We start from the raw sequence: 144,179 nt of genomic DNA, 5'->3' as shown, positions 1-144,179 counted from the left end.
TAGAAAGGGGCCTATAATGCTAACTTTATGATTCCTTAGTTTATACATCAGGGATATATATTAATCGGATCCGACAGGTAGTAGGATGTGTGCTTTCCGCTTCATTTCCTGTTCCTTGTTTGGTTGTGGGCTTAGAGCAGATGCACCTAGTCTACTATCTATTCGACCTTAGCTATATATATATATATATATATATATATATATATATATATATATATATATATATTCGTATACACCAAGTAATCATAAGGAGTACCAAGTATAGGTCAGGTTATAGTATACAAATTCAATACACCGTTTTCTAGTACAAAACATACTTTTCAAATAGAACATTTTGTAGACAAAACTAGAAACTTACCAGTAAAAGGGTTTAATCCATTTTATTAAACTAGTATAACTTAAAGGACCTTAGGTGGTTAACTCTATAATACCTTAGTTTATACATCAGGGTTATATATAATTAATACTCGTTAGGTAGTTGGATGTGTGCTTTCCGCCTTACTTCCTGTTCCTTGTTTGGTTGTGGGCTTAGGGCAGATTCACACAATTAACTATCTGTTCGATATTAGATTATATATAGCTAGTATAAACTAAGTGATTATAGAAGGAACTATTGTGGTTACCATTCTTACTAAAATAAATAAGGGTTTTATTAAAGAATGTTTTCATCAATTATAAAGGAACTATTACAGTTAACTCCGTGAGTACCAAGTGAATACGTCAGGGTTATATACAACGATGATCTAACAACCAATGGGTTGTGTGCCTTCCGCCTCATTCCCTGTTCCTTGTTTGGTTGTGGGCTTAGGGCAGATTCACACAATCGATTTAGCACTCATAGAAAGGATTGTAGAGTCATTTTTACTTATCTTTCATCAAAGCAGGAAATATAGGATTTTCTGGAGGAATAGGCAAACGTTTCTAAAAGAACTTACAACTTACTTACAACTTTCTTACAACTTCATACATCACTAAAATCTTATGAACTCACCAGCTTAAATGCTGATCTATGCTTTCAAAATAACTTGTATTCTCAGGAGACCAGTAGTCAGGTACGCGCACTGGGATTCAGAAGATGGAGCATAATAGCTTTATGTCTTGTTTTGTTATTTACTTTTGTAGTTTGTGTTATGTGAACCACATACTTTGTAAACACTTTCTTTCTAATGAAATGGTTGTTTATTACTTTGATTACTATGATGCATGTCTTGTGATACTAAACATGACGTCCTTCGCCCCCGAACGTTTCCGCCGTTCCGGTTTTGGGGGTGACATTAGTTGTCGGAATTTAATTGTTACACATTAGTGGTGATTTATTGATTACAATATATGTGATTATATAATCATATTATTTTAGTTGTTATTCACTAAGTCACAAGGCTTAAGTTATTATAATGATTTATTTTACAAGTTTATATTTGTGACGCCCAGCTCGATCCTGTACTTGAGGCCAGTACGATCCTTGTGATCACTACTTGAATTCAATACCGATAATGTACACCAATTTGTTGTAAATTTTTAAATGAGAATTGAAATTTTTGGGGTGCACTTTGTAACACCGATTTTCAGGGATGTGTTAATTATTAATTTTGAATCTTTATTTTTGGGTGGCCACGACGTGGGAGAGCCTTTTTTATCGCGGGGCTTTAATGACTGCCACAAAGTGGCAACTATTTTTGGAGAAAACCCTAATTCTTGGGCTTTGGGCCCTATTTAAAGGAAATGATGGCTAGGGTTTCATGATCATTCAGCCTCCAACACTCCCTTTTTGCAAACCGTAAACAGTTCTACCCTCCTTGATCCCCTTTTGAAGAATCTTGTGGTGTTTTTGGCCTTTTTAAAGAGAAGGAAGCCTTTTTGTGTGGTGGTTAACCTTAAAAACATCAACTTCATCTTCTAGCAGATCTTCTGGACCTTGGTGAGTGTTCAAGACTCAATCTTTATATTGTTAAGTTGCTGTATCTCTAGATTTGTCTCTTATTCTTCATGTCTTGGTGGGTTGGGATGGTGAGATCTCATAAAGTTTGCAACTTTATGAATCTCTGAAAACATTTGGGGTGTTTGATGCCTTGGAACTGAAGTAAGAATGGGTTGTGGTGTCATGCATGAAGTCTTGGTCATAAAACCCTTCAACACATGATTTGGGCATGCATGTCTGAAAAACAGGAATTTATATTTTAGTGTTGGTGCTAAAAACTCTTCTGGAACCAATGGTTATGGAACATTCAAGATTTAGTGCTTAATGATTAAGTCCATGCTATGCTTTGCCTTTATTAGACCTAGGGTTTGAGATCTTGATCTTTGGGAGGGTCTTAAGGGATAAAGTTGGAAACTTTGTCCATCTAGACCATAGAAAGGACCGGATATGAGCTTGGGAGCTCTTAGAATCGAAGAAAATGGCTTAACCCATTAAGCTGTTAAGAACCCAGTGCCCACGGTATGGCCTTAGGTCACCACGACGTGGCATTTGGGAAATCCCCTTTTGTGTTGTCGTCTATGGGCCACGACGTGGCAGTCGACTGGAGTCAACTTTTACCATTAACTTTTGACTTGAGTTAACTTTTGGTCAAACTCCTAGTTTTGGAAGAAAGGTTAAGGGTTTACCTTGTGTGACTATATAGGTGGAGTATAGCATCTGTATTTTCGGCAGTGAGAGCAGTAGCAATTGATTATCGTCTGAGAGGTGAGTCTCTTTAATGTACCCGTGAGTCGAAGGCACCAATGCTAGCCTACTGGATTATGTTTGTATGATGCTAGCTGTCTTTGTGACTCTCGCAAGTGTATGTATGTTTTATATGGACTGGGCCTGACCGTGTATGTTTTATATGGGCTGGGACTGAATGATATGGGTTGGGCCCGAATGTGTGGGCTGGGCCGAAGCATGTATGTTGGGATGGGACCATTCTTATCTGATATATGGTATTTTGGGGGAACTCACTAAGCTTTGTGCTTATGGTTTCATGTTTATATTTTCAGGTACTTTTAGTTGCAAGGGGAAGAGCTCGACGTTATTGCATCCCATCCACCAGTGTTCCGCATCTCATGATTTGTTTTGTACTCTGAAACTATTGATACATTTTTACTTGATTGGGTTTGGAATGAATGAATGGTTTTTTTTGGGTTAACTTAAAGAAAAAAAATTTACTTAATAGTTTTGGTGCATCACAAGTTGGTTTCAAAGCCTTCGTTTGAGGGATTCGGACACACTCTCGAGTGTGTTTGAGCTCAAACTAAGGAGTTGGTAAAAAATGTTTTATAGAATGACAATTTTCTAAAGGTTTTATAAAAGCAAAGGGTGCGATGAAAACAATCAGCCGAGCTCAAGTAAGTTTAATTTCCCAAAATACCATACGTGTTGTTATGTTTAGTATGATTATATGTGAAATGGATGCTAGATTAGAGCTAAGGATTTGCTTGGTAGTTCATAATAGAATGCTTGGTTAGGAGATATGCCTTTATACCTATTATGTGATCTGCTAGTGAAGCATGCTAGTGATTAGAGATCTTCAGGAGTATCTGAGATAGGACTGACTGATTATGTGGTGTCCGACTATTGTTGTCAATGCTCGAATGTTGCTTGCTTCGTGCTTTGGGAGACCTCAACCGATATCTATTAGCTATTAGGCGTATATGATAAGTTGCATATCATAGGTATTAAACAATTCTAGGGTGTCAGGTTAAGCTCTATGGCACAACTATTATTTGAGTCCAACCGTTGTAGTGTGAGACCTGTCACACCCCCAAACCGGAACGGCGGAAACGTTCGGGGGCGGAGGACATCATGTACAGTATCACAACAATTGTAAAATAGTAATAAAAGCAACACAACCATTACATTAATAAAATATAGTATTTACATATGTTCATAACATAGTTTGTATGACATCAAAAAGTATATCAAAAGTATAAAAGACGTGACTCTAGAATGCTTCGTCTTCTCAAAATCCAGCGGGTGTACCTGTCTAATCGGTTCTCTGAGAATACAAGTGATTTTGAAAGTGTATCAACATTTAAGTTGGTGAGTTCATAAGTATTTTTTAGTGCTGGAAAACTTGTCTTTGAACATTGAAAAAATGCTAGAGTGTTTCTCAAGAATATACAGTATTTTCTATAGTAAATGTAATGTAGTCATGTAAGTTTCTTGTCTTTGTATACGTGTATTAGTGTATTCTATGTTAGAAAACAGCGTATTGTGTCTGTATTTGTATGAAAACCTTTGTATGTATATCTGAATACCACCAGTTGTAATGAAAGTAGTGTACTGTATTAGCGTTTGAATAAAACCTTAGTATTAATGTCTGAAATCACCCATTGTAGAGTAAAATAGTGTACCATAGTAGTGTTTGCATGAAAACCATGTATGAATGCCTGGTTATTACCAGCTGTAGTGTAAAGTAGTGTACCACAGGTATACTGTTGTGAGTTTCATATAACCATGCTAATATGACCTAGTGGCCTGTACGACATTCTTCAGGCGTCGGTAATATCACATTTGTCACCCCCAGACATACTTGCCTAATTGTAGCTAGCAGTTTGGGTGTGGGATTGTCAATTCTGTATAGATCTATACACAAACCTCATGCTCTCCATCCGGGAGACTCTGGTTATAATTTATAGGACTTGAACCTGTACCCTGGTGGGTACCCGAAGTAGTGCCTCACAACCCTGTATTAACTAGTTTACGTGTAGTGTTATAGTGTTCTCTTGTAATTGAAAATGTATGTATTACCTTGTAGTGTAAAATAATTATACTTATATGATTATTTTTAGTAGTGTATCATTGTAGTAGTGAAATAGAGCAGTGTTTCCCAAACTATACCTATTATAGTTTGAATAAATGTTTTGTTTCTGTGTATTATTCTTAGCAAAGTAACGTAGCGAATCCCAAACTATACCAATTATAGTTTATTCGTAATGTTCTGTAGTGTACTGAAAACATTTTCAATTTATTTGTATGAAAGTAAATTACCCTTATGCTCAACATATTACAAAAGGGTTAAAATATATAAAATATTTTTAGAAGTGTAGCGAATACTCGTTATGAAACAATTGCAAAGGTTTTTAAAATATTTAAAAATATTTGTATAAATACAATAGTCCTTGTGTTTTACTTGTATTCCCCCTAAAAATATTAAAAACGTTAAAAATGTAGGGGTATGAATTCACCTCATATGTGCATTAACCGGAATTAGCGAGTTGTAGAGACAACCCCCCACGTAAGCATACGTGCTAAAAATTTACCATAAAATAATTATATTCGACGTCATATTTAAATTAATAAGAATGTTAATTTAAATAATGTGTTAGATAATAATTTAATTATAAGGAAGACTTACAATTAAATTGGAAATTAATTGGAAATGTTTGGAAATGTGGAAATGGAGTTTTCGGCTGGGAAAATAGGGTTTACGGTTGAAGGAATTGTGTTCACGGTTGGATCTTGAATGTTGCTTGAAGATTTGAATGTGAGTATGAATGTTCTTGGTAGGAAATATGAAGATTTGAAGATTCTGGGTGAAATCCTTTAAAGATTTGAAGGTTCACGGATGAATATTGAGAGGATTTTGAGAGAGTTCACGGATGCAAATGAGATAAATGAAAGTGTTTACGCCTAGAACACTTATATATAGGGGGTGTTTACAGATTGTAGTTGGGCCATGGCTTGGGTTTTCGGATCCTAATGGGCTCCTTATTGAGTTTTCGCCCCAAAAGTCAACCAAGGAGAAGTGTTCACGGTTTTTGGTCAATGTGTAAAGGGTTTTCAGATTTGGTGTTTCTAGAAGGGTGTTTTCAGATTTGGTTTACACCCTTAAGGGTATTCACGGTTTGGGTGTCCCTTATAAACATGTGTTTACGGTTTGGACAACTCCAAATCCGTAAACACATTTCACCCTTTTTACACTTTTAATTAAGTTGTGTTTAGCCCCTTAACTTGCACTAGTGTACATTTGATTTGTTTTAGTATAAGTCTATGTTATGTATGAAGTTTATACTACCCTATTACAACATGGTTTCTCCATAATCTTGCATATATGTTAAATAATCACAGTTGTACTTTACAGTTTTATTAAAAAGAAATAACGGGTTATCACATCATCCCCCCGTTAGAGGGAAATTTGTCCCGAAATTCTTTCTATAGAGTACAATCATGGAGTAGTAAAAAGATGTGGGTACTTTTGTTGCATCTGGTCTTCTCACTCCCAAGTGAATTCAGGTCCCCGCTTAGCATTCCAGCGAACCTTCACTATCGGTATGCGACTTTGTTTCGTTCGTTTTACATCCCTATCCATGATCTTTATTGGTTCTTCCACGAAGTTAAGACTCTCGTTTATCTCGATTTCATGAAGTGGAATCACAAGAGTCTCGTCAGATAGACATTTATTTAAATTTGACACGTGGAAGACATGGTGTATGTAGCTAAGTTCTTACGGTAGACGAAGTTTGTAAGCTACATGGCAGATCCTAGTGAGGATCTCGAATGGACCGATGTACCTTGGATTTAGCTTTCCACGCTTTCCGAAGTGTAACAACCCGATATTTCAGGTCAATGTAATGACTAAAAGTCAAATATGGTAATCCCTTTTTGAATTAATTGAAATAACATCAAAAATGAAATGTTCAAAAGTCTCACTTTGAGTGTGCTAAGTGGTAGATATCGTAATAAGGTTTCCAAAAATATAAAGAACGCTAAAATCTGACTTCATATGAGGAAGTTATGATTTTTCGAAGTTTCGGACATAGCAGTAGACAGCTAAAAACTCGAATTAGAGATCGAGCGACTTTTTGCCAACATGACCTAAACAAGAATCGAAGATCTCATCAATGGTATTGCAACGGTAAAAAGTCTGACGAAAACGGACATCGGATGAAGAAGTTATGGATTTTTAACCGACTTTTCCTGTCCCAGCCTGTTAAAAATGTAATATTAAAAATAAATTCAAAATTAGCCAACGAAGTCCAAATGAGAGTTGTATATCATAATCTCACCTACGCGTGCATATAAGGAACATCGAAAACGGAGATCGTATGCAAGAGTTATGATTTTCTGAAGTTTTAAATAATTAAAATATATAAAATTAATTATTTATTCGGATAATATCCGAAGTGCTGACGAGTCCGATCTGATCCGAAGGGTACGCCCAGCGTACCGAGGAGTGCGCCCCACGTACATGTCGACACCGAGGTACGCCCTGCGTACGAGATAGCTACGCGCAGCGTACAGCTGCTTTCCTCGGCCCAGAAGCGACCACGTTGCACCATCCGGAGCTCGACACCTGGAGGTCCGATCCGAGCTACGCCCCACGTAGAGCTTCGTATGCCCAACGTACGTGCGAGGTTCAGCCCCTATAAAAGGGCATGCGAGGCTGCCGAGTTCTTTTGCTCAATTCTTCTCATTCCCGTGCTTTTTCTCTGCGTTTAACCCCTCGAAACCATCCCGCAGCCTCGGTTTTTATATCCAAGTTCCGAAGGAAGTTTTACGTTCCCGAGATTCCCGAGAATCCCGAGAAATCAGCTTTCTCCAGTCGAAGTTCTGATCGATTTTTGTCTCACCTTCTTCAAGCTACCAAGTGAGTTCATATCCCCATTTCTATGCTTTTTAAATGCTTTTGAACACATTACGGGGGAGAATACAAGTAAACACCCGGTTATTCCCGAGTGAAAATATGGAATATTTTTGCTATACTTTGCATGCAGTTATTTTAACTATCAAATGGAAGTGTTTAACATACAAAACATCTTACTCTACTTTACCCTCACGGGATGAAACATGAGTATAAATATCATAAGCTCTATTTATACGTTTGCATCATATCAAGGGTAACCACTTTCGTTATGACATCTTTATGCATACAAGAAAATACAAATCATTTTTATGCCTTTATTATCATTGTGAAAAAGGATAATCATTTCAGAAACAAACATATTCATTTTAATATGGGACTTAATTGAGAATTCGTGAGGCATTCATCTTCAATATACCTTTTAAGGTACCACTAGAAGTCCTGTTTATAACCAGAATCTCCCGTCCGGAGAACGTGACAAGTGTGTATAGATCTATACGGGACTAATGATCCCGCGCCCTGACTGTTAGCTACAGTCCCCGGGGTGACAAGTGTCATCTCATTTCGATGCCTGAAGAATGTCGCTACAGGCAAAGTATGATAGTACGGTTATAAAAACTCACTGGATAGACAATTATTATGGTATTACGTTTTCACAGGAAAAGTAACAAATACTGTTCTTTTCACATTCAAATACAAACCTTCTTATAGTTTTGTTTTATAATAAGACTATACACCATTCTTTTGAGCATGTCATTGTTGCTTACAGGTTACAGTCTTGGACATTTGAGACTGCAATTCACTTTTAGGAAAATATAGGATTTTCCTGGTTCAAATACATACAATTCATACAACAATCATTCATACTCATTTCATACACTCATAAGAAAATATCGGATTTTCTGGAAAATGAACGTGAACTTTCGAATGGCATACATTTTCTCAAAACACTACTTATGAACTCGCCAAATTTATTGTTGACACTTTTTCTTTGAAATAACTTGTATTCTCAGGAAAACGCTAAACCAGGTAGCAACTACTTTTGAAGACTAACGCACTGGCGTTAGTAACATATTTTTGGATCACCATATTGTATTTGATATTCAAACATGTAACACTTACAATCATGTAAACTTTTCAAATATATATGTTATGGTGGTGTGTACTTTCTTTACTATTCAATTGTTATGATACTGAATATGACGTCCTCCGCCCCCGAACGTTTCCGCCGTTCCGGTTTGGGGGTGTGACAGATTGGTATCAGAGCTTTGTTTATAGTGAACTAAATATACCAAAACCGTTTATTTTTGATATCCAACTATAAACAAAACTGGGCAAAAACACTCTGACTGAGAGTTACACTTTTAAAAATGAAATTTTTATAAAGTATACATGCATACATCATATATCAGGGCCAGTATCATATGAAAAACAATATAGAAGTATTACAGATGAGTTGTGCAATACAGGTATGCCTTGGAATATGTAATCGGAACTGGGATGAATATAGCCTGATCAGCTATATTTGTCCGAGAGCCGACTAAGGTATGCCAGGGAGTAGCTGCAGTGGACAACAAGTCTAAAAACTTACCAAAAGCATAACCTTTTTGAATCAAACATAACATTTAGAATACTATAGGAGTATTTGGTAAATGCAATAAGTTTAAACTTTGATACTTCAGTATGTGCTTTAGTTAATAGTCAATTCTTAACCCTATTCTCGTATAGACACAATGGCTGGATTCCACCTACCAGGAGACCCCTACTACCCGACCCAAGACAGTGGAGAAGGGATAGAGAATGATCCAGAAGAAGAAATGCAAGAAGACTCAGACCCAGATCCCGAGGACAATAACCTACCCTTAGCAGCTCAAATTCAAAATCCTAATCCTCGACCGGAATTTCATGGCTCGACACCTCTATGGGCAACCAACCTGAATAGGTGGAGTTCTCGAACAGGGTCAACCCCTTCCATACAATGGAGACCGAAGCTTCTACAATCTGAGCGAGGGAGGCTCAGCAGACAGAGCCCTTCCTATATTGGTTCGCCAAATTGCTCGCATTGATGAACGAGGAAGGACAACCATCCATCGAACTGAGGAGAATGATGCGAACACTGGAGTCAATACCGTTCGCATCCGACAGTTAGGATTAGCTCATGGTAGAATCGTAAATCAAAATGAAGCTTGGCAGAGAGAGCTAACTGAAACTCAAACTGAAGTCAGGGAACTTAGAGCACGCTAGGCAAGGTATGAAATGCGTTCGCTCGAGATGGAACGTCAGTTGGCAGGTCAAAAGGCTCAGCAGAACAGTTCCCGCCGCCAGGAGAGGATACTCTACTCGCTCTTTCTGTTGGTTTGTGGAATAACCTTAGTATGTACTCCAGGTAGTACTTGCCCAACTCCCAAAATTTTGTTATAAAATAGGATCTCGACTAAAAGTCTTACTTTTCTCTAACTTTTGTAATCGGAGACCTTTAGAAAGGTCAAAAATTTTCCTGACTCCAAAATGTAACCCAATATATGTTTAATATATAAGGAAGTACTTTTTTTGTGTGTTAATTCTTTGCCTACCACTCAAATTCATAAGTTTATCTGTTAAGCTCTGCTTATGAATCAAACTCAAAAACCTTGTTTAAGTCAAATCTAATTCAGGATATATTGAAAATAACTGACTCATTATCACACGACTATCAATCATCAAAGACTTATTGTCTTCATTGTTATTTCTTCGGCAGCTAGATGCCTCCTCGTAGGTCAGCATGCCGAAATGCGACACCAACACCGCCACCACCACCTCCAACTTACGATCCCGCTATGGTACAGGCTGCCATCACCGCAGCAGTAGCAGCTGCGCTATCCCAAATAAACTCTAATGGAGCCGGAGGGAGCGGGAGTAGTACCAACCATCAGAATCATGGCACTGGTCATGGTCATGTTAGGGAATGCACCTACAAATAATTCTCAAACGCCAAGCCGAAAATGTTCAACGACACTGGAGGAGTCATTGCTCTTATGCAATGGTTTGAAAAGACCGAGATGGTCTTTGAAATCTGTTCATGCCAAGAAACAAGCAAGGTCAAATTTGCTGCTTGTACCTTCACAGACCGAGCCCTCACGTGGTGGAAGGGCCATGTGAAATCTATGTCTCTTCCAGTCGCCAACGCCATGAGCTGGGAGGACTTGAAGGTCCTACTGTTGGAAGAATACTGCCCGAGGGGTGAAATTCAAAAACTGGAGCACGAGCTATGGAACCTGAAAATGGTTGGTTCTGACCTAGCCGCCTACACGGCCAGGCTCAGTGATTTGGCAGCCCTTTGCCCGGGAATGGTCAACCCGGAGCCAAAGAAAGTGGAAAGATACATCTGGGGGTTGTCACCCCAGATTCAAGGACATGTCTTGGCCTCCAAGCCAATAACATTCAACAGGGCAAAGCGCCTGGCACAACGTTTGATTGATCACGGGATCAAAAAGGATACTACCGCAGTTACTGCCGACCCACCAAAGGAAATACAGGGCCAAAGGAAACCGTGGAACAAGAGAAAGGAACAAGCCCTGTAAGAGAACCCCAACAAACAACAGATAGTGACGGGTCATGCTGTTACTGTCCCGACCGCCCCAGCACCAACAAAGCCATACATCGGCAACCTACCGAAGTGCAGTAAATGCAACTTCCATCACCATGGACCCTGCCGTGAAATGCATTGCACTAGGTGCAACAGGAATGGACACACCGTCCGCTTCTACAAAGAACCAACCCAACCAGCCGCTCCAGCTGCAAATGTCGGAGTAGGCCGTACCTGCTACGAGTGCGGAGCAACCGGGCACTTCCGAAGGGACTGCCCGAAGGCAAACAACAGGAATGCTGTGGAAAGTGGCCGAGTATTCGCAATGGGCCAGGAGGAAGCCGTTGCAGACCCCACTGTTGTTATAGGTACGTTTCTCCTCGATAACTCATATGCATGCATGTTATTTGATAGTGGAGCGGAGAGGAGTTTCGTGAGCCATAGTTTTAAAAATCTACTCAAACAAATCCCTCAATCATTAAGTGAAACTTTTATAGTAGAAATGGCTAATGGGAAAACAGAAGGTGCTAAGGAAATATACCTAAATTGTACCCTCTCGCTAAACAATAAATCCTTTCCAATCGACCTCATGCCAGTCTCGATAAAAAGTTTCGACGTTATCATAGGCATGGATTGGCTAAGTTCTCATCGTGCAGACATTTTATGTTACGATAAGGCTGTTCGCCTTAATCTGCCAAATGGCGAAGCCCTCGTTATTTATGGCGACAAACCTAGCACCCCTCTTCGTAACATCTCTTGCATCAAGGCTCAAAAATATCTACGCAAGGAATGCCACGCGTTCTTGGCACATGTTGTGGATGTGAATCGAGGAGTAGAAGAGATCAAGGGCGTGCCTGACGTTTGTGACTTTCCTGATGTCTTTCCTGAGGATCTTCCAGGAGTACCGCCTGCAAGACAAGTCGAATTCAGAATCGACTTAATTCCTGGAGCCACACCTGTGGCCAAATCGCCGTATCGCTTATCCCCTGCAGAGATGCAAGAACTATCCAGTCAACTGAATGAACTACTCAGCAAAGGATTCATCCGACCAAGCTTCTCACCTTGGGGAGCACCAGTGCTTTTCGTGAAAAAGAAAGACGGATCGTTCAGAATGTACATCGACTACCGAGAGCTCAACAAACTTACCATTAAGAACCGGTACCCCCTACCACGAATAGACGATTTGTTCGATCAACTCCAAGGAGCAAACTACTTTTCCAAGATCGATCTGAGATCGGGATATCACCAGCTGAGAGTCCTAGAGAGCGATATTCCTAAGACGGCCTTCCGAACTAGATACGGTCACTACGAATTCGTAGTGATGCCGTTCGGACTAACCAATGCACCCGCCGTGTTCATGGACTTAATGAATCGGGTATGTCGTTCGTTCCTGGACAAATTTGTGATAGTATTCATAGATGACATACTCATCTATTCAAAAAGTAAAGAGGAACATGGTCAGCACCTGAGACAAGTCTTAGAGACACTAGGAACTGAGAAGCTTTACGCGAAATTCTCAAAATGCGAGTTTTGGATTAGGAAGGTGGACTTCCTAGGTCACGTGGTCAGCGAAGAGGGAATCCACGTGGACCCTTCCAAGATCAAGGCTATCCAGAATTGGTCTGCGCCAACAACGCCAACCGAAATTCGCCAATTTCTAGGCCTTGCTGGCTATTATCGCAGGTTCATACAGAACTTCTCCAGCATTGCAAAACCTCTTACCTCCCTGACTCAGAAGGGTGTAACCTACAACTGGTGGGAAAAGCAAGATACTGCATTCCAAACCTTGAAGCAAGCCCTGTGCAGTGCACCCATTTTGTCTCTTCCAGAGGGGACAGAAGACTTTGTAGTATACTGCGATGCATCCAATCAAGGGCTGGGTTGTGTACTAATGCAGCGAGGAAAGGTTATTGCGTATGCCTCACGACAACTAAAAACGCACGAGGTCAACTACACCACTCACGACTTAGAACTTGGAGCAGTGGTGTTCGCCCTAAAAATCTGGAGGCACTACCTATACGGTACGAAGTGCACCATCTTCACAGACCACAAAAGCCTTCAACACATATTCGATCAAAAGGAACTCAACATGAGGCAAAGACGTTAGATTGAGCTACTCAACGACTACGAATGCGAGATTCGTTATCATCCGGGAAAAGCCAATGTGGTGGCAGATGCCCTTAGTCGTAAGGAGTACTCTGGTCGAAGAGTGAAGTCATTAACCATGACGATCCATTCACACATGTCAACACAAATCAAGGAAGCTCAGTTGGAAGCCTTGAAACCCGAAAACCTGACAGGTGAAGCACTTAGAGGGATGGACAAGAATTTTGAGATCAAGAGTGACGGAGTTCGTTACCTCATGAACCGAATCTGGACACCGGAGTTCGGTGGATTCAGAGAAATAGTTATGAACGAAGCACACAAGACCCGATACTCCGTGCACCCAGGTTCAGATAAGATGTATCTGGATCTCAAACAACTCTACTGGTGGCCAAACATGAAAGCAGAAATTGCTACCTATGTGGGCAAGTGCTTGACTTGTGCCAAAGTCAAGGTAGAACATCAGAAGCCCTCAGGTCTACTCCATCAGCCCGAAATACCTGAGTGGAAGTGGGAGCAGATCTCCATGGATTTCATAACCAAACTACCCAAGACGCAGGGTGGTCACGATACCATTTGGGTGATCGTCGACAGGTTAACCAAATCTTCCCACTTCTTGCCAATCAAAGAGACCGATAAGATGGAGAAACTAACAAGAACCTACATCCGAGAGATCGTGCGACTTCATGGTGTACCGATATCTATCATCTCGAATAGAGACAGTAGATTCACTTCAAGGTTTTGGCAAACACTACAGAAGGCCTTAGGTACTAAGCTAGATATGAGTACAACCTATCACCCACAAACTGACGGGTAGAGTAAGAGAACGATCCAAACCCTAGAAGACATGTTGCGAGCCTGTGTAATCGACTTCGGTAAAGCATGGGACAGCCACTTGCCATTGGTTGAGTTCTCTTATAACAACAGTTATCACACTAGCATCAAGACTGCTCCATTCGAAGCCCTTTACGGCCGCAAGTGCAGATCACCTCTGTGCTGGGCGGAAGTTGGCGACACGCAGTTGGCGAAAGGTCTAGTCCCTGATAGCACTCTCACTGGTCCGAAAATCATAAGGGAAACGACTGATAAGATCGTTCAAATTCGAGAGCGACTGAAAGCCTCAAGAGATAGACAAAAGAGCTATGCCGACAAAAGACGAAAACCCTTGGAATTTCAGGTTGGTGACCGCGTCCTACTGAAGGTCTCACCCTGGAAGGGCATGATACGCTTTGGGAAGTGTGGAAAACTAAACCCAAGGTACATTGGACCCTTCGAAATTACTGCAAGGATTGGTCCAGTAGCTTATAAACTTCAGCTTCCAATCGAACTTAGCAAAGTACATCCGGTGTTTCATGTATCTAACCTGAAGAAGTGTCTGTCCGACGAAACTCTCGTGATTCCATTCGAGGAAATCGAACTGAATGAAAATCTTAACTTTGTGGAAGAACCCGTCGAGATCATGGATAGGGAAATCAAACGAACTAAGCAGAGTCGCATATCAATAGTGAAGGTTCGCTGGAATGCTAAGCGGGGACCCGAATTCACTTGGGAGTGAGAAGATCAGATGCAACAAAAGTACCCACATCTCTTCCCTAGTCCATAGACACTTACCTTGTAAATAATTTCGGGACGAAATTCCCTCTAACGGGGGGATGATGTAACAACCCGATATTTCAGGTCAATGTAATGACTAAAAGTCAAATATGGTAATCCCTTTTTAAATTAATTGAAATAACATCAAAAATGAAATGTTCAAAAGTCTCACTTTGAGTGTGCTAAGTGGTAGATATCGTAATAAGGTTTCCAAAAATATAAAGAACGCTAAAATCTGACTTCATATGAGGAAGTTATGATTTTTCGAAGTTTCGGACATAGCAGTAGACAGCTAAAAACTCGAATTAGAGATCGAGTGACTTTTTGACAACATGACCTAAACGAGAATCGAAGATCTCATCAATGGTATTTCAACGGTAAAAATTCTGACGAAAACGGACATCGGTTGAAGAAGTTATGGATTTTTAACCGACTTTTCCTGTCCCAGCCTGTTAAAAATGTAATATTAAAAATAAATTCAAAATTAGCCAACGAAGTCCAAACGAGAGTTGTAGAGCATAATCTCACCTACGCGTGCATATAAGGAACGTCGAAAACGAAGAACGTATGCAAGAGTTATGATTTTCTGAAGTTTTAAATAATTAAAATATATAAAATTAATTATTTATTCGGATAATATCCGAAGTGCTGACGAGTCTGATCTGATCCGAAGGGTACGCCCAGCGTACCGAGGAGTACGCCCCGCGTACATGTCGACACCGAGGTACACCCTGCGTACGAGATAGCTATGCGCAACGTACAACTGCTTTCCTCGGCCCAGAAGCGACCACGTTCCACCATCCGGAGCTTGACACCTGGAGGTCCGATCCGAACTACGCCCCGCGTAGAGCTTCGTACGCCCAACGTACGTGCGAGGTTCAACCCCTATAAAAGGGCATGCGAGGTTGCCGAGTTCTTTTGCTCAATTCTTCTCATTCCCGTGCTTTTGCTCTGCGTTTAACCCCTCGAAAGCATCCCGAAGCCTCGGTTTTTATATCCAAGTTCCGAAGGAAGTTTTACGTTCCCGAGATTCCCGAGAATCCCGAGAAATCAGCTTTCTCTAGTCGAAGTTCTGATCAAATTTTGTCTCACCTTCTTCAAGCTACCAAGTGAGTTCATACCCCCATTTCTATGCTTTTTAAATGCTTTTGAACACATTACGAGGGAGAATACAAGTAAACACCCGGTTATTCCCGAGTGAAAATATGGAATATTTTTGCTATAATTTGCATGCAGTTATTTTAACTATCAAATGGAAGTGTTTAACATACAAAACATCTTACTCTACTTTACCCTCACGGGATGAAACATGAGTATAAATATCATAAGCTCTATTTATACGTTTGCATCATATCAAGGGTAACCACTTTCGTTATGACATCTTTATGCATACAAGAACATACAAATCATTTTTATGCCTTTATTATCATTGTGAAAAAGGATAATCATTTCAGAAACAAACATATTCATTTTAATACGGGACTTAATTGAGAATTAGTGAGGCATTCATCTTCAATATACCTTTTAAGGTACCACTAGAAGTCCTGTTTATAACCAGAATCTCCCGTCCGGAGAACGTGACAAGTGTGTATAGATCTATACGAGACTAATGATCCCGCGCCCTGACTGTTAGCTACAGTCCCCGGGGTGACAAGTGTCATCTCATTTCGATGCCTGAAGAATGTCGCTACAGGCAAAGTATGATAGTACGGTTATAAAAACTCACTGGATAGACAATTATTATGGTATTACGTTTTCACAGGAAAAGTAACAAATACTGTTCTTTTCACATTCAAATACAAACCTTCTTATAGTTTTGTTTTATAATAAGACTATACACCATTCTTTTGAGCATGTCATTGTTGCTTACAGGTTACGGTCTTGGACATTTGAGACTGCAATTCACTTTTAGGAAAATATAGGATTTTCCTGGTTCAAATACATACAATTCATACAACAATCATTCATACTCATTTCATACACTCATAAGAAAATATCGGATTTTCTGGAAAATGAACGTGAACTTTCGAATGGCATACATTTTCTCAAAACACTACTTATGAACTCGCCAAATTTATTGTTGACACTTTTTCTTTGAAATAACTTGTATTCTCAGGAAAACGCTAAACCAGGTAGCAACTACTTTTGAAGACTAACGCGCTGGCGTTAGTAACATATTTTTGGATCACCATATTGTATTTGATATTCAAACATGTAACACTTACAATCATGTAAACTTTTCAAATATATATGTTATGGTGGTGTGTACTTTCTTTACTATTCAATTGTTATGATACTGAATATGACGTCCTCCGCCGCTGAACGTTTCCGCCGTTCCGTTTTGGGGGTGTGACACGAAGCGTATCATGCCCTTCCAGGGTGATACCTTCAACAGAACGCGGTCACCAACCTGGAATTCCAAAGATTTTCGTCTTCTGTCTGCGTAGCTCTTTTGCCTATCTCGTGAAGTTTTCAACCGTTCTTGGATTTGTACTATCTTTTCCGTGGTTTCTCAAATGATTTCGGGGCCAGTGAGAGTGCTATCAGGGACTTGCCCTCTAGCTAATTGTGTATCACCCACCTCAGCCCAACACAGAGGGGATCTGCACTTTGGGCATAGAGGGCTTCGAATGGAGCAGCGTTGATGCTAGTGTGATAGGTGTTGTTATATGAAAATTCGACTAGTGGCAAATGGGTGTCCCATGTCTTACCAAAGTCGACCACACAAGCTCTTAGCATGCCTTCTAGCATTTGAATGGTTCTCTCACTCTGCCCGTCAGTTTGAGGATGATAGGCTGTGCTCATGTCTAGCTTAGTTCCAAGAGCCTTCTGTAGGGACTACCAAAATAGTGAGGTGAATCTACTATCTCTGTCCGAGATAATAGATATAGGCACACCGTGCAGTCGTACTACCTCTCGGATGTAGGTTCTAGTTAGCTTCTCCATTTTGTCGGTCTCTTTGATTGGCAGGAAGTGGGCGGACTTGGTCGGTCTGTCAACGATTACCCAAATAGTGTCGTGACCACTCGGCGTCTTGGGCAACTTGGTAATGAAATCCATTGTGATCCGCTCCCACTTCCACTCAGGTATCTCTGGCTGCTAGAGTAAACATGAGGGCTTTTGGTATTCTACCTTGACTTTGGCACAAGTTAGGCACTTGCCCACGTAGGTGGCAATCTCTGCTTTCATGTTTGGCCACCAACATAGTTTCTTTAGATCCAGATACATCTTATCTGAACCTGGGTGTACGGAGTATCGATTTTTGTGGGCTTCATCCATGACAACCTCCCTGTAACCACCGAACTTTGGGGTCCAGATCCGGTTCATGAAATAACGAACTCCGTATCCCTTGATCTCAAAGTTATTCTCCATTCCCCGTAAGGCTTCACCTGCCACATTTTTTGGTTTAAAGGCTTCCTGTTGAGCCTCTTTGATTTGGGTGGACAGGTGGGAATGGATTGTCATGGTTAGTGCCTTCACTTTATGACCTGAGTATTCCTTCCGGCTAAGGGCATCCGCTACTAGATTGGCTTTACCCGGATGATAGCGAATTTTGCACTCGTAATCATTGAGTAGCTCTACCCATCGTCGTTGTCTCATGTTGAGCTCCTTCTGATCAAAAATGTGTTGAAGGCTTTTATGGTCGGTGAAGATAGTGCACTTGGTACCATAAAGGTAATGTCTCCAGATTTTTAGGGCAACGACCACTGCTCCCAGTTCAAGATTGTGAGTAGTGTAGTTGACCTCGTGTGCCTTAAGTTGTCTCGAGGCATAAGCGATAACTTTTCCTCGCTGCATAAGTACACAACCTAGTCCCTGGTTGGATGCATGTCAGTATATAACGAAGTCCTCTGTCCCTTATGGAAGAGACAGTATGGGCGCACTGCACAGAGCCTGTTTTAGTTTCTGGAACGTAGTGTCTTTCTTCTCTCCCCAACTAAAAGTTACACCCTTCTGAGTCAGGGCAGTAAGAGGCTTAGCAATTTTGGAGAAATTTTGTATAAACCTGCGATAGTAGCCAGCAAGACCCAAGAATTGACGGATTTCTGTGGGCGTTCTCAGTGCTGACCAATTCTCAATTGCCTTTATTTTGGAAGGGTCCACATGTATGCCTTCTTCGCTAACCACGTGACCCAAGAAGGTTACCTTCCTAATCCAAAACTTGCACTTAGAGAATTTCGCGTAAAGCTTTTTTGCCCTCAGTGTTTCTAGAACTTGTCTTAAGTGCTGGCGGCGTTCTTCCTTGCTTTGTGAATAGATAAGTATGTCATCTATGAATACTATCACAAACTTGTCTAGGAAGGGACGGCACACCCGATTCATTAAGTCCATGAATACGGCAGGTGCGTTGGTTAGACCAAAGGGCATCACTACAAACTCGTAGTGACCATACCGAGTTCGGAAAGCTGTCTTAGGAACATCACTCTCCTGGACTCGTAATTGATGGTACCCTGATCTCAGGTCTATTTTTGAAAAGTAGCTCGCTCCTTGTAGTTGATCGAAGAGGTCGTCTATTCTAGGTAGTGGGTAGCGATTCTTGATAGTGAGTTTGTTGAGCTCGCAGTAGTCTATGCACATCTGGAAAGATCCATCCTTCTTCTTCACGAACAAGACCGGTGCTCCCGAGGGTGAGAAGCTTGGTCTAATGAATCCCTTGCTGAGCAGTTCATTCAGCTGGCTGGATAATTCCTGCATTTCTTCCAGTGCCAGACGATAGGGGGATTTGGCTACAGGGGTAGCTCCAGGTATCAAGTCGATTTGGAACTCGACTTGGCATTCGGGAGGAACTCCTGGAAGATCCTCGGGGAAAATATCAGGGAAGTTACAGACTTCCGGGATGCTCTCGATGTCTTTAACTTCTTGTTTTTCGTTAACTACATGGGCTAGTAATGCGTGACACTCCTTTCGCAGGTATTTTTGGGCTTAAATACAAGAAATGACGCGAAGGTTCGTGCTGAGTTTTTCGCCGTAGATAACGAGGGCTTCGCCATTTGGTAGGTTGAGATGAATGGCTTTTTCGAAACAAAGGATATCAGCACGATTGGGACTCAACCAATCCATGCCGATCATGACATCGAAACTTTTTATGGACACCAGCATAAGGTCAATAGGAAAGGAATGGTCGTTTAGAGTAAGGGTACATCCTATGAATATGTCGTTAGTGCTCTCTTTCTTTACGTTAGCCATTTCGACAGTGAATGTTTCGGTTAGAGGTTGTGATTTGTGTTTGAGCAAGTGTTTGAATTTATGACTAACAAAACTCCTCTCCGCACCACTATCAAAGAGAATGCATGCATAAGAGTTGTCGAGGAGGAACGTACCCGTGACAACGGTGGGGTCTACAACTGCCTCCTCCTGACCCATGGCTAGCACTTTCCCTGTGTTGCTAGCATCTTTTGCCTTAGGGCATTTCCTTTTGTAGTGCCCGGTTTCGCCGCATCCATAACAGGCTTGGCCTATTCCAGCTCCCGGGTTCTGGGCATTTGGTTGTGCAGGTGTCTTGCAAAAGCGCACTTAGGGAGGGTTGCATTTATCGCAATTAGGGAGGATTGGCCTATGCCCCTTCTTGTTACAGCTAGTGCACTGCAACTCTCGACAAGGCCTATGATGATGAAAGTTGCATTTATCGCACTTAGGGAGGGTTCCAGCGTATCTGCTGGGAGGTGCTTGAGTAGCGGGAGCAGCATTAGGAATGGTAGCAGCATGAACTGCCACTGTTTGCTATTTCTTAGAGGGCTCCTGCGAAGATTGACCCTTGCGTTTGTTCCAGAACTTTTTCTTCCCATTGCCTTCTTTTTGTGGTTCGGGAGCGGCTGCTACGGGGTTGTGGCTATCCCCGTGATCCACTAAGGCCTGTGCCAGGCGCATGGCACTGTCAAATGTGAGGGGTTTAGCAGCTAAGACATTCCCTTGAGTTGGGGGTGTCAATCCCCATATGCATCTTTCAACCTTCTTGCTTTCCGGGGTGACCAACCCGGGACATAGAAGAGCCAGGTCACTGAACCTAGCGGTATAAGCAGCAACATCAGAACCCTTCATCTTCAGATTACAGAGCTCTTGCTCCAGTTTTTGCATCTCACCACGCGGGCAGTATTCAGCCAGCATCAGCTCCTTCAAATCGTCCCAACTCATGACATTGGCTACCGAAAGAGTTAGGGATTTGACTTGGTTGTTCCACCAAGTTAGTGCTCTATCAGTGAAGGTGCATGCTGCAAATTTTACTTTGCTCGTCTCGGGGCACGCACAAATTTCAAAGATTGACTCGGTTTTCTCGAACCATCGAGTTAGGGCAATGACACCTCCAGTGCCATCGAAAGACCGAGTCTTAGCGTTAGTGAAGTCCTTATAGGAACACTCCCTCGGGTGTCCTTGACTATCTCCCTAGTTGGAGGGTTGGCACCAATGCCCGCCCCGCTTGTGCCACTTGCGTTAATTTGTGATATTGCGACAGGCACGGCGGCTGTAACTGCTGCTTGAAACACAGTAGGATCGTACTGAGGAGGTGGCGGCGGTGGTGGATTGTTGTTCTTACTGTTGGATTTCTTTGGAGGCATCTTTCTCTAACATAATTTAATAGAAAATGATTATAAGTCTTGTATAGTGGTCAGGATTCAGGTGATATTGAATAATGTATATCTTATCCTGACAATTATAGTGTTCTATCAAGCGATTTACAGTGGAAGTCTACTTAATACAAGTAAACAATCGCAAGGAAATTAATAGCAACACTTGGAATGAAATCTGTACAATGTGTTTGGATCTAGTATCGTAGTACTACAAAATACTCCTATAATATTTTAGTTTGTATGTTTTGTTCTATTGTTCCCTTTTTTATGGAGTTTGGTAAGTTTTAGACTTGCTGCGACACCACTATCACTCCCAAACACATGTTGGTCGTATCTCAAATAAATATAGTTGATCAGGCTATATTTATCCCATATATGATTACATAACTGTCCAGGTTTAACCGTAGTGCTCAACATCTAAATACTTTTGTTTTGTTCTTCTTGTGATACAGCTTCTGGTATGTATGTAGTGTTAGTATACTTCTTATAAAATACTTAGATTTTAAAAGTATACTTTTAGTTCAGAGCGCTTTGGCCCCTTAGTGTTTATAGTTGTATACCATGTAAGGTTTGATATACTTAGTTCACTATAAACAATGCTCTGATACCAATCTGTCACACCCCCAAACCGGAACAACGGAAACGTTCGGGGGCGGAGGACATCATGTACAGTATCACAACAATTGTAAAATAGTATTCAAAACAACACAGCCATTACATTGATAAAATATAGTATTTACATATGTTTATAACATAGTTTGTATGACATCAAAAAGTATATCAAAAGTATAAAAGACGTGACTCTAAAATGCTTCGTCTTCTCAAAATCCAGCGGGTGTACCTGTCTTATCGGTTCCCTGAGAATACAAGTGATTTTGAAAGTGTATCAAAATTTAAGTTGGTGAGTTCATAAGTATGTTTTAGTGCTGGAAAACTTGTCTTTGAACTTTGAAAATGCTAGAGTGTTTCTCAAGAAAATCCAATATTTTCTATAGTAAATGTAATGTAGTCATGTAAGTTTCTTGTCTTTGTATACATGTATTAGTGTATTCTATGTTAGAAAATAGCGTATTGTGTTGTATTTGTATGAAAACCTTTGTATGTATATCTGAATACCACAAGTTGTAATGAAAATAGTGTACTGTATTAGCGTTTAAATAAAACCTTAGTATTAATGCCTGAAATCACCCGTTGTAGAGTAAAATAGTGTACCATAGTAGTGTTTGTATGAAAACCATGCATGAATGCCTGGTTATTACCAGTTGTAGTGTAAAGTAGTGTACCATAGTTTTATTAATGAAAACAAAACCATTGAAGTAGTGTTAATCCCGTAAACAAATGTTTTAGTTATACTGTTGTGAGTTTCATATAACCATGCTAATATGACCTAGTGGCCTCTACGACGTAATTCAGGCGTAGGTAATATGACATTTGTCACCCCCAGGCATGCCTGCCTAACTGTAGCTAGCAGTTTGGGTGTGGGATTGTCAATCCTGTATAGATCTATACACAAACCTCACGCTCTCCATCCGGGAGACTCTGGTTATAATTTATAGGACTTAAACCTGTACCCTGGTGGGTACCCGAAGTAGTGCCTCACAACCCTGTATTAACTAGTTTACGTGTAGTGTTATAGTGTTCTCTTGTAATTAAAACTGTATGTATTACCTTGTAGTGTAAAATAATTATACTTATATGATTATTTTTAGTAGTGTATCCTTTTAGTAGTGAAATAGAGTAGTGATTCCCAAACTATACCTATTATAGTTTGAATAAATGTTTTGTTTCTATGTATTATTCTTAGCAAAGTAATGTAGTGAATCCCAAACTATACCAATTATAGTTTATTCGTAATGTTTTGTAATGTACTGAAAACGTTTGCAATTTATTTGTATGAAAGTAAAATACCCTTATGCTCAACATATTACAAAAGGGTTAAAATATATAAAATATTTTTAGAAGTGTAGCGAATACTCGCTATGAAACAATTACAAAGGTTTTTAAAATATTTAAAAATATTTGTATAAATACAATAGTCCTTGTGTTTTACTTGTATTCCCCCTAAAAATATTAAAAACGTTAAAAATGTAGGGGTATGAACTCACCTCATATGTGCGTTAACCGGAATTAGCGAGTTGTAGAGGTGATCCCCCAGGTAATTGTACGTGCTAAAAACGTTACCCTAAAATAATTATATTCGACGTCGTATTTAAATTAATAAGAATGTTAATTTAAATAATGTGTTAGATAATAATTTAATTATAAGGAAGACTTACAATTAAATTGGAAATTAATTGGAAATGTTTGGAAATGTGGAAATGGGGTTTTCGGCTGGGAAAATGGGGTTTACGGTTGAAGGAATTGTGTTCACGGTTGGATCTTGAATGTTGCTTGAAGATTTGAATGTGAGTATGAATGTTCTTGGTAGGAAATATGAAGATTTGAAGATTCTGGGTGAAATCCTTTAAATATTTGAAGGTTCACGGATGAATATTGAGAGGATTTTGAGAGAGTTCACGGATGCAAATGAGATAAATGAAAGTGTTTACGCCTAGAACACTTATATATAAGGGGTGTTTACGGATTGTAGTTGGGCCATGGCTTAGGTTTTCGGATCCTAATGGGCTCCTTATTGAGTTTTCGCCCCAAAAGTCAACCAAGGAGAAGTGTTCACGGTTTTTGGTTAATGTGTAAAGGGTTTTCAGATTTGGTTTACACCCTTAAGGGTGTTCATGGTTTGGATGTACCCCATAAACATGTGTTTACGGTTTGGACAACTCCAAATACGTAAACACATTTCACCCTTTTTAAACTTTTAATCAAGTTATGTTTAGCCCCTTCACTTGCACTAGTGTACATTTGATTTGTTTTAGTATAAGTCTATGTTATTTATGAAGTTTATACTACCCTATTACAACATGGTTTCTCCATAATCTTGCATATATGTTAAATAATCACACTTGTAGTTTAGAGTTTTATTAAAAAGAAATAACGGGTTGTCACAAGACCTCACATTCAAAGAATTTTTTAATAGTTGTAGTATGTGATTGTATTTGTGAGGTAGCTAGGGGGCGTCGATGATACTTTCTTTCGCAGCTAATAGCAGAGATAGGAGGGGGAAAGGAATACTAGGGAGCCTAGGAAAATATAGTAGCTTTTTGTGTGTGTTGTTTAGTATTGTTTCAGGGGGTTGTTGAGGAAGTGACTTAGAGGATTTGGGATAATTCTTGAGGAAGGTACAAATAGGTGTGGAAGGTACTATTGAGCCGGTACTATTAAAAATACAAGATATGTACCCGAGTCAAGGAAAGTATTAAGGATTATGAGAAACTTCAAGAGTGTGAGCTTCTTCGTATGTATTCTGATTGTTTGTGTTGTATTTTAGAATGGTGATGACACGTGGTGGAGCGGGAGGTTCAAGATCTGAATCTGGTTCGGACTCTGGTGCCGAACCGATTGATGAGGGATTACGCGAGTTCATCGCTTCTGAGATTACGCGGGGTATCCTTGATGCGACCCCTGTGATGTTTGGGACGATCAATGAATGGATCGTTGAGATGATGGAGGAGCGTTTCCGGATCTTTCGAGTTGATTTGTGTGCCGGACAGTACGGAGCCCGTACCCTCACGTTCAAGGACTTCCGAGGATGTAGGGAACTAGAGTTCTTCAGGGTGAAAGACTCCATTATCGATCGACGATGGATAGCTGACATGGAGAGTGCCCCGAGGGTTCGAAGGTGAGATTCGTTGTAGGGTGTTTGAGGGAGTGAGCTCATGATTGGTGGGAAGAGGTTGGTTATGCTCTAGGAGCACCGACTATTGAGACTATAACCTGGTCTGATTTTGTGACCAGATTTAGAGTAGAGTTTGCTCCGGCTGTTGAGGTGCAACAACTGGCGAGAGAGTTCCAGGACCTACACCATACGACTGAGACTGTGGCAGAGATTACTGCCAAGTTTAGGGAGAGAGCTTTATGTTGGATTAATGTCTAAGTCCATAACTATAATTGGTAAGACTTGACCCGACCCGGCATGGTCCATTTGGGTTGCATGGCATCATGCATTTGGATAGACTATAATGAGAGAAATAACACTTAAGGTTGGTTAATATATTATAAGTTCTAATATATTAATAAGGTTATTTAATTAGTATTGATCAAGAATTAATTTGGAATTAATTAAGTGATCAAAAGGAGACTAATTAAATATATGGGTTGATTGTGTAAATCATTCATTCTTATATATGTGGGCTTGTGATCCAAGATTCCTTATGTTGGACTAAGTCCATGGGGTGACCCATGGATACTCCATGGAGGTTAAAATCCATGGAGCATAAGGAATGGGTAAAGTTATGAGTTACATGGTGTAACCCTAATAGCCACCATATAAAAGAATCCCATGGCTCAAGAAATCATGCACTAATGTGTGAGTGTGAGGGCTAGACGATTTCAAGGAGTGTTCAAGTTTCTCTCAAGTTATTCCAAGTGTATTTGGTGTTGTGTGAACCATTTGAGGTGTCACACTTGGGGCACTAGGCACTCAAGCTTCATGAAGACATTCTACATCAAAGAGGTATGTATTCTATCTTGTTATATTTATTATTTTGTATGCTAGATTAGGATAATACCTTGGATGTTCATAATTGTATGTATAATAGAGAAAACATAGATCCAAGGTATTTAGGGTTGCATGTACACTTAGGAGTGTTAGAATGCTCATAACCCAACACTTTACTGGTTCCATAGTATACTACATACGAGGAGATGAAGAAGACTCAGTACCATGACATGCTAAGAGTGGATATCAGGGACTTATTATCTTTTCAGCTTGTCGAACATTGGAGGATATGATAACAAGAGCCCTGGAGCAGGAGATTGACTTGGAGCACCTCGAGAAGAGGAAGGAAGAGCAGGTGCAGATAGTTGGGTGTCCTACAAAGAGACCCAAGACTTCTGATCAGATATATGGAGGCCATTCGGTCCGGGGCCGATGTGGTAGATGTGGGAGAATGCATGAGGGAACTTGCCGAGAAAAGGGTGATAGCTGATTCAAGTGCCGCAAAATTGGTCATTTTATCAGGGATTGTCCCTAGGGATCGAGTCTGATTTGCTTCCATTGCAATTAGATAGACCATAAAAATGCCGATTGCCCGAGGTTGAAGAGAGGGGTGGTGGCAGCACCCGCTCCAGCTACATTGAGGATCACATATTGCCCTGAGGAAAAGCGACGACCCTTGTGGTGAAGAGCAGGGCTTTTCAGCTGATGGCTGATGAGGCGCGTGCCACTCATGATATGGTTACGATTATGTTCTCTATTTTTTTCACCTTCATTATTGTTTATGCTTATGTTTCATGTTGTGATGTTTAGGGATGTTCTTAGTGAACAGATTGATGTTCTGTTTCTTTTTTTTTATTTAGGTGCTACCCAATCTTTTGTGTCTCTTGCACTCAGCAAGAAGTTTGACGACGCTGCTGGTGAGCTAGATTGCCCTATGGAGGTTGAGATTGTTGATGATTGTTAAACCGCTTTTGCACACGATTTAAGCAAATAATATTTTCACTGCTTGGTGGCACTAAGGGATTGCACAGGGAAGCAGGGTCGAATCCTCAGGGACACAACGTCATGGTCAATGCCTCATTGCATAAGGTACATTCTACTCAAATACAGAAAATAATAAAAGGGGGAATTTTAATTAATAAATAAACCTAAAAAAGTAGTGAAAAATAATTAAATAAAAATTCAGTAATAAAAACGAATTCAACTCTATTGCGACTTTTTTAATCATGCAATCAACTCATACTGGTTATTCAAAATGCGTTCTATCAAATCTTGTACTGAGAAAAACTAACAAACTCTAGTATAATCTCTTTTACCTAGTTAAATTAACCAAAACAAGTTCTTCAGTTAACCCTAACTTAATTGTAACACTTGAATTCCTAGTATGTTATTTATGGTCCTTGTGTATTTATTAATTTTCAATTTGGTCCTTATGTTGTACGCGGGCGTACCACAAGGTACGCTTAGCGTACAAGCTGTAAAGCGAGTACGCAGGGCGTACCAAGTGGTACGCTTAGCGTACTCATGTAAAGGCTTGGTCGGGGTTCCGGATGTGTACGCGGGGCGTACGCAAGGTTTATTGAAAACCCTAATTTTCAAGTGTGGACACTATATAAGCATCCTTATGGCTTTTGAAACCCTCATTTCTTAGCCTCCTCAGACCCTTAAGCATCATATTCGAAACCCTAAGCCTCTCTCTTGCATTTTGAGCTTATAGTGTCCATTTTGGTGTGTTTTGTCCCATTTTCAAGAAGGAGAAGGTTGGAGAAAGGTGGTGGTTCTAGGAGGAGCTTGTAGATCCGGGTTATCTGCTCCATTTCTAGCTTGTTTGAGGTATAAAGTCTTAATCTTGCTCTTTAGAAGCTTAGATCTCCTTTGTTTGAGTTTTGGACCCTTTTTGGTCCCATAGATGAGATCTTATGGTTTAATATCACTCCTGAAGCTTAGAGTTGCCACTCTTGATGTTCTTTTGGTCTTAGATTCATAAAGTTGTCACTTTGAAGCTTAGATCCATCCACACATGATTTATGGCCATTTTTATGAAAGTAGAATGATATAAATCGAAGTTGGGATCTTTTGAGGCATGCAAAGTCACCAAGTTAATGACTTTATGGTTCTAGATACTCTTTGGGACTCAGATCTGTGTTTTAGACTGTTGGACTTAAGCATTAAGAGCTTAATGGAAAAGTTGGCTTAATGGAGGAGTACGTTGGGCGTACAAGTCAGTACACGCAGCGTACAAGCCATACAGCCAGTACGCTTAGCGTACAGGCGTCTGATTGGGCTTTGGATCTTTTGGGCCTCGGTTGGGCCACTTCTTTAGACCTTGTTGCTTTGGGCCCTTTGGGCCATCTGAAATCAAGCTTTTGCACTAAGTAAAATTATTGGGCTTTAGGGTAAGGCCCATATGGGGGGATTTGGGCCCAATTTGGAAAATTAGGCCATAAGTGGGCCTTGGAGGAACAACTGGTTTTGGGCCTTTTTGGTTTGTGGATTTGGGCCTTAGTTGTGGTTCAAACTAGGTCAGGGGTAACATGGTCATTTTACCCCAAGTATGGATTATTGGTTATAGCTGGAACCCAAGTGTTAATTGGGTGTTGTTTGGATTGTTTAGCTCGGGGAGTCGTCAAGGCAGCAACTAGGGATTTCTTTCAGTGAGATTCAGCATTCGAGGTGAGTTTCGTCACTGGTTTTAGCGGGTCTAAGGCACCAATGTCGGCCCTTATTGATTATGATAGGATGCTAAGAGTCTACGTGACCATTGCATGTGTTATGTGTTGCTATGTATACCAGGCGGGACTCGATGCCGAGCGAGGCCTGAGGACTGGAACATATGCTAGTGTTTATGATCATTATATGTGTTAGCATGATTATGTGATATAGATTGTATGTGTATAGTGGGCGAGGCCCAGTGACAGGCGAGGCCTGAGAATAACGGATCTGTAAACCGAGCGGGGGTGGATGTCGGGCGAGGCCCAATGTAGGGCAGGGGCCGAGTATGTGATTTATTATGTATGGTATGAGGTAGTTTGGGGAACTTACTAAGCTTTGTGCTTACAATTTTCAGTTTATGTTTCAGGTACTTCCGGTTCCAAGGGGAAGAGCTCGAGATGACTGCATCGCACACACCACATGGATTCCACTTTTGAGAAATCACTCTGATTATTATGTAATTGAGATACTATTTTCATTTGAGATGTATGGATAATGTTTTTGGAATACTGTTTTATTTAAATTAAAAACGAAATTTTTGGATCATATTTTTGGGACTTTATAAGTTGGTATCAGAGCCTTGGTTTGAGGGATTTGGGCACACTCTCGGGTGTGTCTGAACTCAAACTGAGGATTTGGTAAAGTTTTTCAAAAGAAAAATATTTTAAGAAAAGGGTTTTTCTAAAATAAGAAAGGGTGTGGTGCGTGCAATCAGCCGAGCTTAAGTAAGTTTTTCCAAATTACCCATACATGTTATTAGATATGCTTTGATCTGTGAATCTGTGAACCGCATGCTAGTTAGGGCTAAGGATCTGCTCAGTTTTTGCATGATAGAATGCTAGGAGAGATGCCTTTGTATGCCTGTTGTATGAGCTTGTAGACTTGCATGCTAGTACTGATCAGTCAGTGATAAGATGACATGTTTAGGTTATGCTTGGTTCTGAATTCTTGATGCTCGAATGCTGCTTGCTTTGTGCTTTTAGGAGTTATAACTAGCTTCAGCTAACTAGTAAACGAATATGCTAAGTTTCATATTATGGGAACTAAATAATTTTAGAGGGTTAGGTTTTAACTCTATTACTCAGCTCTTGTTTGAGTCCAACCGTTGTAGTGTGAGACCTCTCATTCATAGAATTATCTAGTTTTAGTGATATGTAATTGTATTCGTGAGATAGTTAGAGGAAGTTAATGGGAGTTCCTTCTGAGCTGATGGCAGATAGTGGTATGGAGTTTGCCCTAGGAAAACCTAGGATGAGATCTAGTGCTGGGAGCCTTATCTGTGAGGGAAGGTTGTATGGGTATAGAGTAACTTGGTTGAGTCAAATCAATTTTTGAGGAAAGTACGGATAGATGTGGAAGATAGTATGGGCCCGTACTACTGGAAGCAGAGGATCTGTACTCGATTCAAGGAGAGTTGTGATAAAATCAGGGAACTTGTGGAGTTGTGATTACCTGATATATATATTTCGATGTATGTGTTCTGATGGTTTATATGGTCTATTTTCAGTATGGTGGTATTGCAGGGCAGACCTATTGGCGGTTCTGGTGCCGGTGAGGGTTCAGGCTCAGGATCTGGAGCTGGGCAGCTCGATGAGCAGACTATGAAGTTTCTCTCGTCAGAGATTACTCATTGCATTCTCGATCAGACTCTTGTGATCTTCGGCTTGGTCAAGGAGGGTATCCTGGAGGTTTTGGATGAGCGATTGAGCTCGTTTTCATTATGAGATGATGACACTAGAAGGAGCACGATCTTTGACTTTCAGGGAGTTTCGGGCATGTGGAGCTCCATATTATCATGAGGTGAAGGACCCCATTGCGAGCAGGCGGTGGTTAGAAGATGTTGCTAACGCTTTCCGCACCAGTCGTTGTCCTGAGGGGGACAAGGTTAGATTAGCTTCCTGTCTTTTGAAGGACAGAGCGCAAGACTGGTGGGAGGAGGTAGGTCGTGCACTGGGTGATGATGCGGTTGATGTGATGTCATGGGATGATTTCTCGACACAGTTCCGAGCTGTGTTCGCACCTGTGATTGAGGTGCAGCAGCTGACACGAGAGTTCCAGGATCTCTGGCAGACTACGGAGACGGTGGATGAGATCACCGCGATGTTCAGGGAGAGGGCACTTATGGTTCCGCAGTATGTGGAAGACGAGGAGATGAAGAAGGCTCGATATCATGAGATGTTGAGGAGAGACATTCGACAATTTGTGATCCGATCCAGCTGCAAGACGCTGGAGGATATGATAGCTCGAGCCAGGGAGAGGGAGATTGACCTGGAGATGGAGAGGAAGATGAAGCCATATGAGGTTCAGACATCAGGGGGTTCGGGCAAGAGGCCCAAGGTATCAGATTCCAGATCGAGGGGCCATCAGGGTCGTAGTCGTTGTGGCAAGTGCGGCAGGACGCACGAGGGACTGTGCATGAGTGGTGGTGGTTCTGGTTGCTTCAAGTGTGGCAAGACGGGTCATTCTAGCAGGGATTGTACTGTCACCACCACCCAGGGATCAGACCTGATTTGCTTTCATTGCAATCAAAGGGGCCACAAGAAGGCCCATTGTGTGGATTTGTTATGTACATAATTCATAAGATAATAAAAACTATGATACATGTCTCATGAGCTCTTAGAATGATTAACTCCTAGCATAGTTAAGTCCACACAAGAAAAAATTTAACCTGAAATTATGTTGGTGAAAGAATAACTTCATGCTACTGATGTCAAAATAGATGACACAATATTACCACTGGAATCCAGAAGCTCAACATTTACATTTGATGGACCACCATCGGTAGACGAACAACTCTCACCGCCAACTGCTCCCACAAATTAAAGTATAAAGAGGCGTTAGTTCACAATCTTACCTATTCGTCTAAATTATCCATATAACCTACTGTTTTTCAAAGCTTAAACAACTAAGTTTATTAATTAGATACAAAAATATGTAGAGCATAAAAATGAATCCAACTAGAAAATTGAACAAATTAAAATCTTCGTAAATCAAATTATAGAAAATATTTTTAGAATTGAAGAAAAAAATTTAGTAAATAACCTACCTGAGCAGCTTTGTAAGAGTTTATAGTAGCATCTTCTGATTCGTTCACTTTGATGTTTCTTCAGTTAACTTTTTCTCCAAACCTTATTAGCTGTTGGTACTGATTTTAGGGTTTCACATAGAACAAGAAAGGGTGGTGATGGAGGAGATGGTAGGGCGGCGATGAATGGTAGCAATGGTGGTGACGGTCGATTGTGTTGAGGTTGCAGGTGGTGATATTATAGGTGCGATGACCATGGTGGTGAGTCTGATCGAGGTGGAGTAAGGTCGAGGGGAATTGGAATCGCCGATGAGGTGAGGTGAGTGAGAGGTGGGCGTTCGTGTGGAATGAGATTTTATGAAAAAGCCCTAAACTTGGACGCCATTTTGTAATTGAGGATAATGGACGTGCGTTTGGTAAAATAATTATAAAACGACGCCTCTACAAGACACACATATTTGATAGGTAACCTCTGTGTTTTTAATTTTTTTATTATGACGTTATTTTTAGGACACACAAAAATGCGTGTCCTAAATCCTTCAAAATTTAGGAGATATGACATTATTTTTAGGATACACACTTTTGCGTATCATAGATTACTGCGTGTCGTGTTTTGCGCGTCATTAAAGGCCTATATTCTAGTAGTGGCAGTGCCTTTTTAATTACGTGACTTTAATGACCGCCACGACGTGGCAGCTGTTTTTGGAGAAAACCCTAATTCTTGGGCTTTAGGCCATGTTTAATGGACATGATGGATAGGGTTTCATGATTATTCACCCTCCAACACTCCCTTTTTGCAAACCATAAACAGTTCTAGCCTCGTTGATCCCTTTTTGAAGAATCTTGTGGTATTTTTGGACTTTTGAATGAGAAGGAAGCCTTTTGGTGTGGTGGTTCACCTTGCAAGCATCAACTTCATCTTCTAACAGATCTTTTGGACACTGGTGAGTGTTCAAGACTCAATCTTTATATTGTTAAGTTGCTAGATCTCTGTATTTTTCCCTTATTCTTCATATCTTGGTGGGTTGGGATGGTGAGATCTCATAAAGTTTGCAACTTTATGAATCTCTATAACATTTGGGGTGTTTGATGCCTTGAATCTAAAGTAAGATTGGGTTTTGGTGTCATGAATGAAGTCTTGGTCATAAAACCCTTATTTTGACCTAATATGTGTTCAAGACATGCTTTGGGCATGTATGTATGAAAAGCACAAAATTTTATGTTAGTGTTGGTGCTAGAAACTCTTCTGAAACCAATGGTCAAGAAACTTTCAGGATTTAGTGCTTAATGATTAAGTTTATGTTATGTTTTGCCTTTATTTGACCTAGGGTTTGAGATCTTGATCTCTTGGAGGGTCTTAGGTGATAAATTTGGAAACTTTATCCATCTAGACCATAAAAGGACAAAATCTGAGCTTTGGAGCTCTTACAATCGTAGAAAACGTCTTAACCCATTAACGTGGCGTTCGACTGAAGTCAACTTTAACCGTTAGCTTTTGACATGACTTGACTTTTGTTCAAACTCCTAGTTTTGGAAGAAGGGCTAAGGGTTTACCTTGTGTGACTATATAGGTGGAGTATAGCATCTGTATTTCCATCAATGAGAGCAGTAACAATTGATTATCGACTGAGAGGTAAGTCTCTTCACTGTACTCGTGGGTCGAAGGCACCAATGTCGGTCCATTGGATTATGTTTGTAGGATGCTAGCCGTCTTTGTGACTCTTGCATGTGTATGTATGTTTTATATGGGTAGGGCCCGATTATATATGTTTTATATGGGATGGGTCCGAATGATATGGGCTAGGCCTGAATGATATGGGTTGGGCCCAAATGCGTGGGCTGGGCCCGAAGCATGTATGTTGGACTGAGCCCATTCTTATCAGATATATGGCATTTTAGGGGAAATTACTAAGATTTATGTTTACGGTTCATGTTTATGTTTTCAGTACTTTTGGTTCCAAGGGGAAGAGTTCGACGTGATTGCATCGCATCCACCAGTGTTCCGCATCTCATGATTTGTTTTGTACTCTGAAACTACTGATACATTTTTACTTGATTGGGTTTGGAATGAATGAATGGTTGTTTTGGGGTTAACTTAAAGAAAAAATTTTACTTTGTAATTTTGGGGCGTTACATGCTTGGTATGAAAACCTAGGCGTTACATTTTTAAAAAACGACTTAAACTAGCTTTTTTTTAGAGCTTTTTAAATTTTTTCCAAATGCACCCCTTAATTATATATACTCTCAATTCCTAAAACCTTAGATACAGTAAACTTCTTTCTCTTTCTTATTTGCACACGGAATTCTTCTCCTCTCTTATTTTGCCGCGCACTGAAGTCTTCTTCTTTCTTATTTTGCCCCTGTAACTTGTGCTTTGGCTGATGTTTATCTTCTTTTCCTCAAATTCGGTTGTCGCCATTCTCCTCCTATACGATTCGTTTCTCTTTCTTTATTTCTTTCCCGTTTCTTCTTTACTCTTCCTTCTTCTTTGCTTTTCTATTTTGCTTCCTGAGATGCTATGTTCACCTGCCTGTAACCACTCTTTGATTTTGCGTTCTCCTTCTTCGCACCAATTGTCCGTCTCCTTCCAGCTTTCTCCCTCTAATCCCTATTCGTCTTCTTCTCCCAAAATTCTATTTGTGTCTTAGAGAAGGCGGAGTGAGATCGGAGAGAGAGAGCGAGCGAGAGAGAGAATCAACACCTCTCGAGCTATTTCTTTTCCCACCATATACGATAAATTGTTGAGGTAAATCAAGGTCGGCGGAGGGGCCATAAAGTTTTACTTATCCCAGCCACCTGACCACATCGAAGAACAAGGAAGCAACAACTTTTCCAATTGATCTGCAACCTTTGCTAGGTGAAAGGTACGAATCGGTTCAAACATCACATAAAACCTTAGGTTTTTTTTTTTTTTTTTTTTTTGCCAAATTTCCGATACTATCACAAGAAATGGAACAATCAGCTCAAATATTTGAGAATTCATCATGCCCGCCAAGTGTTTGATGCAAGTCCTGAACCAACAATACCACTTCTGTAATCAATTTCTTAAAACTAACTTGATTGTTTCTCACCGGCAATTCAATGATTTCGTTGTTTTAAATCCAGGATATGAGTGTAGAGGTAAAGTTCTAATTGGTGAATAAAGACATTACATTAATATGAACATATTTGTTAAAGTAAATAGTTGATGGTTAATAATCTTTGCTCAACAAAATCAACTGGAAGGTTCCCAAGAACTACACAAGGTTAGTAATTCTAGACATTCATTTTTGTTTATTGATGTGTGTGGATTTGCCAACAGATAGTTGATGGAGAACAAGATGGAATAGTTGAAAGTCAAATTCCTGGGAATTGTAGGACAATTTATCCCGTTTAAGGGATACTTTACAACAAATGAAGATAAGGAGGAATTACCAACTCCGAGGCTTTCGCTTATTACTCCTGGAATGAAGAATCCTTGAGGGGCGATGGTTTTTTTTAACAAAAACTAATGCTATTCAATTTACTTTGATTAACTTTCAACTTGAGTATTTTAGGTGCTTATATCTGTTAATAATCTTTACTGGTCAGTAAAGGCAACAACGTCATAGGTTCGTGATACAGACCCATTGATATGGACCCATCCCATACTAGGCCCGTATCATGCCATAAGCCCAAGTGTAGAACTCACTCCTAAAAGCCAGCTTGTAGGAGGAGGGGACACCTAGACTTATAAGCCACCAACTTATAGTACTTTCGACCGATGTGGGATCATAACAATACCCCACGCTTTGAAGAGCCAACGTCCTCGTTGGTCACGGTTGGCACCCCCTTTTGGTCCAAGCCACCACTCCGAGTCATTGTTGGTCACGGCTACGTTGGTCACGGTTGACACCCCTCTTTTCGGGTCCAAGCCACCACTCCGTAGGCCACCACTCCAAGTGTTGGCACTTCGAAAGATGGGGACAGCTCTGATACCAATTGATACGGACCCATCCATAAGCCCGTATCATGCCATAAGCCCAAGTGTAGAACTCACTCCTAAAAGCCAGCTTGTAGGAGGAGGGGACACCTAGACTTATAAGCCACCAACTTATAGGTCCTTCGGCCGATGTGGGATCATAACAGTTTAGTGGCAAAAATATAAAGAAGTAAAAAATAAAGTGCCAAAATTATAAAGAGGAAAAGTTTGTTGAAACTTTAGTGGCAAAATTATAAAAAAGTAAAAAGAAAGTGGTAAAATTATAAAAGAATAAAGAAAAAAGGTTTTAAAGAAGTAAAAGTGAATGTTTAGTGGCAAAAATATGAAGAAGTAAAAATAAAGGGGTAAATTTATAAAAATGAAAAGTTTGTTGAAACTTTAATGACAAAATTAAGAAAAAATAAAAGTATAGTGTTAAAATTAGAAACATAGAAAGTTTACTGTTGAAACTTCCCATGTGCTTTAATATATATATATATATATATATATATATATATATATATATATATATATATATATATATATATATATAATAAATGAATATTATGTTAATTTTATATATTTTAGAAATAAGATTTAATCAATTATTTTTCATAGGCCATAGTTAATTGATAACTTAGGCTAATTAAATATTAAAGAAAACACTTGCACAATAAAAGAAAGTAAGTTCTCATATTCATCCTAAATCCGGTCGATAGTATGATAAATCGTTTGAAAGGCTCAAAGCACGTTAAGAGAGGAAAAATTCTACACGATGACTTTATTTATTTTGGTTGTTGTTATTTTAGACTATATTTAGCGTACTCACTGAAAAGCCAGTTGTTAAATAACAAAGTTAGCTGATAGCTGAACAACTAGCTGATAAAAAATATCGTTAGATAAAACTAGCTGAAAAATATAAAATGACTTTAAAAGACATTTAAAAGAATGTGTTTTTATAAATAACTAGAGGGGAATCATGCGCGCCGTTGGCGCTGTGTTTGTTTTTTTTCCTTATTTCAAGTTGTACCAAATGGTAAAACATAATATAATATTAATAAAAACATATTATATATACAGAAGGGGTCTTCATATGACAAACAAATCATTGAAAGTATGTTGTTATTTGGTGTATTTTACCCTAGAAAAGAACCGAAAAAGTAAAAAATGTTTTGAGATGATTTACCTATTATATTTAATTGCTTGCAGATATGGTGAAACCAATGACTAAAGATGGAGATCGGAGAAAAAATCCAATAATAAACGGACTTCAAAATTTGGCCATGAACTTCTCCATACAGCCACTTTCTGCCATCGGGGGATTGCACCAACTTCATGTTCTGTTGAACAACCTGGTTAGGGATCAAATACATCCACTGAAATAATCAAAATCTCGGAAATTTATTTCTTAAAAAATTAGAGAAAATATTACAAACAATAGACAATTAATAAGAAAACTACCTGAATGAGCCCCTGGTCCAGATAACTTCAATGGTCATTTTTTCAGTCCTGGCAGTATATGAAAACATTTGTTGATTTTTTTTCTAAATGAGTATGCATGTTAGATAACTCATTGGTTTTTTTTATAAATAAGATGATAAATGCTAAATGCAAGAAACAACAATGGACTTTTATTTATTTATCAATCATAAAAACGAAAGAAATCATGAATGCTGCTATAATACTGAAAGATATGAAAGTATATTGCTATTTGGTGGATGTTGTCCTACTATCCAAATCTAATTGACCAAGATACAGTGCATACATGGGCTCTAAAACTCTCGCCAGATTCCCTGACCCAGAAAGATGCCCAAGGGGCATCCATTTTAATAGTTTTATGATGAGCATAAATCATGACAGATGCACGAAAAAAAAAACGGGGCTTAAGAATCTTTTTACCAAATTTGGATAATCAATTGTTACATTAATCAGTAGTTTTTTTTTAACATTTAAAACTAAAAAAAATCGCTAGACATAAATAAACTGTTGAGCTGGCACATGCATAATGGCCTTGCGGTATACTCTTCATTAATCAGGTATTTTAACCTAATGTTATGTCTGTATGTTGATTAATTTATTGATTGTTTCCTATTGCTCGCTAAAGGAGAAAAGAAAAGCTTGAATTCGGACCTATGACATGCTTGTGCAGGCCCTCTTGTTTCCCTACCGATAGTAAGAAGTCCTTGTCTTGATGTTTGCCTTTCCTGAATCAGAAGACAAAAAGGTCTCTTTAACGCTTTATCTAATTCAATTCTATCTCCATCTGCAAAAAGATTCAAGATTATAAAATTATGTTATACCTAATAAGCAACCATGGTAATCTAATGTCAATACCTGTTGGATTTATTATAAACTAATTATGCATTTATTTGCTAACATGATGTCATATTATAGTTTTGTAAAGATCTTTTAAATAATTACCTGGATAATTATTCTGTGACGATGGCAAGTTTATCTTGTGGACATATAGATCCCATAAAAAGTAACACATTTGGATGACGTAGTCTCTTCATTATATCAATATGAAGTTAAAAGCTCAATTCATTATAGTTCATATCCAAATGATATATTTTATTGTTTGATTGAAAAAAAAAAGTAAATGTGGTTATACCTCTATATTGTAGTCCTGCAAAGCGTTCTCACTATATTGATTACCAAAATAAACTTTAACCGCAACATCCTGATTGAAGGAGTAACAAAAAGTTTTAAAAAATTAGTAAAAGAATATATTTTTCAATATATCGAAACTTGTGGTCTTGATAAGCAGGTTGCAATAAGTCCGCAACCATAGCAATAGTTTAGTGTTTTACATCCCGTTAATATATTAAAAACAGAAGACAGTAAGCTTAGTTATAAGAAATAATCAAAAAATTATTTATTCAATTCTGAAACATAGCAACAATGGTAATTTTCTAGCTTTAAAATGAACAGTATATTTGTATGATTACACCAAACCCAAACTGAAATTCAGCAAAACCTTAAAACTGAGAGTAATAACAACAAAATTCAACCTAATACGAAAAGGGAAAGACTCTATTTGCAGGGTGAATAATAAAGAACAATGGCAAACAAAGCCGACTTCGTGTAGAATTTTTGAAAGTTGAATCGGAATTTAGGGAATACTTACTGCAATCTGCATATGTTTTGAGTTACTCAAGAGCCAGAGATACCCGAAGCATTTCCAGAGAAAATCCCAACTACAACATCTGGGGTTTCATATGCTTTTTGGTTCCGTTTGCCATCGGTTCTTCATTTATCATTTTAACAGGTGGAGGCGTTGTTGATGAGAAAGGATTCACTGAAAAAAAGAAGAAAAAAGAAAGGACAGTAGAGTAGGGCTTCGATTTATGAGGAAAGGAAAACCAGGTTGATTTACCTCTGATGAAACTGCAGATCGGAAAAACTCTTGCTGGGATTCTCTACCGGCTCCATAGGCCGTTGCTCCCTCCTCGCAACCAAATCGAACTGTTATGATCCCACATCGGCCGAAAGTACTATAAGTTGGTGGCTTATAAGTCTAGGTGTCCCCTCCTCCTACAAGCTGGCTTTTGGGAGTGAGTTCTACACTTGGGCTTATGGCATGATGCGGGCCTAGTATTGGATGGGTCCATATCAATTGGTATCAGAGTCGTCCCCATCTTTCGAAGTGCCAACACTTGGAGTGGTGGCCTACGGAGTGGTGGCTTGGACCCGAAAAGAGGGGTGTCAACCGTGACCAACGTAGCCGTGACCAACAATGACTTGGAGTGGTGGCTTGGACCAAAAGGGGGTGCCAACCGTGACCAACGAGGACGTTGGCTCTTCAAAGCGTAGGGTATTGTTATGATCCCACATCGGCTGAAAGTACTATAAGTTGGTGGCTTATAAGCCCAGGTGTCCCCTCCTCCTACAAGCTGGCTTTTGGGAGTGAGTTCTACACTTGGGCTTATGGCATGATACGGGCCTAGTATGGGATGGGTCCGTATCATAAACTTTCACCCGTGCAACGCACGGGCCTTTTCCTAGTTTAGATTAAAGCATATTGAATTGAAGATGTAGATTATATTAGTCTGTTATGTATTCACCTCAAATGTTAATGAATATGACAATTGTTAAGTGAAATTGATAATTCCTAATAATAAATCTAATATTAACTTGAAACTTCAAACCTAAATATAATCTTAAAATATAAATAATACGAGAATAGTTAAATGAAAGTGATAATTCCAAATAATAATTATAATTTTAACTTAGAAATTTAAAACCTAAATATAATCTTAAAATATAAAAATAAAATATGGTTTTTCGGTAAACCGTCCGTACCAAAAAAACATGAACCGTAACCGAACCGAAAAACTGAAAAATTTACCAGTTTGGTTAACAAAAAAGAAGTCGAAATAACATGTTTGGTTAACTTGAAAATCATACTATTCATAGTTTTTAGGTTTTAGATATTTCGAACACCTCTACATGACATGAGAATTGAGATAAATATAAAGTAACTAGTTTATAACCCGTGAAAACCACGGTTACAAATTAATTAAACATTTATATTAAAAAATCAAAGTTATTAATCAATTATTTTAAACAAATTATTAATTAAGAGATTCTTTTAGTTATATAAAATTATAATCATTGATTTAAATAAATTTGTGAAATTATATCACTTTATAATTTGTATTAATTTTATTTTAATGTTATTAATTTAATATAGATAGAGTGGAAAATTTAAAATTTGAAATTTGAAATGAAGAATAAATAGGTTGACAAGTGGCAAGTATTAATTAGTTTACATAATAGGGTGACAAATGGCAAAAGAACAATAAAATATGCATTAATTAGAATGTCTAGTAAGATGACACATGTCAAAAGGAGAATAAAACTATTCTTTTATTAGAATAGGGAAGTGCCAAATATTTTATTAAAGTAAATTGAGATTCCTCCTAAAATTAGTATTACCGAACATTACCAAATCAAAGATAACATATAGATTATATTTTGTTAACTATTAAAGTAAATGGTAAATTGCATTAAAGATACATAAAATTTTGATTTTGACACCGTGTTTTATATTTTTGCAATTAAGTCACTAAGTTTACATTTTTGTTGCAAATTTAACCAATCAATTGGTTTTCTTCAAGTGTTTCATCTTTCTCATTTGCTGACTTAGCAGAAAGTTGATGTGGTTTTCACATATGATTATAGTTAAATTAAACTCTTAAATAGATATATACTCACTTTCCTTAATTTCTTCTTCTTTTCTTCTCTCATAAAATAACAATTTTGGGTAATGACTTTCTAAGATCATTGAAATGGTTCACTGGTCTAACCAAGGCAAGAAAGGTTGTCCATAATAACATCTCAAAAAAAAGAAACCTACCTTCCTTGCCTTGCTTACACCACTTTGGGATGACGAATCATTTGAGCGATCTTGCTAAGCCATTTCATAAAAATTGTGATGTTCTATGAGAAGAAAAGAAGAAGAAATAAAGGAAAGTAAATACATATCTATGTAAGGGTTCAATTTAATGCAAATGTTTGTTAACTCATATCATATGTGGAAGCCACATTAACTATTTTCCTATCATAAAGTGAGAAACATAAAACACCTAAAACAAATCGGTCGATTGGTTAAATTTAAAACAAAAGTTTAAGCTTAGTGATTTAATTGAGAAAAAATAAAATACAATTTCAAAATCGAAATTTTGTGTAAACTTATTGTCTTTTATGTAACTTTCCCTCAAGTATATTATTGTTCCTGAAATAAGAATATGTTTTTTTGGACTATTTGACTTAACTTTCTAACGAAAAATATATATAAAAATTTGTTAATTCTTGTGTTATCTGCATTTATATGTTTTTTTAACGAATACAAACGTAATCTAAAAAATCGATTTCAACTAGAATCTAAAATAAGTATCGAAGATCAAGTTAATATCTAATGGGATGTTGTTGGTATAAATATGCTTTCATGAAATAAAAGAGTGATTGTTTATATTACGGTTAAAGATTTAGATAAAAAATACAATATTTTACAAATGGTCCTTATAGTTTTGATTTTGTCCCCAAACAGTCAATATGAAACCTTTTCTGCATGAATACTCCATTTGGACAAAACCTTCTTCTCTAGTGGTCTTTATTGTGGATGCCAATTTTATGGAGCCGTTAAGTTGAGAAAATTTTGGATAACGGTCATTTCAGATATTTTCTGAAACTTCACCTAAGGACCATTTAATCATTTATGAAACTTTGTATGAGGACCATTTATAAAACTTTACCTAAGGATTATTTGTGAAACATTGTCTAAGGACCATTTTTTACATTTAGTTATATAAATATATATATTTTATATATTCTAGTTTTTTACCCTTTATATTTGATTTATTAAATATATTTGATTTAATATATAAATAATTTTTGTTGTCTAAACTTTATCTAAGATAGTTAAATTGCAATACATCATTAAATATTTTTGTTTTCTATTTTTTTTATCTAAACATATTTAAAGTATAAGAGCATCATTTTATCTACTTTTAATTTTTAGGTGATATTATTTTTGAGATTTTTTTTCTTATGTAAATATATTTATTTTTATAAAAAAAATATGATACGTTATTATTTATGAAACACAAACCTTTTAAACATATAAAAGTTTTTTTTTATTTTCTTTTAAATAAAATGATTTCAATGAAATTATTATCATATTATTAATATGGTTAATTATTTTAGAATGTGTAGCAGTTTGTGAAAAAAAACTAAAGTCATTATATAGATTTAATTATTTTATTATTAGCTAACATACAAGTTTTTATTTTACTTTGAAAAGTTTATGTATTTATTAAAGAATATATTCTAAATTTGATAAAATTAAATACTTTAAATTAAATATCAAAAGTTTATGTCAAACCAATATAAAATTTACCATATGTTATTTGGATTTAACTACCATCCAAACCAATTAAACCAATTATATTGAATTTTATTTTGTTTTATTTCAGTTAATATTTTTTAAGTCAATACATTTCATTAATTGTCAGCTTTTATTTTTAGTTGGAGACAACAATGTATTTAAATTATGAAACTAAAATAGAAACATATTTTTACCTTTAAGTCAAAACCACATAATTATATACTTAAAAAAAATAGCAGCCTACTATTATTTTTCTAATAACATGTTATTTTTATAATAACACATCATATATTTCATTAAAACAAATTGTATAAGAAAAATAAAGATAAATCTTGAAATTTCATTACATAAAAACTAAAAGGTAATAAAATGATGTTTTTATACTTCAAATATTTTAAGATGAAAAAATAGAAAAAAATATATTTAATGATGTATTGTAGTTTAAATGATTAGACAAAGTTTAGATAACAAAAAGTATGTATATAAAAAATTAAATATATTTACATGCTAATTAAAATTAGTAAGTTTTAGTTTTTAGTTGTGTAAATATTAGATTTTCTATATTTTAGTTTTTTGCATTTTTATTTGATTCATGACAATTAATACAAAATTTTAATAGACATCTTTTAAATTTCATAAATCAAATAGAAAAGGTAAAAAAACATAAAATATAGAAAATGTAATATTTATATAACTAAATGTCAGAAATGATCCTTAAATGAAGTTTCACAAATGGTCCTTATGAAGTTTCATAAATGGTCCTTAGGCGAAGTTTCAAAAATGGTCCTTAGATAAAGTTTCATAAAAAGCTATGAATGACCCTTATCCAAAACTCTCTATAGCTCTATCAAAGGAACATCCATAATCAGGACCACTGGAGTGTAATGTTTTGTCCAAATGGAGCATTCATGCAAAAAAAGTTTCATAATGACTGTTTTGGGAACAAAATCAAAACCATAAGGAACATTTATGAAATTTTGTCTAAAACAATCATCAGATACACACGCTAGATACATTTTATTCATGTTTTATCACGTTTATTTAGATTCATTGTATTGCATTTAGATCTTATATTTCAAAGTTTTTCTTTTTTCAAGATATTTTATGCAAAATGGTAGACCAGGTTATTTGTAAGTCTTTTAGATGTTTTCTAGGGACCTTGAATGACTGGGAGCTTGCAAGGAATGCCCCGATTGATTTTCAAGATGATCAAGAAAAGAACAAAAAACTTGGAAAATTCGAGTTCGAGTTGTTTTGACAGAAGACTACATGGGACATGGGAATTTACATTGGGATTTCCCCTATGTCGTGTGTTTCAAAGTTTTACAAGAAATGGAATATAATTTTCAGGAAAACACAAGCCATGAATATTCATTTATATTTTACACGGGTCGTTCAAATAGCTCATGCAACATAAATAACAACATACTTTGTGAATAAAACAATAAAGGGTAGTTACAAGAAGTTTTATAATTTCGACAAAAATAGTAGGAATGCTGATTTTTCTCTTGTGGATTATGATGTTGGTTTTTCATTTAATAATTATGTTGGTGATAGATGCAACCGATGTTGAAACGTTGTTTTGGGGCTAGTAGTCATGTGTATGGTTTGGTAGATCATGGTTGGTGTTGTTTATATGTCTATAAATGTAGGTTAATAAGGTTATGAGAGTCAATCTTGGGAGGTTGGTTGTTTGTGTAGCCTCGAATGTCCCCATTATATGGATGAGACTTGGATTGTTATCGCCCTTCTATTTATCACCCATTTTTTTTTGTAATTGTATTGGTTATCATAATGGATGGTGCCAATGATGCAATCAAGTCCTATAGGGAGAAAATTAAGGATGAGAGGATGGTGAGCTTGGAGCTTCCTTGAGAGGAGATGTTAGATCCAAGACTTCTTAATCAGAAAATAGACACTACAATCATATGTAATTCGGGGGTGTCCTAGATTACACTCCAACATTTAAGTTGACGACGTATATAAAAGAGTATTACAGAGTGATTAGGAGAATGTGGAAGTTAATTGTTATTTGCTCCCAAACTTTATAATATCAAACATTACCAAATCAAAAGAAACATATACCCCATAGATGTTAATTTTGTTAAATATTAAAGTAAATTATTGTTACTAATTTTTTTTATTACATTAATAGTTTCTAAAATAAGGATTTTATACTTTTTCATTTTTGAACTATTTGACTTAATTCTTTAACATAAAAAATATAAAATAGAAATGTAATTCAACTGTGATTTTCTTTATGTGCTTTTTTAACAAAGACTAAAAACATAATCTCAAAATTGATTTCATCTGGAATCATAAAATGAGTATCGTTAATCAAATTAATTTCTAATGTAACATTGTTAGAGTAAATATACTTTCACAAAACATAGTTCTACATATTTGATTGCGATTGTTTTCATTACACTTAACGTTTTAGATAACAAATTATATGAGGCATGCACGTAAGATGAATTTTTGCATCATTTAGCGCGTTTACTTAGATTCATTGTATTGCATCTAGACTTTAATCTTATAATATTTTTTTCTATTTTCAAGACATTTTGTGCAAAATGGTATGATGGTGTTATTTGTGTGTCCTTTAGGGTTTAATTTATAGAAAACTTGGATGATTGAGAGCTTGCAAAGAAGTTTCATGTTGAATTTTGGGATGATAAAAACAAAAAAGTTCAAAAACTTGAATTCAGTTTGTTTTAATAGAAGACTATACGAGTCTTGAGAATTTACAATGGATTTCTCACAGGTTGTGTGTTTCAAACTTTTACAGAATTCATTTTTGAGGAAAACACGGGCCATAAATTTTCCCTTTTACTTTACATTGGCCATGTAAATGTCTCGTGTAACATAAATAACAACCTATCTTGATAAGAAAACAAGCAATGGTGGTTATAAACGATTTTCAAATTTCGAAAAAAAAATTTAGGTAGACTTATTTTTTCCATATGTTCGACCAGATACTCTGACAAATTAAGTCTAATGCAACCTTTTAAAAACATTTTTTATATTATCAAAAACATTTGATTTTAACACATCTTAATGTAAATAAAGGTTGCATTAAATAATCTCATGCAACTTTTTTTTTAAAAAAGTTGTAAATTTTGTTGAAAATGACAAACATTTTTTAAAATGTTATAATTTTATGGAAAACGACAACCTTTTGCTTACTTAAAAGTTAAAAGCAATATTTACTTTAAAAAGTTGCATAATCAAATATTTGAATGAAAACTTTATTATACTGTAGACAAAGATGCAAGAATGGTCCCTGTGGTATGTCCAAAATTGCTACTTTGGGCCAAACATGTTTGGACTAGCACTAATAGTCCAAAAGTTTTTATTTTGTTGCGGTTTTGGTCCAAATCAGTTTAAAAAATCTAAAAATGACGGATTTGCCCTTTTCCATTTGTTTTTTGCTTTTTCTTTTTGTTATTTAATTATTTTCTAACTAAAAAAACAAAAAAAATAAAATAAAATAAAATCTCTCTCTCTCTCTCTCTCTCTCTCTCTCTCTCTCCACTTCTACAACCTCTTCCCCTTCTACCACCTCCATCATATGAGTTCAAAGAACAGGGGATTTTCCGGCAACCACCAACACCAGTCGGATTTTTCGGTAACCACCAACACCAGCCAGATTTTCCGACAACCACCACCACAGCCTGCCACCACCACCGTTCGCCACCACCCAAAGATGAACAAACTGATGGGTTTTGAGCATTCTAACACTTCCTAAGTGTACATGCAACCCTAATAACCTTGGATCTATGTTTGTCTAATAATCATGCAAAGTTGAATTCCAATGTTATATTCCTATCTAGCATACATGGGGAACATTTTTAACTTGAATGAAAGATAGAATAACTTACCTTGTTGTTGATTATGATCCTTGAAACCTTATGAGCCTAGCACCCCAAGTGTGATGCCTCAAATGCTTCACACAACACCAAATGCAATTGGAATGACTTTAGAGAGAATACACACTTCTAAAATCGGCCTAGCCCTCTTGTTTCTTATTGTTGCCGATTTTGGTGGAGAACATGTTGCTTATATAGTGTGTCACATCTAGGGTTACACCATGTAAACCCTAATGTGGCATGACTCTTCATTTCCATGACCCATGGGTTTGTAACTCCCATGGAGCCTCCATGGAGCATTCAATGGGTTTAACCCAACTTGATTATCCATGGAGCCTTTTAGCCCACTATACAAGTTATGGATGATTTACATGATCAACCCATATATTTAATTAGTCATCTTTTGATCACTTAATTAATCCTAGATTAATTCTTGATCAATACTAATTAAATAATACTATTAATATATTAGAACTTATAATATATTAATAAACCACAAGTGTTATTTCTCTCATTTAGTCTATCCAAATGCATGATGCCATGCAACCCAAATGGACCATGCCGGGTCGGGTCAAGTACATACCAGAAATAGTTATGGACTTAGACACCTTATCCAACAGTCTCCCACTTGGATAAGTCTAATAACTATAACTGCAAGTATGACTTCAGGAACCGATCAGCAATCGTAGCTCTTTTCAAGGTTTCTCGGAACTGAGAAGATGATGATACGCCATTTCAGATAAGTGATCATATAATCCTCTGTTCTAGATATCAGCCGGACAAATACATGGAACAATGTCTTACTTATTGTCCAGCAGTTTGTTTCCCGATTTCCGATTTGTTTGACAAAGAACTTAATTAAACACATCAACTTAGTTCTGACCGGGCCCGGTACATAGGTCAAAACAAAATCATCGAGGGGCCCAGATATCAGCTTCTAATCCAAGAAGGAACAGATAAACTTCGACTCATATGTTTGTTCTACTACTCATTGAATTATACACAAGAGCACGTTTTATAACATCGAGTTACCAATACGTTTTCGTACAATCAATGCATAACCAACTCATAAGTAACAAATCATATATCTAGGTTTGAAGACTTATATGATATTACCGTCTCACGATCACTCGAGATAAATTCCATGAAGTGATTCCAGTGAGCGTGGGTTGAGTCCAATGCTCAGAACTTATGAGCACTCATGAGTGTTGTAGCCATGTCCAACAACTTAGACCTCTGCAACAAATCATGACAGTCTTGATTCATACCTACTTCCGACATATGACCGACTGTGGAGGTTCGAATAATATGATATACCAAACATAATTATTCTGGAAGTCAAAACATGCAAAAGAAATATAGTAAACGTTCGACAAGAGATAGCAACACTTTACTCATAAATAAAACACATTTTATTCATCATCTAATGTCAATTACACTTTACAAATTTCAAGGTTATCTAACTACTAAATCTAATATCATCCTTCAGCCCTATGCTCCGAGCATGCTGGAGATGCTTAACCCGAGTCAGTCCCTTCGTCAGGGGATCTGCTGGATTCTCATCCGATGATACCCTCTTTGCCACGAGGAGTCCTTCTTCTATTCGATGTCTGATGAAATGGTATTTTCTGTCGATGTGTCTGGATCTCCCGTGATCCCTTGGTTCCTTGGCTAAGGCAACTGCACTTTCACTATCACAGAAAATTTCCATTGGCTCTTTAATAGCTGGTACAACTCCAAGGTCTCCAATGAAGTTCTTCAGCCATATCGCCTCCTTTGCTGCCTCGCTAGCTGCTATATACTCTGATTCGCAAGTTGAATCAGCCACTGTCTCTTGCTTGGAACTCTTCCAAGAAATTGCTCCTCCATTTAAGGTAAAGACCCAGCCTGACTGAGAGCGAAAATTATCCCTATCAGTCTGAAAGCTAGCATCACTATACCCTACAACTCTCAAGTCTTCACTCCCACCGAGGGTAAGGACCCAGTCCTTAGTCCTCCGTAGGTACTTGAGGACATTCTTTACCGCAGTCCAGTGTGCCTTGCCAGGGTTCCCCTGATACCTGCTAACCATGCTCAAAGCAAAGGCTACATCAGGTCGAGTACACGTCATAGCATACATGATCAATCCTACAGCCGAAGCATAAGGTATTCGACTCATTTCTGCTATCTCAGCCTCAGTACTAGGGCTTTGTGTTTTACTCAATCTGGCATTACTCTGGATGGGTAACTCTCCTTTCTTGGAGTCCTGCATGCCGAATCTCTTCAACACCTTATCCAAGTAAGTACTCTGACTAAGTCCAATTAGTCTTTTACTCCGGTCTCTCAAGATCCTTATCCCTAGAATATAGGCAGCTTCTCCTAGGTCCTTCATAGAGAAACACTTCCCAAGCCAGGACTTAATTTCCTGCAGAGTTGGGATGTCATTTCCTATGAGTAGTATGTCATCCACATACAATACCAAAAAGCTAACTATACTCCCACTAGCCTTGACATATACACAAGATTCATCTTCACTCCTAGAAAAGCTAAATTCCTTGACTTTCTCATCAAAGCAAAGATTCCATCTGCGAGGTGCTTGCTTTAACCCATAAATGGATTTCTCAAGCTTACACACTCTATTAGGGTACTCTGTGTTGACAAAACCCTCTGGCTGACTCATGTAAACATCCTCAGCCAACTTTCCATTAAGGAAAGCGGTTTTGACATCCATTTGCCATATTTCATAGTCATGAAATGCGGCTATGGCTAACAGAACCCTAATAGACTTAATCTTGGCCACTAGAGAAAAGGTCTCATCATAGTCAACTCCCGGAGTTTGTGAGAAACCCTTTGCAACCAGTCGTGCCTTATAAGTGTGTACATTACCATCCATGTCGGTCTTCTTCTTGAAGATCCATTTGCACCCTACAGTCTTACGACCTGGTACATTCTCAACCAAGTTCCAAACTTGATTGTCATACATGGACTGTATCTCGCTGTCCATTGCCTCTTTCCACTTGGCTGACTCAGGGCCTGCCATGGCTTCCGCGTAACTGTTAGGTTCATCCAGACCTATCAGTGTCACATCACTGATAAGTGTATCACCTTCCGCAGTAATATGGAATCCATAGTAATGCTCAGGTGCATTCCTAACCCTTGTGGAACGCCTCAGAGGTACAGACTTGTCAATTGGCTCAACAGAAGTTTCCTCCCACGTTGAGTGCTAGGGTTTGAAGTTCCTTCACCACTTGACTCTTGAATTTCTTCAAGGTTAACTTGCCTCCCACTGTCTCCTTGGCTTATGAACTCTCTCTCTCTCGAAAGAAAGTCCTCCTAGCTACAAAGACCACATTCTCACTAGGTCTGTAGAAGAGGTAACCAAAGGATTTCTGTGGGTAGCCGATGAAAATACACCTCTCACTTCGAGGTTCAAGCTTATCATGAGTCTCGCGTCTCACGAAAGCCTCGCAACCCCAAATCTTAATGTGGTCTAGTTTGGGTACTTTGCCAGTCCACATCTCATGAGGAGTTTTGGCAACTTTTTTTGTGGGAACTAGATTAAGGATATGGGCGGCAGTCTCTAAGGCATACCCCCAAAATGAGATTGGTAGCGAAGCTCGACTCATCATGGAACGAACCATATCCAACAAGGTTCGATTACGCCTCTCAGCTACACCATTCAACTGCGGTGTCTTGGGAGGTGTCAATTGTGAGACAATCCCACATTCCCTAAGATAGTCGAGGAACTCTGAACTAAGATACTCACCACCTCGATCAGATCGAAGCATCTTAATGTTCCTGCCCAATTGATTCTCGACTTCCTGTTTAAACTCTTTAAACCTCTCAAAAGTCTCTGACTTATGCTTGATTAAGTAGACATATCCATATCTACTGTAATCATCAGTAAAAGTTAAATAATAACGATTAGCATCCCTTGTGGCATGTTTAAAGGGCCCACACACATCCGTGTGTATAAGATCCAACAAACCTTCACCCCTCTCACAAGAACCTGTGAAGGGTGACTTTGTCATTTTTCCAAGTAAGCATGATTCGCAACTATCATCTGACTTTAGGTCAAATGACTCCAATACACCATCCTTTTGGAGTTGGCCTATGCGTTTCTTGCTTATATGTCCAAGACGACAATGCCATAATGATGCTTTATCCAAGTTATTATCATTAACAGAATCAATACACAATACATTATTTCCTAAGTTATCAACCACAGATACAGTTTCATACACACCATCACAAGGTAATGCTTTAAAATAAAGAACATTATTAAAGAAAGCATTAATCGAACCAACTTCATTATCAAATGAAAAGGTGAAACCTTGTTTATACAATGCATGAAAGGAAATAATATTTCTTGCCATTTCTGGCGAATAACAACATTTATTCAAATCTAAACTAAACCCACTACTTAGCGATAAAGTATAAACTCCAATCTTGGTGACAGGTAAAGCTTTCCTATTCCCCATGATTAAGTTTATTCTTCCATGCTCCACATTCTCACTTCTTCTTAGTCCCTGCAAATCAGAACATATATGAATACCACAACCGGTATCAAGGACCCAAGAGTTAGAATGGGGTGAGTTATTAGATAAGATAATGTAAATACCTGCATGGTTGGGTTTAACTTTCCCATCCTTCACATCTTGCTGGTACTTTGGGCAGTTCCGCTTCCAATGTGACTTTTCATGGCAATAGAAGCATTCAGCCTCTTTAGGGTCAGAAGAAGGAGTGACAAAACCTTTCTTGGTTCCACTTGAAGAAGAGCCATCAAGGGTCCTAGTCTTGGTACCCTTCGAAGAGCTCTTCCTCTTCTTCCCTCTACCTTTCCCGATTGCCAAAACCGGGGCGGAGTTTGGAGTAGGAGTGTTAACAACCGACTTACCCTTAAGACCTGTTTCTGCGGTCTTGAGGAGTCCCTGAAGTTTGCTGAGTGTGACCTCTTCCTTATTCATGTGATATGTCATGCGGAATTGATCATAGCACGATGGTAAGGAGTGCAAAATGATATCTATTGCAAGCTCCTCAGGGAAGTTCACATTAAGCTTCAGCAACCGATCCACATACCTTTGCATTTTCTACATGTGGCTCGTGATGGATTCCCCGTCCTTCATCATGGTTGTTATGATAGAGCATATGATTTCATACCTCTCTTGTCGTGCACTTTGATGGTATCTTTCCATCAGATCTTGGTGCATTTCAAAAGGGTAGAAGTCCTCATAGGACTTTTGGAGTTCCGCTGTCATGGTGGCCAACATGATGCATGCCACTTTTGTAGCATCCCTTTCATGTGCCCGGAAGTCAGCGATCTCCTGGGGAGTTGCAGTGGTCTCATCAATCTCCTTAAGCTCCTTGTCAAGGACATATTCTTTGTCCTCGTAGCGGGTAATCATCCTGATGTTTCTGATCCATTCATTGAAGTTGGATCCATCAAAAGTGACTTTCCCACACAAGTTCATAAGGGTAAAGGAGCCATGAGCAGCAATGTTTGAAGACATCTGAAAGAAGAGAACAAGATTAGTTTAGATATTAAGAGAGTCCTTAATAAAACACCCAAATGTAATATTAAGGCTAGGATCTAATCACAATATATTATAACTTAGAAGAGGTATGCCGTAATCCAAGCTATAACATATTTGAAAGGTAGGTGAATGACGATTCACCAATTTCCACCATGAAAAACGAAATATAAATATTAGGTTTTTAATTGGTTCTTAGAAATTCCTAGATTCTTTTGAGATTCAATGAACTTTTCAAAGGCATGTTTCAATCTCGAGTGTGCCCTCCAAGTTTTGTGACTGGGATACCGAGGATCACAAAACGAGGTGTGAAGTAACCATGCAAATCACTTGGTACCCTCAAGGTTTATCACTCAATCGATGTGCCGGTAAACCACACACGCTCCACCGATGCTATGGTAAACCTTAAGTAACCCTTTACCTACCTTGTTAAGTCCAAGTTAGTGTGCCGGTTAACCACACACGCTCCACCAACGACTTAAACAAAGTGTAAAGTGTAATTTCATGGATTAGCACCTTATTCACATTTTCCTAAAGTAACTAAGATTGAGAATTTAATAAAAGCATTTAGTTACTTTATAATATTCATCATACTTTTAATGAGAATTTATAAGTCCTTGTCTTACCCGTTCGGCTAACGACCCTCCACCGATCAAGGAAGCGGTGGGTGAGAGTGGACACCCATTAAGTTGCCATTTTATAGGCAACAACCTTATACCCCCCTTATAGACCGGCTTCGTGAATGAGGCGTACTAGCGGTAAGACGACTTGTTGTTATACATATATATATTAGTAACTTATAATATTATAAAGTATAAGGGTTGAATTTTAACTTTTAAAATTCTAAGGGTTGGAACTAAAGTTTTAATCAAGACTTTACATGTTCCAAAACTTGAGGGCAAGTTTTGTAAACTTCCAAAACTTTTCATTTCTTATAACTTATGAATTAATTGAGTAATAAAAATGAAGACTCTTCATTTTTATAACTCTTGTGTTCTTTTAATGACTTTAATAAAAGTGAGACTTTTGGTTTCCCATAACTTGAGGACAAGTTATGGACTCCATTAAAACACATTATGATCATGAACTAAACTACCATGAATGTTACAAACAATTCCTATGATCATCTAATCTTCATAAGTTCAAGAACATGAATATGAACACTTTCAAGAATCAAAAATTACACTTAAAAAAAACATGTAATTTTAATAATTGCCATTGTAAATGGATTAGCATAAACATTACACCATCTAAAACAAGCTTTAAAACATCAAAACAGTTTAGGGTAATGTTTCTAGTCCATTTCCAGCAACAAATGTGCAAACTTTCATACAAGCAGAAAACAGAAAAAACGATTTTTTTTCAAGCTGTTTGCACAAAAAAAAAACAACAAACAAACCTATGCTTTGATACCACTGAGGTGTTTTGAGCATTCTAACACTTCCTAAGTGTACATGCAACCCTAATAACCTTGGATCTATGTTTGTCTAATAATCATGCAAAGTTGAATTCCAAGGTTATATTCCTATCTAGCATATATGGGGAACATTTTTAACTTGAATGAAAGATAGAATAACTTACCTTGTTGTTGATTATGATCCTTGAAACCTTGTGAGCCTAGCACCCCAAGTGTGATGCCTCAAATGCTTCACACAACACCAAATGCAATTGGAATGACTTTAGAGAGAATACACACTTCTAAAATCGGCCTAGCCATCTTGTTTCTTATTGTCGCCGATTTTGGTGGAGAACATGTTGCTTATATAGTGTGTCACATCTAGGGTTACACCATGTAAACCCTAATGTGGCATGACTCTTCATTTCCATGACCCATGGGTTTGTAACTCCCATGGAGCCTCCATGGAGCATTCAATGGGTTTAACCCAACTTGATTATCCATGGAGCCTTTTAGCCCACTATACAAGTTATGGATGATTTACATGATCAACCCATATATTTAATTAGTCATCTTTTGATCACTTAATTAATCCTAGATTAATTCTTGATCAATACTAATTAAATAATACTATTAATATATTAGAACTTATAATATATTAATAAACCACAAGTGTTATTTCTCTCATTTAGTCTATCCAAATGCATGATGCCATGCAACCCAAATGGACTATGCCGGGTCGGGTCAAGTACATACCAGAAATAGTTATGGACTTAGACACCTTATCCAACACAAACATACACGAAATCAGATGAACACACAAACACATGAAATCTGAAGAAAACATAAACAAATCAGCACATCGATTATTCAACAGATTCAACACAGACACACAAAACCCAAAAATTGATTCTCTCGCTCTCTCTCTCTCTCTCTCTCTCTCTCTCGCACGGATCTGAAACGCCATTTTTCTTCTTCTTATTCTTCTCTCTCATAGAACAGAATCGCCGCCTCTTGAGAATCGACAAGATGAACAGAACACAAGCCCTAGCACCGCCGGAGTTCGTGGGTAACGAGGGTTTGCAAACGATGGTTTCAAATCTGCCACTTCCTGAGAATCGACAAGCTTCATCTTTACAAAACTAAAGCCTTACCACTGTTTCAAACTGTCCCCACTGTTTATCGACCCTCCTGGCTCCATCAAACGACCTTCAGATGAGCTTCAATCGAGTTTGAAGAAGGAAAGAATGAGACCCTGAGATTTTCAGAGGCTGCCACCATTCTCGTTTTTTGAAACCCTAGGGTTTTCAGAGGTTGTCGCCGTTACAATCCATAGCTTCGATCTGTGTGTCGCAGCCTGGAACTTTTAGGGTTAGGGTTTCACTACCAGAGCTTTAATCTCGTGATGTTCATCTCTTCTGCCGGTGTTGTTCAATCTTTCCAGTGAGAGTGAAGCTTGGGGGAAAAAGTGAGGGTGGTGACGTTCTCTTAGCTGGAGAGAGAGAGAGAGAGAGAGAGAGAGAGAGAGAGAGAGAGAGAGAGAGAGAGCGTGAGAGAGAGATTCTCTTCTTTTATTTTATTTTTATTTTTTAGTTAGGAAAACAATTAAATAAAAAAAAGAAAAGCAAAAAACAAATAGAAATGGGTAAAATCGTCATTTTATAAAAAATCAAACCAAAATGGACCAAACTCGCAACAAAATGAAACGTTCTGGATCATTAGTGCTAGTCTAAACCTGTTTGGCCCAAAGTGGCAATTTTCGATATAACACAGGGACCATTCTTGCAATTTTGTCTATACTGTATTATGTTTTATAGAAATGATGATTATGTGGCTATTTTATATTATTAGATTTTTCAATAATTAATTTCAATTAGTTGTATTCCATTTATATACATAATTAACTTTATACACATATAGTTTGTATATAATTGTAAGCTATATAAAAAATAAACTCTTCATTTTTTTTTATTAATTTATATATTAACAAAATATTAAATATTTTGATTGAAATATAATATCAATATAAATTTTAATTTTAAGTTCTTTATATATAATTTATTTCCGTCTAAATTGGTCCCCTCTAATAAAATTAAAAAAAAAAAAGAAATTCCTTTTTTTCCCCCTCCTAATTAAATTACCTTTGTGTTTTACTCTATATGTTTACATTCCAACTAAAGTTTTGTTTAACCTAAGGTAGACAACAATATTTGCGCTTGGCAGTGATCCTTTTTACCCGTAAATTGATCTTTTGATTTCATGACAATGCAATCTTCACTCACCGTCTCATGGGTGTATATCGTTTTAGAGTTTATTCTATCTCTTCTGATTTTTATTACATCAATAGTTTGTAAAATAAGATTTTTTTTTTAATTGCTGGACTATTAGACTTAATTGTCTCACATAATAATATATAATCTTTTTGTTGATATTAGTGTTATATGCATTCATTTGCTTATTTAACAAAGGAATAAAAACATAACCTAAAAACTGATTTCAATTGGAATCCCAAATGAGTATCGAAGATTCGATTGATATATAACGAGATGTTGGAGTAAATATACTTTCACGAAACACAGTCCTTCGTACTCGATTGAGATAGTTTCCATTACACTTGTAGATTTAAATAAAAAAAAAACCATCAAATGCACACACACTAGATACATTTTATGCATGTTTTATCACGTTTATTTAGATTTGTTGAAATGCATTTAGACCTTAAATTTCAAAGATTTTTCTTTTTCAAAATGTCTTGTGCAAAATGGTAGGATCAGATTATTTATGCGTCTTTTAGGGTTTTGTAGGGACCTTTCTTGGGGAGTTGATTGCGAGCTTGCAAAGAAGTTCCAAGTTGAATTTTGGGACGATTAAGCACATAACAAAAAAAAAAATTCAAAAATTCAAATTCAAAGTTGTTTAAATAGAAGACTACACGCACGGTGAGAATTTACATTGGGATTTCCCACATACCATGTGTTTCAAACTTTTGCACTAAAGTGAAAATGTACTCTCAGGACAACACCGACGATGGATATTCCTTTGTATTTTACACGGCTATGTAAATGGCTCGTGCAACCCACTTTGGTAAGAAAACAAGAAAGGGCGGTTACAAGCTATTTTCTAACTTTGACACAAAGAGGATGAATACTTATTTTTTCATTTGTTCGACAAGAGACACGCAAGAAGACGTTTTTATCATTAATCCGAGTTTAACATGTATAATTGATGGAAAGAACATGAAACCATACAGCCTTATTATTGATTGTTTAATCCTTACTTTCATTTCATATTTTAATAAATTCCAATTCTTTAACACAACCCTCTTGGTTAGTTTTGTCCCACTTTAAGTCTCAAGTTGCCATAGATAAGGCATAGACTATTAATATGTATCCACGTGGACTCGAACCATGCTTTCAAAATATGGTTCTTTTGGTGTACATAGCAAATTTTACGCTACATTACATCATATGCTCTTTTTATTTGTTGGTATGACAACCCAAAAAATTGGCATTGTTGGCGGGGATACAGAAAATTTAATCATTTTATGCCAAGTTGTTGTTATTAACATTATGGGGAAATATAGTTTATGAAATAGATAAGTTGCATAAACTAAAGTATGATAGCGTATTGACCTAAATGAATCGGAAGCTAGATATAATCTAAGATTTTAATAAAAAGGACAACATTATGGCCATGGATTGGAAATGAACATATGTGTAATGCTTGGATTGGGTATGTGTCATATTTAGCCCTTCTTAGCTAAAACTTTGCATTTATGGTCCTTGTGGCCGGTACGCGGGGAGTACCATAGTGTACGCTTGGCGTACTAGCAGAGTCTTGATCGTGGGTTCGAACCACGTATGTTGGGCGTACGTGGGTTACGTTGGCGTACGCTAGCCAGGGGAAAACCCAAACTTTAAGAGTTCGTGCCCTATTTAAGCCTCATTAACTCACCTCCTGGACATTTTAGACCAGCCTCCACCCTTTGAAAACCCTAGTTCGTCCCTTGCCTTTATGTGGTTCTTTTGAGCTATTGATTTGATCATTTGAGGGTTTTGTGCATCTTGAAGTGGTAGAAGAAGAAGCTTGAAGACTCATTCTTTGGAGGGGAGCTTAGAGATACAACTTTAACACCTTCATTTCGTGGTTTTTGAGGTATAAAGTTCAAAGATTGTCATCTCATTTCATATATTTATGCCTTGGCTTTCTTTTGGCTATTTTAGTCCCTTTTTGGTTGGTTTTGTGAGCTAAGGACGTTTATGGAGCTTATCCTTGTAGATCTGGACATATTAAGGGTTTCTTAAGCATAAAGGTGCAAACTTTATGGTGGTTTTGGTCTCATGCATGTGTTAAGTCATTTATTAAGCTCTTTTGAGCTCTAGAGCCTCATTAAGCCATGCATGCACGTAAAGTTGGCAATTTTACGTGATAAACCACCTTAAGGAAGTCAGATCTAAGTGTTGGAGTGAAGTCTTGACCGTTTAAGAGCTGAATGAGAAAGTTGGCTAAGAGGGTGGAGAACGCTGGACGTACAAGCAGGTACGCTGCGCGTACAAGCCCTTAAGTGAGCACGCTTAGCGCACGAGCTGAGTACGCCCCACGTACTCAACAGATGGGCTTCGAAATGTTTGGGCTCACGATGTTGGGCCATGTTTGGACTCTAGATGATTAGGGCCATGTTGGTCCATCATAATATTATTTTGGGCTAAGGATATTTTATTGGACCTTTGGTTGAAGGCCCATGAAGGGGCTTGGACCCAATTTGGAAAATTGGGCCATATTTGGGCCTCAGATGATTGTTTTGGAATTTGGGCTTTCTAGACATTAGGATTGGGCTTTGGCATTGGGCCAAGTTAGGGAAAGGGTAAAAAGGTCTTTTACCCTAGGTTGAACTCTTAGTGTGAGTCGGGATCTAATTATTAATTGGATGTTATTTTATGATAGCGCCGAGATTTTCGCGGGCCTGCAACCAGAGATTTTTCTGTGAGATTCAGCAGTGCGAGGTGAGTTTCCTCACCATGTTTGGCGGGTCTAAGGCACCAATGTCGGTCCATGATCAGTTATGCTAGGATACTAGATGTCTGTGTGACTCTTGTATGTGTGTATGCTTATATGACTTGTATGTTAGGCAGGGCCCGTTATGCGAGTTTGGGCGGGGCCCGTTATACTCAGTGGGCGGGGCCCGTTATGCGAGTGTGGGCGGGGCCCGTTACACTCATTGGTCGGGGCCCATTATGTGTTTATTTATGTATGGTATGTGGTATTTTGGGGAACTCACTAAGCTTTGTGCTTACGGTTTTTAGTTTATGTTTCAGGTACTTCAGGATCGAAAGGGAAGAGCCCTGGATGATTGCAGAGCACACACCAATTTTTTCCGCATTTTGAGATTTACTCTTATATGTTTTGATGTAGTGACACACTTTGATCTTTTTGGGGTGTATGACAATGTTTGGATCAATGTTTTTATTAAATCAAAAATAAATTTTTTGGGTCTTATTTTTGGGACGTTACAAGTTAGTATCAGAGCCTTGGTTTGAGAGATTCGGACATACTCTCGGGTGTGTCTGAACTTAAACTGAGGATTTGGTAAAGTTTTTTTCAAAAAGAAATATATTTTTAAGAAAAGAGTTTTCTAAGACAAGAAAGGGTGTGGTGCATGCAATTTACCGAGCTCAAGTAAGTTTTCCCAAAATACCCATACATGTTATCTGATATGATTTGATCTATGAATCTATGAATCGCATGCTAGTTAGGGCTAAGGATCTGCTCAATATTTGCATGATAGAATGCTAGGATAGATGACTTTGTATGCCTATTGTATGAGCTTGTAGACTTGCATGATAGTACTGATCAATAAGTGATAGGATGGCCTGATTAGGTGATGATTGGTTCTGATTACTTGATGCTCGAATGCTGCTTGCTTTGTGCGTTTTAGGAGTTCTCACTAGCTTCAACTAACTAGTAAGCGAATATGCTAAGTTACATATTATGGGAACTAAATAATTTTAGAAGGTTAGGTTTTAACTCTATTGCGTAGCTCTTGTATGAGTCCAACCGTTGTAGTGTGAGACCTCTCATTCGAAGAATTATCTGGTTTTGGTGATATGTAATTATATTCGTGAGCTAGTTAGAGGAAGTTAGCGGAATTTCCTTCTGCAACTGATGGGGGAGAGTGGTGTGGAGGTTGCCCTAGGAAAACCTAGGATGAGATCTAGTGCTGAAACCTCGTCTTGATGAGGGTTAATTGTATGGAGATAGGGTGACGTGGCGGATTCAAGGCAATCCTTGAGGAAAGTACGGATAGATGTGGAAGGTAGTATGGGTCCGTACTACTAGAAATAGAGGATCCGTACTCGAGTCAAGGAGAGCTGCGATGAAACCAGGAAGCTTGTAGATTTTGTGATCCCTCGATATATTCTGATGGTTTATATGGTATATTTTCAGTATGGTGACTCTGCGGGGCAGACCTGTTAGCAGTTTTAGTGCTGGAGAGGGATCGACTCAGGTTCTGGAGTCGGGTAGTTGGATGATCAGATGAGGGAGTTCATTTCGTCTGAGATTATGCGTTGCATTCTCAACATGTTGAGGGGCGATATTAGGTAGTTTGTGAGCCGATATAGTTGCAAGACACTAGAGGATATGATAGCGAGGGCTAGGGAGAGGGAGATTGTAACAATTGAATTGCGTATGTTTCCTTTTAGCCCTTCGTATTTAAAATATTGCATTTTTGGTCCTTGAGGCTAGTACGCGTTGCGTATCATAGTGTATGCTTGGCGTATTAGCGAGGGGGTGATTGCGGGTTCGAGCCTCGTACGTTGGGCATACGAGGGTTACGCTGGGCGTAATCTGGCTAGATTGAAACCCTAATTTTTAGGATTTAACCCTTATATATACTCATTTAGTCCTATGATCTTGGCCTCTTACCAGCCTCCATATGCCCTACACCCTAAATATCGAACCTTAGCCATCATTTTGGTGTCTTTGAGCTCTTGAGAAGAAAAGTTGATGTTTTATTACTCATTTTGAAGGGATAGAAGAAGATTGAAGGTTCATTTCTTGGTGGGAAGCTTAGAGATCCATAATCATCCTTCCTTTTGCAAGTTATTTGAGGTATAAAGATCTTATCTTGACAACTTCTTGTAGGGATAGAAGAAGATTGAAGGTTCATTTCTTAGTCCCTTTTGGTTGGTTCTTGTGAGCTAGGGTCGTTTGAGAAGCTTAACCTTGTAGATCTGGGAATTTTGGGGTCCCCTTGTCCATAAAAATGCAATCTTGGAGGTGTTTATGGACTCATGCATGTATTAGGACCCTTGTTAAGTTATTTTAAGCACTAAAGCCCCATTAAGCCATGCATGCACATAAATTTGGCAAATTTATGTGATAAAACACCTTAGAGAAGCCAGATCTAGGTTTTGGGTTGAAGTCTTAACCAATTAAGTGCTAAATAAGGAAGGTTGGAAAAGCTGAGGAGTACGTTGGGTGTACAAGCTGGTACGCCGCGCGTACAAGCCTCCATGCGAGTACGCTTAGTGTACGAGCTGAGTATGCCCCGCGTACTCAACAGTGGGCTTCGGAAGTTGGGATTTTCGGTATTGGGCCTATTTTTGGACCTTAGGAGTCTAGGGCTTTATTTTTGGTCATCAGAATATTGTATTGGGCTAAGTATATTTTTGGAACTTGGTTTAAGGCCCATGAAGGGGTTTGGGCCCAATTTAGAAAATTGGGCCATAGTGGGCCTTGGGTAATTATTTTAGAATTTGGGGCTTTAGACAGTTTGGATTGGGCTTGGGCCTTGGGCCAGGTTTAGGGAAGGGTGAAAAGGTCTTTTACCCTAGTTTGTACTCTTAGGTGAGTCAGGATCCAATTATTAATTGGATGATGATTTATGATTATAGCGCGAAGATTTTTAGCGGGCCAGCAACCAAAGATTTATCCGTGAGATTCAATAGTGCGAGGTGAGTTTCCTCACCATGTTTAGCGGGTCTAAGGCTCCAATGCCGGCCCAAGATCAGTTATGTTAGGATACTAGAAGTCTGTGTGACTCTTGGATGTGTATATGCTTATGTGATTTATCTGTTGGGCGGGGCCCGTTATGCGAGTTTGGGCGGGGCCCGTTATACTCAGTGGGCGGGGACTGATATGCGAGTTTGGGCGGCGCCCGTTATACTCATTAGGTGGGGCCCGTTTTGCGAGTGTGAGCGGGGCCCGTTACACTCATTGGGCGGGGCCCATTATACGTTTGTTTATGTATGGTATGTGGTATGTTTGGGGAACTCACTAAGCTTTCTGCTTATGATTTTCAGTTTATGTTTCAGGTACTTCTGGTTCCAAAGGGAAGAGCTTGGGATGATTTTGCAGAGCACACACCAGTCGATTTTGCATTTTGTGATTTACTCTGATGATTGATGATGTATTGATACAATTTGTTTACGTTGGTTTTATGGAAATGATATAGTTTAATATTTTATTAATTTAAAAATGGAAATTTTTTGGGTCTTATTTTTGGGACGTTACAAGTTGGTATCAGAGCCTTGGTTTGAGGGATTTCGACATACTCTCGGGTGTGTCTGAACTCAAACCGAGTATTTGGTTAAGTTTTTCAAAAAGAAATGTTTTAATGTAAAAAACAAAACAAGTTTTCTAATACAATAAAGGGTGTAGAGCATGCAATTGACCGAGCTCAAGTAAGTTTTTCCAAAATACCCGTACATGTTATTTGATATCATTTGATCTGTGAATCGCATGCTAGTTAGGGCTAAGGATCTGCTCAATATTTGCTAAGAGAGATGCCTTTTTATGCCTATTGTATGAGCTTGTAGACTTGCATGCTAGTATTGATTAGGCAGTGATGATGAAGTGTGGAATCAAATATGAATCAAATCAGAGTAAAATGAATGTAGATTGAACACGCGATGTAAATATAATATGGTTTCAGCTCTATTATGCTTTCAACATTTACAGAGAAAAATAGACAGGTTCTGTAAAGGACTCTTATCTAACTCTAGTAAAGTTCCATATTTATAGGAACAGTGAAAGCATACAAAAAATACTAAGGCTTAGACAATTAATCTTCGTACGAAAATACACCTTAGTAAATATATTACAAAACATTCGAAGGGTACAAAATACTTCGAAATATTACAACTAAATTCGACCCTTACATTCTCCCCCTTTGTAATAATGTCGATCTGCTTCAGTTCAAGAGAATCTGTATAGCATACAGCATTACCTTTCGGATTTCAGAGTACCATGAAATAATCTTCTTCAGCTCCTTCTTGTCACCAACATTATTCTTCGAACAATTATTCATACGAACAATAAAGTTCGTATATTGTGACGTTGTATATCTTTCGATTTCGTTGGTCTGGAACAAGAATCTTTTTGCCTTCCCATTCCTGTCCTTTCCTGCGAAGACCATTCCAAATGGCTTTAAGCAGATCTCCCCATCTGCAAACTTCTTTAACTCAGCCTGAGTCTTCGGAATTTCCATTTTAACTTTCACTTCCATTCCCTTCGCAGTAGCTAACTCCACATCAGTAAGAGCTAGACACTCATAATAGTTATCTATGAATATCTTGATGTGAGTAAGCCCAAGACCAAACACTTCAGGATCAGTTTCTCTAAGATATGAAGCATCTTTATCCTTTAACAACAGTGCAAATTGTATAAGATCATACAAGTTCATTAACGTAAAATCAGCTACTGAGAAATCACATACTTGACCATTTTCCCTTGAAACAAAAAATCAAAGATTCTGCATCATAGTTTCAAACAAAACATCCCTCTTTATACTAATGACCTTCTTTATCTTTACAAGTGACCATACTTCCTCTGGAAGTTTCCCAAGTACAACATGAAACCTGATTTTCATGTATGTGTACTCATCATCATTGTCAAACTTCTCAATAATTTTGTACTGAGCCATGATGAACATCATCTCGTTGATAGGAAAATCCAGTTGATTCATATCTGAGTTGGCAACTGCATAGCTCTGCTTCGGCTTCTTCTCAAAAGCATACATATGATTATATGCAACTTTCGATTCTATCGTTTCATAGTTATAATGCTTCGCAGGATCACCCTTGTTCATTCCAGGTGGATCTTTTGCACGAAGTCGCATTATGCTCTGCACTATTCGTAACTTTTCAATCTCAGCCTCTGCTTCAGCTTTCTTTTCTTCTTTTGACTTTTCGACCAAAATTGTTTTCCCTTTGTCTTTGATTGAAGAATCATCAACAAATTCTTTAGGCTTCGAACTACTGCCACTTCCACCAGATGAACCAATAACAATCCCTTTCAAAATTGGCCTTGTAATTGGTATTGCAGTAACCACTGTTGAAGTAACTGGCCCAATAGTCGAAATTATTGGGTTTGTTGTTGGAACCTTCGAAGAAAACACCTTTCCAACAACCTTTGCATCTTCATGCAAAGCTTCACCACCAGCCTTCACATCACCAATTTTCTTCTCTCCCCCTTGCACCCCTGTGAAAATAGGCGGGGCATCTGTTGGTAGAAGGCTTGAAATTCGGGAAAGAGGGGCCAACTGTTTGTGTAAAACAGCTTCGAACTGTGTAAACTTCTAAGACAGAAATTCAGGAGTTATGATCAAAGATGGAACAGGCTGAACTGACAAGTCTTTCAGTTCTTTCAGTAAAGATATAACCTCCACGAAACTTTGATTCTCCGTTGTATAAAGTTGAGTAATTTGAGGACTCAAACTTTCGTACAACTTGACATATTTGGTTACAGCATCACAAATAATGTCAACTTTTTGATTGAGAGATGCATAATCTTGTTGAACAACTGCAATCTCTTTGATCATGTCATCACGAAGTTCTTGAATTAGCGAATTGACATCCTCCCTGACCTTCTTAACATCTTGAACAAATAAAACATGCCTTTCCTTCACCAAATGCTTAAATTCTTCCACCTCCCCCATAAACTTCGAAGATTGAGAATTCACTCTTAACTCATTATTTTGATCATTGTGATCAACCTTCTCCAAAATTCTAGACTCAGAGTCTCTTACTATCTCAGAAACTTTACACACCATCTTTGCTTCGAACGATTTCAACATACTGTCAACTTCCAAACTTGAAATAGACGTACTTCCCCTCATATATGCTTGAGATTGAATAATAGTATTCAATTTCTTGTTCAGAATCTTGAATTGCTTCATTGTCATCAACATATGATCAGGAAAGTTTTCTTCTTCCTCATCAAACTCCAATTCATCAAACATTCCTCCAAAACCCTCATTTTGATTATCAGTTTCAACAATAGGTGAACCTTTAACAGGTGAATCAATTTTGGGTGGATCAGTGGATTGAGATAAGAACAAAGTGGTGATTGGTTGAGTAAGAATGGTTTCAAAAGTAGGTGAATGGGTAGTGGTCGAAATAGGAACAATGACCGGTGGTAAAGAAACGAAAGTATTAGTAGATGTAGGAATACCTTGAGTAGAAATAACAATTTCTTTATCCATATTTCCTTCACCCATATTGACATTTACATCCGTATCAGATACGTGTGTGGGGATGTCTGAAGTTCGAACCTCCTCAAGAATTGACTCAGTTAACGAAACTTCGGGTGGTATGGCCACAGTCTTCTCAGGAATTGATTTTGGAAAAATAGTTTCAGGTGTCTCAGGAACTATCTCCTCTTCGGACGACGCCTCTTGTATGACTAATTTTCGGTGCTTTCTCTTCTTCTTTGAGATATGTTTAGCCACGTCCTCAGCTCTTTGTTTCTTTAATGAAGGCGAAACAGGAGCTGGAACTTCTCGAATGATTACCCCTTGATGAGTAACATGTGGTTTTCGAATATTTGAAGGACCATGAGCTTTCTTCTTTAATCTTCGAAAAACACCAGACATAGATATAATCGTTTCCTTGTCATGAACATCAGTAACAGGTTCCACCGGCACTATCACAACATTCGAAACATTTTCTTCTTGTTTTTCAGGCTTTTGTGGTGACTTCGTAGATTCGTGCAGAGGCTTCTCAGGTGTAGCTTTTGTATTCTTCTTAGAACGTTTGGATTTCTTCGAAGGACCATCATCTTCCTTAGACAATAACTTTCTAGTTTCCACAGCAGGATTGATTGTTTTCAAATACTCAATCAACACCGAATTTGTTGGCTCAGCCCTTCTCAACATTGCATCAGGAATTCTGGCAACGTGTGTGAACACCTTGGCATCATCAGAAACCTCCTTTGGAAATTGATACATTATAAACTCAGCTTTCTCTTCATTAGCAGGCACTATAATTCCTTCTTTGTCATAAAAATAACCAAGGATTAAACTCCAGTACCTTGCACACGAAATGCCTTGAACAACATTCGTGTTTTCAACACTCTTCTGGAATTCCTTCCACAGCTGTGTAGAGTAGTCTACAAAAATATCATAGTATAAGCCTGCTACCATTGCATAAACCTCCATTCGACCTTTGTCCAAACCAACACTGCGACCAGTCAAGCAACGTAGAAAGATTCCAAACAAAAAATTCCAAACATTTGGAAGACTAGACTTCTTAAAATCACTGATCTTGGTGAGTGGTGGTTGATGACCCATCTCATTAAACATGTGGATGACTTGTGCAAACGAAAGATCAGTAAAGATTGGAGAATTAGGGATATCAAGAATCCGACAAAAGATCTTCTTAGATAATCGAATCTTCTTTTCATTCACCAGTTGGAAAGTGATTATATCCATTGCTTTGCTGTAAGTAGCAGTGGATCCTGCTTGTGAAAGCCATGAAAGTGGTACAGCAAAAGAAATGAACATCGCCTTTGAAAGAACATAACCCTTCAATGCGACGATTAACATCTTCAATTCTTCAGGATATAAAGAAACATCCCCTTCCACTTGATAATTCGTGCTTTGAATCTTCATAATTGGTTGAGAAGTGATGTCCTCAGTTGTTCGGGAAGCAGAATCAGCACCAACCATGATTAGGGTTTGAAGATTTGTAGAACAGAGACAATTAGAGAATTTTTCTTTTGTGTGCGTAAACGGACAAAGAACCCTTGAATCCCCTTTTATATGTAACCCTGGAATTTGAATTTGACGCGGGATAAGCATTAACTGAGATTTGACGTGGCACCTTGAAAGTCGCACCAGTATGCCGATAAAGTTGCCATGCGTCAAAAAGTAACTGTCACATCGCTTTTAAACCCGGACTGAATACAAAACGTCTCATCAGACAGTCTATTCGTGTAGCCTCATAGAATAGTAATCGTCACCAACCTTCAGATGGAGGTAAAGCTCTTTCGTCTTTTGGTTTAGAGACGAAGTCATGTGCTAGATTTTTGAAATCATCAGCCTGAGTTGGTAGTACTCAGAGCCTCAAGGATTTCGTGAGTTCAGTGTGTCAAAGAATTAGATAAGAAGCAAATTAACGAAAATTTGGATCTGTGATGTCAAAAAAACAAAATTCGACACAAAAGCAGTAAAACCCCGGGCAAAGGTTGCTTCGTTAATCATCAAGAGAGATGACCAACAACTTGTGTATTTTCCTGTGACATACAATCAAATACTTGTAGAGAAGTATCGAAGGGCTTCTTCTATCAGGCTTTGTGGGTAACGTAATGAATTTCGTTACATATCAACCTAAATATAAGGTGAGTAATTGTAACCGAAATTACCTGTTTGACCAGTATAGTCAGGGACAAGTATGCTTTGAAATAATTTGACAGTAACTTGGAAAGCAAATGAAACTCATACGGAAATCATATTCATAAAAAAATTTTGTGTTGGATCTTGTTGGGAAACAAACATCGTGGGTTTCGATAGTTTGATCAAGACCGCGCATACGAAATGAATATAACTTGGAATTTCGAAAAATGGTACTGAAACAAATGTTTCGTCAAAACTGGAACATAGTTCCCCGTCAATTCCTTACGAAGATAGAAATTTGGGTTTCACTTCCATCACGGCCTCATGATGTTAGATCATTAACATAGATTTTTGACATGCCTAAGTCATGATTGGTTTGATTAATGACCTCTCGGACATATGTCATTGTGTGTGAAAGGTGTTAGAACAATGTGATGAAAAAGATTGGTTTTAAGAGACGAATTGTACCTCTGTTATTTTCGGACAAAACAGAAAACTCTTAACTCATGTGAGAAGAGTAAGGTAGCTCAATTGACTAATGTGAATATAGGCCTGATATGGGAAGAAGTTTTCGTATGAAAAAATTCATTAAGGCCTTCGTAAACACATATTGAGTCTACAGAGGCTTGGGTCGACATGCTGCAACATGCTTCTAGGGACAATCTAACTAGTTCATAGTTGACGAAATTGTACCTTCCCATAGAAACGCAAACATGCCCCTTGTACAACTTTCGTGTAATCTGCACAAAGGAAAATCAAAGAAAATAACAAAAATCTTTTTGATATTTTTGATTTTTCTAACAGAAAAAAAAAATATTTTTGTGTTTTTGTGAATTTTTCGAAAAAGAAAATAATGAACAAAAGAAAATCTTTTTGGAATTTTTGATTTTTCGAAAATAAAGCTAAGATACAAACTTACAAAAAACAATTTTTACAAACGTACGAAAATTTGTAAACTAACGAAAATTTGTCAAGATAACGAAACTTTGTACCACATAACTACCATGTATATTGTCGAATTCGAAGCGTGCCGAAGCGTTGACTATGAACAGTAACCGCTGAATAAAGCATTATTGCCTCTGAATCGACCCATTTGTACAACACTCCTTTGTTATACATTCGAAATCATTCCTGGAACTGAACTCGCTTCGATCATTCCCAAACCTGTCAAAATTCGAACAAATGATTTTTCATCCAAAGCTTTTGTAAAAATATCAGCAAGCTGATCAGTTGTTTTTACAAAATGGACTTCAATTTTTCCATCTTCCACATGATCTTTGATAAAATGATAACGAAGAGCAATATGTTTCGTTTTTGAATGTTGTACAGGATTATGACAAATTCGTATAGCACTTTGAGAGTCACAGTACAATGGAATCTTTTTCATATTCACAACATAATCTCGCAACTGACTCTGGATCCAAATAATTTGTGATGTACAAGCAGTAGCTGCAACATATTCGGCTTCAGCAGTGGAAATTGAAACACACGTCTGCTTCTTCGACTGCCAACTAACTAACTTTCCATCCAAAAAGTGACAACCACCACTTGTGCTCTTTCGATCCAATGTACACCCTCCTAGATCTACATCTGAAAATGCCTGAAGGAAAAATCCTATTTTCGAAGGATACCACAATCCTAACGAAATCGTTCCCTTGAGATAACGAAAGATATTCTTCACAGCAGTTAAATGTGGTTCTCGAGGATTTGCTTGATACCTAGCACAATTACATACAAAAAACATGATATCAGGTCTACTTGCAGTAAGATAAAGCAATGAACCTATCATACTCCTGTATAATGTAAGATCAACCATAGACGTTTCTAACGAAGGTGATATCCTTGTGCCAACCGCCATTGGTACTCTTAACTTCGTGCTATTTGTCAATCCAAACTTTTCGAGCAAATTCCTTGTATATTTTTCCTGATTGATGAAAATGTCTTCTCTGCTTTGATAAATGTTTAAGCCAAGAAAATTATTTATTTTACCCATCATGCTCATTTCAAATTGGCTTTTCATCAAATTTTCAAACTCATTAGATAAATCAGGGTCAGTAGAGCCAAAAATAATATCGTCGACATAAATTTGAAAAAGCATAAGATGATTCCCAACTTTCTTTCGAAATAACGTGGGGTCAACTGATCCTTGTTTGAATTTTGACTATTTTAAGAAACTGGTAAGAGTTGCATACCATGCTCTTGGTGCTTGTTTTAACCCATATACAGCTTTATCTAAAATGTATACATGATCAGGATGCATTTCATTTACAAAAACTGGAGGTTGTTCAACATAAACAGTTTCTTCGAGTTCTCCATTGAGAAAAGCACATTTCACATCCATTTGATAGACATCGAAATCATTATGAGCTGCATAAGCTAAAAATATTCAAACAACCTCGAGTCTTGCAACAGGGGCAAATGTTTCTTCATAATCAATACCTTCTTGTTTCCAATATCCTTTTACAACCAATCGTGCTTTATTTCGTACAATATTTCCATATTTGTCGGTTTTGTTTTTGAAAATCCATTTTAACCCGACAATTGAAACATTTTCAGGTTTAGGAATTAATCTCCAAACATTGTTTCTTTCGAATTCAGCCAGTTCAGATTGCATTGCAATAACCCAATCTGAGTGTTCCATTGCTACCTTAACTGACTTTGGTTTAATTTTAGAAATGAAAACATTGAACATGCAAAATTCTTGATGAGTATTTAATACCTCATTCTTCGCACGAATCTGAGCTCTTGTTAACACTCCATCTTTAGGATTCCCTATGACTTGATCTTTCGGATGAGTTTTAGTCCATTTTTATAATGGTGGATATGCTGGATCAAATTCTAAAGGTGCATCTTCGTACATCTCTTCATTTTCAGATCCTGCAACAGAAAGATTATCATTTATTTCGTGAAATTCATCATTTTGATCAAGACTTATCATATTGTCATCATCATGTCTACTTTTGACAGAATTATATTCTGATGCTCCCCCTCAACAAGATGTTCCCCCTCAACATCTTCGACTATTCTCCCATTCTCCCCCTCGAAAGAATGCTCCCCCTCAACCAGAGTATTCGAATCCAAGTGCTCCCCCTCCACTAGATTATTATGCATACTTTCGCCAACTTCTGGAGAATTTGTTGTTGAAATCCTATCACCAATATGTTGAAGGTTTTCTGAATCATCAATATGTTTCGACAATTCAGATTGTTGGTTATCATTGGTACTCACTTCAGCATCCACAACCCTGTCAGGAATACCAAAAATTAAATCATAATCAAATCAGATGAACTCACAATTTCAGTTTCATTTGTTGATTCATTAATAATTGATTTTTGTTCGAATTGTTTTTCAACTTGTTTGACATAATAATCATCAAAAGTAAGGTTAAATGTCTCTTCAACTTTGCGTGTGCGCTTGTTTAACACTTTGTATGCCACCGAATTGTGCGAATATCCCTAAAAGATTCCTTCGTCACCTTTTGCTTGAAAGTTCGAAAGATTATCCTTGAGATTCATGATAAAGCACCTACATCCAAACACCTGAAAAAATTTAACATTTGGTTTTCGGTTATTGATAATCTCATACGGAGTGATGTTAAAACGTCGATGAATAAAGGAACGATTCTGAGTAAAACATGCTGTTGACACCGCTTCGGCCCATAGATACTGAGGAAGATTCGCATATGTTAACATAGTTCTTGCTGCTTCACAAAGTGATCTATTTCTTCGTTCAACTACACCATTTTGTTGCGGTGTATATGGAGACGAAAAGTTATGCGAATTTCCTTTCTCAACTAAGTACGAATCTAGCATATTGTTTTTGAACTCAGCGCCATTATCACTCTTGATTTTTCGAACATTCTTTTTCAAAGTCATCTCAATTTTCTTGATAAAATCAATCATTGTTTGAGCGAATTCAGATTTTAACCTGAGAAAATACACCCAAGTGAATCGAAAAAAATTATCAACAATTACCAAAATGTACCATTTCTTGTTGATAGTTTCAACAGTTGATGGTCCACAAAGGTCAATATGAAGAAGTTCCAACGGTTCCACAATTTTCGAATCTATCACAATTGGATGACCTTTCCTATGCTGTTTTCCTTGTTCACAAGCTGCACATAAGGTATCATTGTCAAATTTTAAAACTGGTAAGCCTCGAACAAGATCATCAAGTACCAACTTATTTAAATTGCGAAAATTTAAATGTGATAATCGACGATGCCATAACCAACTTATGTCCGTTGAAGCTTTCGAAAGTAGGCATACAGATGGTTTGCCTACAATTGGATTTATATCCAATGTGAACATATCACCCTTTCTTTTTGATTTAAGCAAAATCTCTTTTGTGTTGACATTCGAAATGATACTTCCTTCTTCGTTAAAAAGAACTTGATTGCCAGTGCCCACAACAAGTTGTAAAACACTTATCAAGTTATGTTGAAGACCTTCAACATACGCCACTCTTTGAACTGTAAACTTGCCATTCGTTATTTTGCCATAACCTTTGACCTGACACCTTTGATTATTCCCAAACTTCACTACTCCAGCATTCTTTAGACTTCGAAAATCACGTAGATTCTCCTTTTTCCCAGTCATGTGACGAGAGCAACCGCTATCAATATACCATTTATCATCATATTGCTCGTCACATAGTACCTGCAATTAATGAAAAAATTTAGGTACCCAAGGCTTTTTGGATCCTTGGAAATTAGTTTGAAACATCGAATGTAATGAAGAACATTTAAACCAATCACAAACTTTTGTTTTGAGACTATCAATTAAGTCCACATAATTACTTAAAGGAACCGAAACATAAGTTTTCGATGGTTTCGGATGTACACTGACATTACCCTTCGTGTTCTTAGTTTGTGTTGGATCAGTCTTTGCTTTCACAACCGGTTTCCATGCTTTGACTGAAACATTCGAATCCTTTGAAGATGAACTTCCGTTTGACGAAGTATTCACATACTTCTCATAGGCTTCGTGTATTTGTTCCTCAAAATATTTACTTGACTGATACATTTTGCCTTTTCCTTCAAGCCAATGGTCTATCTTTTTCCTAGCAGATAGCCCTTTTTCACACGAAACTTTCAGAATTTGTTTTCTTGTGGGATTAGGAAAATTTGGCTTTTGTGGGATAAAATCAACATTTGATTTCGGACGAAATGCCATTGCATATCGATTTCTATCATTGTTTCCAATGGTTGAATTTTGAGAAAATCGATTTTGAGATTTTCGGTTTTGAGAAAACCTTGTTTGTTGATTTGAAAATCGTTGTTTTGATGGTTGATTTTGAACACTTTTTGAAATATTTTTGTTATATTTAGAAAATGATGAGTGTGAAACTTTCGAAACATTTGTTTTTGGATGAAATTCAGATTTAGTTTTATTTATTTGAGCGGGATTTGTCTTTTGATCTGAATAAGATGCTGAATGTGAAAACTTGTTCTCAACAGATTTAGACTTTGTGTTATTAGTTGTTTTCAATGTCAAACCATTTTGTTGCTTTCGTAACTCCACTGTTTGCCAAAAAATCTTCTTTCGAGCTTGTCTTTTTGAAATTGCATTCGCTTTTGAAAACTTGTCAATTTGTTCCTTAAATTCTTTGGAATTTAATTTGACAACAGTTTCATTTTCTACAACAACCTCTTTTGAAACTTCTTTCACAATTTTCGATTTTTCAGCCCATTTGCGTTGTGGTTTTTGTTTTTGAAAAACATATGAATTCTTCGTTATATTATTTTCGACAGTGTTTTGATTTGCAAAGAATTCTGTCTGTTGTTTTCTTGTTGTCATCTTCGACCGTTTTGTTGAATTCTGGTTTAATGTTCTCAACATTTCCAGTAGTGACAAACACTTGATTTGGAAAAACAACATCATCAATACACTTAAAATTCGGATATACCACTTGATTTGTTTCCAAATAATGAGCTCCTTTTTCAGACAACACGTTGTCAAAATTTTCAGTATCTCCTAACACTTGAGCAACTACAACATGTGGAATTTCTTTTTCTGTCGAATCTTTGTTGGATGATACCTTTTTGTCCGAATTGTCATCATCATTTTCATCATCACTGCTATCCGTTTGACTATCTCGGATATCCACAAAATCACAATCTTTGGAAGTAGAAGGTTTGTCAGTGTCAATCTTAACCTTCAAATCCTGAAGTTTTTCTTTTCCTTTAGATTTTGATGCAACATTAATGACAGACAACTGAGAACAATCAACATCCTCAATATCACTAATTTCGCTAATATTGTCAGAGTTATCTTCAATATCGGCAAAATTAGATTGAGAATCAGATGTTGAATTCTCAGTCTTTTTCAAAATTTTAATTTGTTCTGATTTAGTTAAAGTATCATTCACTATATCAACTAATACATTCGTATCCAGACATTCATTAATTTTGACAATTCCATAGGCATATCTATCATCTGGAATTTTGTCAAACTCTGCAATGGTTTTCTCACAATCATACGAAATATTATCAACCTTCTCTCTATCAAATGCTAGAAAAGGCAATAATTTTCTATGTTGCTCTTTGCTAATTTCACACGAATGATGCAAATCAGTCAATTTTCCATACAGTCTTTTAGCAGTGTTACAGTAGATATTACGTTGTGCTAAGAAAAGTTTTACATCACTAGATAATGAATCTCTATCGCACATGATGTTTGTGATTTGTAATTCTAAACACTCAACCTTACTTATTTTCGAATCTAAACGCTTCTGGGTCTCTAACAACTGCATTGACAATTTCTTAGCCTCATTGCTAGCAGATACAACAATGGAGTAAAAATAAGTAACAGTTTCATCAAAAGATATTAATTCAGAATCATAGGCACTTATTGGAATATTAAAAGATTCAAGAATAGAACGTACCTTGGTTGTCATTGGAGACTTGTCAGCAGATTTTGTTACGAAGCATCGTCCAGTCACCTCATTCATCTCTTCATCCGAATCTTCCACATACTTCGCAAACATGACACCATGCGTCGGATTACGCATCTCTTCATCATCTGATCTTGAAGACCAGATTTGATATGTGCCATCAACTTCCTGCTCTCCTCTTGCCACTAAAGACAAATTCTTAGCTTTAGCCCTGACTTCCTCCAGCCTCTCAATATAATATGCTTCATCCTTGACTTTGTTCTTTCTTTCATCTTTCTTACGAAGCATACAATCATTGGTTAAGTGATTTGCTCCATTACAGTAGTGACAATTTACACCTGAATCTCCTTTCAAAATTTTCTCATTCTTTAGCTCAGTAACCTTTGCATCAGACTTCTCAAACTTCTTCTTCTCCTCTCCAGCAGCTTTACTCACAAAACTTCCTTTTCCTTCATGTTGCTTCACCTTCGGATTAAACGGCTTCTTGAAAAACTTTTTGACATGATTGTTTGAGTAAAAAGCTATAGCCTCATCATTCGAATTCATTAAAAACCCTTCTTCCTCCTCAGAATCACCTTTTTCAAATTTTTCTTTCTCAGATACCTTAGAGACAAGAGCTAATGGATCTCCCAGACTGAGCTTCGACTCCTCAGCTATTTCATTCACCTCACTTTCATGAGCTTTTAGCTGATTGTACAAATCATTGAGAGTTGAAGTATCGAAACTCTGCTGATTCTTCACCATCATACTAACACTTCTCCATTCTTTGCGAAGACCCATTACAAAAATAAGATTGAATTCCATCACTGTTCTCGTGATTCCATAACGATTACAGTGATAGATCAGCTCATTTAGACGATCGTAATAAACTTCAATTGTTTCAACCTCCTTTTGTCTGAAATCCTTCAGCTCCACCAAACATTGCTTAACAGAATTGATTTTAGTCTTCTCGCTTCCTTGAAACTTCTCTTTCAAATTATTCCAGATCTCTTTGGCAGTTGTACAACTCCTAACATAGTTGTATACAACTGGAGGCAATGCACCGCACAATTCTCTCACACATCTTTTCTCCAATTTCTTCAAACGATCAGATTGATTTTCAACACTTGATGTTCCAGAAGATGATCCAATTGGTTGAACATTAGTCGGAGGAATGATATTTCCAGAGATACAAGACCACAATTCTTCATCGAGTCCATTTAAGTAATCCTGCATTCGATCAGCCCACTGATCATAATATTCAGGAATAAGCATAGGAATCTTAGTTGAAGATCCTAGCAAATGAGAGAAAGAAGTCATCGAGTTGAGATTGAAGTTCGCCATTGATGTACGGATGAAGATTTTTGAGATTTTCAAGAATTCAATGAAAATTTGAAAGCAAATAGCTGAATTGAACCACAGAATCAAATAAAACACTTGATTCAACAAATCAGTTGCATAATCGAATCACAACTGAAGATCTAGAACAAATTTTCACTTCAAAAAGCACGGAAACTTTTTGAGCCAAAATTGATTCAAAAAACTTTTTGAAACCGAGTGAAAATCAGATCGCATATTATGATTCCTGCTCTGATACCGATTGATGAAGTGTGGAATCAAGTATGAATCAAATCAGAGTAAAACGAATGTAGATTGAACATGCGATGTAAATATAATCTGGTTTCAGCTCTATTATGCTTTCAACATTTACAGAGAAAAATAGACAGGTTCTGTAAAGGACTCTTATCTAACTCTAGTAAAGTTCCATATTTATAGGAACAGTGAAAGCATACAAAAAATACTAAGGCTTAGAGAATTAAGCTTCGTACGAAAATACACCTTAGTAAATATATTACAAAACATTCGAAGGGTACAAAAGACTTCGAAATATTACAACTAAGTTCGACCCTTACAAGTGATAGGATGGTCTGACTAGGTGATGCTTGGTTCTGATTACTTGATGCCCGAATGTTGCTTGATTTGTGCTTTTTAGGAGTTCTTACTAGCTTCAACTAACTAGTACGTGAATATGCTAAGTTACATATTATATGAACTAAATAATTTTATAAGGTTAGGTTTTAACTCTATTGTGCAGCTCTTGTCTGAGTCCAACCGTTGTAGTATGAGACCTCTCATTCGAAGAATTATTTGGTTTTAATGATATGTAGTTGTATTTGTGAACTATTTATAGGAAGTAGTGGGATTTCCTTCTGCAGCTGATGGCGGAGAGTGGTGTAGTGTTTTCCCTTGGGAAGCCTAGGATGAGATCTAGTGCTGGAGCCTTATTTTGATTAGGGTTAATTATATGGATATAGGGTGACTTGGCAGATTCAAGGCAATCTTTGAGGAAAGTACGGATAAATGTGGGGGTAGTATGGGCATGTACTACTGGAAGCAGAGGATCCGTACTCAAGTCAATGAAAGCTGCGATGAAACCAGGAAGCTTGTAGAGTTTGTGATCCCTCGATATATTCTGATGGTTTATATGGTCTATTTCCAGTATGGTGACTCTGCGAGGTAGACCTGTTGGTAGTTCTGCTGGAGAGGGCTCGGGCTCAGGTTCTGGAGCCGGGTAGCTAGATGATCAGACTAGGGAGTTCATCTCGTCTGAGATTACGCGTTGCATTCATGAGCAGACTCTTGTGATCTTTGGTACAGTCAAGGAGGGAATTCTAGAGATTTTGGATGAGCGGTTGAGCTCGTTTCGTTCTGAGATGGTAGCATTGGTGGGAGCACGTTATTTGACCTTCAGGGAGTTCTGGGCATGTGGAGCTTCCGACTATCACGGGGTGAAGGAACCGATAACGAGCAGGAGGTGGTTAGCAGATGTTACTAACGCCTTTCGCACCAGCAGTTGCCCTGAGGGGGAAAAGTTTAGACTTGCTTCCTGTCTTTTGAAGGACAGGGCACGAGATTGGTGGGAGGAGGTTGGGCACTCAGTTGGTGATGTTGCAGTTGATTCGATGACCTGGGATGATTTTGTGACCAGGTTCAGGGTTGAGTTTGCACCTGTGATTGAGGTGCAGTAGTTGGCACGAGAGTTTCAGGACCTCCGCCAGACTACTGAGACGGTGGCTGAGATCACCGCGATGTTCCAAGAGAGGGCACTTTTTGTTCCATAGTATGTAGAAGATGAGGAGATGAAGAAGGCGAGGTACCATGAGATGCTAAGGAGTGATATTTGGTAGTTTGTGAGCCGATCCAGTTGCAGGACGCTGGAGGATATGACAGCGAGGGCTAGGGGAGAGAGATTGATCTGGAGATGGAAAAGAAGAGGAAACCAGATGAGTCTCAGGTATTTGGGAGTTCGAGCAAGAGGCCCAAGGTTGTTGATGTGAGAGGGAAGGGCCAGCAGGGTAGGGTACGCTGTGGCAAGTGCGGCAGGATGCATGATGAGGCGTGCAGGGTGGGTGGTTCTGGCTACTTTAAGTGCGGCTGGGCAGGTCATATTAGCAGGGATTGCACTGCTACTACCACCACCACCACAGTATATGACCTAATTTGATTTCATTGAAATCAAAAGGGCCACAAGAAGGCCCATTGTCCGAGTTTGGCTGCAGCAGGATGGGTGTCAGTACCTGCTCCTGCAACTCTTCGGATTACTGATGACCACCAGGGCTGGGCAGACGCACTTGTGGTGAAGAGAAGGGGTCTTCAGTTGACGGCCGAGGAGGCTCGTGCAACTCCCGAAGTGGTGACGGGTATGTATCTTCTCCTTATCTCTTTATTTATATTGATTTGTATGCTTATATTTATGTGTTTTATTTTAGGATCGTTCCTCGTGAACGGTATTTCTGCTTTGGTATTGTTCAATTTGGGGGCAACCCGATCCTTTGTATCACTTGTGCATAGTAAAAGGTTTGATGGTGCTCCGGGGGAGCTGGATTATCCTCTAGATGTCGAGATTGCAGCTGATAGATCTATTCGGGGTGCGAGGGTTCATCGAGGTTGTACTCTTCAGTTATTCAGCGAGCAGTATCAGGACGATTTGGTTCCTATTCCTTTGTGTGGGAACAAGGTTATTGTGGGTATGGATATGAATGAGCCCTAATGTGGTGGTGATCGATCGTGAGTAGCAGTTAGTTCGGGTTCGAACCCCAAGTGGGGGAGAGTTAGTGGTTCATGGAGAGAGAGCTCAACGTGGGCCGACTTTGTGTTCAACAGCGAGGGCCAGACGCTATATTCAACAGGTTTGCTCTGGATTTGTCGCCTATGTTATGGATACACGGGATAAGGGTAAGGCGACTGTGGATGATGTGCCTATTGTGCAGGATTACCCGGATGTGTATCTGGAGGATTTTCCTGGGGTGCCTCCGAAGAGACAGGATGAGTTCGGGATTTATCTGGTTCCTGGTGCGGCTCCGATAGCCAAAGCACTGTATCGGTTGGCTCCTCCTGAGATGCAGGAGTTGTCTACACAGTTGTAGGAACTATTAGACAAAGGATTCATTCGAACGATCAGTTCACCTTGGGGAGCACCGATCTTGTTTGTGAAGAAGAAAGATGGGTCTCATCGTATGTGCATTGACTACCGAGAGTTGAATAAGTTAACGGTGAAGAACCATTATCCACTCTCGAGGATTGATGATCTTTTTGACCAACTTCAGGGTGCATCTTGGTTCTCCAAGATTGATTTGCGATCGATTTATCATTAGATGAGGGTTATAGATGAGGATGTGCAGAAGACATCCTTCCAGACTCGTTATGGTCATTACAAGTTCATGGTGATGTCTTTTGGGCTCAAAAATGCTCCAGCCGCATTCATGGATCTCATTAACTGCGTGTGCAGGCCGATGCTGGACCGGTCTATGATTGTGTTTATCGATGATATATTGGTCTATTCCAAGACCCAGGAGCAACATGAGGAGCACTTGTGGGAAGTGCTGGAAACGTTGAGGAGGGAGAGACTTTTTGCAAAGTTCTCCAAGTGTGAGTTCTAGTTGCATGAGGTGCAGTTTTTGGGGCACCTTGTCAACCAGAATGGTATTCTGGTCGATCCGGCCAAGGTCGATGCTGTGATGCAATGGGAGGTTCTGAGGTCTCCATCTCAGATTCAGAGTTTCCTTAGTTTAGCAGGTTACTATCAGAGATTTATCCATGATTTCTCCAAGATAGTTGTTCCTTTGACTCGGTTGACAAAGAAGACGATTACATTTCGTTGGGGTCCTGAGCAGCAAGCAACTTTCGAGACCTTGAGACAACGGTTGTACAAGGCACCGATTATGACCTTGTCAAAGGGTGTTGAGTATTTTGTGGTTTATTGTGATGCGTCGATCATGGATTTGGGAGCGGTATTGATGCAGAGGGGTCGCGTGATCGCTTACGCTTCGAGGCAGATGAAGCCTCATGAGGCAAATTATCTAACACATGACTTGGAACTGGGGGCTGTGGTTTTCGACCTCAAGATTTGGCGGCATTATCTCCATGGGGTCTGTTGTACCATTTACACGGATCATAAGAGCCTGAGGTATCTGATGGATCAGCCGCATTTGAATATGAGGCAGCATCGATGGTAGGATGTGATGAAGGATTAAGATAGTGAGATCCTTTATCACCTGGGGAAGCCCAATGTGGTTGCCTATGCTCTTAGCCGCAAGGCAGTCGCGACTCCGATCAGAGACATATGTTTGAGGATGACCGTGATTACTCCACTTTTGGAGTGGATTCATGAGGCTCAGTCGAGGCTATGAAAGAAGAACATCGGAAGAGTGAGCGTATTATGGGTCAGATGGATTCCTTCGATTATGATAGCTGTGGGTTGTTGACTCTGCATCGGCGGGTTTGGGTTCTGTATTGGGGTGGTGTGTGTCAGGTTCTGATGGATGGGGCACACAAGTCTAGGTTCTCCATTCATCCTGTGACAACCCGGAAAAATTTTGATTTGAAGACCCAGTCAATCAACTCAACTAAGTGTCAAACTCATTGGTACTGAGTTCTAGCCCGGTTAAAGGTCATTCTAAGGAGTTTTAAGCCTAATACACCTAAGGAATAAGTATTAGAAAGCACCTGCTAGAGACTCTGTACAACACTAAAGCCCTAAACTCCTACATGTGGAGTTTACGGCCGTAAACATGGAGTTTACGACCGTAAACCCAAGGTAGGCCGTGAACTCCACCTTATAACCTCATTTCCTTCACTTTTCTTCATTCTTTCACTTTCACCTCAAGAACACATGAGTTTTCTCTCAAGTATCATCCCGATCTTCATACTTGATCTTCAAAAATCGTAAGTGTTCTTTCTCTAGTTTGTTGATAATCCTTCTTAACTAGCTTCATCCTCATGATTCATCCATGGAAATCATGTTTTCTTAGATCTTCAAGTTTCACCAAGAACACCAAGAACACACACTAGTGTTCTTGGCCAATATCAATCATTTCAAGCTTCTAGATCGTAAGTACTCTCCCCTATACTTCTTATCTAGTTAGTATCCATGCTTAGAGACTTGAAACATCCACTTTCCCATGAACATCTTGAGTTTACGGTCCAAGATCTTCCTTGACCGTAAACTCAATGTTGAAGCATGTATTGGCCATAAACCCTATAAGATGCAAAGCTAGTGATCCAGAACCCTTCCTTGATGTATGAAGGACCTTAAACTTCACTCAAATACATAATGACCATGAGTTTACGGCCGTAAACTCCTTTGGGCCGTAAACTCATCAAAAGCCTCATTTGAAGTGGTCTTTCTCATACAAGTGTAGAACAAAAGTCCCTAAAGTTTCCCTAGCCTTCAAACCAAAACTTAGCCATGTTTGACCATGAGTTTACGGCCGTAAACTCCCTTGGGCCGTAAACCCATGACCGTAAACTCATGTGAGTGTCATTCTACCTTCCTTTGATGAATCACATGTGATTCCAACACTTGGTCCACGTGTTTCCTAGTCCCGGAAGGTGTTTCCTTTCATATAGTTGTTTATAAACACTATATTCATGTCAATATGTGTCCTTATATGTCATTTAGGACTTATTGTGTCTCGGGACTTCATTCGTGGAACTTCTCATCCTTACACGCATACCCGTTTGAATCACCCACATCAGGTGAGTTCATACCCCGTAATGAATCTTTTAAACTGTTTTAAATGCTTTTAAGGGGGGGGGGGGAATACAAGTTGAACACAATGATAATTGTGTAAATTGTTTGTTATAAACATCTTTCAAAATGGTGCTTATGTCTTTTATAAGTGATCAAAACATTTCAAAAACTCTTTTAAAGTTATGTTACTTCATAGTTTAGCAAAACTCCGTTTTTAAAGTACAAGCATAACTTAGTAGGTAAATGAGTCTTTTCAACAACAGTTCAAGTAAAAAATTGGTAAACTATAATGTGTATAGTTTAGAGATTTCAGTTCATACTAGATACAATACATAATAACAGAACAAACAAATTAAGTTGCTATAGCATGGAATTACTACAGGATCTAATTATACCAATGAATCACTAACTCATTGTTTTAAACAAAAGGTGATAGTTATATTGGGTATACATGATCATATAACTTTAATGTGAATTACACGGCGTAGCAACTGGTTTGCTAAAAAGTCGCGTTTGGTTCCCTTAATCTCACGACAGGGAGAGTGTATAGTAGGGGTTCTAGCCTTCACATTATGACCGTAATAAAATAAACATGTTTTAGGTCATCAGTACATCCGTATGTCATTATAAACGACAACAGAACAGTCGGGTCTAGTACATTCAGTAGAAAGGGACCATAATGCTAACCTTATGATTCCTTAATGTATACATCAAGGGATATATATAAATAGGATCCGACAGGTGATAGGATGTGTGCTTTCTGCTTCATTTCATGTTCCTTGTTTGGTTGTGGGCTTAGAGCGGATTCACCCAACCTATTATCTATTCGATCGTAGTTATATATATGTTTCGTATACATTAAGTCATCATAAGGGATACCAGGTATGGGTCAAGTCATAGAACACAAAGTCAATGCACAGTTTTTTAGTACAAAACACACTTTTCAAATAGAACATTTGATGTACAAAACTAGAAACTTCCCAGTAAAGGGTTTAATCCATTTTATTAAACCAGTACAATTTAAAGGACCTTAGGTGAGTAACTCTATAATACCTTAGTTTATACATCATGTTTATATATAAAACTAATACCAATAGGTAGTTGGATGTGTGCTTTCCGCCTTACTTCCTGTTCCTTGTTTGGTTGTGGGCTTAGGGCAGATTCACTCAATTAACTTTCTATCCGATATTTGATTATATATATATCAGTATAAACTAAGCTATTATAAAAGTAATCACTGTGGTTACCATTTTATTATAAGAAATAAGGATTTTCTTAAAGAATCTTTTCATTAAATATAAAGGAACTATTACAGTTAACTCCGTGAGTACCAAGTGAATAAGCCAGGGTTTTATACAACGATGATCAAACAACCAATGGACTGTGTGCCTTCCGCCTCATTCCCTGTTCCTTGTTTGGTTGTGGGCTTAAGGCGGATACGCACAACCCAATTTTTTTTACTCTGGGTTTTATATGACTTGTATCCATTTAATACTCATAGAAAGGACTGTAGAGTCATTTTTACTTATCTTTCATCAAAGCAGGAAATATAGGATTTTCTGGAGGAACAGGCAAACTTTTCTAAACAGAACTTACTACAACTTACTACATTTTTCAACAACTTTCTTCAACTCACTTACATCACTAAAATCTTATGAACTCACCAGCTTAATTGCTGATCAACTCTTCAAATAACTTGTATTCTCAGGAGACTATTAGACAGGTGCTCGTGCTGGGGATTCAGAAGATGACGCATTATAGCTTCAAGTCTTGTTTTGTTATTTGTTTATGAATTCTATGTTTTGTGAACACACACATTGTAAACACTTTATTTCAAAATGAAATGGTTGTTCATTACTTGCTTACCATATACATATCTCGTGATACTAAACATGACGTCCTCCACCCCTGAACGATTCCGCCGTTCCGGTTTTGGGGTGTGACAGATTGGTATCAGAGGATTGTTTATAGTGAACTAAGTATATCAACCGATAAAAGATATACAACTATAAATACAATGGGGCTTAAGTGCTCTGGATAAAGATATATTTTTAGAGTATAACTACAAGTTATAAAAATATACCTACTTGCTTATACATGTACATAATAGAACTAGTGTCACGAGGAGAACATAGCTAAAGTATTTAATGTTTGGGCACTGTCGTCAACCTGAACAGTTATGTAATCATAGCTAGGATCAATATAGCCTGATCAACTATATTCATTCGAGATGTGACCGACATGTGTTTGGGAATGATGTGGTGTTGCAACAGTGTTAAAACTTACCAGAACACCAGTCAAGAGAAATCCAGAACAAGTACATTTAAGTTAGAATACTATAGGAGTATTCTATGATACTATAACGCGATAACAAGTTTAGAATATACCAAGTACATTACGTTAAAATACTATAGGAGTATTTTAGGCCATATAAATAACTTATGTGATAACTTAAAAGACCCTTACAGATAGGTCTATAATCTTGCAATGTATACTCCCAAGGTTATATATAATTGAGAATTATAGACTTAGAATTTGTGATCTACGCTTCACTACCTGTTTCTTGTTTGGTCGTGGTTCTGGAGTAGGATCACTTATTCGAAGATCTATTTAATCTTGAACTATATACAACTTGTATACATTGTACAATTATAGGAGGACTCTGTAAGGATCACCCCATAAAGTTACCTTAAATCTCATAGATTCTTTAGTCACTTCCATTCTCGCACGACAAACCCAGATAGATGTAACCACTTCCTCATAAGCAGTCAAGAGAAGTTTTCAAAGAGGAATCAACAGAAGTAACCAGAACGTCTAATGAGTCACACTAATAAATAATAATCTCGGTTAACTTAATGAGCGAGTGGAAACACAGCTCACATTATATGCTAAGATTATTTTCTTACATGCAGCTGGTAACAGTTATTCAGGAAACATATATTCATTCGAGGATAGTTATTTCAAATTCATATAGTTTATTCGGTATAGACTCTTTTATGAATTGTTTCTAGAACCCTGTGGAAGTCAGGACCCGATACACCCAGAACTAGGATAACCTTGTCTTTTCAGCTTTCGGCTTGTGTCCATTGCTTTAGACTTATTCCGTCTCATCTTTGTATTCTTTTAGCAAAGATGCCTCCTCGCAGATCAAAAAGACGCACTACTCCGATAACTCCAATACCTTCTCCACAAATAGATGCGGCAACTCTAAATGCTGCAGTAGCTGCGGCTGTCGCAACAGCCATGGCTCAATATCATCCTACCAGTTCTAGCGGAGGTGGAACACCTGTTCATTCTACTCAAGGTGAGGTCCCTGTGCGCTCGAGGGAGTGCTCCTACAAGGACTTCACAAACTGCAAACCCCTTTCCTTTAATGGAAAAGGTGGAGTCATCGCTCTGATGCGATGGTTCGAGAAAACAGATTCGGTCTTCGAAATCTGTTCGTGCCCAAAAGGGAGCAAAGTGAAGTTTGCTGCCTGCACCTTCTCCAATAAGGCCCTAACATGGTGGAACAGCCATGTTAAGTCACTGACCCTATCAATGGCTAACTCATTAGGTTGGGAAAACCTAAAAGAGTTAATGTTGGAAGAATACTGCCCGAGGGGCGAAGTTCAAAAGCTTGAACAAGAACTATGGGAGCTCAAGATGGTCAGCTCAGACATAGTGGCCTACACTGACAGGTTTTGTGACCTAGCAGCACTATGCCCCGGGATGGTTACCCCGGAGAGCAAGAAGATAGAAAGATACATCTGGGGTCTGACTGATCCGACCCAAGGAGATGTGTTGTCTTCTAACCCAGCCATATTCGATAGTGCCAAACGCCTGGCCCAACGACTCATTGACCATGGAGTCCGCCATGGTGTAGGAGTCCTCGTTCCCGAGCCATCAAAGGGAAAGGACTATAATCAGAAGTCGGGGAACAAGAGGAAGAAGAAGCGAACAACACAGGACACCCCGCAAGAGAAACAAGCGAGTACTATGTACGTCACTACAACGCATGCTGCTCCAGCACCTGCCAGTCGATATGCTGGAACCCTCCCGAAGTGTGGAAAGTGCAACTATCATCACACTGGAGTATGCCGGGAAATGCAGTGTCTGAACTGCCACATAAAGGGACACACAGTCCGTTTCTGCAGGGCACCGACTCAACCGATCTCCCAAGTCGCCGTAGCTGAAGAAAACCAAGCCTGTTATGGCTGTGGTGAGACTGGACATAAATAGAGGGACTGCCCGATAGCAAAGAACTCAGGAGCGGATGGACGCATTCTGATGATCACCGCAGGAGAATCTACCCTGGAGTCGTCGACGAGCAGCGGTTCGTTTTCGAAATAGTAATTATTTTGAAAATTAATTTATATTTATATAAGATTAAAGCTCGGGGAAAACACTTAAAAAGTAATTATAATAACTCACATATTGAAATAGATCACAGTGTTCAAGAGAACTAAAGGATTCGTTTAGAGAAGCTAGGATGGCTTAGCATATACATCAGGGTTGTGCATAACTAAGATATTGTAGACTTAGAGTGAGTGAGTCCGCCTTAATTCCTGTTCCTTGTTTGGTTGTGGATTTGAGGCAGAGTTACTCAGCCGACTGTCTTATTCATCTTAAATATTCATAACTTATATATGACAGGCGATTGTAGTGGTACCAAGGAGGATCATGATATAAAGTATCATTGCCAGTTATCAAAGCACTTTCATTTGTATGTATGCGCACATAGCAGTACGATACGTAGGAGTGTTAACATCAGAGGGAAAACATAAACCCCTGGATCATTTACAAAGAGTACATTGACGAACATACTAGGAATACATTATTGAACACACTAGAGATACATCATCATATAACAGACGTTTCTTTCAAATTGGCCAAAACTTTGTTCAGTAAAAGAGTCCGTTACTATCATTCGTCATGAGTTGGCGTGGTCCTCACCATACTAAGTTCATATGTTTCTATCGCCTCGATCGACAAGTTCTCGAAACTTTTGTCATTTCTATCGAAAGTCCGACCTAAACCTCAGCTTTATCTTTCATATTCTAAACCCCGAAGTACTCGTGCGAAGAGTACTTTGTCCTCCGAAGCCTTATCATCAGATGTCCGCAGACCGTCACGAAATACCACTCGTCCAACAGGCCAAGTTCGAGCACAGAGGCTAAGGACAAATACAGCCCACCTATCACTATTCAGTGTATACGCGAGGGTGGTATATGATTATGATTACACATATTTAGCATGTGTGTTTCCGCCTTATCTCTTGTTCCTTGTTTGGTTGTGGACCTGGGGCAGAGTCGCACATCCGACCGTCTTACTAACCCTAATTATATACGACTTGTATACACGAGGTAATGATAGATGGACCAAGTATGAATCCTATCATGAACAGAAGGGCAAAGTTGCCAGGTCTACGAGTAGGGTATTCTGCCAATCAGAGGAGCGCAACCCCACTAGTAATGCTAAGAAAGCTAATTTCAGGACGAAATTCCATCTAACGGGGGGATGATGTGACAACCCGGAAAAATTTTGATTTTAAGACCTAGTCAATCAGCTCAACTAAGTGTCAAACTCATTGGTACTGAGTTCTAGCCCGGTTAAAGGTCATGCTAAGGAGTTTTAAGCCTAATACACCTAAGGAATAAGTATTAGAAAGCACCTGCTAGAGACTCTGTACAACACTAAAGCCCTAAACTCCTACATGTGGAGTTTACGGCCGTAAACATGGAGTTTACGGCCGTAAACCCAAGGTAGGCCGTGAACTCCACCTTATAACCTCATTTCCTTCACTTTTCTTCATTCTTTCACTTTCACCTCAAGAACACATGAGTTTTCTCTCAAGTATCATCCCGATCTTCATACTTGATCTTCAAAAATCGTAAGTGTTCTTTCTCTAGTTTGTTGATAATCCTTCTTAACTAGCTTCATCCTCATGATTCATCCATGGAAATCATGTTTTCTTAGATCTTCAAGTTTCACCAAGAACACCAAGAACACACACTAGTGTTCTTGGCCAATATCAATCATTTCAAGCTTCTAGATCGTAAGTACTCTCCCCTATACTTCTTATCTAGTTAGTATCCATGCTTAGAGACTTGAAACATCCACTTTCCCATGAACATCTTGAGTTTACGGTCCAAGATCTTCCTTGACCGTAAACTCAATGTTGAAGCATGTATTGGCCATAAACCCTATAAGATGCAAAGCTAGTGATCCAGAACCCTTCCTTGATGTATGAAGGACCTTAAACTTCACTCAAATACATAATGACCATGAGTTTACGGCCGTAAACTCCTTTGGGCCGTAAACTCATCAAAAGCCTCATTTGAGGTGGCCTTTCTCATACAAGTGTAGAACAAAAGTCCCTAAAGTTTCCCTAGCCTTCAAACCAACACTTAGCCATGTTTGACCATGAGTTTACGACCGTAAACTCCCTTGGGCCGTAAACCCATGACCGTAAACTCATGTGAGTGTCATTCTACCTTCCTTTGATGAATCACATGTGATTCCAACACTTGGTCCAAGTGTTTCCTAGTCCCGGAAGGTGTTTCCTTTCATATAGTTGTTTATAAACACTATATTCATGTCAATATGTGTCCTTATATGTCATTTAGGACTTATTGTGTCTCGGGACTTCATTCGTGGAACTTCTCATCCTTACACGCATACCCGTTTGAATCACCCACATCAGGTGAGTTCATACCCCGTAATGAATCTTTTAAACTGTTTTAAATGCTTTTAAGGGGGGGGGGGGGGAATACAAGTTGAACACAATGATAATTGTGTAAATTGTTTGTTATAAACATCTTTCAAAATGGTGCTTATGTCTTTTATAAGTGATCAAAACATTTCAAAAACTCTTTTAAAGTTATGTTACTTCATAGTTTAGCAAAACTCCGTTTTTAAAGTACAAGCATAACTTAGTAGGTAAATGAGTCTTTTCAACAATAGTTCAAGTAAAAAATTGGTAAACTATAATGGGTATAGTTTAGAGATTTCAGTTCATACTAGATACAATACATAATAACAGAACAAACAAATTAAGTTGCTATAGCATGGAATTACTACATGATATAATTATACCAATGAATCACTAACTCATTGTTTTAAACAAAAGGTGATAGTTATATTGGGTATACATGATCATATAACTTTAATGTGAATTACACGGCGTAGCAACTGGTTTGCTAAAAAGTCGTGTTTGGTTCCCTTAATCTCATGACAGGGAGAGTGTATAGTAGGGGTTCTAGCCTTCACATTATGACCGTAATAAAATAAACATGTTTTAGGTCATCAGTACATCCGTATGTCATTATAAACGACAACAGAACAGTCGGGTCTAGTACATTCAGTAGAAAGGGACCATAATGCTAACCTTATGATTCCTTAATGTATACATCAAGGGATATATATAAATAGGATCCGACAGGTGATAGGATGTGTGCTTTCTGCTTCATTTCCTGTTCCTTGTTTGGTTGTGGGCTTAGAGCGGATTCACCCAACCTATTATCTATTCGATCGTAGTTATATATATGTTCCGTATACATTAAGTCATCATAAGGGGTACCAGGTATGGGTCAAGTCATAGAACACAAAGTCAATGCATTGTTTTCTAGTACAAAACACACTTTTCAAATAGAACATTTGATGTACAAAACTAGAAACTTCCCAGTAAAGGGTTTAATCCATTTTATTAAACCAGTACAATTTAAAGGACCTTAGGTGAGTAACTCTATAATACCTTAGTTTATACATCATGTTTATATATAAAACTAATACCCAATAGGTAGTTGGATGTGTGCTTTCCGCCTTACTTCATGTTCCTTGTTTGGTTGTGGGCTTAGGGCAGATTCACTTAATTAACTTTCTATCCGATATTAGATTATATATATCGGTATAAACTAAGCTATTATAAAAGTAATCACTGTGGTTACCATTTTATTATAAGAAATAAGGGTTTTCTTAAAGAATCTTTTCATTAAATATAAAGGAACTATTACAGTTAACTCCCTGAGTACCAAGTGAATACGCCAGGGTTTTATACAACGATGATCAAACAACCAATGGACTGTGTGCCTTTCGCCTCATTCTCTGTTCCTTGTTTGGTTGTGGGCTTAAGGCAGATACGCACAACCCATTGTTTGTTTACTCTGGGTTTTATATAACTTGTATCCATTTAATACTCATAGAAAGGACTGTAGAGTCATTTTTACTTATCTTTCATCAAAGTAGGAAATATAGGATTTTCTAGAGGAACAGGCAAACTTTTCTAAACAGAACTTACTACAACTTACTACATTTTTCAACAACTTTCAACTCACTTACATCACTAAAATCTTATGAACTCACCAGCTTAATTGTTGATCAACTCTTTCAAATAACTTGTATTCTGAGGAGACTATTAGATAGGTGCTCGTGCTGGGGATTCAGAAGATGAAACTTTATAGCTTCAAGTCTTGTTTTGTTATTTGTTTATGAATTCTATGTTTTGTGAACACACACATTGTAAACACTTTCTTTCGAAATGAAATGGTTGTTCATTACTTGCTTACCATATACATATCTCGTGATACTAAACATGACGTCCTCCACCCTGAACGATTCCGCCGTTCCGGTTTTGGGGTGTGACACATCCCGGGGCAACGAAGATGTATAAGGATCTTCTTCCTGATTATTAGTTGCCCTGCATGAAGCGGGACGTGGCTTGGTATGTGGAGCGGTGCTTGACTTGCATGAAAGTCAAGGCCAAGCATCAGAGACCTCACGACAAGATACAACCCTTGGAGATTCCCGTATGGAAAGGGGAAGATATTACTATGGATTTCATCACGAAGTTACCCCGGACTGCGCGTGGAGTGGATTCGATCTGGGTCATCGTGGATCGATTGACTAAGAGCGTGCATTTCATTCCGATTCAGGAGTGTATTTCTGCAGAGAAATTAGCTGAGATTTATATCAGGGAGGTTGTGGCACGTCATGGGGTTCTAGTTTCGGTGGTTTCTGACAGATATGTTTTGTTTACTTCGAGGTTTTGGAAGAGGTTCCATAACGAGTTGGGCACTCATCTCAATTTCAGCACAACATTCCATCCGCAGACCGATGGTCAGAGCGAGCGGACTATTCAGACCCTTGAGGATATGCTGCGGGCGTGTGTTTTGAACTTTGTTGGGAGTTGGGATACGTATCTTCTGTTAGCAGAATTTTCATATAACAATAGTTATCACGCCAACATTGATCGAGCTCCTTTTGAGATGCTATACGGGAGGAAATGCATGACCCCGATTTTTTGGGGCGAGTTCGGTCAGCGGGTTATAAGGAGTACCGAGGTGGTACTCAAGACCACTGGGCTAATTTAGCAGGTTCGGAGTCGGCTCCAGACGGCTCAGAGTCGGCAGAAGAGTTATGCCGACAGGCGCCGATTAGAGTTAGAGTTTCAGGTGGGGGATATGGTTCTCTTGAAGATGTCACTTTGGAAAGGTGTCATCAGGTTCAGGAAGAGGGGAAAGCGGGGCCCTACGTATATTGGTCCTTTCAGGGTTTTGGCTCGGATGGGCCGGGTTGCATATTGCTTGGATCTTCCAGATGAGCTTAACCAGATTCATAGTGTTGGGTATTTTATGTTGCGTAATGGGCTTAGTTTTGTATATCCGGATTGGGCCTGTCCATCCGTGATTATTAAGTAGGGTTAAGCTATAAATAGTGCATGCATGTATGCCTTAGATACGGTCGTGAATATAATTATTATTGCTTTGTAACCCTAAACACCTCTACAGACGAAGTTCTTAATCGAGCTCTTCTGAGGTGTTAAAGCTTAATCATTCGACATCAGTTAAACCATTCCTGTGTTCTTAATTACGTCATTCATTGTTTTTCTGCTTAAGAATCTATCGATCCTACTAGAACTTTGTTCTAACAATTGGTATCAGAGCAGGAGACTGTGTGATCAATACACATTCCTTCTGTGTGAAGAATTCTTTAGGGTTTCCGCTTTTATCGAATATAAAGAAGCCGTCTTCTTCCTGTCGACGGTAACTCTTGTGTTTGATAAAACCCTAATCTCAAGTTTACAGGTCTGATTCTAGCAGTTCTAAGGAAAGGCTCACCATGTCTCACGAAGATTCTCAAACTAATCCCATCAACATCTCCAACAGCATTGGATCCACTACAAGGGTTCCCATTCATTACACTCAAGACTATGAAGTGTGGGCGCATCACTTTGAAGATTACGTAGTTAGATCTGAAGATAATGGTTATCTCATCTGGGAAGCTATCACGCTTGGGCCGTTTGTTCACTCTGGAACGAACAGGACAGTGAAGACTCAAAAAGAATATAATCAGCTTGTGGCGGACGTAGATAAGATGCCACAGGATGAAAAGGACAAGGTGCTATGTAATGTGAAAGCCATGAGAATGATCATATTCACACTGCAATATGACACTTTTTGGTTAGTTGGTTCATGTACGATGGCTAAATAAATATGGGATAGGTTGAAAGAACTCTACTCAACCGATGAGGATCTAGAACACTCGATTCAAACCTTGTTGCTCTCAGAATTTGGAGTTTTCAAACAGAAACCTGAAGAGAAACTGATACAAACCTTCGATTGCTTCAATCATCTCCTTAGCAAGATGATCAAGCATGCTATTGAAAGAAAATTGATCGAGCAAAAGGTAACCTTCATGAATGGTTTAAGACCAGAATGGATGGTAGTGGTTTCAATAGTGAAAGCTCACGAACAATTTAAATCATACTCACTAGTGAAACTGGTGGGTATACTTAAATCCCATGAGAGTGTGGTAACCAAGGAGGCGAAGATAGTTTCGGGTGTGGGATCGTTGGCCCTTGTCTCAAAAGGCAAAAGTGTTGCAGAAGAAGAGGAGGAGTCAGATATGTCTGAGTGTGACCTTACAGGCGAAGAATATGCAATGATGGTCACCAACCCAAAGAAGTTTGCACGAAAGAAGTTCCCTGTTAATAAAAACAGAAACTGGCAAGGAAGTTACAGTTCTGAGAAGGTGAAAGAAGAAATGAAGAATACTTCTCAAAAGGATGACGACAAGAAGGAAAGCAAGCTTGCAAGAGACTCTGGATTCGACTGCAATTACTGTCATGGCAAGAACCACTTTGCCAAAGATTGCATGCTGAGGAAGATGGCTGAGAAAAGGGATGGTGAAGATGATGAGGCGTATTACATGCAAAAGTTGGAAGAAATCAAGAAAAAGAAGGCAACTAACAGTACAATGAATTCCTTGATTGTGCAGGAAAATGTGGATGAAGATGAGTTCGGTAGCGTTGAAGTCTGGTCAACCGATTCTGAGGATGAAGAAGTGAGAAAACCCACACATGGAAGAGCTTATGTGGCGAGGGATACTGGTTCGGCTGGAAAATGTTTGATGGTTACAGCTAGAAGACCAACCGAAGGTGAGCTTAAGGAGCCGAACCTGACTGAGGACAAGTGCTTTGCAGCCAAGCCCATAAGTGAGAAGATCAACGACTGTGATCGACTGATCAAAAAGGTACAATCCATCCTTGAATCACTTAAAGTTCCAGTAACAAATTATGAAGAAGAATTAAATGAATTAAAATTTAAATTTTCTAACTTAAGTGGTAGTCTCATGCAAACTCGCTTAGCGAACTCTAACCTAACTGACCAACTCAGCAGGGTGTCTTCGAAGAGTGAGGAGAGAAGGATGTGGATTGAGCTGAAGGAGACGGAGTTAAATAGGGCTAGGGATGAGATTATTTATTTGTAACGAGACAATTTAAAGTTTTTAAAACAACGGAATGTTTTTTTCTTGATTGCTAAACGCTTATATACGAATATTGCTCAGTTGCACTTAAATTGTGAAATAGGGAAAAAGATTCATAAGATGATCTTGCCCTTCCTTGAATTTAAGGAGGATGAGGTCATCGCTGAGTGTGAATCCATAATGTCCTTAGAAGAGACATCCATCACTTATAAAATTGGACTAGACAAGATAGAGACCTTTATTGACTCTAAGGAACATAAGTGTATGCTCAAAAATCTTTTAGATGAAAATGATAGGTTAAAAATTAAGTCCGAAACCATTCAATCATTTGACTCGTATAACGCCAAATTAATTTCAGAACATAAAATGAATATAGAAAACACGTCTGAATTTGATGAGGAAAGTGAGATGAGCGAAATCTCGGTAGAAGATGTCGTTGATTGCTCTGAATTTATGAAGAGCGAAACCGAGAATGAAAAACCCCTCATATCTGAGAACTCGGTTGAATACGCTCGCCTGTCAAAAGACAAGCCACAGAAACTCAAAGAGAAAGCAATGGTTTATCAGAAAGTTCAAACTGTGCCAAATCAGGTATATGTTGTTACAGGGGTCACTGAAAAACAAACAACAGAATTGAAAATCTTGGTCGACACAGACAATGCTGAAGGGTGCGACGATTATTTCTGGTCAGCCCCTATTGATAATGCAGACGAAACCATCGGCTTATCGGAGCAAACCTCGTCGAGGGTAAGAGGTAGATACGTTGCTGAACCCATCAACAAACCCTCGAGTTTTGATAAACCAAGCACGAGTGGAACAAAAGAGATACCAGAAGAACCAAAGAAAGCACCAAATGTTCCTTCCAAGACAACCGAAACTCAAAAGGAGAAGCCAAAATCAAGCTTCAATATTCATAAATCTCAAAAGCAGTTAGCTGAACAGAAACGCCAAAGAAATCAGAGATACATGAAGAATCTGAATGAGCGAAAACGATATTGGCAGTCTCAAAACCTTAACTATGTTCCTTCCAAGAAAGAGTCAAATGTGAAAGAAAAGGACAAGCCAAAAGGAAAGGAAAATTTTAGTCCAAGCTCCTATTATTCCAAAGCTCAGAATCGAACATCTAGTTTCGGTTCCAACACCAGAGCTCAGAACCGAACGTCAAGTTTCGGTCACAACGTCAAGGCTAACAATCGAAAGTCAAGTTTCGGTCCTTCCTACTACCAAAGAAAACCGAATTCAGTGAAGGACATCAAAGGGAAGGGAAAGCTTGATTCAGATTCTGATATCAATAATAAGAAAAAGTCAGCTAACCCTAGGATTCAAAAATATACTCCAAAACCATCTAACAACACACCATCTAATACACCACAATTTAAACAAGATAAAAACAAAATCAAGGTGTATACCATCAAAAGAAAAGACAAAACCACTATAATCAAAAGAACTTATTTGGTTGATATTTCTGCTGCTATTCCTTTTTCTGTAAAAGACTCACCAGGGCCCAAGAGACTTTGGGTTCCTAAATCTGCTTGAATTTGCAGGTTATAAGTGACGAGCAGTTCGATGACGAATGGTACATAGACAGTGGCTGCTCGCATCACATGACAGGAAGGAGGGAAGAGCTGAGGGAGTTTCGGTCCCTTAAGGATGGTGGATGTGTGAAGTATGGAAATAACTCTTATGGCACAATCAAAGGATATGGAATGATAACCAACGGAGACTTCTCGATTCGAAAAGTGGCTTATGTGGAAGGGTTGCAGCACAACCTCATCATTGTATCTCAATTGGTTGTGGGAACTGGTTTGAAGGTTTCATTCAATGATGAGGGATCAGAAATAATTGAGAAGCAATCCAAAAGAGTTCTGTTGAAGTCTGAATGCAAGGGAGAGATGTATCCTTTAAATCTCAACCCAATTCGAGGAAAACCAGCAATATGCCTGTTATCAAAGGCGAACACTGATGAAAGCTGGTTATGGCATCGACGCCTATCGCACCTGAACTTCAAAGACATTAATAAGTTGGTGCTTGGTGATCATGTTCGAGGCCTTCCTCTTCTCAAGTTTGATAAGGAACACCTATGTGCAGCGTGAGAGATGGGCAAACAAAGCAGAAAGAGCCATCCTACACGTATCAATACAAAGATTGTTGAAGCTCTTGAACTTCTGCATATTGACTTATGTGGACCTTCGGCTATCGAAAGCTTCGGTGGTAGTAAGTTCATTCTTGTCATAGTAGATGATTTTTCACGCTTCACCTGGGTTTTCTTTCTTAAACAGAAATCAGACGCGACTCCCAAGTTGAAGACGTTTATCAAGCAAGTGGAAGTGCAGCTGCGAAAGCTGGTGAGGAATATTAGAAGCGACAATGGGCTTGAATTCAAGAATAAAGATTTTGAGGATTTTCTGGCTGAAAAGGGGATATCTCACAACTTCTCGGCCCCCTATACACCACAACAGAATGGAATTGTTGAAAGACGAAACCGTTCTTTATGTGAGGCAGCCCGAACCATGCTAAGCTTCGCTTCTCTTCCGCTATACTTCTGGGCCGATGCAGTTGCAACCGCATGCTATACTCAAAACCAATCCTTACTTAACAAACGATTCTCCATCACTCCGTATGAGATTCTGAACAATCGAAAGCCTAATGTTAAGTTTTTCCACGTGTTCGGTTCAAGGTGCTTCATTTTCAATTCCAAAGAGAACCGAAACAAGTTTGACGTCAAAGCCGATGAGGGAATTTTTCTTGGTTATTCACTCACTTCAAAGGCATACAGAGTTTTGAACAAACGCTCCAAACATATTGAAGAAACATACTATGTAACCTTTGATGACAACTACATGAAGAAAGTTCAAAGAAGCGAAAGTGCCTTGGGGGAAATATTTCCTGAATCAGGACAAGTCTCGGTTCCCATTTCCAACTTGTTTGAAGAGTACATAAGGCTATTTGATGAACCAGAGAAGGTTGTACACTCAGAGGCGAAAGCAGCAGACAACAAAATCGACAATCTGAAGAAGATCATTGATGAAGCTGCAAAAGAAATGGAAAATGAACCTTCTAAACCGACTGGTGGTTAACCCTCAACTGACCCTCTAAACAACGGCTCAACGTTCAAGGGGGAGGGTTCATCTGCACCAAAAACAACCGATCTGTCTTTCGAAGGGGAGAATCCAACTCCAGCCCCAACCCATAAAAGTCCAGTCGAATGGGAGAATCCAACTCCATACCCAACCAATGATAGTCCAATCGAGGGGGAGAATCCAACTCCAATAGAGGAGGATAATTCTGAACCTGAAAAGGGATACGCTTCGCCATTTGAGGGGGAGAATGAGAATGCAAATGACGAAGGTGATCAATCAGAACTTGAAGAAAAGGTAAATGTAGAGTTGGATCCAGCCTATGACCCTAATTATCCTCCTCTAACGAAATGGACTAAGGATCATCCCAAAGCACAAATTATTGGTGAATCATCTGAGCGAGTTCTCACGCGTTCTCAATTGAAAGCGAAACAAACTGCATTATTCTCTAATGTTGAATTATGTATGTTTAATTCGTTTGTCTCCAAAGTTGAACCGAAGACGGTTAATGCTGCACTTAATCACGCTGATTGGGTACAAGCTATGCAAGATGAACTCCATGAGTTTGAACGTAATCGAGTTTGGAGGCTGATTCCCACTCCAAAGGATGCTTCAGTGGTCGGCTTAAAATGGGTCTTCAGGAATAAGTTGGATAAAGAGGGCAACGCCATACGCAATAAGGCTCGGTTGGTGGTGAAGGGATATTGCCAAGAATAAGGGATAGACTATGAGGAGACCTTCGCTCCTGTAGCAAGGTTGGAATCAGTTAGAATCTTTCTGGCATATGCTGCTCATAAAAACTTCGAAGTTTTCCAAATGGATGTGAAATGTGCTTTCTTGAATGGAGAACTAGAAGAAACGGTGTATGTTGAGCAACCACTTGGGTTCGTGAACGAGAGATACCCTGATCACTGCTATGTGTTAGATAAAGCTGTATATGGTCTGAAGCAAACACCGAGGGCCTGGTATGAAACTTTAACTCGCTTTCTTAAAATGTTGAAATTCAAGCAAGGTTCGGTTGACCCAACCTTCTTCCGAAAGAAAGAAGGCGAACATCTAATGATAGTTCAGATTTATGTCGATGACGTCATCTTCGGCTCCACGAATCCTAGCTTAACGACTGAATTCAGGAAGTTGACGGAGACTAAATTTGAAATGAGCGCAATGGGTCCGATTAATTTTTTCCTTGGTTTGAATATAAGACAGGGTCCAGAAGGCATTTTTATCAACCAGGAGGCCTACACGAAGAACTTGCTGGCAAAGTTCGGTATGACGGGAGATTCGAAAGCGAAGGTTCCTATGGCGTTTGGCACAAAGTTAACACCGTCTCTGGAAAAACCTGTCGTTGACGTAACACTCTATCGTCAAATGATAGGGTCTCTTATGTATCTAACACCTAGTAGACCAGACATTATGTTTTCTGTTTGTTATTGTGCCAGGTTTCAAGCAAATCCAAGAGAACCTCACATGGTGGCAGTGAAAAATATTTTCCGTTATCTGAAGTGAACCTATTCTCTCGGTCTTTGGTACCCTGCTAGATCCGGATTCTTTGTTCAAGCCTTTTCTGACGCCGATCTTGGAGGATGTGGTCTGGATCGAAAGAGCACAACTGGTGGATGCCAATTCCTTGACGATAAACTTGTTAGCTGGCAGTCCAAGAAGCAAACCTGTGTGTCTCTTTCAACAGCCGAAGCTGAGTACATAGCTGCAGCATCCTGTACCTCACAAGTGATATGGATACAAAGCCAACTAAGAGACTACGGACTAAGTATGAAGAAAATACCTCTCTTAAGAATATGTCACAATCCAGTGCAACACTCAAAGACTAAGCATATTGCACTGAGATACCATTTCATCAAGGACCATGTAGAAGATGGGAACGTGGAAGTACATTTCGTTCGGTCCTCTGATCAACTGGATGACATATTCACTAAAGCCTTACCAGAAGCAAGATTCAATAAAATTTTACAAGGTTTGGGAATGATGGAAGCAGAGTCGGTACTGAACCCTCAAACCTCTCTCTAAAAATTAGACAAGCGAAATAGAGCGAACGCTCGGTCTATTTCGGCTCCGGATTTTTCGGGAACCGAAATGAACTGAACGCTCGGTCTATTTCGGCTCCATAATTTTCGGGAACCGAAATGAACCGAACGCTCGGTCTATTTCGGCTCTGGAATTTTAGGGAACCGAAATGAACCGAAAGCTCGGCTTATTTCGCTTCATTCTTTTAAGGTTTGGTTTCAGCTGTATATTTTGTAAACTCATTTTTAAGTCTATTTCTTACTCTATTTTCTCTTTCATTTTTTCAAGAGTGTTTAGTGTTAATTTCTTTTTGTTTATTTTTCTGTTTTTATTATTTTTCAGAAAATTCAAAAATCCAAAAATATTTTTTTTCTTTTCTTTTTCTGTTTTTATTATTTTTTAGAAAATTTAAAAATCCAAAAATATTTTTCCAAAAGATTCTATCTTTTATTTTTTTCTTAATTATTTTTTTCTTTTTCGTTTTGTTTGTTTTGTTTGTGTGGTTTGCTTGTTTTCTTATTCTCTTTACTAGGTACCAAGTACATCATTGCTACATAAAGTGGAGGTAGGGCAGGTATGATTATTTTGATATGAACTAGTTAAGTGTCCCTAGAAGCATGCTGCTGCATGTAGACCGAAGCCTCTAAGACTAGGAGCAAGGCCTTAATGATTCGATCTATACCTATCGTTTCTTCCCAATCGGGCTGATAAATCCACTCAAGTCATGAGCTACCTTACTCTTCTCAAATGAGTTAAGAGTTTTCTGCTTTGTCACGTTTATACAACATAGGTACTTTCGGTTTCTTAACCACCTCCTTTACATTCTCCATCAACTTTCGCTTCAACACGGTAACCCTTGAGACTCTCAGATATTACCACTGAGGTTTATGGTTGCACAAAATCTGTGTTTATGATCTTAGATGCATACACCACGTGCTAAATGAGACCCAAAATCCAATACCAACAATGAATTGACGGTGAATATTAATATTCAAGATCTCACTTGTTACCTAACGAAATCTCATTTTATTTTTGAGTGGTCTTTTATGAAATTGTCTAACACCAAGGCATTTCTTCCCAAAAAGATCCAGTTTGTTTTTTTTTTTTTGAGATTTTTATAACATCATATGTCCCAACAAATTATATCCAACCTACTTGTTCAACAGACCACATTGGTCTCACAAGTACTTCATCCAACGTTCGGTCTTATGTTAAGAATCGATGTTTGGTTGAAGATAAGCCACCCTTTAGACTATTATTTAAAAGAAGCCTTTCGGTGTTTCTTTACAAGCACTCGATCGTATTTTCTCGGGGAACCACGCAAGCACTTCAAGTCTCTCTTGACTTTGAAGGAAAATATTATTGCCCGGAATCATCTGCTTTATGTCTTTTTAAAGACATCACTCAAATCCTATACACATTTTGCTTTATTTCTTTATTTTTGGCACACTCTTACATGAAAATACTTTGTGATTTTCCAAAATTCTGGTTGATGTTCCTTATGGCTCGTTTAAAGTTTCTTTTAGGCACGAATATGGTTCTTATAACATCTGGAGCGAAAGTGGATTTGAAAAGACGATATGTGGATAAGATTTTGGGCGCGTGAATTTGAACGGTTTCTAAACCCACGCTTGATGACGTCTATCTGGGGTAACCGACCTGTCACATCGCGCTTTTTCAGGCGATGTTTCAGTGATCGTATCATCATCACGAAGATACTTTCTCTCTCCTGGGAACGGTATATAAAGGGTTTCTCGCACAAATTGTACCTTCTTACCTTCTTCAAACTCTCTCAAATACACAGGGCGATCAGCAACTGTTCATCCTCTTCCTTACATCAACAATGGCGGAATCATCATCTGTTCAAGATCAAACTGCTTCACCGTCATTGCTTGTGATCAAACCCAATCAGAACATGATCATTCAACTGAACCCCTTTCTGTAGGATTCGTACATGCTCCAAGTTGTCGAATGTCTCAAGTACTCTCCTCTGGTTATCGCACTCACGCAGGTGGAATCTGTTCCAATGTCTCTACTATCCCAAGTCTATTCTACTGCAACCTATGACAAGAACAAGGAGAGGATCTATTTTCAAATCTTCTCTCACAAGGCATCAATTTCGAAAGGGCGATTCTGTTCCCTGTTAAAGCTTGCCGTCGACGCCTCTGTTATCTCTCCCGATTTCGTCACCACAACCCAGCTGTTTACAATGCTTTATGAGATAGGGTACACTGATGTTCTTACCACAGTGACGAAGATTAAGAAATCGTGTTTGCCGCCACAATGGAATGGGTTACTTACACTTCCCAACAAGGGTTTGGCGGAAAGGGTTGTTGGGTCAGATGGTACAAGCAAGGGTTTTCTGACCATTCTCTATGGTCTTTACAATGGCATTAACCTCGATTATGGCTCGATTATTTGGTCGCAACTGGTGCAAAGTCTCAACACATCGACGAGACATTCAGAGATTTCTTGTGGTCGTTTCTGGACCATCGTCATCCGGCGGGCCATTGACACTTTACAGATTCCAGTCATGAAGGATGCATTGGTCTCCTCTGTGGCTACTTTTCATACGAAAAAGATCATCTTCTCAGATGCCACCAAGTTCACTCATAATGGTTCAATACCTGAAACGATGTATAGGTGTGTGTCAAACGAAAGTAAAGTGATGGCTGACTATCGAAAGCTTCCTCCCAAAGGACCAAGAGAACGGACTCCTGAACAACAAGCTGCTTTAGATGCTGTGGAGAAGCTAGCCAACCGAGGAAAAAGGGCAAATACCAAGAAAGTGGCAACCGAAGGTCCTTCATCTAAGCCTGTCAAGTCTAAAAAGCGAAAGGCTGAAAAGGCTGATTCTTCGGCTCCAAAGAAAGTTAAGAAGATGGCAAGGAAATCAAAGGGTCCTTCTCCTTCAAGCTCAAAACATGATGAGGATCGATCAGTAGATGAGGAAGAAGAAGTTCAGCATCATGGTTCACCAAGAGGTAATACACCTCCTCGTTCTCCAACTCCTACTGAACAACTTCATGACAAGATTCCAACACCTCCTCCATCTCCACCGAAAACTACTGTTCCGGTTTCGGTTGCTCCCATTCCACCACCTCCTACATCTCAAACCACCACTTCTGTACCACCACCACCACCAGTTAGTACTGTACCAATTTCTACCACTCCTTTACCACCTCCTATCTTTTCACAAGCAACTACCACCACTACAACCGAACCTCCAGTAAACGTCAACGTATCTGATACGGGGGCTAATACTGAAACCGAACCTCCTGTTACATCCAAACCTCTTTTACCCTCACCCTCAACAGATTCTGGTGATACTCTCGGTGGTGCCAATCTTGAGTTTGACTCAAACTATGACAGTCCTTATCGGCTTCCCACTGATGAAGAGGAAGATGCTCCCGTCACCAGACAACAAGTGCAGAGTCTTGATGAATAGCTTGATCAATTGCTTGCCTCTACTAAGACGTATAACGATGTGGTGTTCAAGGGTTTTTTGGACACCGCTTTTGAGCAGTATACAGGGGCCATTGACAAATCAACGAAGGCAGTTGAAGCATCAACCTCTTCTTGCCAGATGGAAACTGAAGTTGCAGAACTTATTCACAGTTCCCAGATTTTTCTTGAATCCCTCAAAGGTCATGCTGATTCAAATGCAGCTAAAGTGAACGCTTCAGTTGACTATTTATCAAAGTCACTTCAAGAGGAGCAAGCCAAATTCGAGAATGTTCGTTCTTCAATTCAAGCTGAGAACACTTCTCTTCTTAGCTCAGTGAATTCTCGGCTTGAAACACTCCATGCTGATTTAGCAAAGGAGATTGCATTAAGGGAGGATCTTGCACGTCAAACCTCTGCCATTGAAGTTCAGAAAGTTCAATTGGCTCAAGCTGAAAGGGAGATTTCATTGTTAAAGACTGAGCGTGCTGTTTTCCGGAGTTGTGCTAGTGATGTTCAGAATATGCTAAACAATGTTCTTAGTGCTCATGATCCGATTCTTACACTGACCATCCGGAATCATCTGACTTCCAAGCTTCTTCCTGCCCTTGCACTTTTACATGAAATGAAGGGTGTTTCGAAGCGATTCGTACCTCCAAAACAAGGGGGAGAAGGTGTTCAGACAACTCAACCGAAGGTCACTGTCAAAACAGAACCGAAGGGTAATGAAGCTTCGGGTTCTGGTAATCAAGATAAGAAGAAGGGACTTGCTGATGATAGTGATGAAGAAGAAACAATTGTCGATGCCCTGAAACAAAAGAAAAGGGATAAGGAATTGGATGAAACCCTTCGGGTTGCAAAGGAAGCAGAAGAGAGGGAGCGAAAGAACAAGGAAGAGCAAGATGCCTTAATTTGCAAAAAGGCCTTGTTTCCTCCTTAGACTAGGGAAACGCTCATCAAAGAAGCGATAGAGTTTCCAAGCGTGTACTGGCTGGAAACTGTAGCTTCGTTTGATTGTGAGAATTCGAGGGATTCACAGTTTGATATGCCTATAACACGAAAGGCATTTACTTTTCACTGCTTTGATTCGACTGTTCAAGTTCCCTCACCTCACCCTCAGGTTGATCGTGAACTTATCGATTTTTATCTCAAGTTCGGTCAGCCTTAGTACCTGAATTGGAGTGCACAGAAGATTATAACAGTCAAGGTGCTGAAACCTTCGCCTGCAGGGAAGTTTGTCAATGTTAATTTCAAAATAACCCGAGGTTCAGAGAACTCGGTTTCTGTTATATCCCTGGTAGATCTTCCTAACTTGAATCCTCATGATTGGATCTTGTTGTTCAACATATTGCTCACTAATGCGAAGGAGTATGAGCCGATCCTAGATCATCTGAAGAGGATGTTGGCTTCCTATATCCATGAAGTAGCTGCAATGGATCAGGAGATTGCTGAAGTTTTGAAGAAGAAACCTACTGTAAAGCCAACTGCAAAACCTGGAGATGTGAACAAGATGAAGATGGGACAAATTGATTCTACACATCTCACATTGATGTTCACAAGAGGCGAAGCTAACAGATTTCTTTTCGCTCTTGTTGACAAGCATCTGTTCTCAACGGACTGCTTGGAGCACACAATTAATATCATCCCTCGATACAAGCAGAACACTGAGGCAGACAAGAAGAACTTCACGGACATGCTTCGGTGGTATATCACTTTTCGTCATACTCTATTGGCCATTATACCGAAGGTGTTCAAGACTGTCAAGAAGTCTTCTATAGCTCAACCAAACTGAGCTTTCGGCTCCATTGACGCAAAAGGGGAGATTGTTGGGTATTTTATGTTGCGTCATGGGCTTAGTTTTGTATATCCGGATTGGGCCTGTCTATTCGTGATTATTAAGTAGGGTTAAGCTATAAATAGTGCATGCATGTATGCCTTAGATACGGTCGTGAATATAATTATTATTGCTTTGTAACCCTAAACACCTCTACAGTCGAAGTTCTTAATCGAGCTCTTCTGAGGTGTTAAAGCTTAATCATTCGACATCAGTTAAACCATTCATGTGTTCTTCATTACGTCATTTATTGTTTTTCTGCTTATGAATCTATCGATCCTACTAGAACTTTGTTCTAACACGTAGCAAGTTCCATGTCTCTCAGCTGCATGAGTGCATAGTGGATGATTCCGCAGTTGTACCATTGGAAGATATTCAGGTGGACGACCGCCTGAAATATATTGAGAGGCTGGTGGCAATCCTTAATCGGAAGAAGAAAACCTTGAGGCACAAGGTTGTTAAGTTGGTGAAGGTGCAATGGCAGCACCGCAAGGGTTTAGAGTGGACTTGGGAGCCAGAGGATGAGATGAGGGAGCACTACCTGAAATTATTTGGAGCAACGGACTTCGAGGACAAAGTCTGATTCAAGTGGGGGAGAATTGTAACACTTGAATTGGGTATGTTTCCTTTTAGCCCTTCGTATTTAAAATATTGCATTTTTGGTCCTTGTGGCTAGTACGCGGGGAGTACCATAGTGTACGCTTAGCGTACTAGTGAAGGGGGTTATCGCGGGTTCGAGCCTCGTATGTTGGGCGTACGAGGGTTACACTGGGTGTAATCTGGCCAGCTTGAAACCCTAATTTTTAGGGTTTAACCCGTATATAAGCTCATTAAGTCTCACGAGCTTGGCCTCTTACCAGCCTCCATATGCCCTAAACCCTAAATATCGATCCTTAGCCATCATTTTGGTGTCTTTGAGCTCTTGAGAAGAAGCATTGGTGTTTTATTACTCATTTTGAAGGGATAGAAGAAGATTGAAGGTTCATTGCTTGGTGAGAAGCTTAGAGATCCATAATCATCCTTCCTTTTGCAATTTATTTGAGGTATAAAGATCTTATCTTGACAACTCCTTGTATGGATCTTCTTTTGGACTTGTTTATGGCCATTTTAGTCCCTTTTGGTCCGTTCTTGTGATCTTGGGTCGTTTTAGAAGCTTAACCTTGTAGATCTAGGCATTTTGGGGTCCCTTTGTTCATAAAAATGCATGCTTGGAGGTGTTTATGGACTCATGCATGTGTTAAGACCCTTGGTTAAGTTATTTTGAGCTCTAAAGCCCCATTACGCCATGCATGCACATATAGGTGGCAACTTTATGTGATAAACCACCTCAGAGAAGTATGATCTAGGTTTTGGGTCGAAGTCTTAACCAATTAAGTGCTGAATAAGGAAGGTTGGCAAAGCTGAGGAGTACGCTGGGCGTACAAGCTGGTATCCCAAGCGTACAAGCCTCCATGCGAGTATGCTTAGCGTACGAGCTGAGTACTCTCCGCGTACTCAACAGTGGGCTTTGAAAGTTAGGCTTTTTGGTATTGGGCCTATTTTTGGACCTTAGGAGTCTAGGGCTTTTTTTTGGGCCATCAGAATACTGTTTTGGGCTAAGTACATTTTTGGACCTTGGTTTAAGGCCCATGAAGAGGTTTTGGCCCAATTTGGAAAATTGGGCCATAGTGGGCCTTGGGTGATTATTTTAGAATTTAGGCCTTTGGACAATTTGGATTGGACTTGGGCCTTGGGCCAAGTTTAGGGAAGGGTGAAAAGGTTTTTTACCCTAGTTTGGACTCTTAGGGTGAGTCAGGATCTAGTTATTAATTGGATGATGTTTATGATTATAGCGTGGGGATTTTTAGTGGGCTAGTAGCCAGGGATTTATCCGTGAGATTCAGTACTGCGATGTAAGTTTCCTCACCATGTTTAGCGGGTCTAAGGCACTAATGCCGACCCATGATTGTTATGCTAGGATACTAGATCTTTGTGTGACTCTTGGATGTGTATGTGCTTAAGTGATTTATATGTTGGGTGGGGCCTGTTATGCGAGTTTGGGCGGGGCCGGTTATAATCAGTGGGCGGGGACTGATATGCGAGTTTGGGCGGGGCCCGTTATACTCATTGCGGGCCCCGTTATGCGAGTGTGGGTGGGGACCGCTATACGAGTGTGGGCGGGGCCCGTTACACTCATTAGGTTGGGCCTGTTATATGTTTACTTATGTATAGTAAGTGGTATGTTTGGGAACTCACTAAGATTTGTGCTTACGGTTTTCAGTTTATGTTTCAGGTACTTCTGGTTCCAAAGGGAAGAGCTCAGGATGATTGCAGAGCATACACCACTCGATTCCGCATTTTGTGATTTACTTTGATGATTGATGATGTGTTAAGACAATTTGTTTACCTTGGTTTTATGGCAATGATATGGTTTACTATTTTAATAATATAAAATGAAAAATTTTCGTGTCTTTTTTTGGGACGTTACAGAGATTGATCTCGAGATGGAGAGGAAGAGGAAGCCGGATGAGGCTCAGGTATCAGGGGGTTCGGGCAAAAGGCCCAAGGTTGTTGATGGGAAAGGGAAGGGCCAGCAGGGTTGGGGGCGCTTTAGCAAGTACGGTAGGATGCACGATGGGGCGTGCAGGGTTGGTGGTTCTAACTGCTTCAAGTGCGGCCAGACGGTTCATATTAGCAGATATTGCACTGCTACCACCACCACCACCCCGGTATATGATCTGATTTGCTTTCATTGCAATCAGAGGTGCCAGAAGATGGCCCATTGTCTGACTTTTGCTGCAGTATGACCGGTGTCAGCACCTGCTCCTGCAAACCTTCAGATCACTGACGACCACCAGGGCACGATGGATGCACCTGTGGTGAGGAACATGGATTTCCAGTTGACGGCCGAGGAGGCTCACACATCACCAGATGTGGTGACGGTATATATCTTCTCCTTATCTTTTTATTTATATTGAATTGCTGCTTATATTTATGTGTTTTATTTTAGGATCATTCCTCGTGAACGGTATTTCTGCTTTGGTGTTGTTTGATTCGGGGCTACCCGATCCTTTGTATCACTTGTGCTTAGCAAGAGGTTTGCCGGAGCTCCTGGGGACCTGGATTGTCCATTAGATGCCGAGATCACAAATGATAGATCTGTTCGGGTTGCGAAGGTTCATCGGGGTTGTACTCTTCAGTTGTTCAGTGAGGAGTATTCGATTGATTTGGTTCCCATTCCTCTGCATGGGAACAAGGTTATTATGGGTATGGATTAGCTGAGCCCCAATAGGGCGGTGATCGATTGTGAGCAACAGTTAGTCCGGATTCAAACCCCAAGTGGGGGAGAGTTAGTGGTTAAGGGGGAGAGAGCTCGGAGTGGACCGATGTTGTGCTTAGCAACGAGGGTCAGACTTTATTTTCAACAGGGTTTTTCAGGATTTCTCGCCTATGTTATGGATACCCGAGATAAGGGTAAGGCGACCGTGGATGATGTGTCGATTTTACGAGATTATCTCGATGTCTTTCCAGAGGATTTGCGTGGGGTGCCTCCAGAGAGGAAGGTTGAGTTCATGATTGATCTGGTTCCAGGTGCGACTTCGATAGCCAAAACACCGTATCGGTTGCCCCCTCCCGAGATGCAGGAGTCGTCTACACAGTTGCAGGAGCTGTTAGACAAAAGATTCATTCGACCGAGCAGTTCGCCACGGGGAGCACCGATCTTGTTTGTGAAGAAGAAGAATGGGTCTCATTGTGTGTGCATTGACTACCAGGAGATGAATAAGGTAACGGTGAATAACCGTTATCCACTCCAGAGGATTGATGATCTTTTTGACCAGCTTCAGGATGCATCTTGGTTTTCCAAGATTGATTTGTGATCGGGTTATCACCAGATGAGGGTTAGGGATGATGATGTGCAAAAGACAACTTTTCGGACTCGTTATAGTCATTATAAGTTCGTGATGATGCCTTTTGGGATCACCAATGCCCCAGTCGCGTTCTTAGATCTCATGAACCGCGTATGCATGCTGATGTTGGATCGGTCTGTGATTGTATTTTTATTGATGATATCTTGGTCTATTCCACGACTCATGAGCAGCACGAGGAGAACTTGAGGGAAGTCCTGAATACTTTGAGGAGGGAGAGGCTTTTCACAAAGTTCTCCAATTGTGAGTTTTGGTTGCGCGAGGTGCAGTTTCTGGGCACCTTGTCAACCAGAATGGTATTCTGGTCGATCCGGCCAAGGTCGAGGCTGTGATGCAGTGGGAGGTTCTGAGGTCACCATCTGAGATTCGGAGTTTCATTGGTCTTGCGGATTACTATCATAGATTATCCAGATTTCTCCAAGATAGCTATTCCTTTGACTCGGTTGACAAAGAAGACAGTTACATTTCGCTAGGGGCCTGAGAAACAGGAAACTTTTGAGACCTTGAGATAGCGGTTGTGCAAGGCACCTATTTTGAAACCTTAGGAGCAGTATTGATGTAGAAGGGTCGCGTGATCGCTTACGCTTTGAGGCATCTGAAGCCTCATGAGGCGAATTATCCGACACATGACTTGAAGCTGGGGGTTGTGGTTTTCGCCCTCAATATTTGGCGGCATTACATCTATGGGGTCCGTTGTACCATTTACACGGATCACAAGAGTCTGAGGTATCTGATGGATCAGCCGAATCTGAATATGAGACAGTGCCGGTGGTTGGATGTGGTGAAGGATTATGATTGTGAGATCCTTTATCACCCAGGGAAGGCCAATGTGATGGCCGATGCTCTCAGCCGTAAGGCGGTGGCGGCTCCGATCAGAGACATATGTTTGAGGATGACTGTGATTACTCTGCTGTTGGAGCGGATTCGTGATGCTCAGGTTGAGGCTATGAAGGAAGAGCACCAGAAGAGTGAGCATATTGTGGGTCATGTAGCTTCATTCGATTATGATAGTCGTGGGTTGTTGACTCTGCATCGGTGGGTTTGGGTTCCATATTGGGGCGGTCTGTGTCAAGTTTTGATGGAGGAGGCGCACAAGTATAGGTTCTCCATTCATCCTAGGGCGACGAAGATGTATAGGTATCTTTGTCCTGACTATTGGTGGCCCTGCATGAAGCGGGATGTTGCTTGGTATGTGGAGCGGTGCTTGACTTGCAGGAAAGTCAAGGCCGAGCATCATCGACCTCACGATAAGATGCAACTGTTGGAGATTCCCGTATGCAAATGGGAGGATATTACCATGGATTTCATCACAAGGTTATCCCGGACTGCGCGCGGAGTTGATTCGATTTGGGTCATCGTGGATCGTTTGACCAAGAGCACGCATTTTATTCCGATTCATGAGAGTATTTCTGTAGAGAAATTGGCCAAGGTTTACATCAGGTAGGTTGTGACATGTCATAGGGTGCCGGTTTTGGTGGTTTCCGATAGAGATGTCCGGTTTACTTGTATGTTTTGGAAGAGGTTCCATGATGAGTTGGGTACTCGTCTCCATTTCAGCACAACATTTCATCTGTAGACCGATGATCAGAGTGAGCGGACGATTCAGACATTAGAAGTTATGCTCCAGGCGTGTGTTTTGGACTTTGGTGGGAGTTGGGATACGTATCTTCCGTTAGCGGAATTTTCGTATAACAATGACGCCAACATTGATCGACCTCCTTTCAAGATTCTCTATGGGAGGAAATGCAGGACCCCAATTTGTTGGGGCGAGGTCCGTCAGCGGGTTATGGGGATTACCGAGGTGGTACTCAAGACCACTGAGCTGATTCAGCAGGTTCGGAGTAGGCTCCAGACAACTCAGAGTCGGCAGAAGAGTTATGCCGACAGGCATCGATTAGACTTAGAGTTCCAGGTGGGGGATATGGTTCTCCTGAAGGTTTCACCTTGGAAAGGTGTCATCCGATTCAGGAAGAGGGGCAAGCTGGGCCCCAAGTATATTGGTCCTTTCATGGTTTTGGCTTGGGTGGGCCGGATTGCATATCGCTTGGATCTTCCAGATGAGCTCAGTTAGATTCCTATCACATTCCATGTCTCTCAGCTGCGGAAGTGCTTAGTGGATGATTCTGCAGTGGTTCCGTTGGAGGATATTCAGGGGGGATAACCACCTGAATTATATCGAGTCACCGGTGGCGATTCTTGGCCGGAAGATGAAAATCTTGAGGAACAAGGTTGTGGAGTTGGTGAAGGTGCAATGACAGCACTGCAAGGGTTCAGAGTGGACTTGGGAGCCGGAATATGAGATGAGGGAGCACTACCCGAAATTATTTGGAGCAGCGGACTTCGAGGACGAAGTCTGATTAAATTAGGGGAGGATTGTAACGCTTGGATTGGGTATGTGTCATATTTAGGCCTTCTTAGCTAAAACTTTGCATTTGTGGTCCTTGTGGCTAGTACGCGGGGCGTACCATAGTGCACGCTTGGCGTACTAGCAGAGTCTTGATCGCAGGTTCGGACCATGTACGCTGGGCGTATGCTGGCCAGGGGAAAACACAAATTTTTAGGGTTTGTGACCTATTTAAGCCTCATTAACTAACCTCCTGGACATTTTATACCAGCCTCCACCCTTTGAAAACCCTAGTTCATCCCTTTCCTTTGTGTGGTGCTTTTGAGCTATTTTTTTGATCATTTGAGGGTTTTGTGCATCGTGAAGTGGTAGAAGAAGAAGAAGGTTGAAGACTCGTTCTTTGGAGGGGAGCTTGGAGATCCAGTTTTAGCACCTTCATTTCGTGGCTTTTGAGGTATAAAGTTTAAATCTTGTCATCTCATTTCATAGATCTATGCCTTGGCTTGCTTTTGGCTATTTTAGTCTCTTTTTGGTTGGTTTTGTGAGCTAAGGGCGTTTATGGAGCTTATCCTTGTAGATCTAGACATATTAAGGGTTTCTTAAGCATAAATGTGCAAAATTTATGGTGGTTTTGGTCTCATGCATGTGTTAAGTCATATATTAAGCTATGTTGAGCTCTAAAGCCTCATTAAGCTATGCATGCACATAAAGTTGGCAACTTTACATGATAAACCACCTTAAGGAAGTCAGATCTAAGTGTTGGAGTGAAGTCTTTACCGTTTAAGAGTTGAATGAGAAAGTTGGCTAAGAGGATGGAGTACGTTGGGTGTACAAGCAGGTACGTTGAGCGTACAATCCCTTAAGCGAGTACGCTTTGCATACGAGCTGAGTACGCCCCGCGTACTCAGCAGATGGGCTTTGAAATGTTTGGGCTCACGGTGGTGGGCAATGTTTGGACTCTAGATGAGTAGGGTCTTATTGGGCCATCAGAATATTATTTTGGGATAAGGATATTTTATTGGACCTTTGGTTGAAGGCCAATGAAGGGGCTTGGGCCCAATTTGGAAAACTGGGTCATATTTAGACCTTGGATGATTATTTTGGAATTTGGGCTTTTTGGACGTTAGGATTGGGCTTTGGCCTTGGGCCAAGTTAGGGAAAGGGTAAAAAGGTCTTTTACCCTAGGTTGGAGTCTTAGTGTGAGTCGGGATACATTTATTAATTGGATGTTATTTTGTGATGGTGCGGGGATTTTAGCGGGCAACAGCCAGAGATTTTTCTATGAGATTTAGCAGTGCGAGGTGAGTTTCCTCACCATGTTTAGCGGGTCTAAGGCACCAATGTCAGACCATGATTAGTTATGTTAGGATACTAGATGTATGTGTGACTCTTGTATGTGTATATGCTTATATGACTTGTATGTTGGGCGGGCCGCGTTATGCGAGTTGAGGCGGGGACCCGTTATACTCATTAGGCGGGGACTGTTATGCGTGTTTGGGCGGGGCCTATTATACTTAGTAGGCAGGGCCGGTTATACTCAATGGGCGGGGCCCGTTATGTGAGTGTGGGCGGGGCCCGTTACACTCATTGGGTGGGGCCCATTATGTGTTTATTTATGTATGGTATGTTGTATTTTGGGGAACTCACTAAGCTTTGTGCTTACGGTTATCAGTTTATGTTTTAGGTACTTCAGGATCAAAAGGGAAGAGCCCGGGATGATTGCAGAGCACATACCACCTTTTTCCTCATTTTGAGATTTACTATGATATGTTTTGATGTAGCGACACACTTTGATCTTCTGGGGTTGTATGACAATATTTGGATCAATTTTTTTATTAAATCAAAAATGAAATTTTTGTGTCTTATTTTTTGGACGTTAAAATATGATGCTAAGTTTTTAGCATTCTTGAATTATGGTGATATTAAATGAATGTCTTTGGACATTAAGCAAGCTTGCAACTTAACCAAGGACAAGTTAAAGGTTGATGTTGAATTATTTTTAACATCCTAAGGTGAGTATATATACATATTACCCATTTTGGGGTATATGTAAATAATAAGTGAATTGTTTTCTATCATGAGCTTTAATGAATAGAGTTATATATTTATATTTGAAAAGCATCCTTTTGAATTATATGCATCGTAAAATAATCGTATGCAAGTATTTTTAGTATACAACTCACACATTTTGTATAAATTAAAGGTAACATGAAAGTAAAGGGTATTTGTGGTGTGCTCACGCATACATGATGAATGTAAATTGTATATTGTATGAAATTGATCTAGACACTTTGGAAACTGCTAGGTGGTATCTTTGTGGAAGGTAGTTGTCTCCATCCTCTAATTAGGAAAGGCCCATCAGATTGTCGTAATAAGGTAAGGCCAATAGGATATTGGCTTGACAGGAAAGGCCAATTGTTGTTAAAGTGGAACGGTTAAGATCCCTTATGTTCCATGCATATGATGGTATTTTGGATTTTCATACACCCATACCTCTCTTGTCATAGATTGCATCACCTCTCTCCCCCTCTCTCTCTCTGTGTGTGTGTGTGTATATATATATATATATATATATATATATATATATATATATATATATATATAACACTTATACCTTATCTTTAACTACAAATAGATACATACATTATACATGAAGACGCTTTGAGGGACACATAGAAACTTCAAAATCACTAAAAGTATGTCTTGGTTGATACAAAGATACATAAACACAATTAATATATATACCTATTTGATAAGGTGTTGAACTTATTACAACGATATTTTGGTGTACAAGAATAGCAACATACACAACACCAGATGATAATAGTTTTACTAGTAAGATAAGTTAAAATAAAACCAATGCTTCTTTATTAGGAACCAAACAGAAAGATAACTTATGATGTTTTTACAGGGCTTACAGAACCCTAAGAAACCTTAATACAATGGGGGAGTGGTCATGAACCCCGAGTTTAAAGATGGGGTATGGGTTGGACTTATGATAACGTCTATTTTATGCATATATTTATGACATTTTCTTCTTATTTCATACTATGTTTTTTATGTTATTAGAACTAAAAGATACTTAATACGCCTTGAAATATTAAATTACAGTTAAAATGGGAGCTGGAATGAAAAAGGAGGAGAAAGGAGCTAAAAAGACGCAAAAAGGATGTTGTTGGACAGCTTGACCCCTCGTCAGTGTTTTGGCCATATCTCATGACTCATAACTCCGATTGATGAGATTCAAAAACTCTGAAAACTAGACACAATTTTGGACGACTTTCATGTTTTTAGAAAATGGTGATTCCCAACGAACTCGTCGAGTTTAACACAAACTCTCCGTGTTGAGTAGACGCTTCGCGATTCTTGACGTTGACTTGGGGAATACGGGATTTTAATGAAGAACTCACCGAGTTGGTGTCCAAACTCGTTGAGTTGACACTGAAAACTATAAGTAGAGCCGAAAGTTAGCCCTAAAGAGAGATATTACAACCTAGATTGATTCCTGTGATTATAAACCCCCAAGAAGTCGTTTTGAGGGTCTAGAAGGTGGCCAGAAGGCCGTTAAGCTGACAGGAGCAAAGATCTGAAGGACTGGAGAGCGGATTCATGCCAGAAATCATTTGGTTCGTTGTTCTGACCGCGATTAGCTTTCCAAAGTGATTTTTTATGCATTTACTTTCAGATTTGGGTGTTAAAACCCTTTGCTTTGTGTTTATGATTAGATGAACCCTTGATTTTGTGGATTAATTGCTATTTGGATTGTTTTATTCATGTTTAATTAATCTTGTTAAGCTTGTTAAAAGATCCTTATGTGTTAATGACAATTATTTTCTGTTGATGACTAAGTATATTGAGTTGTATGAACATCTGCTTGATTACTTGAATCTTATGGTTTTGTGAAAACAAGATTGTAAGCCTAGTGTTGTGAACATAACCTAGGGTTAACTAGAAAATAAGTAAATTAATGTGTGAGCATGTGTTATGACCAACCAAATATGAGTTAATTGAACCAACCAATTTGATTAACTATTATTACAAGTCTTTCTTGATTCGAACTGAACAGTAGGAAACCTGTTAGTTTAATTAACTGATCACTGCTTGAATTGACTTGTTTGCTAAAGGATTAGTAATCGTGAACATGAACCTAATCATTTTAGAAATCGGTGAACATGAATAAATAAATTAGTGTGTGAAATTATCTATGATTTTAATTTGCAATTTGTCTAAACCAAAGTACCTAAAGAGATTTGTCTTCGTTCAGTTTATCGAGATTTATTGTTTAATCAATTGTTTGAGATGTAATTCCATAAAATCTTTCTTTACTACTTTTGTGTGTTTTGTGTAACCTATAATCAATCATTCTAAATTAATTTACTACCGTTCCCCTTATGTTCGACACCCTTGCTTATCAAAGTTATACTATACTCGACCGGGTTCACTGTCTGTAAGGTGTGGTTTAGATGCGATAAACTAGGAATTATAAATAAAAAAACTAGTGCATTAAATATACACATCAACTTATTTCAGTTTTGTAAAACTACAAATATGTTAGACTTTAAAGTCTCATGGTGAACGAATATGTACTTTAGAAGTAGAACTAGTATAAGAACCTGAAATTTGGAGAGATTTGACTTTAGTCAAATATTGACCAAAAGGAAAAAAATGGTCAATTATGAGAAAACGATGAGAATATGAAGTTGTGACTTCATAAAAATGGCCAAGATAAGTTTAAGTCACCTATAAGAGGTTAGATGAGTAAGTTCAATAGACAGAGTGCATGAGAAGATGCATTTTTGGTCAAAAGGGTAAATAGGAATATTATGTTTTTTGGGCCGAGTCATAGAGTATGTTCGGATCGTCATTTGGATATAAAGTTCATAGAAAATGGGTTAGACACATAGAAGGTATGCGTGTTAGAAGTTAGGAAAAAATTATCCCAAAGCTGGAATGGAATCAACTAAGAGTTGCTGTCAAGTAGGTACTGTAGCGCGTTACATAGCTCACCACGACACGATGAGTGATGATTAAGATTCATACGTGTTTGTGTGATGAAGAGAGAAATGACAATGTACTTTGCCCCGCAGTGCGGTATATGGGTGTCGTGACGCGGTGGCCAATGTAGGATACTATTGGAAAAGGCACCATGACTTGGCAAGATGTTAACCACGGCTAAAGATCCCCACACCGCGACACGATAAATAGATGCCGTAGTGCGGCGTTGAGGATTTAAGTTAGGTTTCAAACATGTTAGAGCTCATTAGATCATTTCAAAGAGGAAATTGATTCGGAGCTCAAAGGTGGCAATTTTGCTTCCCAAATGGTGCCGAGATAAGCTAGATATGGTGGGTTGTTAGGATTTTCATCCTTTCCACATCAAGATAATATTTCTCCATGTTTTGTGAAATGTTTGATTAGAGTAGATTGGTTGAATTGAGCAACCTATAGCTTGATTATGATGTTAATTATAGTGTTTAGATGCTTTAATAAAGCTTAGAAATTAATTTCCATGGTGAAATTGTAACATTTGGATTTTCAGGTATGAATCTTTAAATAAATTATGAGTTTCTAGATGGCCACGACGTGGTGGAGGAATCAGCACGACGTGGCAAGGCTGCATGAGACGTGCATCTCATTTAGCTGACATGACGTGTCAATATATGTGCCACGATGTAGGGACTAATTGTGTGCAAACCCTAAATTTTGGGGCTTAAGGCCCTTATTTGACAAAAGTGATGGCTAGGGTTTTTTCTACTCTTAGCCCTCATCACCTCCTAAAGTCTTGAAGCAAACCCTAATCCTATCTCCTCCATTTTGAGCTTATTTTTGTATTTTGGTGCATTTGGAAGGAAGAATGAGAAGGTTCTACTGCAAGAAGCAAGCAAGCAACTCCCAACCACCTTTGAGATCATCTTTTAGACCTTTGTAAGTCCTCTTTTTTCGGATCTTGTTGGGTAGCTCTCTTTTCATCTAAGTTTTATTGGATTTTCTTCATGTTATTGGTGTTTTAAGTGGTTGGATTCAATAAAGTTTGCAGCTTTATTGATCCTTGTAGTCCCAAGAGGGTTAGATGTTCTAGATATGAATAGTTATGTAACTTTGAGTTCATGCATGGATCATGATGTCATTTATGCCATTTTGACATGCATAAATGACATCATGATCCATGCATATGCATTAGACATGCATGTCATCAAAACAAGGATTTTTATGGACCATTAGGGTCCCAAGAAGCCTGCTAAAAAGTATGAGCTTAGGTATTAACAGATGAAGGGATTAATCCATTAAGTTATTCACTGTGCAGTTGCCACGACGTGGTGACATACTCTCCACGATGTGGTAATTACACTGGTCGAGACTGTTTTGTAAAGAAGGTACCACGACGAAGCCAAAAGATGACCACGACATGGAGGTCAACCGATGTTGACTTTTGACCACATTTGACTTTTAGTTAAATTTATAGTTTTAGAAGGTACACTAAGGGTTTAACTTTTATGTTTCTATAGGAGGTGTGTAACACCCACTTTTGAGTTGTGTGAGCTTGTTAACTATCGACTACTATTGTGAGGTGAGTCTTCTCACCATATTATGTAGGATGCTAGTTGTCTTTTTGACTCTTGTTTGGAAGACCAAGGTTTGACACCATAAATTTGTATGAAAGACTAGGATCTGGCCCCTGACAATTATATGAAGACCAGGGTTTGGCCCCTAGCAGTTGTATGGAAGACCATGATCCTACCCCTGACACTTGTACACGTAAAGACCATGATTTGGCCCATGGCAGAAAGTGAAGGTAAGACTATGATTTGGCCTATAGAATTCACTTGGGGTTGAGATAGACTCATTATGTTATCTATGGTATGTCGTATTTTGGAGAACTCAATAAGCTTTGTGCCTACAATTTTTTGGTTTAATTGTTTCAGGTACTTCTGGTTCCAAAGGGAAGGGCCCGATTTGATCGCATATTATTGATGTACCTTACCGGGAATCCGTCAAATACAACGGAGCCGTCAGTCTGAAAAACGAATCCGAGCGACGAACAACTAAGGCCAGGTCCTTGTGCCCGCTCCTGCCCTCGCGCTCCCGTGCTTATTCCTTAGTGCCCAAGCATCAAGGCCAGAGTTGAGACAAAACAATATCAACCCACTCACTGGGTTACAAGTGTGGTACCTAGAGCATCACACCTGGAAAACCTACACCAATGGAAGGCAACCACTTGTGGAACACGATTTACTAATCAGAGTTTACCTGGCTGTGACAGAAGCTGAAAAAGTAGAAAGTACTATCGGGGATCTGTTCCCCCTTTGCCACAAGTATAAAAGGCACCCTTCTCCCCCAAGAGAAGGGGCCAAGATCTAAAACCCTTTAATACTCCCTTTACGCTTTAAACCCACTCTCTCTCAGATTCTCACTGACTTGATCGTCGGAGCCTCGTTCCGGGATAACCTCTCGGACGACGACTGACGGTCCTATTTTCTTTGCTGTGATTCTCAGGCTCTTCATTTCCACCCCTTGGAAAGACGGAGTCAATCCGGTGACATATCACAATAGTTGGCGCCATCCGAACGTGCACCCAGTGCGGCACAACCCGATAAACAACAACACGTGCCTACAATGGTGAGCACACGTAGTACGCCGATGTAACACAACAACATCGGGCCATACGGCGTTGTCACGCGCAATACAACGACCATCAGGTGCAATCAATTACTTCCCTAGTAAACGAAGCGCCAACACCAGACACACAACGAAAGCAAGACGGAGTGTTCACGGTTAACATGTCATGCAAGAAACGAGAATGAACTCGAGCAAACCACGACGTGCAAGCGCTGACTCGACGGGTCAACAATATTAACTTTTCGCCAGACGACCCGAGACTGCCAGAGTGGGATCCCAGTGACCCAATCCTCATAACCGCATGCGTAAGACACAAACAAATCCACCGAGTCTACATAGATAATGGCAATATGTAACATACACGTTTTGAAATCGTGTTATGTAAATTAAAAAGTTAATAATATTATGAAATATTATGAGAAATTGAGTGTTAAGTTCTAACAGATAGTTTTTTTTACTAGAAATGAAGTAAAACTATGTTTAGAATCACTCATAAATTATTGGAAGTCTTATGAGATTCCAATTAAAAGCCAAATAGTGAAATTTAGTGAAAATATAAACTTTGAAATAAGTAAAATTTTATTATTGAAAGTTGTAGATAATCTCATTAGAAACACGTAGGCGAAAACCTCGTCGAAATCCGAGTTATAACGAAGAAGTTATGACCAATCGAAGATCTGCGATAAAACCGGCACGGTGTCGATTGACGTAAAAAGTGAGTTTTTGATAAACTACTTTTTAGCCTTAGTGATTTAAATGAAAGTCCTAGTATTCGTTAAACCGAGAAGTTCGATAAAAAGAACGCCAAAATCTGATTTCGTATAAGGAAGTTATGATTTTTACAAGTTTCAGCATAGCAGTAGACAACTAAAAACTCGAATTTTAGATCGAGTGATTTTTAGCCGACACAACCTAAACGAGAATCGAAGGTCTCGTCATTAGCAGTACAATGGTAAAAAGTCTGACAAAAACGGACGTCGGATGAAGAAGTTATGAATTTTTAACGGATTTACTAGTCCCGGTCTGTTAAAAATAATAATATAAAAAACTAAAGTCAAAATTTTCCAACGAAGTCTAAACGAAAGTTGTAGAGCATAATTTTCTCTACGCGTGCATATAAAGAACGTCAAAAATGGAGCTCGTATGAGAAAGTTATGGATTTTACAAGATTTGGCACATTTTCATTTAATTTTCGCATGAATAGTGTTGATCCACGTGGCAATTTCTGATTGGACCGCAGCCTCGCTGGCACCTTCTGATTGGTCCGATGCCGTGTACGCCTCGTTTCCGACGTCGTGACTGACCCTCGCCCGGATCCGACGCGTGTCGCGATGAGTCGTCCGAAGCTGCTTAGTCACCCGGTGACTCCTCGCATCCGAAGACGCCTGTTGCGTCCGAAGCGAGCCACCTGGAGCCCTCGCATGCGCGCCATCTGGTCCTCTCGCGAGCCGCCAGCTGCCCCTCCTCCCTTTGGCCGAAGACCTTCACCTCCTATAAATAGGAGGGTGCGAACCCTCTCGGCTAACTTTGGAAATTTCACACTTTTTCACCATTTTTCAATAATTTTACTATCCCGACATCCCCCGAAGCCCCGGTACTTATTCCAAAGCCCGAAATGCGCCCCGAGATTCCCGAGAAGCCCGAAAAATTTATCTTTTCGGTTTCAAAGCCCTACCTTCGCAGAGCCCGGTTTTCAAGAAAACTCCCGGTTTTCAACGAAGAAAGTCATATTTAAAGCCGAAATGCTGCCCAAATTACTATTTTGACCCCCGGTTATTTCTCGGTGAGTTTAATATATAGGAACAATTGTATGTTATGTGTTATATGTGCTATGTACTTTTCCATGTTATCATCTCGAGTTGTTGTATCTGCTATTTTATAGCAAGGTTGTACCTCTGACTTGAAGTGTATGACATAAGCATCACTTGGGTATTGGTATGAACCGTTGACCATGATGTATGACATAGGCATCACTTTGGCTTCGGTAGTATGCTAAGATAAGGCCGAAAGCCTAAATATTCTAGCAAAATGATATTCCTGAGTATTTATTGTTCCATTTGTGCTGAAACTTTATTGATTTTATATCAAGTATGGAATTTGTTATGTCTCATTGATTAATATGGAAAGCTTTTCGCATTATGCCTTTGTTGTTCCTTGTTCCTCTTAGCTTCTGGCATATTACAGTATATATATGGCATAACGTTATATTGTAACTATTATTGAACTCACTAAGCGTCACCGCTTACCCCTCTCAATGTTTAACTAAATTGCAGGAGATAAACTTCCAGTATAGTTATATATACTGATGGAAGATTTTTGAATAGTTTGAAACTATTGTTTTGATAGAAGATTTTCGAATAGTTTGAGACTATTGTATTTTGCACTCCCATATGTATAAATCTATAGAATCCAGGGAAGTTATGTAATATATAACACTATGAAATAGTGGGTTTGTATCCAATAGTTTGTAACCGCTTTATCAATATAAAATATTGTTTTATGAATATGCATGTAGCATGTTTTGGAGTAACTATATTGTCAAGTATGAAAGTTGGGTCTTTCAGAAATATGAAAGTATAGAAAGGGGTTCTTTCAATCATGGTATCAGAGCAGTGGTTTAAGTGAACTAAATACCACGGATTGGTATTTAGACTTAAACTATTGGAAGTTCAATATATGAACTGAATCATTGTAAATATATGGATACAAACCATAGGAAATACTTAAGTGGGGTATTGGGTAGTGATAAACCCTAGTATTCTAAGATATTAAGTTACTTCAAAATTTTTAGAGAATTAGTTTAAGTGAACTAGGAATGTTGAGAATTTCTAGACTTAAACATAAATTGTTAAGTGAAGATGGTACGATGTGTATCTGGTATACTTAGGTTGAATACCTAAATGGAAACAAGCACTAGAATATTAAGAAGAGATATGCCTTATATTCTAATATGTGCTAAATGATAAATGAATGTAGCATGCCTTAGAGTGCTTATCTATAATTGCTATTATGTGAGAAAGTTTAAGGTCTGTTGCCGACCTTGGTTTAGAAAATTTTATGTTCAGAATTCTAAGAATTTCCGTAATAGAAATTACATGAAACTTTTCGAAGTGATAGAGACACTTATGATAGTTACCATCGATAAGTTTATAAATAAACGATCACGGGATATCGTAAAATAATAAATATGGAATGTTATCATAAATAGTGTATTAATACCTATGAAGTGGTATTATGCATTTAAAATATGTAAGATAATATAATAACATATTTGGAAGAAAGATGTGCGTTTGAAACACGTTTGGGTGAGATAAATGTGTTGGTGCAAATCCGTGAAGTTGTTCCACCGCTGTCTAGATTGAAGCAGTGATAGTTTATAGAGTCGGAAGAACCGAGGATGGTGATAAATACTTCGACAGTATTGAAATTAATGTAGTACCAGATTTAGAAGAATTAAAAGAAGATCAAAGGAAAGGCTAATGAAGTTTTCAGACTCAATAGGCCAAGGCCTTGTGATGTAGTATGTAGTTCGAGTAGTAACCCTATACAGGATGCTCAGACTTAGTATTGAATAATACTGAGTGATGATTGATTTCTATCACATCCTTATGGAAGTTCCATTGTGTGTTAAGCCGACTTTAACATACAAAATTGGGATAGTGAAATAGGTTATTTGGTTGTGAAAAGGCTGAGTGGCTTACTTGTTAGAGTAAGGTAGAGTACTTAGTTGAAGAAGATATACACTCATATTATTATATGAGAAGAAATGTTGTAATTAAGAATAACAGAGAATCAAGTTGAAGCTAGTAGAGCTTGCTGAGATGCAGCTATAATGCAGACTTCTTAGGATAGACTCATATGAAGTAGACTTAAAAGATACAACCAAGAGAAGAAGACTTACTCAGATACAGGAATGACGATGTCATGAAAGGATAATGAAACCAACAAATATGCATGATGGTTTGCATGAGTTAGAAGATGATGTAAGTAGTTGGAAACTATTTGTCTTTACACTGCTAGAGGAAATTTTGGGTGTAGTATGTCTTGCAGAGTAGACACTACCCGAGAAAGAATTTATATGAAGAAATGGAAGTAAAATTTCTATCGACCTATGGAAAAGTATTAGGATATATTAAATCGAGCATATGCATGAGAAGAATGTTAGAAGGCGAGTATAAGTAATCCAATATATGTTTGATAGAAATGCGAAAACCCTAGTTGAGTCTAGGAGAAATTGTTGTATGTACTTGTTTGAACGCACTTAGGTGTGAAAATTTGCTTTGTGAAAACTTTTGAATGGTGACTTGGGAACTGTGAGACAATACTTGGGACGAGTATGAGTAGGTGTGAATAGTAGTAGAGGCCTATACTACTGGAAGCACATGACTCACGCTTGCATCAGGAATGGTCACAAGGTTACCAAGAAGCTAGTAAATGAATCCGTTTTATTCATGTCTGTCGTTACCTTCGATTCGATAATGACTAAGAAGATAATTATCGTTCAAATCTTAATGTCATAAAGAATCGAGTCCGATTAGTATAAATCCGCGAAAGGAGTCGATTGGTTCAGAGAACCATGTCTTGTATAGTGACGAAACTTCAGTAGGAATACTGAAGAAGTAAATGGTCTAGGTAGTCGATAGAAATATAACGATCTTTATTAAAGGATTGAGCAATCATTAGCCAGAGATGTGACTGGTTATGTGGTGTTACTGGCCACAAGAAATGTTTCCGCCCTACTCTTACTAGTCAAATGGCAGGGAGTCAAGTTTTCGTTCAACAATCAAAGAGTACTCCAACTAAAAAGGAGGAGGTGCCAAAAGCTAAAAGATGTATATGTCCGAAAGCACGAATTAGGGATACGTGGTGCTATTCTTTCTATTCCGAAGCATCCACGTGTTGATCAAACTCTTTTCATTTTCTTTATTCCATCAGCTTGATTTATTTGATCTGATTCTAATACAAGAGTTTGGTTCGTTATGTATCTTGTGTGTTATAAATACAAATGTCATTAGAATAAAATCATTCGAGTTGCTGTTATAGCAAAAGTAAAGACCTTATCTTGGGTTTAGTCTATAAACCAAGAAGGAGCAGGAGTCTGCAATGAGAATTGAGTTTTAACTCAAAGATTAGGATCGAAAGCCCAATAGAGAATGATGAGCGGGTGCAGGTTTGAGCACCGCTAGTAATTAATAAGTTGAAGAGTTTGACAATCGTTTGGCAAACCAAAAGTTAAATATTGTACATTATAGATTACCATAGAGGAAGTAAGTTAGGACTCGAATGTTGTGACTAGTAATTTTCTCGTAAACTTTAGATCTGCTCACATCTTATTTGATTGTGATGCCTCAGATTCTTTCGTGCCTTATAAATTCGCACATTATTTTCAAATTGCTTGTTATGCAAATTGTCTAATCATTTCATATAGATAACATAGGAAATATATCATTACTTACTGATAAAGTCTATAGAGATAGTGTCATAGGAATTGAAAGTTATAATCTTCCTGCTAACCTAATTCCTATCTTCTTTCCCAACTTTGATATTATTCTTGACATGAATCGATTGTCAAAGAATTACGCAGATCTCTTGTACTACGAAGAGATGATATGCATCCCTATCGAAAGGAGGGATTCTATTTATGTCTACGGTGAAAATAATAAATTTCTTTCTTAAAAACTCGTAAATTTATATCGAAGGGATATTTTACTTATCCGGCTTATACAGTTAATACCTTGAAAGAGGAGAAGAAAACTGTGAATGATAGCCTTTGGATAATTATCGACCAGCTGATTAAGAGTGCATATTTTCTCGCCATACGTATAACGGTTCTAATGCAGAAATATGCACAAGTTCACTTAGACGAAATTATGGCGAGACATGGTGTGCCACTAAAGATTATTTCCGATCGTGATACTCGCTTCACTTCTCACTTTTAGGCCCATATGAAAAGTGAATTGGGATCTCGAGTTGCTCCCAACACAGCTTATCATCCCCAGACCGATGGTTAGACGGAGAGAACAATCCAAACAGTAGAAGATATGCTTCGTGCATGTGTCTTAGACTTCGGTAGTAAATGTGAACACCATTATGTTGGCATAATGTAGGACAGAAAATCCTTGGTGGTCCTGAAATGATTCAAGACACCACTGCTAAGACTCAAATTATACGAGAAAGAATGAAAGTAGCCCAGGATCGACAAAAGACCTGTGTAGAAATGGAGGAGACGATCCATAAAATTCCAAGTGGGTGATACTGAAGGTAACCCCGTGGAAAGGTATTATGAAATTTGAGAAGAAAAGGAGATTGAGTCCTAGATTTGTTAGACTTTTCAAAAATTATATAGAGAATTAGTCAACAAGCATATCGCTTGGAAATTGCCTGAAAATTTGGCAGGTATTCATGATGTATTTCATGTAAGATATCTACGTAAATTCTTGAGCATGTATGATGAAACGGTTCCATTATCCAAGGTGAAACGGGATAATAAAATTATACTTAGGGAAAATAAGAATGAGATAAGAGCGAAATATCCTCATTTGTCTAACTCGTTGTGATTTCGGGGATGAAATCCTCAAAAGGAGGATGTATTTGTAACATACACGTTTTGAAATCGTGTTATGTAAATTAAAAAGTTAATAATATTATGAAATATTATGAGAAATTGAGTGTTAAGTTCTAACAAATAGTTTTTTTACTAGAAATGAAGTAAAACTATGTTTAGAATCACTCATAAATTATTGGAAGTCTTATGAGATTCCAATTAAAAGCCAAATAGTGAAATTTAGCGAAAATATAAACTTTGAAATAAGTAAATTTTTAATATTGAAAGTTGTAGATAATCTCGTTAGAAACACGTAGGCGAAAACCTCGTCGAAATCCGAGTTATAACGAAGAAGTTATGACCAATCGAAGATCTGCGATAAAACCGGCACGGTGCCGAATGACGTAAAAAGTGAGTTTTTGATAAACTACTTTTTAGCCTTAGTGATCCAAATGAAAGTCGTAGTATTCGTTAAACCGAGAAGTTCGATAAAAAGAACGCCAAAATCTGACTTCGTATGAGGAAGTTATGATTTTTACAAGTTTCAGCATAGCAGTAGACAGCTAAAAACTCGAATTTTAGATCGAGTGATTTTTAGCCGACACAACCTAAACGAGAATCGAAGGTCTCGTCATTAGCAGTACAATGGTAAAAAGTCTGACGAAAACGGACGTCGGATGAAGAAGTTATGAATTTTTAACGGATTTACTAGTCCCGGTCTGTTAAAAATAATAATATAAAAAAATTAAGTCAAAATTTTCCGACGAAGTCTAAACGAAAGTTGTAGAGCATACTTTTCTCTACGCGTGCATATAAAGAACGTCAAAAACGGAGCCTGTATGAGAAAATTATGGATTTTACAAGATTGGGCACATTTTTATTTAATTTTCGCATGAATAGTGTTGATCCACGTGGCAATTTCTGATTGGACCGCAACCTCGCTGGCACCTTCTGATTGGTCCGATGCCGTGTCTGCCTCGTTTCCGACGTCGTGACTCACCCTCGCCCGGATCCGACGCGTGTCGCGATGAGTCGTCCGAAGCTGCTTAGTTACCCGATGACTCCTCGCATCCGAAGACGCCTGTTGCGTCCGAAGCGAGCCACCTGGAGCCCTCGCATGCGCGCCATCTGGTCCTCTCGCGAGCCGCCAGCTGCCCCTCCTCCCTTCGGGCGAACACCTTCGCCTCCTATAAATAGGATGGTGCGAACGCTCTCGGCTAACTTTGGAAATTTCACACTTTTTCACCATTTTTCAATACTTTTACTATCCCGACATCCCCCGAAGCCCCGATACTTATTCCAAAGCCCGAAATGCGCCCCGAGATTCCCGAGAAGCCCGAAAAATTTATCTTTTCGGTTTCGAAGCCCTACCTTCGCAGAGCCCGGTTTTCAAGAAAACTCCCGGTTTTCAACGAAGAAAGTCATATTTAATGCCGAAGTGCTGCCCAAATTACTATTTTGACCCCCGGTTATTTCTCGGTGAGTTTAATATATAGGAACAATTGTATGTTATGTGTTATATGTGCTATGTACTTTTCCATGTTATCATCTCGAGTTGTTGTATCTGCTATTTTATAGCAAGGCTGTACCTCTGACTTGAAGTGTATGACATAAGCATCACTTGGGTATTGGTATGAACCGTTGACCATGATGTATGACATAGGCATCACTTTGGCTTCGGTAGTATGCTAAGATAAGGCCGAAAGCCTAAATATTCTAGCAAAATGATATTACTGAGTATTTATTGTTCCATTTGTGCTGAAACTTTATTGATTTTATATCAAGTATGGAATTTGTTATGTCTCATTGATTAATATGGAAAACTTTTCGCATTATGCCTTTGTTGTTCCTTGTTCCTCTTAGCTTCTGGCATATTACAGTATATATATCGCATAACGTTATATTGTATCTATTATTGAACTCACTAAGCGTCACCGCTTACCCCTCTCAATGTTTAACTAAATTGCAGGAGATAAACTTCCAGTATAGTTATATATACTGATGGAAGATTTTTGAATAGTTTGAAACTATTGTTTTGATAGAAGATTTTCGAATAGTTTGAGACTATTGTATTTTGCACTCCCATATGTATAAATCTATAGAATCCTGGGAAGTTATGTAATATATAACACTATGAAATAGTGGGTTTGTATCCAATAGTTTGTAACCGCTTTATCAATATAAAATATTGTTTTATGAATATGCATGTAGCATGTTTTGGAGTAACTATATTGTCAAGTATGAAAGTTGGGTCTTTCAGAAATATGAAAGTATAGAAAGGGGTTCTTTCACAATAGCATGGACATATTATACAAACATTGCTTCAGGCAATTACCAGAGTCATGGAAGAAAGAGTTGAAGCCCCCCAGCAGGTGGATCCCTGGTCGGCTTCACAGGGCATAATTTTTGGCCTCTCGGCACAATACACCTCCCACTGATGTTAGTCAGCCACGACGGGAGAGAGAACAAAACACGACCAATCGAATTCTCTGTAATCCGTCACCCAGCGGAACAAAATATACTTTTAGGGTGTTCAGCACTCTACGAGCTACAGGCCGTGCTGTCAACAATTCACGACACAATCAAATTCGGCACAAGGACCGGATCAGCAACCATCGTCGTCGATGCCCCGTACAGATGGACGTGTCACCAGATCATGGAGGCGGCAGACCTGGTCAGCACCGCCAAGAAATGCGAAGAAGACCACCCGCTAGAAAAGCACTTCTTACATAATGAACACCCCGAACAAGCAATAAAGATCGGAGCTAACCTATCGGTGGAAACCAAATCCCAACTAATTGCGCTACTAACATGGTTCGCCGGGGTCTTCACATGGCAACCCGCAAATATGACAGGTGTAGACCGAGGGATCATCGAATACAACCTTAACATCTTACTGGGAAGCGCTCTGATTAAACAAAAAAAGAGGGGGCAAGCGAGTGATTGAAACAAAGAGATTAATGAAGAAGTTTCGAAACTCGTGGCTGCGGGCATTCTCCGGGAAGCAATGTTCCCCACATGGATAGCAAACCTGGTAATGTTAAAGAAGCATGATGGCTCATGGCGTATGTGCTTCGACTACTATGACTTGAACAACTCATGCCCAAAAGACCACTGCCCCCTCCTCGAAATCGACCAAAAGGTCGAATCCCTGGAAGGTTTCCAACTCAAATGCTTTCTTGACACCTACAAAGGGTACCACCAAGTCCAGATGCGGCGGGAAGACGAGGACAAGAAAGCTTTCGACACTGATCGAGGCATGTTATGCTACCAGAAGATGCCATTCAGCCTTAAGAACGTCGTGGCAACATATCAGCGTATAATGGATAAAGTCTTCATATAACAGATCAGAAAGAATGTAGAGGTCTATGTCGAGGACATGGTCATTAAATGTCACAGTGAAGCAACATTGCTCCGTGACGTGGAAGGGACCCTCCATACACTAACACAAGCCCATATGAAGCTTAAGCCGGGAAAATGCACTTTCGGAGTAGAAGAGGGCCAGTTCCTAGGATACCAGATAACTAAAGAGGGAATCAAGCCAAATCAGGTCAAAATCCAAGAATTCCTCGCTTCCAAGATCCCACACAGTATAAAAGGAGTCCAAGAAATCAACGGGAGGCTAACCGCACTAGGCAGGTTCGTCGCGAAGTCAGCAGAAAAAGCCCTACCGCTCTTCCAAACTCTGAAAGGGTGTGTCGACAAGAACCACTTCAAATGGAAGAAGGAGGCCGACACCACCTTCCAATGCTTAAAGGGGGCCCTACATCAGTTGCCAACAATGACAAGCCCCCTCCCAGGCGAAACCCTACAAGTATACCTCGCGGTCGCTGATGAAGCCATATTATCGGTTCTGGAAGTAGAGAGAAACAAGAAGCAGTTGCCAATACATTTCGTGAGCAGGGCACTGCAAGGTCCCGAAACCAATTACCCCATCCTGGAAAAACTAGTACTGACACTAATCTACACGACCAGATGCCTACGTCAATGCTTACAGGCTCACAAAATCGAATTGCTGACTAGCCACCCGATAAAACAGGTCCTACTGCGACCCTAAAATTTGGTACGACTGGCGAAATGGGCAATAGAGCTGGGGGAACACGACATAGAATACCGGCCGCGAACTAGTATCAAGGCCTAGGCCTTAGCAGACTTCCTGGTAGAAATACCAGACGTATTTAGGGGAATATCAAAGGCCTTACCTGCAGACCCGCTGGAGCCTGAAGCAAGCAAAGACGCACGGGAACTACACACCGACGGTGATGCGAGTAAGGAGGGTTCGGGCGTGGGCCCCATTCTGAAAAACCCCAGGGGGGACGAAATAACATACGCCCTAAGATTCGATTTTCAAGTTTCAAACAATGAGGCTGAATATGAAGCGCTCCTTGCGAGCCTTCGCTTGGCGCAGGAAGTTAGGGTGAAACACCTTCGAGCGTTTAGCGATTTGCTGCTAATAATAAACCAGGTAAATGACACTTACGAAGCCAAAGATCGAAGAATGTAAAGATACCTGGAGAAGACACAACAGCTAGCACACTCGCTCGACAGCTTCGAAATCAAACAAATACCCAGGGGGAAGAATACAAGAGCCGACGCTCTTAGTAAATTGGCCTAAACATCCTTCGACCATTTAACCAAGAAGGTGCTGGTAGAAGTACTCGGAGAAAGGAGCATCGACAACAAGCAAGTCGACGTCGTGACAAAATTGCCAGACTGGACTAAACCATACCTAGATTACTTGCATCAAGGGATCCTTCCAGATGACCCAGAAGAGACCAGGAAGATAAAAATCAAAGCCCTCCAGTTCGCGATGAAAGGCGTGCAACTATACAAAAGGAGGTATCTAGCACCGTGGCTCAGATGCATCTCACGCAACGAAGGCCAAGCTCTCCTGGAATAAATCCACTCAGGTGAGACGGGAGCGCATGAGGGGGCGCGAGCGATCAAAGGGAAAATACTACGCCTAGGGGTATACTGGCCCAACGTGTACAAGGACGCGACGGGAGTCACGAAGAAATGCCTGGAGTGCCAAGCATTCACCCCGTTCCAGAACCTACCAGCAACAACCATGACCATCATCAGCAGTCAATGGCCTTTCCCCCAATGGGGCATCGATATTGTGGAACCATTCTCAATGACCCTGGGGGGATTAAAGTTCCTATTAGTCGCAGTCGACTATTTTACGAAGTGGATTGAAGCAGAGCCTTTGGCCACAATCACGGGCAAACAGATGATCAGATTCATGTGGAAGAACATCCTAAATCGGTTTGGAACTCCCAGGGTCCTGATAAGTGACAACGACACCCAGTTTGAGGGTATCCCCTTCAAAAAATGGTGCGAGGAGAAGCAAATCCACCATCGCTTTACCTCAATCGCGCACCCCTAGGCGAACGGACAAACTGAAATATCAAATAAGACCATCGTGAACGGACTTAAAAAACACCTAATGAAAACAGCGGGGGCCTGGACTGAAGAGCTACCAACGGCGTTGTGTCATACCGCACCACAGAGAGGTCAGGAACTGGAGAAACACCCTTCAGTATAACATACGGCACGGAAGTGGTGCTCCTGCTCGAGATTCTGAGCGAATCCCTACAGGTGACGAACTTTGAGACAAACGCGAACGAGGTAGAGCGACAGCAAGACCTGGATATGCTAGATGATAAGCGTCAGGCAGCACAGTTGTGACAAGCAGCGTACAAAGCCCACACAGAAAACTTCTACAACAAACAGGTGCGAGTAAAAAACTTCAAAATCGGAGAATGGGTGCTGAGAAAGAACGAGGCCACCCACTCGGAGCCACAGAGCAAGCTGAGCGCGACCTGGGAAGGCATGTACAAAGTAGTGGAGATGCACCGAGACGGAGTGTACACACTGGAAGCACAAGACGGAAGACCAATACCCCGGACATGAAACGCATGCAACCTACTCCAATTTTACTTATAAAACAACTGGCGAATAGTATAGCAACAACAAAAAGGGGGGGGACAGTGTCGCCCCATCTTTTAGCCTCAGGGCTGCACCCAAGTCAAAGTGACAACACGTAAACCTTCGATATTTTCTCCAAGAACTTTCCAATTAGTAAAGTCTTGCAAGAAAATATGACCGATTTTACTCATTAACATATACGCATACGCACGCAGATGTAAATATAAAAACCAAAAACAAAAAAAGGGTTGAGCGAATTCGCCAAACGAAATCACTGGCCGATCACCCACACCGTTTAGGTGGACCAAATTTCCAACATCCAACCACAAATCTCGAAAGGAGATGATTCCTCGGGGGACACGTCGGTTCGGCCAAATAACAAGGCCTCTAAGCTCTCGAAACAGGCGTATTCAAAGGGTATGAAAGATCATAACCTTACCCTAAAAATAAAAATCTAACAGACGCGAGTCCAGGGAGCCTCGAGGTGACGACCTCGGCTCACCTTAAGCAACCACAAAAGGAAGGTAGTAGGTCACCCGACACAGGGCCGAAATCCAGGCCTACAAAATACTCTCTAGGGAGACGCTTCCCCGAAACAAAGGCAAACATGATGACATTTCAAAAACATACAAACATTAAACACTGAAAGCATCTTGTGGTGTCAAACAAAAAACGAATAACAACAAGCGTACAAAAAACATCCAGTAAAACATCAACCCTAACAATACTGCGTTCACACGCCACCCTCAATGTCGTCGTCTGGAACAACGTCCTCCTCCTCAGAACACAATTGGTGGAGATCAGCAAGACAAAGCTCGCCCAGTCTGAGATAAGATATGAAGTCTGTCTCAGCAAAAGACCTAATGGAAGTGTGCATGACGTCAGTAGACCGAGCCACAACGCCCGGTTCGGATGGGCCGGAGCCGCTACCAGAGGACGACACCAGCACCACTTGTTTTCCCCTCTCCACACCAGCAGCCACATACGTGACCTTCATGCGGCAAATCCCGAGCACAAACTCACTGCTCTCAACAACACGGTCCACTATGCGGACCACCCCCTTTCGAAGAACCCAAGACAAATCAGTCTCCAGGACTTTCCTCCTCGATACCTTGGTTGCGAGCTCACTGCCTCGCAACGCCAAACGTTCCACTAATGTCACTTTCTCCATAGCCAAATCTTGCACCTAATGAGATAGGTAGTTGACCTCCCCATCCAAACTCGCCACCTGAGCCTCGGGAATGGTTTTCTCCCCAGATAGCACAAGGTAGAGTTCATCGAACTTACGCCGATCCTCCTCGAGGAGCCGGACCTTCTCCACGAGCTCATCGCGCTTAAATTTAATGAGAGCCAACACCACCCAATCAGCCCCCATGTAACGGAGACGGCCGACATCCGCCACCAAATAAGGAGCCACCTGAACAGCGGTGTACTGAAGATCATCCGCCATATGAGAATAAGAAAGGGCATCGAAGGCCTCCAGGGTAGCAGAAGGAAATGCATGATGGCACCATTCACTAGCAGGACCCTGTTCTGAGAGAAGATAACTGGGTGTAAGGTTCCACCTTGGTAGATACACACCAGGGGCGCCCGCAGAGGAAGCCCCATGTTTGACGGGACGTCATCCGAAGCCGAGGGTGAGGTGGAGCAACCTCTCACAATGATTTTTTTTCCCTTGACGGTGTGAACAAAATGCCTCATCCGCTGACAACTCATCACCATTAGCAATCTCGATAACAATAGGTGACATAGCGAGAAAAGGTTCGATGTTGCGTTTCCACCGTAAGCATCGGCCAATAGTATCACCACCAACATCCTCCCCAAGGTCAGAATATGCAACAACGAACCAATGATGGGAGACGACCTGGAAGCTAGGCACACTCGACCCCTTAGACGGAGAGGCAACCTCGGCTCTCACCACGGCAGGAGAGGCCTCGTATTTGGGTGCAGGCCTGAAAGTAGCCAGAGCAAGTAGCGCCTCCACCAGGGGAACCTCGTGATACTGGAGATCACCCTCAAAATTCCCCTGTAATACTTGTTCGAGAGACAAAAGCTTCTCATCACCTACAACAACCACAACGCAAGACCCGCTTCAAAATGAAAAATGAAGAAAAAAGAGGGAGAAACATGACGACAAGCAAAGAGGAGGGGGAGGGTGGAAGAAAAGGTAACACTTACCACCGTTACTCACAAAACACTGAGGCATCTTCCCACACGAACGCCAAGCAACACTCATCCCGACTGTCGTGAATATGCAGTCCGGCCAGTCCTCGTCGTCAAAACAAATTTCCCTCAGTGCGCGGGCCACAGATAAACCGACACCCGACAGATGGGGCGCCCGGTTCGAAGCCATGGTCACACGAGGATAGCTTACACCAACCAAATCACTGTTGACCCACAGCTATCGATCCTGCCAGTTTTTCCGTGGTGCTTTCTGGTTAACAATAAAGGAATGTGTGTTGCGGTGCTGAGAAAAAGTGTGAACGCTTGAATGAGTCGACGAATTAAAGAAAGACTGGAACACTTGAAAATGAGGAACTACACCCAACGCCTGACATGCCAACTCGAACCCAACTATCTTGTTCACATCATTTGGGGTCAGATCGTGAACAGAAAAACCATACTCCCACATGACTTCATTGAAGAAGTCGGAAACGGGAAGACGGAACCCGACCTTGAAAATCACCATCGGAATACTGACCTTCCCGACTGGCGGTTGATAAATAGTAGATACCTCCGACGAGATCTCGAACTCCTCGGGTGTAGGGACAATTCTAGATCTGATGGAAGCCATCGAAAACCAGAAAGGAAAAATATAGGAGAAAAGAGAAATGACAAAGAAGGTTGAGATGGCAGATTATGGAGAGAAGAAGCACGTAACCATTCCTAGAAATAGGGGACCTTTATAACCATTTCAAAAAGAAGAAAAGAGAGAAAAACTGAAACGACACTCTTTCGCCAAACAATTCTATTATGATGGAAACACCTCGTTAATCGCTCCCATCGGATGCGTGTCCACACCTAAGCTAGAACTAGTCAGCTACCCTAAGCAAACACTGATGTGTACTAGCCTGGGGGACTTGTTGACGAACCCCATCGGGAATCCGTCAAATAGAACGGAGACATCAGTCTGACAAATGAATCCGAGTGACGAAAAACTAACGTCGGGTCCTCGCACTCGCTCTCGCCCTCGCATTCCCGTGCTTATTCCTTAGCGCCCAAGCATCAAGGCTAGAGTCGAGACAAAAAGTACCAACCCACTCGCAGGGCGACATGTGTGGTCCCTAGGGCATCACACCTGGCAAACCTATGCCAATGGCAGGCAACCTCTTGCGGAACACGGTTCACTAATCAGAGTTCACCTGGTTCTGACAGAACCTGAAAAAGCAGAAAGTACTGTTTGGGATCTGTTCCCCATTTGCCACAGGTATAAAAGGCACCCTTCTCCCCCAAGAGAAGGGCCAAGATCTAAAACCCTTTAGCACTCACTTTACGCTTTAAACCAACTCTTTCTCAGATTCTCACTTACTTGATCGTCAGAGCCTCGTTCCGGGGCAACCTCCCAGACAACTGACGGTCCTATTTTCTTTGTTGTGATTCTCAGGATCTTCATTTCTACCCCTCGGAAAGATGGAGTCAAGCCGGTGACATATCACAACACATATCATCCCCTGAGTATTGTTATGCACTTGTTATTTGATTCACTCTGATTGTTGAGAATACGTTTTACATTACTTGGAAATGAAAGGGGTGCGATGTGTGCAATCATCCGAGCTCAAGTAAGTGATTCCCAAATACCCATACATGGATGTTATACATTAGTGTTCTATTATGTGATTTTTGTGTTAGAATATGGCTAAGGATCCCTTCAGGAATTGCATGATAGAATTTCCTGATATCTATGATGCCTTATAACCTTGGGAATTGTTTGTTATGTGCTACTTGGAGTCTAGATTAACAATGTTAAATGCTATATGTTTTAGAATTGTACACCATCAGGATTATATAGCATAGGGCTCATGAAATTCGCCGTAGTGGAGTAATATAGAAGCAAGTGATATGAGTATTCCTAGGAGAGCCTAGGAAGTGTTGTAGTAAGATTTGTACACTATGTAGCATAGGGCTCATGAAATTCGCCGTAGTGGAGTGACGTAGAGGATTAGGGATGATTCTTGAGGAAAGTACAGATAGGTGTGGAAGTTAGTATTGGTCCTGTACTAATGGAAGCACAGGATCTGTACTCAAATCATAGAGAGTCATGAAAACTCTAGGGATCTTTTAGCATGAGGGATTTTTTGGATATGTTCTGATCTTTTGTATTGTTACCTTTCAGTATGGTGGTGGTTACTTGAGGTTCTGGTTCTGGTTCTGAATCAGGCGTTGATGTTGAACCAATTGACGAGAGGATGCGCAGGTTTATCACGTCTGAGATCACGCGCATCATATTGGATGTGAATCATGTGATATTCGGTACCATCAATGAGGGGATAATGGAGATATTGGATAAGCGACTGGGGGCCTTTCGTGAAGAGATTACATCTGGTCTGTTTGGGGCATGACCTTTTAGCTTTTGAGAGTTTAAGGCTTGTGGAGCTCCATAGTTCTTTGGGAAGAAGGGCCATATTTCCAATAGGTGGTGGACTAGAGCGCTCGGCGGATGAGTTTTTGCCCTAAGAGATTGAGGGTGAGGTTTGCATATTGCCTTATGAGAAATCGAGCTCACAACTGGTGGGAGGAGGTTGGTCATGGATTAGGAGCAGAGGTCGTTAAGGCCATGACCTGGCCTGATTTTGTTACGAGATTCTAAACAAAGTTTTCACCTGCTATCGAGGTGCAATAGTTGGTAAGGAAGTTCCAGGACCTTCACCAGATAACTGAGACTGTGGCGGAGATCACCACGATGTTCAGAGAGATGGCCTTACTGGTTTCGTAGTATATGGAAGATGAGGAGATGAAGAAGACAAGATATCATGATATGCTGAGGGATGAAATTAGGGAGTTTGTTAGCTTCTCAGAGTGTCGGACCTTAAAGGATATGATTAACAGAGCCTGAGAGCGGAAGATTTAGTTGGAGCATGTGACAAAGTGGAAGCCAACTCAGGTGCAGAAATCAGAAGGCCCATAGAAGAGGCCTAAGACTTCTGAATCGCGACTGAGAGGCCAACATGGTCATTGCCGTTGTGGCAAGTGCGGTAAATCACATGATAAAGTCTATCGCTCAGTGGATTTGGGCTTCTACAGGTGCGGAAAGACCGGTCATGTTAGTCGGGATTTTCCTCAGGGATCGGATATGATTTGCTTTCATTGCAATTAGATAGTCCACAAGAAGGCCAGCTGTCCAAGGTTATCAGGAGGGGTGGAGTGGCCACCTGTTCTAGCTATGTTTAGGATCACAGATGGCCGCCAGGGCAAGGCGGAGGCGCCAGTGGTGAGGAGTCAGGTGTTTCAGTTGACGACCGAGGAGGCTTGATCTGCGCTAGATGTTGTCACTAATATGTATTCCTATTGTATCTTTCCCGTTGTCATTAACTTTGCTTATGTTTATTTTTTTCATAATTAGGGATGTTTCAAGTTAATGGTGTGACTGCTCATATTCTCTTCGATTCGGGTGCTAATCGATCTTTTGTGTCTCTTGCGCTTAGAAAGAAGTTTAGTGATGCGCTGGGAGCCTTGCATTACCCTTTGGAGGTGGATATTGTTGACGACCATTCAATGAGTTCTCCGAGAGTTCATCGCGGTTGTGTTCTCGAGTTATTCCGTGAGAGGTATCTAATAGATATAGTCATTATTCCTCCGTGAGGGACAAAGGTTATTGTGGGTATGGATTGGCCCAACAAGAATGGGGTTATGATCGATTGTGAGCATCATTTTGTGAGTGTTTGTACCCGAAGTGGGGGAGAGCTGGTTATTCATGGCTAAGGCATTTAGCAAGGGCCAGTTATTTGCTCAACTGTGAGAGCTAGGAGGTCCCTTCAATAGATATGCTTTGGAGTTTTCGGCATATGTTGTGGATACTCGAGATGTAGGGAAGAAGATTGTGGATGATGTACCTATTATTCAGGAGTTCCCTGAGGAATTTTCGGGAGTGCCTCCTGAGAGGCAGATGGAGTTTCAGATCGATTTGATTCCAGGCGCGGTGCTGATAGCCAAGGCACCATACCGCTTAGCACCACCGGAGATGCACGAGTTATCGACACAGCTGCAAAAACTATTGGACATGGGGTTTATTAGGCCGATTAGTTCACCATGGGAGCACCGATTCTGTTTGAGAAGAAAAAGGATCGGTCTTATCGCATGTGTATCGATTATCGGGAATTGAACAAGCTGACGGTGAAGAACCGTTATCCACTCCCTAGGATTGATGATTTGTTTGATCAGTTGCAGGGTGCATCTTGGTTTTACAAGATCAAATTGAGGTATGGATGCCATCAGATGAGATTTAGGGATGATGATGTGAAGAAGACGGCCTATAGAACTCGATATGGTTATTTCAGGTTCGTGGTGATGCCTTTTGGGCTCACAAATGCACCAACAACGTTCATGGACCTCATGAACTGGGAGTGCAGGCCGATGTTGTACCAATCAGTGATTGTGTTTATTGGTGATATCTTGGTCTATTCTAAGACCAAGGAGCATCATCAGGAGCACATAAGGAAGGTTCTTGAGACTTTGAGGAGGGAGAAACTTTTTATGAAGTTATCCAAATGTGAGTTTTGGTTGCAAGTTGTTCGGTTCTTGGGTCACCACGTTAACCAAAATGATATCTTGGTCGACCCGGCTAAAGTTAGGTTGTGATGCAGTGGGAGGTTCTGAGGTCCACGTCTGCGATTCAAATTACCTTGTTTTAGCATGGTATTATCGGAGATTTATTCAAGATTTATCCAAGATTGCGGTTCCTTTGACCCGACTGACAAAGAAGAATGTCACGTTTCGGTGGGGGCCTGAGTAGAAGGCGACATTTGAGACTCTGAGGCAAAAGTTGTATGAAGCTCCGATTCTGAAACTTCCTGAGGGTATGGATGATTTTTTGGTCCACTGCGATGCATCAATTTTAGGGTAGGGAGCAATGCTTATGTAGAGGGGTCGAGTGATTGCATATGCTTTGAGGAAGCTAAAGCCTCATGAGGCGAATTATCCTACTCATGACCTGGAGTTGGGGGCGGTGGTTTTTGCCCTCAATATTTGGCGACATTATCTGTATGGGGTTCGGTGTACAATCTACAGGGATCAAAAGAGTCTGAGATATCTTATGGATCAACCGAACCTTATTATGAGGCAACACGGATACTTGGATGTGGTGAAAGATTATGATTGTGAGATCTTATATCATCTTGGGAAGGACAATGTAGTAGCCGATGTTTTGAGTCGCAAGGTGGCTGGTACTTCCATAAGGGATCTATATATGTAGATGGTCATCATTTTGCCACTGTTAGATTTGATCAAGGAAACATGGGTCAAGGGGTTAAACAAGGAGAATTGGAAGGAAGAGATGATCAGGGGTCTGATTCCTTTATTTGTCAGAGATAGTCGAGGGTTTTGGACTCAATGTGTGTGACAGGGTATGGGTTCCGACATTTGGTGGGGTTAGACATACGTTGTTGGAGGAAGCACACAAGTTGAAGTGTTCGATCCATCCAGGGGCCACAGAGATTTATAGAGACTTGAGACTAAGCTATTGGTGACCCTGTATGAAGAGGGAGATAATGTGGTATGTTGTAACATCCCACAAATCTAGGTTAAATTTTTTTTTCATTTTTAAATCAAGTGAAATCATTGTTTTCAAACCAAAATCCCAACATCAAACCAATCATTTACAAAACATTGTTCTCAACCACAGAAATCATATATCAGAATGTCCCAAATCAATATCATCAAAATAAAAGAGGATATGCACGATCACGCCTTCGCCTTGCCACGATCATTTGAAGTACCTGAAACATAAAACTGAAATTGTAAGCCAAAGGCTTAGTGAGTTCCCCCAAAGTACCACCACATAAACATATAACATATACAATCATGCATGCTAGGTCCAATCAGTCATGGGACTGGAATACCCTCAGGTCCACAGCCATCAGGTTGGATTACCCCGACCCAATCAGTCATCAAACTGGATTGCCTTGATCCAATCAGTCATCGGACTGGAATACCAATATGCAATGGGTCCAATCACTCATCAGACTGGAATACCCTCGGGTCCACAACCATCGGTCTAGATTACCCTCGGTCTGTTGGCTCACGCACATAACAGTAAAGCCTCAACCCAAAACCGTACTATGTCGACATATGCAACATATAAACAAATAACCAATCAATAGACAAACAGGCAGATCTATAGATCACTACCACATAGCAACATATTAGACACCAAAACATGGATCTAACATATCACTATAACATAACAACATCCTCTATACCGGGATTGTAACACTCGATTCAAAGTACTTTTCAGTTTAGACCCTTGGTGTGTAATTTTTTTGTAGAATTGGTCCCTAGGGGGCATAATTGCCAACTTTAGGAAATTTGGAGTATGTTGGGCTTTTCGGTATTGGGCCCATGTTGGACCTTAGGAGTCTAGGGCTTTGTTAAGCCATGAAAATTCTATTTTTGGGTTGATGCTATTCTATTGGACTATTTTGGTTGAAGGCCCACGAAGGGATTTGGGCCCAATTTGGAAGATTGGACCATATTTGGGCTTTGGGTGATCATTTTGGAATTTGGGCCTTTTGGATAGTTAGATTGGCCCTTGGCCTTGGGCCAAGTTAGGTTTAGGGTAAAAAGGTGTTTTACCCTAGTTTGGACTCTCAATGTGAGTCGAGATCCAATTATTAATTGGATGTTATTTTATGTTGATAGCGCAGGAATTTTGACAGACCAACAACTAGAGATTTATCTGTAAGATTCAGCAGTCTGAGGTGAGTTTCCTCAATGGGTTTAGCGGGTCGAAGGCACCATTGCCGGCCCATGATTATTATGTTAGGATGCTAGATTTCTGCACTCTTTCATGTGTTATGTGCTGGTATGTATACCGAGCGGGGCTCGATGTCGGGAAAGGCCCAGTGACTGTATTGTATGCTATTGTCTTTGTGATTATCGCATGTTTTAGCATAATTGTATGTTCATATGTTTATATGTGTACCGGGCGGGGCCTAATGAATAACATATATGTAATCCGAGTGGGGCTCGATGTCAGGCGGGGCCCGAGGCTGAATGGGACTCGATACCGGGCTAGGCCCGATGTAGGGCGGGGGCCCAGTATGTGTTTATTATGTATGGTATGTGGTAGTTTGGGGAACTCACTAAGGTTTGTGCTTAAGGTTTTTAGTGTATGTTTCAGGTACTTCTTGTTCGAAAGGGAAGAGCCTGGGATGATTGTAGAGCACACACCATTTTACTCTACATTTGGATAATTACTCTGATATTTGGTGATGTAGTGATACAGTTTGGTCTTCTTTGGTTGTATGACAACGTTTTGGATTACCGATTATTAAATCTTAAAATGAAATTTTTGGGTCATATTTTTGGAACGGTACATGTTGGTATCAAAGCCTTAGTTTGAGGGATTCGGACATACTCTCGGGTGTGTCTGAACTCAAACTGAGGATTTGGTAAAAAATTGCAAAAAGGAAATGTTTTTAAAGAAAAGGGTTTTCTAATACAATAAAGGGTATTGTGCATGCAATCGACCGAGCTCAAGTAAGTTTTCCCAAAATACCCATACATGTTATCTGATATGATTTGATTTGTGAATCTCTGAATCACATGCTAGTTAGGGCTAAGGATCTGGTCAGTGGTTGCATGATAGAATGCTTGGAGAGATTCCTTTGTATGCCTATTGTATGAGCTTGTAGATTTGCATGCTAGTACTGACCAGTCAGTGATAGATTGGCCGGATATGTGATGGCTTGTAGCCTAGGAAGCATGGGATGCTATGTTGGATTGGGAATATCTTTTTGGAATTAGTAATTACTAAGTGTATGCTTTAAAATTTGTATACGATTAGGATCATATAGCCATAGAATGATTGATTTGGCCTTATTTCATGTTCCTCGTTTGGTTGTGGTCCTACAGTAGAATCTTTTATTCGACGGTCTATTTGATCCTGTATTGTCTATAATTTGCATGCATAGGGCAACCGGCAGTGAGAATGGAAGTTCCTGGCTAGAGTTGTAGTATGTGAGTTTGCATGTTCTTTGGTTATTCTATGGATTGGAGTGCTACTGCACGAATGCTGCTTGCTTTGTGCTTTGTGTAACTCTTAAGTGATGTAAGTTAGCTATTAAAAGAATATGTTAAGTCAAATGTTACAAAGGTTGAATAATCACAGTGTCATGGATTTGGCCATATGGCGCAACTCTCGTTTGAGTCTAACCATTGTAGGGATGTGTAACATCTCCAAAAACCAAGGGTAAAAAATTTATTTTTATTATAATCAAAACACCATTGTAACTTTATCTAAACATTTAAAAGTATTTCAAAATAAGACAATTATCAGAGTTCATTCCCAAAGATCACTCATTGCGGAAAACACGGGTGTATGCGCTACGATCAAGCTGGGCCCTTTCCTTTCGAAACGGAAGTACCTGAAACCATGTATAAACCACAAACTGTAAGAACAAAGCTTAGTGAGTTCCCCAAATACCACATACCACACATACCAATTGAACCATAAATAACATTCATATCAATGAGTCATACTTAATTATCTTACATATACCACAATCAATAAAGGTGCTATGTGCCATCCATAGTCTTGCCATTATGCCACGAGCCGCCTCGTGGTCTTCCTTGCCAGGTCGGGGGCCAAAACCCTGGGTCTTACAGACGAGTGCTAGGAGCCACCTCCGGGTCTTCCAAACAAGCATCACAAAGACAACTAGCATACAATCTACACTACTTAACTAATTAACTGCCAGAGTTCAGACTCTGGTCTTGCATATAGTTTGCCAGGAGCCGCCTCCCGGTCTTTCATACAAACTGCCAAGGGTTACCCCCCGGGTCTTCTTATAATACACAAACCAAGTGGGTCAATATTGGTACCTTCGACCCATAGAACAGTGATGAGACTCACCTCGAATGCAGAAGCTCACAGAAAGAAATCCCTAGCTGATGCCCTGACGACACCTTCGAGCTATATGATCAAAATAACACCCAATTAGCAATTGGGTTCCATTCTAAGGCCCACCATCCATACTTGGGGTAAAATGGTGATTTTACCCCTAACCCATCATGAACCAAACTGAGGCCCAATTCCATTAACCAAAAGGTCCAAAACCAAAAGATCCACAAAGGCCCACTAATGGCCCAATTTTCCAAATTGGGCACAACCTCATATGGGTCTTATCCTAAGTCCATAATTTCCTTAATTACAATTCAGATTACCTCAAGTACCCCCTTAGGATAAACTTGGTCAAAGACAAAAGGCAAAAATTCAAGGTCAATGGCCCGAGTTGACCCAACTCGCCGAGTTGTTCCTTCAACTCGACGTGTTTTTCCATTTAACTGCAAAGTCAGGAAAAACCGAGCCAACTCGCCGAGTTTATCAATAAACTCGCCGAGTGCGCTCAAAACCCAACAAATTAATACAATAAGCACTTAATCCATAAGGACATGGCCCCAAAACATAGATCTGACTTCCTTGAGCTGGAAAACAACGTAAAGTTACCAACTTTATGTTCATGCATGTCTAAATGAAGCTCTTAAGCTTGAAATGGACTTAATAATAGACTTAATGCATGCATGACACCAAACTCCTCGTAAAGTTTGCACCTTTAAGCTCAAGGGTACCAAAACCAACTCAAATCTGAAAGAACAAACCCCTGAAATGATTTCACTCCATCATCCTAAAAAGAGGCCAAAAACACAACAAAATCCAAAATGAGGAGATCTAATCATCTACAAATCAAGGTATGAACTTGATACCTCAAAGTGTCTGCAAGAAATGGAGTGATTCTGGATCCAATACTTCCTTCTCCAAGCTAGAAACTTTAAGATCTATAACTCCTTCACAATGCACAAAATGAACACCAAACTCTTTTCCAAGGCTCAAATGCTTGACAATGGAGGCTAAAACTCGATTTAGGGTTTTGATAACAGTGGAGGCTGATAAGGAGGAAATAAAAAGGACTTAAGGCCTTTAAATAGGGTGCAAGACCCTAAAAAATAGGGTTTCCTTCCCAGCTGCCAACTCGTCAAGTTGAGGCTCCTCAACTCGCCGTGTTGGTTCATTAAACCCGCGGCTAAAAAGCACCTCGACTCACCTAGTTGAGGCACCTCAACTGGCCGAGTTCCAAAGAGAAATTTACTCACTTGGAAACCACCTCATATCGGAAGTCAAGCGTTACAACTCTCCCTCACTTAAATTAGATTTTTTCCTCGAAATCATTCCTTTCTAACACTCAAATCATACCAAACATTCCAAGGAACGTAACCGAAGGTTCTGCACATAAAATGACCTTCCCAAGACAACCAAACTGAAACTGCCAGCGTGAAGAAGAACAATCCATAATCTCATGCGGAAAACCAGCCCTATCTTACCCGAAACCTGAATCTTGAATTGTCGAATTGGTCTGACTCCCTGACAGACCTCCCATACTAAATCATCACCGTCAAACCAATTCCATAAGAAGCCCAGGCTAAACAAAATACTTCCAACCCAGATTATCTGATGCTTTATAGGAACAAAATCACTGATCATATACAGCCACAGAACACTTATACATGACAAGAGGCTTAGATAATCCTTCGAGTAGAAGATTCATACCTGCAACGGTTAGACTCAGACGAGAGCTGCGCAACAGGGTCAAATCAACCACTCTGAGATTATTTAATCTACTACAAGAGACGTAGCGTTTCCCTAACAACAAGCTACTCTAGATATATGAAAACCGAATCACTAATACTGCCCGAAACATCACGATTCCCCCTAGATGCTTTACAAAAGCGACCGAGACCTCCCTGGTCCCAACTTGTCTGCCAACTATCTGAAACACCGGGTTCCTACACGATTGTTGAGCCAAAGGACATACAAATACATAGTAGCCCCATGCGACTTCCGAGAGCAACCATATCTGGCGATAATACCCCAAACCATATTGACACCAGACCTACTGCTAAAAGAATGCCACGAGACCAACTGCAGTCTCATAACATACCCGGTCTCCAACGACCTACCTTCTCTTGATTCAAAACATGTTGTGGCCCTTTCGCATACAGAACCAACCCAAGACACAACACGACAAATCAATTGATATCAAAACTAAACCAATTCATTACCCTTGAAACCTTCAATTGATGCCCTTGGCATTTAGATACCCCAATCATTATTCCATTGAAATGAAATCCTGCACAAAACACGTGCGATACCCGACTCGAGATCATACCCAAAATCAATTCAATACTCCACTCACAACCTGGGATTCACGAATCTGCACTTGCATTTCACACCACAACCTTCCGATTCCCGATGAACCCTCACCTGACAAAAAAAAAATCACCCCGAAACCATTTCTGAGTCTACCAGTCTCGCACCTGGTCCAACGACCAGGTTCTCAAGGGTCCAAACAGCAAGGCTACCCAGCCTAAAAACCCCTCTGTGCCACACATTGATTCCCCACATGATCCTGCAACTCAAGATTTGATACCTTGACCCAATGGTCTCTACCAGGACCCACCTGATCTATCATCATGACACGGGCCTCACCCATGGGTCCTACTCATCTAAAGCTATACAGGCCCAACTCCAACCCGGACCCCGACGGTCCTCAACCTAAAACAGAGAATACTCCTCAACAACCCTGACCGACGTGCCTAAGGCACGAACTGATTCCCCATCACACTCGTCCATTTCTGAAAATAGTCTACCTCGACTGGTGATTGCTACAATCTCATCGCAGTCTTACAACACCTCCAACCGATCATGGTTACCACTCATGGTCTTACCATACGCAAACCGACACAATACCACGCGTCCTGAGCCGAATCCTACAACCAATCAGGAGTTCGGGTCATGCATTCGAATCCCACAGCCTAACATGAATAACAATGATGATGCCGACCTGTGCTCGGGAGTTTCATGAACCCCTACCAACACAACCTCAATCTGAACAACCACTTAATTCTCCCCCACTTGGTCTCGACGAAAGTTTCCCACCTTTTAATCCCTATGGATTTTTGATCCATCTTTCTCAACTGGAGTGAACCGCCCGTACCCTGTGCTGAACAATTCTAGCATTCCATTGCTAGCCAAATTCATTGATCACCTGATACCTGAAACCCTGACGGATACCATTGAAATCTCAACCTATCTGATAATCCATAACACCTCCCACGATGCTATTCTAACTCCCGATCTCTTAAGCTGGAGATTAAAACTATAATCCCTTGCCTTGAACCGACGGATCTTATCCCACTTCCGATACTAAAGAATTGTTGGATTCTGACTGATTGCAACCCATGCGAATATAAAGCTCCTCTGTCACTTCCGAAGACCAAACAACCCCTAAATACCAGCTGAACACTTCTCGAATCCCAACATTACTGATAACCCAGATGCTCAAAATGATATCACATTCAACTCTTGAAGTCCAAAGGACGAATGCTCCAATCTAAACCGTATCAACAGACCACTTCCCTCGGCACCCTCCAAAACCAATCTGCGCACCAATGGAAAAACCACCAAATCCTGGCGATACTGGAGAACTAACCCACTCAATTTTGACCATAAACATTCCTCACAATGCCCCCGAACTGATCTTGACTACAAACCAAGATAACACCGAACACTCCAAACCCGCTATAAGGGAAACAACCCTTCACTAAACCACTAATGATTCATGGCATGCAAATGACATATAACATTTCTTGAAGATATAATCCAACCATAAGAAGAGAGATAAACCAAAGAAACGCTTACCC

General features: G+C 39.6%; 1 long non-coding RNA gene across 8 annotated transcripts; it reads right to left on the bottom strand.

Annotated features, from left to right (window-relative positions):
* Positions 1 to 36,603: 36,603 nt before the first annotated feature.
* Positions 36,604 to 39,087, bottom strand: LOC145169255 (uncharacterized). Of its 8 annotated transcripts, XR_013742392.1 has the most exons (8): positions 38,998 to 39,087; positions 38,749 to 38,919; positions 38,233 to 38,301; positions 38,043 to 38,128; positions 37,922 to 37,955; positions 37,752 to 37,825; positions 37,083 to 37,130; positions 36,709 to 36,973 (listed from the first exon to the last, which is right to left on the bottom strand). It is a non-coding gene; the product is annotated as an uncharacterized LOC145169255 (long non-coding RNA). The 8 variants fall into 8 exon arrangements; XR_013742391.1 differs by lacking the exon at positions 37,922 to 37,955 and having other exon boundaries at positions 36,604 to 36,961; positions 37,752 to 37,884; XR_013742390.1 differs by lacking the exon at positions 37,922 to 37,955 and having other exon boundaries at positions 36,606 to 36,997; positions 37,752 to 37,884.
* Positions 39,088 to 144,179: the final 105,092 nt, after the last annotated feature.

This window comes from Lactuca virosa, chromosome 4 (genome assembly GCF_052849685.1).
Source record: "Lactuca virosa cultivar CGN04683 chromosome 4, Lactuca_virosa_CGN04683_v6, whole genome shotgun sequence".
In the NCBI taxonomy this organism is placed as follows: domain Eukaryota; kingdom Viridiplantae; phylum Streptophyta; class Magnoliopsida; order Asterales; family Asteraceae; genus Lactuca; species Lactuca virosa.
This window is presented reverse-complemented; position numbering and strand designations above follow the sequence as displayed.